At 42.9% G+C, this 116,127-nt stretch overlaps 4 protein-coding genes and 3 non-coding genes across 9 annotated transcripts; all 7 read right to left on the reverse strand.

Moving 5' to 3' along the window:
* Positions 1 to 32,718: 32,718 nt before the first annotated feature.
* LOC124035056 (copine-7-like) lies at positions 32,719 to 81,092 on the reverse strand. Of its 2 annotated transcripts, none has more exons than XM_046348472.1 (16): positions 81,027 to 81,092; positions 78,658 to 79,289; positions 57,277 to 57,459; positions 56,940 to 57,014; positions 53,271 to 53,345; positions 48,470 to 48,553; positions 48,291 to 48,380; positions 48,048 to 48,146; positions 47,768 to 47,854; positions 47,020 to 47,079; positions 45,788 to 45,921; positions 37,737 to 37,791; positions 36,609 to 36,660; positions 36,147 to 36,280; positions 33,974 to 34,210; positions 32,719 to 33,352 (listed from the first exon to the last, which is right to left on the reverse strand). In XM_046348472.1, the coding sequence occupies exons 2-16, from the start codon at positions 78,829 to 78,831 to the stop codon at positions 33,179 to 33,181; spliced, it is 1,713 nt and encodes a 570-aa protein (XP_046204428.1). In that variant the 5' UTR covers positions 78,832 to 79,289; positions 81,027 to 81,092; the 3' UTR covers positions 32,719 to 33,178. The 2 variants fall into 2 exon arrangements, with proteins under 2 accessions (XP_046204428.1, XP_046204427.1); XM_046348471.1 differs by having other exon boundaries at positions 80,957 to 81,070.
* A 5,532-nt stretch (positions 81,093 to 86,624) lies between these two features.
* LOC124035746 (60S ribosomal protein L13) lies at positions 86,625 to 89,710 on the reverse strand. Its single transcript, XM_046349383.1, has 6 exons — positions 89,638 to 89,710; positions 89,020 to 89,137; positions 88,627 to 88,768; positions 87,981 to 88,154; positions 87,269 to 87,325; positions 86,625 to 86,831 (listed from the first exon to the last, which is right to left on the reverse strand). The coding sequence occupies exons 2-6, from the start codon at positions 89,121 to 89,123 to the stop codon at positions 86,673 to 86,675; spliced, it is 636 nt and encodes a 211-aa protein (XP_046205339.1). The 5' UTR covers positions 89,124 to 89,137; positions 89,638 to 89,710; the 3' UTR covers positions 86,625 to 86,672.
* Positions 86,997 to 87,081, reverse strand: LOC124036792. The gene has a single exon (XR_006839041.1). It is a non-coding gene; the product is annotated as a small nucleolar RNA MBII-202 (small nucleolar RNA).
* Positions 87,670 to 87,750, reverse strand: LOC124036790. The gene has a single exon (XR_006839039.1). It is a non-coding gene; the product is annotated as a small nucleolar RNA MBII-202 (small nucleolar RNA).
* On the reverse strand, positions 88,388 to 88,466 carry LOC124036793. Its single transcript, XR_006839042.1, has one exon. It is a non-coding gene; the product is annotated as a small nucleolar RNA MBII-202 (small nucleolar RNA).
* Positions 89,711 to 90,823: 1,113 nt separating the features above from the next.
* Positions 90,824 to 95,117, reverse strand: LOC124035747 (glycine cleavage system H protein, mitochondrial-like). The gene is made up of 5 exons (XM_046349384.1): positions 94,644 to 95,117; positions 93,016 to 93,095; positions 92,459 to 92,522; positions 92,232 to 92,363; positions 90,824 to 91,910 (listed from the first exon to the last, which is right to left on the reverse strand). Exons 1-5 carry the CDS (start codon positions 94,792 to 94,794, stop codon positions 91,813 to 91,815), a joined length of 525 nt encoding a protein of 174 aa, XP_046205340.1. The 5' UTR covers positions 94,795 to 95,117; the 3' UTR covers positions 90,824 to 91,812.
* A 2,081-nt stretch (positions 95,118 to 97,198) lies between these two features.
* On the reverse strand, positions 97,199 to 108,529 carry LOC124035748 (lysine--tRNA ligase-like). Of its 2 annotated transcripts, XM_046349385.1 has the most exons (15): positions 108,393 to 108,499; positions 101,772 to 101,960; positions 101,460 to 101,601; positions 101,118 to 101,283; positions 100,918 to 101,011; positions 100,633 to 100,819; positions 100,351 to 100,476; positions 100,001 to 100,120; positions 99,752 to 99,914; positions 99,452 to 99,625; positions 99,261 to 99,346; positions 99,079 to 99,164; positions 98,775 to 98,901; positions 98,400 to 98,543; positions 97,199 to 97,521 (listed from the first exon to the last, which is right to left on the reverse strand). In XM_046349385.1, exons 2-15 carry the CDS (start codon positions 101,912 to 101,914, stop codon positions 97,447 to 97,449), a joined length of 1,833 nt encoding a protein of 610 aa, XP_046205341.1. In that variant the 5' UTR covers positions 101,915 to 101,960; positions 108,393 to 108,499; the 3' UTR covers positions 97,199 to 97,446. The 2 variants fall into 2 exon arrangements, with proteins under 2 accessions (XP_046205341.1, XP_046205342.1); XM_046349386.1 differs by lacking the exon at positions 101,772 to 101,960 and having other exon boundaries at positions 108,393 to 108,529.
* Between the last annotated feature and the right edge of the window lie 7,598 nt (positions 108,530 to 116,127).

The following is a 116,127-nucleotide window of genomic DNA, read 5'->3' on the forward strand; positions in this document are numbered from 1 at the left end:
TCAGGCATTATTGGCTACCAACAGCCTAGCCAGTTGTAGGTCAATCTTGGGTGCAATGATCACGTTCCCGCACTGACTGACTGTGTGGAGGCTCATTGATTTAACGTTACGTTAGCCTACATGATACACCAGTAAAGTAATAAAATATATACCTGTCGGCTATATTAGCCACGACGAAATTGTTGGGTCTCCGTCTGTAATTTTCTTCCCACATGTTTTGCAAGTTGCAATCTGTTTTTTGTTGATACAGTGTAATCTTTATATCCGAAAATAATATTTTTGGGTATCATCTTTCCAAGGGCTCCGTCTGAATTCATCCCCCGACGTTCCTCTGCACTGCCACTCACAACTTTTTCTCAGCTGGCACAATTTGATTGGCTGCTGTCTGATTCAAACTGTAATCTGTTAAAAGAAGCGTTGACGAGCTGCACACTTTTTTAAAAAGCATCATTTATCAAATATTAATATTTGGGCTTTGGGAGGGTATCAAGTCAGGTCGAGTCATAAGGCTCAAGTCCAAGTCAAGTCACGAGTCATTGGTGTTAAAGTCAAAGTCGAGTTGCAGTCATCATATTTGTGACTCGAGTCTGACTCGAGTCCATGTCATGTGACTCGAGTCCACACCTCTGCCCCTAGCTATTCATTTTAAGGTATCTGTGACCAACAGATGCATATCTTTATTCCCAGTCATGGGAAATCCATAGATTAGGGCCTGATTTCCATATATGAAGTGTATCTCAGTAAAATCTTAGAAATTGTTGCATGTTGCGCTTATATTTTTGTTCAGTGTAGATTCTCAGCAACTAAATAGATTCTCCCCTTTTTCAGTGAGGTATTAATGAGTTTCTATTGTGACCAGTGGCGATTTTAGCATGTAAATCTTGGTTGGGCAAACTCAAAAAAATGTTTTTAGATACATGCCAGCGAAGCCATTACACAATACAGCACTGAACAATACATTAATTGCACTTTAATGGCGATAAGCGGTGTCCACAAACTGTAAGGGCCATACATAAAAACTGTACCAACAGCAAAGCTTTCTTTCCAGCACAATGGAGTGAATCCTTACCACGCTACCCCTATCAGTGGAGCCTTTTCTGGCAGAGAAACAATTCATTCTGCCTCGTCTACTTCCTTTAAAAAAACATAACATATATGGCTGACTTGCTTAAACAAATGTGGTTTCTACTGACAATTGAGATGTACAAACTATGGCATAATGGAAAAGATGAGTGGATAAGAGGCATTCTGTAATTTTGATTAAGACATTAATGAGCGAGCTAAGACGAACATAGTCAATATAACTATATGCTCAGCACTTTTGAAATGTACAACGACAGAATGCAGAACATGGGCTGCTCTTACAGTATTTTCCCTATACAACAAGTCAGAACCGTAGGATAACTAAAGGGGGCATATAAGCAGACAATGAAAGCTCTTACAATATTAGATGATGACATTTCTCAAAAACAGTTTATAGACTACTGTGCGCCACCTAGTCAGAACAGTAACGTAAGGCAAAATTAAGAGGTGAAAATAGACCAAATTATTAGGGTGAGGCACATGGGCTACTAACAGCTTACTACACAACATACACTTAGTATTACTTTCTTAGCTACAGTATACATATCTCACTGGGATATATCATCATTTATGCAGCAATATATAAGACATTTTTGGACTCATCTTGTTGGGATGTGCTCACTTGAACAGGAAGGTGTCGCGGCGGTCCTTCGTGGGAATATTTTGTCATCATAGAAAGAGAAATATTTACAATTCCGAGTTGGATTACCGTTCACAATGTATTTTCCCAGTATGAGCTTGTTTATTCCTGACTTCCCAGTTGCAATGCTTGCGGTTAGCCACTGTCACCGATTCCTTCCAAACCACTCATTATTGAATATGCGATTGCCAACTTGTTGTGTAATGTTTATGTCCAATGCCCGATGATCACCGATACATTTTATCTATAATATATCTTCATTATTTCTCTTCATATGACAAGGGTTAAAAAGGATTTGCCAGTAGATTGTCAACTTGATTCATGATGATCTGTCCAATCACAGCTACTGTACATATAACGTCATTTGACGTCATTTTATCAGAGGCCAATGATCTTGGCTAACAAGTTGAATCAGCAATACAAAATTGGGTTTAATCATTTATTTACTAAATACCTAACTAATTACACATACACACAATTAATCATAAGTTGATTACAAATTACGTCATAAAGGAAAACGTCCCTAGCGGGCGGAACAGATATGACAGCTTGTTACACAAAGGAAAAGGGGCTGGGTTGAGTGAAAGAGTGGGAAGACAGGAACAAAGGCGAAGCTGTGCTATCGTAAATACATTCTAAATTCTTATGCATTCTAAATTACCGCCCATTTGGAAAAGGAAAATGCAATAAATATTTACTCTGAGCTGCGCATCAGTAGGTTGGTGGTAGATGGAAGGCCGTTTTGCCAAACCGAGTCCTTTGTTCTTTGAAGAAGGTCTGGTGGTCAATTGGATACGTTGTAGTAACGTCATTGTGGTATGTGGTATTGTGGTACAGATGCTCAGTCTGTTCCTTCCTAACCTGCGTTTGCAGCTAACTTAACGGCTAGGAGGTATCACTTCTGTAGTGAATAAGCGTTCAAAGTTCATACCATTCGCAACCAAAGCTCACGCTGATGTTGGTTATTATCTGAACCATTCTGACATAGGACCGACGTCCTCACGTCCTCGGAACGTGTCGTCAAGGCTTTATATAGGAATGGAGAAAAGGGGTGTGTTTCATAGTTTACAACCTCTGTCTCTTCACGTGGGCGGGTCACTGAGTGAGCAGCAATATCTTATAAAAACCCACATCTCACATTTTAGAAGCTAAAATCACATTTCATCCCATCATAAATAATTTCATATTCAAACATTTAAATTGAACAACAATTCCATGTGAATCCGATAACTCTGGTGTAGACTTTCCACTGTAGAGTTTGTCATCTTATCATTGATGAGAATGTCTCAGATCATATTCATTAAGTACCACCGCATATGTTCAATTGGTCGGATTACCAGAATATAGTTCATTTCCCCCCCACATTCTGATGTTCCCAGAATCTATATGTTAATCAAGTAAAAAAAAAAAGTAACCTCAGTAGGGTAGAGAGAGGAAAAAGGGGGGAAGAGGTATTTATGACTGTCATAAACCTATCCCCCAGGCCAACGTCATGACAACAGGCTACTTTGACACTGACGAACAGGGAATCTGAGATCAAGAAAAACTACCTTGTATTGAATCCACCAATAGCCTAGGCCATATTGTACAACGTGAGGAGGAAATTATCTTCCTAAAAAAAGTTTGGCCGATGCGCTCATGCCAAAAGCCTAATCTCTCTGTTGTTTTGCTTTGTTAAACAATGCTGTTTGCTCAACCGTAGGCCTATTTGGAAGTTGATCAAATCTTTTGATAGTCTAGAGACAGATTATTCTTCTCTTTTCATCAGGAGCCGTTTGCTTTCCAGCCTGTGTTTTCCCACGATTGTATTAGAAATATTACGAAAGGCCTGTTTTGGCTGCATGCTGTTCACTGACATTTGCCACATGTCCCCAACTGTACCTTGTGATTGGGCTTTACACAATCCACAACTATGCCATTTTTTAAATATATAAGCTATTGATCCACTAGGGATAAATTATAGGCCTCCACCTAATGTAGCATTCTGAATTAAATAGTGTAATTTCAGTGAATCTCATTCTAGTTGTGTGAGAGATTCAGGTGGATTCTCTCTCTCACCACCGCAATGGCCATGCGATGGTCTCTAGGTGTCACGTTGTTCGTAATAATTATGATCGGACCAAGGTGCAGCGTGCATAGAGTTCCACATGTTTAATAAAGAAACTCACCAAAACAATACAGAACAATAACGAAACGTGAAGTAATGCAGTGCTCACAGACACTACACAAAAACAAACAATATCCCATAACCGGCAGGTGGAAAAATGCAACTTAGTATGATCCCCAATTAGAGACGACGATTACCAGCTGCCTCTAATTGGGAATCATACACAAACCCCGACATAGAAAATAAACCTAGAACCCCACAGAAATAATAAACTAGACTAAAACCCCTAGTCACGCCCTGACCTACTCTACCATAGAAAATACAGGTTTTCTATGGTCAGGACGTGACACTAGGCTACAATGTTGCACAAACCATAAACCCGGGCCAGCCCATCACAAATCAATTCTTAGAATATCGGGCACATTTTCACATTCTGTTTTTTAGGGGGGCAGGAGAATTACAGAGGAGGCAACTCAAATTAACACTGATTGCTTTTATTGCCATTTTTACACTGCAATCAGTGAACATTATTCTTCATGCCAGGAGAGTTACCAGATCCGGGAAAATAGGTTCCAGAATGAAACAGTCCAAAACTGAGAGGAGCTAGATCATGTTCCCGCAGGATCCGGCTCAAATTAAGCACTGGTGTTCCTGCTGAGTTCTGTGTGCAGTGGAATAGATTTGGTCTGTTAACAGGCCTGTAATTCCCAATCTCCCCATCAGCCCTGGGCACTCTGTGTTGTTTACTTTACTGTTTGTCTCCGTTTCACTTGAGCCTGCCGAGACTGTGATTCAATAACCCTATCATCCACGCATCTGCCTGTCTACACCGCTCAACGCTAAGTCCTCCTGGCCATTTGATTGCTTTTCTAACATTTTCAACATATTCTCGTTTCACAAATAGGAAATAATACACTTGATTTTATGAGGAAAATGTCATTTTAATGACAGTTTTAACCTCACTGCTGGAGGGAGAACAGAATGTGCTGTGCGCTGGATAACATACTACTTTTCTCATTACCTCTCTGTGGTGTAGTGTGCCATGAACCTTGATGTATAATTATTATCGTTGTCCTGTAGCCACAAGGGGTGTGTCAGTCTGGTTAGGAGGGAACATGCACAAACACACACATGCGAACTTGCGCACACACACACATACATTGTCTGACCTGAAAATAAGCCCTGCATGAGCATTTGTTTTTGTTTTAGACCACATAGGCCTACTCAGAGAGAGTACTGAATGGGCCAGGGAGGTAGTCCATAGGGAGAGGTAAGAGACTGGAGAACCAGGGGAGATAGATTTGACCAGACGAGGATGTTGGCAGGGAAATTAAAACTAGTCTAATCTGTGTGCAAACACCTGGCAGAAGTTGATAGTGGTCCTGTCATTCAAACTGTTTTAATCCAAATCCAATGAGCACATTATAGCCAGCAGTCTTCCAGCTCCTCTAACTTATTAAGCCTACTTCCCTCATAGTCTGTTCCAAATGTTTCTTAATCTTTCACACCCTCACACGCTTTCACACTCTCACACGTTTTAATTAGCTGCACACTGAATTAAATACAGGATGGTTTGAATTATTACTTGTCAATGTGGTGTTGCTGAAACCGTTGCGGACTGTTGCATCTGCAGCACATTACTCACGTCTACTAATAGATATGCCAATTGCTGTCTATGAATATCAGATGAGGGATTATTATCGCTGATACTGCAGCTCTGGCGTAATGCAACTTCATCTTATGGACCAGGGCCTTACGTTGTCATGGGAGGGAAACCTTCACATAAACTATACGGAAGAGTCTTACTCCAGGGGAGCTGAAGTAGCAAACAAACATAAATAAGAACAAGTGTTCCTGTCGCTTTATAGATCTTCTGGTGGAACTGCAGTGGGACGGAGGTTGACTCAGATGCAGATCTTCAGACTGTAGTAATCTGAGGTCTCAGTTAGGTGTAATCATTATTTTCTGATTTTGGCTGAACTACAGAGAAAGACGTCACGACAGGCAGTCTACACGATAGAGATACATATGTTTGTCTAGTCTGATACAGAATCTCAAGACATTTTCTGTTATGGAATCAACATCGATGAAACCATAACCCTGGAAAGGTATCACCCATTTCAGTGAACACTAAGGACAGCCCACTACAGGAAATGTAGAGCTATGTTGAGGCTAAGTGGCATGCCGATGATGTTTTCTGATGTCCTTGGAAAAAACAAACAAAAAATGTCATTATAGCTACTGAAGAGTAAAATACCTTAGTTTTTATCATTCAATTAATTGGATGATGCTCCATTGTTGACGCCCACCCAGAATATCTCGTCTATACTACAGAATCTCTTGTCTATACTACAGAATATATTGTCTATACTACAGAATCTCTTGTCTATACTACAATATAGGCTGTAATTAATGACCATTGATCCTCTATAGGTCCACTGTGGTGTGGAGGAGATCAGATGTGGACCCGGCTCTAACACTTCTTCCTGCCTGTCTGCGTCATCACTGGTGTCCCTATCGGCCTGCTACATTGACCATAGGCCTGCAGATTGTTTCAACTTTAGTGGACAAACAGCCTTGAAATTTCTGGCTCCTGTGACAGTGAAGCAGATCCACAGCCAAAGGAAGTTGTCTGTAGGATATTCTACCATACACACAGTTAGCTTTGTAATATTGTTCAGATATTTGCAAACATGTCAACAATATTCTGAAACACAAAATCACAGAATGGGGAGGGGGGCAGTGAGCAACACTTGAGAAGCAAAGTATTTACCTTTATTTTAGACACACACAAACACGTTCGTGCGCACATACCCACACGTGCGTACATTGGTACACGGGCAGAGAATGAGAGAGAAAGATGCCTTTCGTCATTGGTCGTTGGATGGCTTTTCTACACTGTCAGTCTCTAAGTCCTTCTGGGCTGCTGGGGGAATATACCGCACAGGGGTAAAGTGAACGATTGCGACTCCAGTGGACCGGCGAAAGTTGGCCTGCAGGTCATTCATCTTCACAGTAACAAGACAAAACAAGTGATTTGGAGCAGGAGCATTGTGATTGCTCTGGCAGGAGGACATGGTTTCTATGCCAGTGCCTATGCAGCCCAGTTACCTCCACGGTCTTAGTGAGTCAATTGCCTCCCTCCACAACTCACTGCCTGGGCGTCAATCTTGGAAACAAGGGCCAGCTTGGGAGTACGTTCTACAGATTGCTTGGGCTTGAAGTCACTTCGTCACATAGAACACAACATAATAACAGTGCTAATTGTTTTGCAGGGTCAAATTGACTCCTGAAAAGTTTGCTTGTGTCTCAGTACTTCAAATCAAATCATATGGTATTTGTCACATGCGCCGAATATCACAGGTGTAGACCTTACAGGGAAATTCTTACTTACAAGCCCTTAACCAACAATGCAGTTTTAAGAAAATACAAAAAAAGTAAGAGATAAGATTAACAAATAATTAAAGAGCAGCAGTAAATAACAATAGCGGGGCTATATACATGGGTACCAGTACAGAGTTAATGTCAATGTGCGGGGGCACCGGTGTCAAGGTAATTGAAGTAATATGTACATATAGGTAGAGTTATTAAAGTGACTATGCATAGATAATAACAGAGAGTAGCAGCAGTGTTATGGGGGGGCAATGCAAATAGTCTGGGTAGCCATGTGATTAGCTGTTCAGGGGGTAGAAGCTATTTAGGAGCCTCTTGGACCTAAACTTGGCACTCCGGTACCACTTGCCGTGCGGTACCAGAGAGAACAGTCTATGACTAGGGTGACTGGAGTCATTTTTAGGGCCTTCCTGGCCTGGTATACTGGTACTGGGTGGCCCTGGTGATGTACTGGTGATGTAATGATGGTGTTGGAGTCGTGCTTGGCCGTGCAGTCATGAGTGAACAGGGAGTACAGGAGGGGACTGAGCACGCACCCCTGAGGGGCCCCCATGTTGAGGATCAGAGTGGCGGATGTGTTGCTACCTACCCTTACCACCCTGGGGCCGGCCCATCAGGAAGTCCAGGATCTAGTTGCAGAGGGAGGTGTTTAGTCCCAGCTTTAGCTTAGCTTAGCGATGAGCTTTGAGGGCACTATGGTGTTAAACGCTGAGCTGTAGTCATTGAACAGCATTCTCACATCGGTGTTCCTTTTGTCCAGTTCTGAAAGGGCAGTGTGGAGTGCAATATAGATTGCATCACCTGCGGATCTGTTGGTGCGGTATGCAAATTGGAGTGGGTCTAGGGTTTCTGGGATAATGGTGTTGATGTGAGCCATGACCAGCCTTTCAAAGTATTTAATGGCTACAGATGTGAGTGCTACGGGTCGGTAGTCATTTAGGCAGGTTACCTTAGTGTTCTTGGGCACAGGGACTATTGTGGTCTGCTTGAAACATGTTGGTATTACAGACTCAGAGAGGGAGAGGTTAAAATTGTCAGTGAAGACACTTGCCAGTTGGTCAGCGCATGATCGGAGCACATGTCCTGGTAGTCAGTCTGGCCCTGCGGCCTTGTGTATGTTGACCTGTTTAAAGGTCTTACTCACGTCGGCTACAGAGAGCTTGATCACACAGTTGTTCGGAACAGATGATGCTCTCATGCATGCCTCAGTGTTGCTTGCCTCAAAGCGAGCATAGAAGTGATTTAGCTCATCTGGTAGGCTCGTGTCACTGGGCAGCTCGCGGCTGTGCTTCCCTTTGTAGTCTGTAATAGTTTGCAAACCCTGTGTCCTGACGTTGGCCTGGGGGAAGGTTTATGACAGTCATAAATATCTTTTTTTAAATATCTTTTTCCTCTCTCTATCCTACTGATGTGAAATTTGAAAACCCTTTGGTTAACATAGAGATTCTGGGAACATCAGAAGGCGGTGGGAAATTAACTATATTCTGGTAATCCGACCAATTGAACATATGCGGTGGTACTTAATGAATATGATCTGAGACATTCTCATCAATGATAAGATGACATAAACTCTACAGTGGAAAGTCTGCACATTGTAGTTCTTGGATTCACATGGATTTGTTGTTCAATTTAAATGTTTGAATATAAAATTATTGGTGAAGAGCTGAAATGTAATTTTAGCTTCCAAATGAGAGATTTGCATTTTCATAAGGTTAGGGCTCTGCTCAATCAGTGGCCCGCCCCTGTGAAGGGACATGGGTTATACAATTTTTCAAACATGCTCTCATCTCCCTTCCTATATAAAGCTTTGATGACAATATAACCTCCTGTTCCAAGTACGTGAGGTCTGCAGCCTCTGCGTTAAAAGGACTATCATATCAACTACAGAACTAAGCCAACCTTAGCGTGAGCTTTGGTATGAACGGTATGAACTTTGAACTCGTATTCACTACAGAAGTGATACCTCCTAGCCGTTGAGTTAGCAACAGCAGCTGCAAACGCAGGCTAGGAAAGAACAGACAGAGTATCCCATCTACCAACAACGTTACTACAACGTATCCAATTGACCACCAGAGACATTCTTCAAAGGACTTGGTTTGGCAACACGGCCTTCCATCTACCACCAACCTACTGAAGCGCAGCTCAGAGTAAATATTTATTGCATTTTCCTTTTCCAAATGGGTGGTAGTTTAGAATGCATAAGATACTGTATTAACGATAGCACAGCTTCTCCCTTTGTCCCTCAGTCTTCCCGCTCTTTCACTCAAACCCATACCTTTTCTTTTATGTAACCAGCTGTCATATCTGTTCCGTACTCTATGGACGTTTTCCTTTATGATGTCATTTGTAAACAAGGTATAATTCATTCTGTGTATATGCAATTCTGTGTGATTAGTTAGGTATTTAGTAAATAAATAATTATACCCAATTTTGTATTGCTGATTCAACTTGTTAGCCAGGGTTCGTGAAGATAACCAAGTATTTACAACTTTCAGATGAGACTGAATTATTATTGACTGCTATTGATGTAAAATATTACTAGGTCTTTAAGAGTTTATTCGGAAGATAACAGCTCTATAAATATTATTTTGTGGTGCCCCGCCTCTCTAGTTAATTACATTTACATGATTAGCTCAATCAGGTAATATTAATTACGGAGAAAGGATTTTATATAATAGCATGTCATATCACTTAATCCGGCATAGCCAAAGACACGACACCTGCCACATCCGGCGAGCGTCGGAGCCGGTGTAGTAGGATTCAATCTTAGCCCTGTATTTACACTTTGCCTGTTTGATGGTTCGTCGCAGGGCATAGCAGGATTTCTTGTAAGCTTCCGGGTTATAGTCCCGCACCTTTAAAGTGGCAGCTCTACCCTTTACCTCAGTGCAAATGTTGCCTTTTATCCATGGCTTCTGGTTGGGGTATGTACGTACAGTCACTGTGGGGACACCGTCCTCAATGCACTTAAGGGACTGACGTGGTGTATTCCTCAATGTCATCGGAAGAATCCCGGAACATGTTCCAGTCTGATAGCAAAGCAGTCCTGTAAGTTTAGCATCTGCTTCATCTGACCATTTGTTTTAAAGACCGAGTCACTGGTGCTTCCTGCTTTCATTTTTGCTTGTAAGCAGGAATCAGGAGGATAGAGTTGTGGTCGGATTTACCAAATGGAGGGCGAGGGAGAGCTTTGTACATGTCTCTGTGTGTGGAGTACAGGTGATCTAGAATTTTTGCCCTCTGGTTGCACATTTAACATGTTGATAGACATATGGTAGAACTGATTTAAGTTTCCCTGCATTAAAGTCTCCGGCCACTAGGAGCGCCGCCTCTGGGTCAGGGTTTCCTGTTTTCTTATTTCCTTATACAGCTGACTGAGTGCGGTCTTAGTGCCCGCATCTGTCTGTGGTGGTAAATAAACAGCCACGAAAAGTGTAGCTGAGAACTCTCTAGGCAAGTAGTGTGGTCTAAAGTTTATCACAATATACTCTTCTTCAGGCGAGCAAAATCTAGAGACTTCCTTAGATTTCGTGCACCCGCTGTTGTTTACAAATATGCACAGGCCGCCCCCCCTGCTCTTACTGGAGTGTGCTGTTCTATCCTGCCGGTGCAGCATGTATCCCGCTAGCTGAATATCCATGTCGTCATTCAGCCACGATTCCGTGAAACATAGGATATTACAGTTTTTGATGTCCCGTTGGTAGGATATTCGTGATCGTACCTCGTCTAGTTTATTGTCCAATGATTGCATGTTGGCGAGTAATGTTGACGGTAATGGCTGCTTTCCTAGTTGTCTTCTGCGTGTCCGGACGAGGCATCCGGCTCTTCGTCCTCTGCGTCGCTTCCTTTTGCGAATGATTGGGATGTCTGCCCTGTGGGGTGTTTGGAGAATATCGTGTGAGTCCTGCTTGTTGTTGTTGTTGTTGTTGAAGAAATCTTTGTCTAATCCGAGGTGATTGATCGCTGTCCTGATATCCAGAAGCTCCTTTCTTCCGTAAGATACGGTTACAGAAACATTATGTACAAAATAATTTACAAATATCGCAAAAAACCCACATAATAGCACAATTAATTAGGAGACGATAAAACGGAGGCCATCTCCTCCGTGCCATTTTCCATTTTTTCGGCAGCCCTCCCCTCCAGCGCTGTCAAACTGCAGACCCGAGGGTCTGTCTGCCGTTTGACAGCAGCCGCTTGAGGACAATGCAATGATGTGTGAATCATTAATCTGATCTGTGTGTATAAGTGTCTGGGGTATGTCATGAATACTGAACACGAGAACAGTGGCAGAAATACAGCATGTGAATAGACAACTGCAGAAATAAAGCATTTATGCACTTAGTACTGTAAGTAACTCTGGATAAGAGCATCTGCTTAATAACATCCCAAAAATAAACAAACCTGTACCAAGCATTAGAACGTAGTTCTGTTTAGTAGGTAAAGTGGTTAAAACAAGACAGAAAAAAGAGGAGTGGCTCAGGGGTAACAGGAGAAGACAGTGTCATAACAAGAAAATAAGTATTCTTTGGGATGTGAAGCCAGCAGAACTGTTCTCTTGTGTGCTCAATTGTATACCTCTGTGCAGTTTGTGTTCTGACAGGTAGCCTGTCTGGAGGTCAAGGAAGGGGTCAGGAGTGACATGGAGGCAGCCAGCTGGGGACTGTTGGGCGATTGTCAAAAATATCACAAAACGCTCACACTGTTGTTACCTCCCTCTGTGAATAATAAGGCTTTTCACTTTGGGAAGTTTCTCAAAGACTTTCTTTTTAGACAAAGAGATTTACCATTGGAAGATCTTTAGCACTGTTTTAAATGATATAACATATAAGGGCACAAGGCTAGACCCAAGTGCAAACACAGGAGGCAGATCCTATATTTATTATAACAAAGGGAGTAGGCAAAGGCAGGTCGGGGACAGGCGAGAGTTCATAAACCAGGTCAGAGTCCAAACAGTACCAGACAATAGGCAGTCTCGTGGTCAGGCAGGGGTCAGAAACCAGATCCGAGTCCAAAACAGTACAAGGGGATAGGCAGGCTGGTAGTCAGAACAGTCAGATTGGTGAGGCAGGTGGGTTCGGAGTCAGGACAGGCAAGGGTCGAAACCAGGAGGACTAGAAACAAACAGAGACTGGGAAAGATAGGAGCAAGGAAATCCACTGGTTGACTTGACAAACAAGACAAACTGGCACAGAGAGACAGCAAACACAGGGATATACACACCGGGGATAATAAACGACACCTGGAGGGGGTGGAGATAATCACAAGGACAGGAAAACCAGATCAGAGTGTGACATAACAAAGTAAATAGAGAGAGAACGGACCAAAGGATTACTGGATGCAATATTATTCATAACTCCTGTCAGGTGACAATTGAAAGACAGAATGAACACGTCAAGTGTACAGTAGGCACACAAAAGGTGTCCTTGCCTACTGCATGTTGCTATTTATTTGAATCGCTCTACTACTCATAAAAATCAATAAAAGGCCATGCCGAATGATACCACACATCATTTGAATGTAAACCATCATCGGCAGTACAGACGGTAATGGGATTTGTGGAGAATGAATATAACACTTGAAAATGGTCTCAATATCAAACAATGCAGGAATTGTAAGAATAATAAACCCCGAGCTTCTGAGTAACGTTCTTGCTGTTTACTAAATTCTATTTATACTTCTCTTTAGACCACTCTGTCTCCTTTTATGAGAAGCCAGGCCAACGCTGAGTGTTAAAAGGCAGTTTGATGTCCCTCACAGTAGTGAGACTGGCAGCCCCTCAGGCTTACCGCAGCAAGGCTGCCTCCCTCTGGTTCCAACAGACCTCCACCCACGCGTCTCGTGATGTGCCTGACATTTTGGGATATTCGCCTGAGATATTATCACTATCACAGGATCTGTTTGCTGCAAAAAAAAACGAAGACTATTCCCCATTCCTTCCCTTTGGCACAAAACACATTTGACTCAAAGAAAAAGATCACATTGAATGCTGTCATGGGGACACAATGGATTACCTGCTGGGACAACCTCCGGAACATTTGTTCAATACTCATCATGATAGGAGTGTTCAACAAAAAATCTGTAATGCGTCTTCTCAATTAACCATAGGGAAACCTTGGCTTATTCTGGGTTGCATTACTACACCTACTGCAGCATATTGTAACCAACCAGAAATGCTAATTTGATGTGAGTGCAGCACCATCATTAAAAATTCTGTCACAGGTCAGGCTTGGCTTTCATTTAGTTCTCAGTAAGAGCTGATGGAGGGGGATGAGGCTAGTCTAAGGGCAGAGGTGAGACTGTGCAATTGGCTCAGGTTATATGGCCATTGATTCATGTTGTCTCTTCAGGGAGGGTTCTGCTACTGGTTAGGGCTTTTCTGCAATCCAAGGGAGATGCACACTGACGATACTGGTCTACACATCACATGTAGCCTTCTACAGTATACTGTAAGTTAACCAATTCCAGCAGGCCTATAACCATACGCTGAATGTTGCTTAATCATTGTTAAATAATGATGTGACAAGGTAAATATCACAAGAGGCATGTTGTGAATCACCTAAGTGAAAGACGTATCCTATATGTCCATCACACAAGCCAAGGCCCAATTACTACAGTGTCAGGACCCGGTTACGAACCCGGGTCTCCGGAGTGAGAAACAGTCACTTAACCAACTGAGCCACGAATAGTCGGCAGAACCCAGAAGATGAGGCAGACACAGCAGTACTTGAGACGGTGTATTTAATGAAGTAAAAAGTGAAGTTCTTCAGGAAAACATGTAACTCCACAACCTCAAAAGGAATCCTACAAGAACAAAGGAAATCCTCCAAGACAAAAAAGGTAAATCCACAAGGTGGAAGGTAAAGCACAAAAAGCCTCCAAAGATACGCAAAAAACAAACAAACAAGAACAAAAAACAGAATTCCACAAGAGAGTCCATCGGGATCAACAAGAGTTCTCAGAGTACTAGGGCTGGGTGCTAACATACAAACACAAAGCAAAGAACAGAGGAAAACAAAGGGTTTAAATACAATCAGGGGAAACGAGGCACAGGTGCAAATAATAATGGGGATCAAGGGAAAACAAAAGGTCAAAAGGCACAATGGGGGCATCTAGTGACCAAAAACTGGAACAACCCTGGCCAAATCCTGACATACAGTCCTAAAAATCAGATCAGTCCAATCATACAACAAGTCTACATGCATACTATGCACACAGTTACTGTAGACTATAAATCCACCTTAAATGGGCTTTCTTTTTCTGCTTGTAAATTGCTAACCATGTAACAAACCAACAGCAACAACAACCTTGAATTATATTCATTAATTTGATTGAAAGGTGAGCTTTTCTTCTACTATTTACTACACTAGGACAACTATCTGTGCTGAGGGACCAACAAGTCTAGAACGCTGTGTCTCTAGTTACCTATGTTCATTGTTGATTACAACTAATTATTTGTCCAATGCCTGCCCTTGTTACGCTTCCAGTAGTGTTAGTCATCTAATTGCGGGAATAGGACCAAGACTGGAAAAATTAAGCCCATTTATCACCCACAGAGACAGAAATCCATTGGAGGGGAATCTCAATTGGTACTTCAATTTGATTATTTATTCACAAAAAGACAGAATGGCCGCGTTACAACACATTAGTACTGTCTTGTGACCGGTTCTTCTCTCTCCCTTATGTACATTAGTACTGTACTGGTTCATCTCTCTCCCTTATGTACATTAGTACTGTACTGGTTCATCTCTCTCCCTTATGTACATTAGTACTGTACTGGTTCATCTCTCTCCCTTGTGTGCTGTGGGAAAAGTATACCCTTCATTTTTCTTCTCAAAATACACTATATACACTATAGCTGTAATGACTAGCCAAAAATATGGAAAAAAATCTCTCTGTCTAACCCACGACCAGCCCTCAATCCCACTTAACTCTGCAGACCACAGAAAGATCTATATTTGCTACTGAACAAATATACTGAACAACAATATAAATGCAACATGCAACAATTTCAAAACTTTTACTGATTTACAGTTCATATAAGGAAATCAGTCAATGAAATAAATTCATTAGGCCCTAATCTATGGATTTCACATGACTGGGCAGAGGCACAGCCATAAGTGGGCCTGGAAGGGCACAGTCCCAACCATTTGGGAGCCAAGCCCAGCTAATCAGAATGAGTTTTTCCACACAAAGGGCTTTATTACAGACATAAATACTCCTCAGTTTCATCAGCTGTTCGGGTGGCTGGTCTCAGATGACCCCATAGGGGAAGAAGCTGGATCTGGAGGTCGTGGGCTGGCATGGTTACACCTGGTCTGCAGTTGTGAGGCCAGTTGGCTGTACTTCCAAATTCTCTAAAATGATGTTGTTAGAGAATGGTAGAGAAATTAACATTCAATTCTCTGGCAACAGCTCTGGCGGACATTCTTGCAGTCAGCATGCCAATTGCACACGCCATCAAAACATGAGACATCTGTGTCATTGTGTTGTGTGTGGCCTTTTATTGTCTCCAGCACAAGGTCCACATGTGTAATGATCATTCTGTTTAATCATCTTCTTGATATGCCACACCTGTCAGGTAGATGGATTTTCTTGGACAAATGCTCACTAACAGGGATGTAACAAATTTGTGCACAAAATGAAACATTTCAGAGATCTTTCATTTCAGCTCACGAAACATGGGACCAACACTTTACATGTTGCGTTTATATTTTTGTTCCGTACATAATGATTGCCAGTATTGAGCTGCCTGCAGGAATGAGATTGATGGAGGGAGGTCAAACAAGCGTATTGTATTTACAACATTAGGAATTCAGCGGGTGCTTTACTGATTGGAATAGAACCAGTCTATGGCACCAGTTTGCTCAGTTATAGAAACAATGATAGAACAGTTTATGCTCACATAACTCTATGCATTGCTATTTCTCTCTTTGAACACTGCTATCTAGTGATGGTCTGATAACCTACCTCCACAGCACTATAGTCATTTCTATTGAAGCCCTAGCCGGTTGGCTTGGTTAATAGTGCTAATTATATGTCCCGGGATTCAGCCCCCTGATTAAGAAATGAATACCCTGAACTTTTAAGATAGGAAATAAAACTAACCTTTCAAAGTGCTTATCTAAAACCTCACACTAATATGTCTTTCTATCTTTTCCATGGTTTATTGCTGCTCTGGCATTTTGAAAGGGAAGGTTAAGTCAGATAAAGCAACAAAGATGCGCAACCATTTTATTTTTTATGGGAAAATATGCCTGCTCCTGAAATGTCAAATGAGGTTGGTCTTTCAAATATGAATTTAAATTAGTTTTAATATTGTGAGTTTATCAGACCTATACACTTTTTGTAAAACATCCACAATGACCCAAAAGTCAACAGAATACCATTTTCTGATAAGACAATACACAACCCACAATACTGAAACATGATCCATATCTGAATAATTCCCGAACACATCAGGGAATACAGAACGAGAATAAGTACACACTCCTGAGGGGCCCCCGTGTTGATGCTTAGCGTGGCGGATGTGTTGTTGCCTACACTCAAAGCGTGGGGTGGCCCGTCAGGAAGTCCAGGATCCTGAGGGAGGTGTTCAGTCCTAGGGTCCTGCCCTTGGTGGGGACTATGGTGTTGAATGCTGAGCTGTTGTCAATGAACAGCATTCTTACATACTGTACAGTATATTCAGACTCCTTAACTTTTTCCACATTTTGTTACGTTAGACATTCTAAAGTGTATTGAATAGTTTTTCCCCTCATCAATTTACACACAATACCCCATAATGACAAAGCAAAAACAGGTTTTTAGAAATTTGTACGAATATACACTGCTCAAAAAATTTAAGGGAACACTTAAACAACACAATGTAACTCCAAGTCAATCACACTTCTGTGAAATCAAACTGTCCACTTAGGAAGCAACACTGATTGACAATACATTTCACATGCTGTTGTGCAAATGAAATAGACAACAGGTGGAAATTATAGGTAATTAGCAAGAAACCTCCAATAAAGTAGTGGTTCTGCAGGTGGTGACCACAGACCACTTCTCAGTTCCTATGCTTCCTGGCTGATGTTTTGGTCACTTTTGAATGCTGGTGGTGCTTTCACTCTGGTGGTAGCATGAGACGGAGTCTACAACCCACACAAGTGGCTCAGGTAGTGTAGCTCATCCAGGATGGCGCATCAATGCAAACTGTGGCAAGAAGGTTTGCTGTGTCTGTCAGCGTAGTGTCCAGAGCATGGAGGCGCTACCAGGAGACTGGCCAGTACATCAGGAGACGTGGAGGAGGCCGTTGGAGGGCAACAACCCAGCAGCAGGACTGCCTACCTCCACCTTTGTGCAAGGAGGAGCAGGAGGAGCACTGCCAGAGCCCTGCAAAATGGCCTCCAGCAGGCCACAAATGTGCATGCGTCTGCTCAAACGGTCAGAAACAGACTCCATGAGGGTTGTATGAGGGCCCAACGTCCACAGGTGGGGGTTGTGCTTACAGCCGTGCAGGACGTTTGGCATTTTCCAGAGAACACCAAGATTGACAAATTCGCCACTGGCGCCCTGTGCTCTTCACAGATGAAAGCAGGTTCACACTGAGCACATGTGACAGACGTCACAGAGTCTGGAGACGCCGTGGAGAACGTTCTGCTGCCTGCAACATCCTCCAGCATGACCAGTTTATCGGTGGGTCAGTCATGGTGTGGGGTGGCATTTCTTTGGGGGGCCGCACAGCCCTCCATGTGCTCGCCAGAGGTAGCCTGACTGCCATTAGGTACCGAGATGAGATCCTCAGACCCTTTGTGAGACCATATGCTGGTGCGGTTGGCCCTGTGTTCCTCCTAATGCAAGACAATGCTAGACCTCATGTGGCTGGAGTGTGTCAGCAGTTCCTGCAGGAGGAAGGCATTTATGCTATGGACTGGCCCACCCATTCCCCAGACCTGAATCCAATTGAGCACATCTGGGACATCATGTCTCGCTCCATCCACCAACGCCACATTGCACCACAGATTGTCCAGGAGTTGGCGGATGCTTTAGTCCAGGTCTGGGAGGAGATCCCTCAGGAGACCATCCGCCACCTCATCAGGAGCATGCCCAGGCGTTGTAGGGAGGTCATACAGGCACGTGGAGGCCACACACACTACTGAGCCTCATTTTTACTTGTTTTAAGGACATTACATCAATGTTGGATCAGCCTGTAGTGTGGTTTTCCACTTTCATTTTGAGTGTGACTCCAAATCCAGACCTCCATGGGTAGATAAATTTGATTTTCAATGTTAATTTTTGTGTGATGTTGTTGTCAGCACATTCAACTATGTAAAGAAAAAGTATTTAATAAGAATATTTCATTCATTCAGATCTAGGATGTGTTATTTTAGTGTTCCATTAATTTTTTTGAGCAGTTTATATAAAAAAAATATTGGAAATATTGCATGTACATAAGCATTCAGACCCTTTACTCAGTACTTTGTTGAAGCACCTCTGGCAGCGATTATAACCTCTCCCATTCTTCTCTGCAGATTATCTCAAGCTCTGTCAGGTTGGATAAGGAGCGTTGCTGCACAGCTATTTTCAGGTCTCTTCAGAGATGTTCAATCGGGTTCAAGTCTAGGCTCTGGCTGGGCCACTCAAGGACATTCAAAGACTTGTCCCGAAGCCATTTCTGCATTGTATTGGTTGTGTGCTTAGAGTCCCAGTCTGAGGTCCTGACGTTTTCATCAAGGAATCATCACCAGTTCATCTGTCCCTCGATCCTGATTAATCTCTCAGTCCCTGCCGCTGAACAATATCCCCACTGCATGATGCTGCCACCACCATGCTTCACCGTAGGGATGGAGCCAAGTTTCCTCCAGACGTGATGCTTGGCATTCAGGCCAAAGAGATTCATCTTAGTTTCATCAGACCAAAGAATCTTGTTTCTCATGGTCTGAGAGTCTTTAGGTGCCTTTTGGCAAACTCCAAGCGGCTATCATGTGCCTTTTACTGGGGAGTGGCTTCCGTCTAGCAACTCTACCATAAAGGCCTGATTGGTGGAGTGCTGCAGAGATGGTTGTCCTTCTAGAAGGTTCTCCCATCTCCACAGAGGAACTCTAGAGCTCTGTCAGAGTGACCATTGGATTCTTGATCACCTCCTTGACCAAGGCCTTTCTCCCCCGATTGCTCAGTTTGGCCGGGCGGCCAGCTCTAGGAAGAGTCTTGGTGGTTCCAAACTTCTTCCATTTCAGAATGATGGAGGCCACTGTGTTCTTGGGGACCTTCAATGCTGCAAAAATGTTTGTTACCCTTCCCGAGATCTGAGCCTCAACAAAATCCTGTCTTGGAGCTCTACACACAATTCCTTCGACCTCATTGCTTGTTTTTTTCCCTGACATTCACTGTCAACTGTGGGACCTTATATAGACAGGTGTGTGCCTTTCCAAATCATGTCTAATCAATTGAATAAAATAAAAAAATGTTTAGCCCTTTTTCTCCCCAATTTCGTGGTATCCAATTGTTACTACTATCTTGTCTCATCTCTACAACTCCCGTACGGGCTCGGGAGAGACGAAGGTTGAAAGTCATGCGTCCTCCGATACACAACCCAACCAAGCCGCACTGCTTCTTAACACAGCGCGCATCCAACCCGGAAGCCAGCCGCACCAATATGTCGGAGGAAACACAGTGCACCTGGCAACCTTGGTTAGCGTGCAAATAAAGAGAGTCGCACACTCCATATATAAACTACATAAAATTTATTGGGTAAAAATTTCGGCATCACTCTGCCTTCTTCAGGGTAGCACCTCTCCATTAAAAAATGTTTTTTTATTCAGTCAATTTAATTTATCACAGGTCGACTCCAATCAAGCTGTAGAAACATCTCAATGATAATCAATGGAAACAGAATGCACCTGAGCTCAATTTCGAGTCTCAAAGCAAATGGCCTGAATACTGATGTAAATAAGGTATTTCTGTTTTTTAATTTTTTTAAATTAGCAAACATTTCTAAAAACCTGTTTACACTTTGTCATTATGGGGTATAGTGTGTAGATTGATGAGGAAAATGTTTTATTTAATCAATTTTCAATCAATTTTAGTCAAGTGGTCTGAATACTTTCCGAAGGCACTGTAGGTATTCCTTTTGTCCTGGTGGTTGAGGGAGGTGTAAAGTGCAAAAGAGATTGCATCATCTGTAGGGGCGGTATGCTAATTGGAGTGGGTCCAGGGTGTCTGATATGATATAATACATGCCGTTCAGCGTACACTTTTATACAAAGTGACTTACAGTCATGCGTGCATACATTTGACTTATGGTGTTCCCGGGAATCGAACACACTATCCTTGCGCTACAAGCACCACACTCTATCAACTGAGCTTCAAAGGATATGAGCCATGACCAGCCTTTCAAAGCTTTTCATAGCTATAGATGTGAGTGCATCGGGGCCATAGTCATTTAGGCAGATTACCTTGGCAATCTTGGGCACGGATCGTGGACTATGGTGGTCTGCTTGAAAAGAGAGAGAATGAGAGGGAGGGAGACAAAGAGAGAATTCAGACAGTATATTTTGACAATGCTTTATATTCCTTTGGGTCTATTTGCCTCAACTATAAGTCTATGTACCATATAGCCATCTGTTAGATAGGAGACAAACTGATGTATCTCTGTTCCCGTGGAGCTGTCTTCGCTCTGTAAACTATTTTCTCTCATCACTCTGCTTTGATGACTGCCAACTGACTCTAATAGAAATTGTCTGCCAAAGACTGGTGGCAGTCAAAGTTATATGGCAATTGCTGTTCTTTTCAGATGGCGGATAACGTTTTGGAATACTGCCAGTAGCATTTGTCACTAGAATATAAAATGACAACAGTATGCATTGGAAAGAGAAAATAAAACACATTATAGAGATGCTGTATATCTTCACTCGCAACATATCCAAACTACTATACCTTTGAGATGCAATCTCAGCAAGTCTTGATAGCCAAGGGACGCTAGTGGAGAGGTGTGTGTGTGCATGCGTGCGTGAAGCGATAGGGAGAGAGTGATGATATAAGTTTTCTGTACATACAGTGAGCTCCAAAAGTATTGGGACAGTGAAAATGTTGTTGTTATTTTGGCTCTGTACTCCAGCACTTTAGATTTGAAATGATACAATGAGTATGAGGTTAAAGTGCAGACTCTCAGCTTGTCAGCTTTAATCCATATCCGCTGAACCGTTTAGAAATTACAGCACTTTTTGTTCATAGTCCCACCATTTTATGGGAACTAAAAGTATTGGGACAAATTGATTTATATGTATATTAAAGTAATCAAAAGTTTAGTATGATTACACCAAGCTTGTGACTCTAGAAACTTGTTGGATGCATTTGCAGTTTGTTTCGGTTGTGTTTAAGATCAATTTGTTCCCGCTAAATAATGTATTGTGTCATTTTTGGAGTCACTTTCATTGTAAATAATAATACAATATGTTTATACATTAATGTAGATGCTACCATGATTATGGAGGGTCCTGAATGGGGGGGGTGGTATGATATTGATGCCTCTGTAACTTTCTCACTCATCATTACTTACAATTAATTCAGGATTATCCGTAATCATGGTAGCATCCACATTAACGTAGAAGTGTTTAGAAACATATTATTTTCTTACAATACATTATTTACCGTTAATTGAGCATAAAATTATCTGAAACACAACCAAAACAAGCAGCAAATGCATTCAACAAATTTGTAGAGTCACAAGCTTGGTGTAGTCATTGCATGCTATGAATATGGGTCCAAATACTTAACTTTTTACTACTTTAATACAGATGGATAGAATGGTGCTGGAGGGGATGGCCGCTGTTTTACCGATGCTGGCACTAAGACTGCACTCAACAAGCTGTATAAGTGTCACGTCCTGACCATAGAGACCCCTTATTTTCTCTGGTGGAATAGGTCAGGTCGTGACTGGGGGTTTAGTCTAGTTTATTATTTCTATGTGGGGTTCTAGTTTTTTTTTCTATATTGGTGATTTTGTATGATTCCCAATTAGAGGCAGCTGGTATCGTTGTCTCTAATTGGGGATCATACACTGCTCAAAAAAATAAAGGGAACACTAAAATAACACATCCTAGATCTGAATGAATTTTTTCTTTTTTTCTTTACATAGTTGAATGTGCTGACAACAAAATCACACAAAAATGATCAATGGAAATCAAATGTATCAACCCATGGAAGTCTGGATTTGGAGTCACACTCCAAATTAAAGTGGAAAACCACACTACAGGCTGATCCAACTTTGATGTAATGTCCTTAAAACAAGTAAAAATGAGGCTCAGTAGTGTGTGTGGCCTCCAAGTGCCTGTATGACCTCCCTACAATGCCTGGGCATGCTCCTGATGAGGTGGCGGATGGTCTCCTGAGGGATCTCCTCCCAGACCTGGACTAAAGCATTCGCCAACTCCTGGACAGTCTGTGGTGCAATGTGGCGTTGGTGGATGGAGCGAGACATGATGTCCCAGATGTGCTCAATTGACACACTCCAGCCACATGAGGTCTAGCATTGTCTTGCATTAGGAGGAACCCAGGGCCAACCGCACCAGCATATGGTCTCACAAGGGGTCTGAGGATCTCATCTCGGTACCTAATGGCAGTCAGGCTACCTCTGGTGAGCACATGGAGGGCAGTGCGGCCTCCCAAAGAAATGCCACCCCACACCATGACTGACCCACCGCAAACTGGTCATGCTGGAGGATGTTGCAGGCAGCAGAACGTTCTCCACGGCGTCTCCAGACTCTGTCACGTCTGTCACTTGTGCTCAGTGTGAACCTGCTTTCATCTGTGAAGAGCACAGGGCGCCAGTGGCGAATTTGCCAATCTTGGTGTTCTCTGGCAAATGCCAAACGTTCTGCACGGTGTTGGGCTGTAAGCACAACCCCCAAATGTGGACGTCGTGCCCTCATACCACCCTCATGGAGTCTGTTTCTGACCGTTTGAGCAGATGCATGCACATTTGTGGCCTGCTGGAGGTAATTTTGCAGGGCTCTGGCAGTGCTCCTCCTTGCACAAAGGCGGATGTAGCGGTCCTTCTGCTGGGTTGTTGCCCTCCTACGGCCTCCTCCACATCTCCTGATGTACTGGCCTGTCTCCTGGTAGCGCCTCCATGCTCTGGACACTACGCTGACAGACACAGCAAACCTTCTTGCCACAGCTCGCATTGATGTGCCATCCTGGATGAGCTGCACTACCTGAGCCACATGTGTGGGTTGTAGACTCCGTCTCATGCTACCACTAGAGTGAAAGCACCTCCAGCATTCAAAAGTGACCAAAACATCAGCCAGGAAGCATAGGAACTGAGAAGTGGTCTGTGGTCACCACCTGCAGAACCACTCCTTTATTAGGGGTGTCTTGCTAATTGCCTATAATTTCCACCTGTTGTCTATTCCATTTGCACAACAGCATGTGACATTTATTGTCAATCAATGTTGCTTCCTAAGTGGACAGTTTGATTTCACAGAAGTGTGATTGACTTGGAGTTACATTGTGTTGTTTAAGTGTTCCCTTTATATTTTTGAGCAGTGTATTTAAGTATAATTTTTTCCACCTGTGTTTTGTGGGATATTGTTTGTGTGTAGTTGCATGTTAGCACTCCATTGTCGTTTCGTTTAATCTTTATTGTTTGATGTGTGGTTCACTTACTTTAAATAAAAGATGTCTGCTTCCAACGATCGTGACAATAAGGCCATAGGCAAACAAGAAAATACTCATCCAGAGGCGGCGTTCCTAGTGGCTGGGGACTTTAATGCAGGAAAACTGAAATCTGTTTTACCTAATTTCTACCAGCATGTCACATGCAACTAAAGGGAAAAAACTCTAGATTACCTTTACTCCACTCACAGAGGTGTGTACAAAGCCCTCCATTTGGCAAATCTGACCTTAACTCTATCCTCCTGATTCCTGCTTACAAGCAAAAACTAAAACAGGAAGTAACAGTGACGAGCTTAATACGGAAGTGGTCCGATGAAGCGGATGCTAAGCTACAGGACTGTTTCACTAGCACAGACTCACATGTGTTCTGGGATTCATCTGATGTCATTGAGGAGTATACCAAATCAGTCACCGACTCCATTAATAAGTGCATTGACGATCCCCACAATGATCATATACCAACCAGAAAACATGGATTACAGGCGACATACATACTAACATCCGCTGAAGAGCTGCCGCTTTCAAGGAGCAGAACACTAATCCGGATGCTTATAAGAAATCCCGCTATGCCTTCCAACGAACCATCAAACAGGCAAAGCATCAATTCAGGACTAAGATCGAATCCTACTACACTGGCTCTGATGCTTGTTGGATGTCGCAGTGCTTGCAAACTGTCAAGGACTACAAAGGGAAGCCCACCGCAAGCTGACCAGAAGACATCAATACTATGAAATAACACTTCTTGAATCATGTAGTAACCCAAAAAAGTATTAAACAAATCAAAACATATTTTATATTTGAGATTCTTCAAAATAGCCACACTTTGCCTTGATGACAGTTTTGCACACTTGTCATTCTCTCAATCAGCTTCACCTGGAATGCTTTTCCAACAGTCTTGAAGGAGTTCCCACATATGCTGAGCACTTGTTGGCTGCTTTTCCTTCACTCTGCGGTCCAACTCATCCCAAACCATCTAAATTGGGTTGAGGTCAAGGTGATCTGATGCAGCACTGATGCAGCACTGGAATGGCGTATCGCTGCAGAATGCTGTGGTCGCCATGCTGGTTAAGTGTGCCTTGAATTCTAAATAATTCACCAACAGTGTCACCAGCAAAGCACGCCCACACCATCACACCTCCTCCTCCATGCTTCACGGTGGGAACTACACATGCGGAGATCATCCATTCACCTACTCTGCGTCTCACAGAGACACTGCGGTTGGAACCAAAAATCTCATATTTGGACTCATCAGACTAAAGGACAGATTTCCACCGGTCTAATGTCCATTGCTCATGTTTCATGGCCCAAGAAAGTCTCTTCTACTTATTGATGTACTTCAGTAGAGGTTTCTTTGCAGCAATTTGACCAGGATGCCTGATTCACGCAGTCTCCTCTGAACAGTTGATGTTGAGATGTGTCTGTTACTTGAACTCTATGAGGCATTTATTTGTGCTGCATTTTCTGAGGTTGATAACTCTAATGAACTTATCCTCTGCAGCAGAGTTAACTATGGGTCTTCCTTTCCTGTGGTGGTCCTCATGAGAGCTGTTCTTGCCATAATATGGACTTGGTCTTTTATCAAATAGGCCTATCTTCTGTATACCACCCCTACCTTGTCACAACACAACTGATTGGCTCAAACGCATTAAGAAATTAATCTTTAACAAGGCACACCTGTTAATTGAAATGCATTCCATTAATGCATTCCATGCATTCCATGCTTCATGAAACTGGTTGAGAGAATGCCAAGAGTGTGGAAAGCTGTCATCAAGGCCAAACCACCATACCTTGAAGAATCTAAGGTTTTACATGTATTTGTATATGTTTAACCCTTTCTTGGTTACTGCATGATTTCATATGTGTTATTTCATAGTTTTGATGTCTTCACTATTATTCTACAATGTAGAAAAACATAAAAAATAAAGAAAAACCCTTGAATGAGTAGGTGTGTCCAAACCTTTGACTGGTACTGTACATTCACATTCCTTCAGACTCTTCACATTCGCTGCTGGTACTCTCTGTTTATTATCTATGCATATTCACTTTACCCTTACCTACATGTACATATTACCTCAATTACCTCGACTACCCCAGCACATTGATTCGGGTACTGGTACCCCTTGTATATGGCCTCGTTATTGCTATTTTATTGTGTTACTATTTTTCCTTTTGTTTATTTAGCACATTTTTCTTACTTTTGGTCCCCTAAAATAGGGGGACTATATCCAACAAGTGCTGTAATTTCTTAACAAGTCACCACATATGGATGAAAATACCCTCAAATTAAAGTTGACAATCTGCTCTTTAACTCATAGTCATTGTATCATTTAAAATATAAAGTGCTGGAATGCAGAGCCAAAACAACAAAGATTGTTTAACTTTTCCAATGCTTTTGGAGCTCACTGAATGCCAGAGAACATCAGAAGAGATGGCTAATTACTCCTGAGCAGCTCCCTACCTCCACCTTCAATCATTAATTTCCTCATTAGAGCCTGCTGCCCAGCACTGTAACGCACACCAATCTACATCCCGCCCTGCCGGCGAGTGGGAACCCAGCTGGGCCTCCCTGCGTTAAAGTCTCTCTATAACTCTGAGTTGATGAGCTGTTTCCTCTGTCTCAGGGTGCGACTCTGTTGTCGATTCTATTGCCGATGAATGTTTGGCTGTGCTGAGCGCTCTTTAATTGTGGCTGTAAATCAGGGCACAAAGGATCTGCAGAGAGAAGAGAGTGTTTCCCCATTACAGAGGAATGGGTCCACTCAGCCTCATTATCCTTGCTAATATAGACAGGAAAACAGTAAGGGAGAGTGGGGTAAGTTGAGCCAAAGGGGTAAGTTCACCCACCGTTGTTTCTAGGAAACCATACACAAAATGTATAATTTGACCAGATATTTAGGAAGAGGTCACCATTTCATGGAGTCTGTGATGGTAGGAATCACATGGAAAAGTCAAATTAATTTATTTAGAGGTTTCATGATGCTTGTTTCTAAACCAAATATATAATTTAAAGATTGTTCTTTACATAAGGTGGGGGGGTCTCTATAAGCTTCAATATGAGGTCCTAAACCTAGCATGAAAGTGCATCCTTGTAGCTGTCTGGGCTAATATAGTCAAATTGTATACCTTGGTGTAAGTTGAGCCAATGGTTGATCCAATGGCAAGTTGAGCAAATTGAAGTGTTTTCTTCTCAGGTGTAATGCAAGGCATTATCGCTGAGATATGAGGTAATGTTAAAAGTGTAAAAGAAAAAAGAACAAAGTGTTTGTTAGGGTAGGCGTCTCAACTTACCCCATACACTCTTTCAACAGGGCACCGTCATAGGATGCCACCTTTCCAACAAGTCAACAATTTAATCCATTTTAGAATAAGGCTGTAACAAAACAAATGTGGAATATATCAAGGGGTCTGAATACTTTCCGAATGCACTGTATTACTTTCTGTATAAGAACACAAGATCCTGAAATATATTTAGATATTTGTTAGAAAGAATATTATATTTCCCTTGACGGAGTGATGCAGAATGTAAAACATTGCTCAACTTACACCACTCCTCACTACAGCCAGGCCTGCTGGAGGAATCCAATACCTCTCGAATGGTCGGCAGAGCAGCATCAGGATTGTGGGATATCAGTTTTCCAGGATATCACTTCAACCCCAACATTATGTTTTATCAATACTTTTACCACCACTTTGACCTGCCGTTGTGAGGTTTAAAAATAAACTTCTTTACAACCATGTGATGGAAGGAGCAGGGTTTTTACTGTAAGACTTGAAGAAGCATCTTTATCCAGCAAAGCTTTAGCCTCGAGCATAGAGCTCAGCTGGGGTGGCTTGTGGATTCTATCTGGCCTTGTGAGGGCACTGAACAACACAGTCAAGGCTTCTGTTAAAAAATAAGTATTTAAAGAAAAACTTCTCTCTATTCCGTACCGAGCCCTCTACCACTCCCCTTCCCCCCCGCCTCTGTCCCTGGTTTTCTCAGAACATAGGTATTCTCACAAGTCCCCATCACCATGGAAACAGCCGCTATGCAGCGCTCTCGCACAATAGCCGTTAAATGAAAGGAACTGTCTGAAGGAGCAGTCTTCACCCCCATTACATGTACTGACGCTATACAGCCTCATCATCGCTGACCCGGCCACGGTGAGCGTGTGCATGGAGTATCCTGTCCAAAGCTTACGCCACACCGGGGAAATCATACGAGAGCAGAGATTGCGTCTCCCAAAAGACTGCTGCATTCCTCTCTCAATTGTATTCCTCTTTCCCATTTAAATTGAACCACAAGGCAAAAAACATGTTATAGGTCCCAGAAAATGAACAGGGGATGCCACTCCATCTCTCTGGTGGTTTAATGGCATCAGTAAGTGCTTTGAGTCAGATGTGGGGCTCACAGGGGCCACTGTAATGGAAATCTGTGAGAAATTCCTATTGTAGCAACATATTATCCAATATTGTCTTGCCTCCAAAAGGTACGTCATAAATTCCCACAACCTAATAACCTGAATCGAATGAGAAGAAGAATGATCAAATCAATGGCAATAAATACTCAATCTTTATTTAGTTTTCCACTTAAAAACCATGGAAGAATATAGACAAATATTTCCACTTTTTTTACAAGGATGAGACATCACAGACACTATCATGCAGTTGACTGGATTTATTGGCCTAAATGCAAGATAAATAGAGCATCCACAACATGAACAGAGGTTTGTGCAAATGCAGGCTTGCCTATCAGCATATCGTACTCCAAAGGAATGCACAACACATCTTAACAACAGAGGTAAGCATGCAATGAATTCTCTTTTTAGAATTAAAATATCTATGACCTCAAAATCATCCAGTGGTTTAGGGAATACACAGCAGGGCAATAGACTAGCCTGTATTACCTTCCACCCATTGTACCGTAGTGTTCAGAGCCCATGTTTGTCAGTGGTGAATGCAAAATAAATATCTCAGATTATGTACTCTTCGCTGTGCTCATTTAAAAACAGTCATTCTCCCTGCATAAATATTTCAAAGGAGACATCCACCATTGAAATCAATACTGCTAGACACTGTATGCATCAGGTTTAGCAATACCTGCACTAACTGCATTTGGTCTAAAGGGTTTATTCTTAAAATGAACTGAGCAAAGGATGATTTGAGTTGATGGAGAGTGCTTTGGCTTGTGCCTGAGGGCAACATTACATAATGAGCCATGTTGTCCAGGGCCATGTTGTCCAGGGTGGGAACAAAAGTACAGCACAGGAAAGAAACACCAGAAAGATGCTGATACTTGTGCCTTGAGCATATGGTGTTCAAATCCCGTTCCCCCTCAGGAACAGGAATACTGATTCATGTCAGCATGATATCACTTGCTGTTGCTCGGAGTGTGTAATGTATGTATGGTCTTAGTGTGCGCATATGTTGGGCTGCACACAAGCCAATTCTATGAAAATGCACACTGTTTTAGCTTGTGCAATAAAGATAAGGACCAAGGGGCTGGAACGGTAACAGTGTACCCCATCATCTTGCCAATGATTCATACATTTCTCAATATAGATCTGATAGATAAGGTCTCTTGCCATTGCACAACGGTAATCCTAAAAATGAGTTATCCGTTCATGTGATGAATAAATCCATGGCATTATGCCACCTTGAGAAATGGTGTCATCATATTCAAACAAACACATAGTAGATATCCAAACAAAAACAAACAAAGAATTAATAAATGTAAAATACTTCAATATATTACCATTGACGTCAGCACTCAGTCCAACAGAACATTGGCAAATGTTCTACATCCATTTCCCCATCCTACAAATCACATTGCAGAGCCCCAGTGTGGAGATGAAAGTCCATCCAGGGTTATTTACATTCAGCTGATCAAGTAGGACTCCAGATCTGGGCGTCCTGAATCAATAGGCAGTAGGCTTATGGTCCTTAGTAACAGATACACACTCACTGTTCTTCAGAGGAGCTCAGACCACAGCACACAGGAGTACCGGGGAGTTTAGCCATAGTTATGTACACAAGAGCACATGGGCCATCTGGGAGAGATGCAAGTATTGAGAGAGAAGCCAAAGTGAACTTGATAATTAGAAAGTTGCATCAAGAAAGGGGAAAGAGGCAATGGCACGGACTGGCATCAACATCTAGAGACCTATATTATGCTAATTGGCCAATAACCATCTATGGTGGGTTCAAATGAATTCCAGCCTGCATGTGGTTGTTACTGTCCAGAGAAATGTACTGATGAGGATTAGGGCTAGTTTTCCTAGTGATTTTCATGGTATTTCTCCATCATGAGAAAACATTTGCAATCTTTATACTGAATGCAACCTGTTTTTAAGTGTTATTCTTAGTGTATGTAAAAATATGGGCAGACAAAATAGTAGGATTTCAGTGATTCAGGTTACCTGTTTGCATCATATCTGATGCACCTAAACTACGTCAGTAGAATTTGTTTTATCAGAAGAAGTTCATGGAACTATGTGCAAGACTTCTTACCCATGATTTATACAATCAACAAGTCAAAGTGTCAACAGAGAGAACAAAATAGTTCCTAGAGGGAAAAAATTGTTACAGTACATATTAATCATGGAGGGATGTGCATGTAAAGCTGCTTACCATAAGTCAGCAGCATCTCATCCAAACAAGTCAATAAGAATACAAGGCCATGATCCCACTCTCGGGTCTTCTCTCATTAATGTCAGTGTACTCCTGTGACATTTGCACTCCTCAAACAATATAAATCATATACATTCCACCGTATTTCGTTTCTTCAGCAGACAGTGCAGTGAGGTCTTTCACATGAGTAATGAGACGCAAGGTTATCTCCCTTGAATAAGATTTTTTTTTTAAAGACCTAAAATATCATACAGCCTTAGTGATACAAACACCACGAAGAGCCCCATTGAAAATGTTCCTCATTAATTCAGTTAAGAGATGTCACTGGCTAAGGCTCCAGATAGGGATTGATCTTTTTCTCAACCCGACCGAAGGTATGCTTCCTATGGAGGTCATGGGCATAACAGTTGAAAAAGATCTGATTTATCTGATGTAGATCTTCATCATTCATTATCATGTATACACTTCTGTAAAATGTTATTTGAATGCTCTGCCATAATGGTACATAGTGGTACTGTAACGTAATATTAGTGTGAGTCATGTTACAAAATGTCAGGTTTGCTTGTACAGTCCCCGTCAAAAGTTTGGACCCATCTACTCATGCAAGGGTTTCTCTATATTCTTACTATTTTATACATAGTAGAATAATAGTGAAGACATCACAACTATGAAATAACACATATAGAATCATGTAGTAACCCAAAAAGCATTAAACAAATAAAAATATGTTTTAGAAAGTAGCCATGAAAGCTTTGCACTCTTGTCAATACGTTTCCAACAGTGTTGAAGGAGTTTCCACATATGCTGAGCACTTATTGGCTACTTTTCCTTCACTCTGTTTGGGATGAGTTGGACCGCAATCTCAATTGGGTTGAGGTCGGGTGATTGTGGAGGCCAGGTCATCTGATGCAGCGCTCCATCCCTCTCCGGCGGCAGTGTAGCCTAGTGGTTAGAGCATTGGACTAGTAACCGAAAGGTTGCAAGTTCAAATCCCTGAGCTGACAAGGTACAAAATCTGTCGTTCTGCCCTTGAACAGGCAGTTAACCCACTGTTCCTAGGCCGTCATTGAAAATAAGAATTTGTTCTTAACTGACTTGCCTAAAATAAAGGTTAAAAAAAAATAGCCCGTACACAGCCTGGAGGTGTGTTTTGGGTCATTGTCCTGTTGAAAAACAAATGACAGTCCCACTAAGCGTAAACCAGATGGGATGGTTTATCGCTGTGGTCACCATGCTGGTTAAGTGTGCCTTGAATTCTAAATGAATCACTGACAGTATCACCAACAAAGCACCTCCACACCTCCTCCACCATGCTTCACGGATGGGAACCATATATGCAGAGATCATCCATTCACCTACTCTGTTTCTCACAAAGACACTGTGGTTGGTACCAAGTCTCAAAAGGCCAGATTTCCACCAGTCTAATGTCCATTGCTAGTGTTTCCTGGCCAAAGCAAGTCTCTTCTTATTATTGGTGTCCTTTAGTAGTGGTTTCTTCGCAGCAATTCGACCATGAAGGTCTGATATACGCAGTTTCCTCTGAACAGTGGTTTTTGAGATGTCTGCTACTCAAACTCTGTGAAGCATTTATTTGGGCTGTTAATTCAATGGTTTTTGCGACTGCAGTTTTCTGGATTGACTGACCATAATGTCTTAAAGTAATGAATGGACTGTCGTTTCTCTTTGCTTATTTGAGCTGTTCTTGCAATAATATGAATTTTTACCAAATAGTATATCTCCTGTATACCACCCCTACCTTTTCAAAACACAACTTTTTAGCTCATTAAGGAAAGAAATTCCACAAATTAACAAGGCACACCTGTTAATTGAAATACATTCCAGGTGACTACCTCATGAAGCTGGTTGAGAGAATGCCAAGTGTGTTCTAAGCTATCATCAAGGCAAAGGGTGGCCACTTTGAAGAATATAAAATATATTTGGATTTGTTTGACACTTTTTTGATTACTACATGATTCCATGTGTTATTTTATAGTTTCGATGTCTTCAGTATCATTCTACAATGTAGAAAACAGTAAAAATAAAGAAAAACCCTTGAATGAGTAGATGTGTCCAAACTTTTGACTGGTACTGTATATGACTACCTTTTCTGTGCAGGCATCCTGTTGGAATAGTAAAATAAAGTTTTACCTACATTTATTTCCACATAATTGAAAGACTCATGTGGTTTGATATGTTCAGACCCCCCCCCCCCCTTCAGTTGACAGGCTCTTCCGACAATACCAGTGATGGGCAGTAAGACTTAGAGAGACACAGCAGAGCAAAATGGACACAGAGGAGAAGCAGACTGACGCCTTGGAGAACCTTAGAAGTCATAGAAAAATTAACTGAGGGCCGAGGTGCCAGTATCAGGGTAGAAGGTGACAGAGAGCATGTGACCGTAGTTGATCAACTCTGGGAGGGATTCACCTGCATGCATCCTCAAAACAGGAGGAAGAGGACGAAGGCTACCGCATCATGCTGAACAGGCAGATGGATGCACAGCCAGGCAGAGCGACATGATCCGAACGGAGAGAGAAAACAATCCAAAGGTTTCAGTTTCCAGTCTGTGTGTGAACGCTGTACGAATGAAAAAGGAATGATAACAACACTAATATTAATGACCATGGTTCTTGGTCCAGAGCAGCGATATGCACCCTCTCTCTCGCTCTCTCTGCTGGACAGAGATGTAGTCAGGCCGTGGTCCCCACTGCTGGCAGTGATTCTGTAGGGGTGTTGGCAAGGGAGGTAGGAGAGTCACATGATGGGACAGGCGGCATGGGGCAGATGGCCTTGTGACTGTAGTACTCCACCACTTGGTTGGGCACTTCCGCCAGGACACATTTGGCTAAGGCAGCGGGCGAGGCCTGTGAAAAATAGAACACAGCTGTAGTCTGGACAGTTCTGGCACAAGACCCCAAACGGTTAAAGCAATCATTTTCAGTGGCACCTAAATCCAATGAAACTCTGGGCAAATTGTGTTTTAACCTAACAAAAGGAAGAATGGAAAGAGTGATTTGTGTTTTCCGTTGTTTGGGCAGCGGTCAAAATGAAAGAGAGCTTTGGGGAGCATACAGACAAATCGCATCAAGCTTTTGGAGGTATATTTGCATTTTTCATCATTACTTTTCGAAATTAATGGATTTTCTTTCCTGGTGACAACATGTATTTTTCTTAGGAGGGTTTTCTGAAGCTCCTATATCTGTAGCACTGGCAAGGCCAGCAAATGAGAGGCTGCCTGGCTGTTAGCATGTCTTCAAAGCCCCATTGGAGGCTAATGCTATTACCCCCCCCTTTGGAGGTCACATTGGGATACTTAATGGCCTTCAGCATCGCTATTATAAAAAGTAGTGCAGTTTCTGAGACCTTTTGAGACCCACACCTCTGTTCTTTTGGCTTGGTTGGAATATGACTGTGGCATAGCAGAGTAGAGGGAGGTAGGGAAGTTGGAGGTATAGACAACGGAAGGGAAGGAGGGCAATACTGACTGTTTTGAAGTCTCTGAAGGGCACAAACTGCACAATGTCTCGGAGGACGGGCTCTCCTTTGGGTGAGCGCAGCACCCCGTCATCCCCGTCCAGGATCTGCATGTCTGTGAAGTCTGCATTGCCCACGCCAACGATAATGATGGACAGGGGCTGGTAGGAGGCACGCACGATGGCCTCGCGTGTGTCTGCCATGTCTGTCACCACGCCGTCCGTGAGGATCAGCAGGATGTGGTAACGCTGGAGGAGAGAGGAAAGAGGAGAGGGTTGCGGTTGCGTGTTGACCTTTTGTCACCACACACTTCAGTGCCCTTGGCTTCTCTGTGTGTAACACGTTATCCTCTGAAATCTGACTGCTCCCACTGAGAAACACTGAGAAAAGTAATAATGTATTAATCTCTAGTCCCATCAACACTGCTCTCTTTCCCTGCAGGATATCAATAAGAATGAGAAATTCCTCAACATCTACATGTATCCTACATTTGCCAATGGATTTTACATATGAGGTCTATAAGTGTATTCCCTTGTATTCCCCTCTCAGATGTCCCATGAGTCCCTAGGGATTCAAGTGCAGTTTTAACTCATGTCCTGAATTCTCTTTGCATTGATCCTTTGGTCTCATTTACTGATCAGAAGAAGGGTTGATTGAATAATAAATGAAGATCAGTACAAGGACAAAGCAGAAGAAATGGCCATAATGATGGAAAAGTGTTTTGAATGTAATGGGAATAGCCTGAGGGCAAACTAATGTAGGAACTCATTGATATTAAAGGCCTTGGGCATTCAATCCGTGCAGCGTTTCATTGAGAGATTTTAAAAGGTTCTTATGCAGAACCTCAATAAATTATAACAGATTTATATAATGGGTTGGTCTAATCCTGGATGCTGATTGGTTAAAACCGTGTTCCAGACAGTGTCTATTCCACAAGTTAGCACCGGCTAAGGCTATGAAATGCCTATTTACTGTTCCATCTCACTGCGCAATCCACTGTCTCATCAGCCCAACCAGACAATTTATAAACTTGATCTCCCATTTCTTTTAGACTAGTATTTGGTTTTCAACAGCAGAGATTTGTATAAACCTTGCTGTCAGTCTCTTTGATATTTGTAACATTGTTTCAATATTGAAATTCGATCTCCAGCTGTTCGATTGTAATCAACGTGTCGGGACTCGGGAGTCAGGATGAGACAGACAGGCAGCTTTTCTCAGCCAGTTGAAATCATAAATCAGCATAGTTTTTATGGATATATACAAACAAATGTCCATAGAAAAACAGGTCAAACTAAACAAAGTGCAGCTAGTTTGCGGTCTTTCCAGCTTCAGTTTGAAGTAATTGTTTTAGCTGTGTCATTGACTAGCTCCTCCAAACAGTTTACTGGTGAGAAAGCAAATGTTCTATGCCAGGCGAAATAGCTCATCATTAGCTCATTGTTATGGATGTATCCAAATAACTGTCATTAGAAAACAGTTTAAACAAACACAAATGCAGCTACTTTTCTGTTATTCTGGCTGCACTGTTTGATGTGACTGTGTTAGCCCATGTTGGCTAGCTAAAGATAAGGGTATAGGAACGTTGCCAGCCAGCATGACAGCGGAACATTTAGAACAAAGGTCCATAGATATAGAATAAAAAGACTTAACTGGGTCGTGTCTCCAGCAAACCAGCCAGCCGGCTTGGGCAGCAATCCTAGATTTGACGATTTGGACAATATCTTGTGGAAGTAGTATGAATAAATGTATCTAAATAAGGTTTTTAATGGAAATATGTCAATCATTATTTTATTTTGTTGGTATCCCGTTGTATAAAAGTGATAATTCCCTCAAATACGGTGTTTGGAGGATATATTGGCATGGTTTGCCGGCCTGAGACTAACAACAACAGTGCCAATTTCCTCCAAACACCGGCTTCTAGAGACATAATCACTTAATTAGACAAAAACATTTAATAGTGAATGACATCACTATTATGTTTTTCATTTCTACACTCAATCATACACCTACATGGTCTGTCTTGGCTGACTGGTATTAATTGGGTAAAAGCTGAGCTGAGCCTGAGACAGCTCATCCATGGAGGCTCAATGGGTGGGATATCAGTTATGGATATTTGTATTTTTCTCCATATCATGCAGGCCTGTACTGTACATCACTCCATTACAGCAGTAAAGGGACACTTACTGAGGCATCTTTGATGGTCTCCTCTCCTGCTGACAGCTTGGCTATCCTGCTGATGATGGGAGAGACGTTGGTGGGGCCATACAGCTGGATCTTAGGCAGACAGTTCTGGTAGGCCTCCACCACCCCCTGAATCTCTGAACACACACACACACACACACACACAACTGTGGGTACACACCTTGAAGTAGCACATTGAGGGACGGAGGGAGGAAGGGAGAGAGACAGGTGGGCTGGAGTAAAATAACTAAGGATCAAAGTATTACTGGAAATGTGAATTTGTAGGGCTCTGTGTCCATTAAAGATGGGTTCTGAGAGCGGGAAAAGCACTCAAGCTCCACATGTTATCTTCTATGCCAATTTTTCATTGTAAAATGTCAGCGGTAGAGATTGATGGAGGGTCGGGCAGAGCTGCTGAGATGTTCAGAAGTATAAGGTACCCAGAGGAGGCTTCATCTCTCTTACCTTCACATTCATCGTCCTCTGGGTTGAAATTGATGGCAAAGTCATGGGACACCTGTTTGTTGGGAAATTTTTAAAAGTCAGACACGCTTGTACTGGAAATGAGTGTAGACACAAAGTCCCTATGTCTCAATGTAAATACAAATGGGGTCTTCAAGGACACTCATTTATGTCAGTCCACATTGTACAATCTTTTGAATGTCTGAAGTAGCTTTGGAATAAATGAAAATATAGGACCATAAGTCGACATAAAGCTTACTTTGAGTATGAGAATGATCATGTTCCTGATATTAAGTGGTCCAGTTATCTTATTGAACAAAGCCACAGCCTCACAGCCCTTTGAAAGCGTTTACTATTTTGTGTAAATACAACAGCTTTGGGCTCTTGAACTATTGCTGAATTTACCGATTTGGTTTTGTAGCATTTTAGCAGCCTGGGGTACAGAAATAGTTCAGATGTGGCATTTTTCTATCCAATCAAAACAACAGTCTTTTAGGTCCAGTGTATGTACCTTTGACAAGACAGGTGCCATTAAGCCATAATTACAGAACTTACAGTAGTCAAGTCTATTTAAAAGCCAATGCACAGAACAGAAGCAGATCCTGATAGCCTTCTTTTCTCTGTCTGTTGACCTGCCAGTAATCCAGTGTGCCTGTAATGTGACTCTCTATCTCTGGAAGCAGTCTGTGTCTGAAAGCGAGCGGTGTGTGTGTGTGTGCGCGCGCGGCACTTCAAACCCTCTCCCCAGGGTGCTAGTTAAAACAACAGCGGAGTCGCTGTTCTCCATGGCAAATCTGCTAAAACAACGCCCCTCTCTCGCTCCTGAAACCTTATGACAAGTGGCCATCAACACCAAGGAGCCTTGCGCCACCCTGCCTGCTTGCCATTATTTTAATTTCCTCAGAGCATGTTATTTTCTCAGGGACAGGTATTTCCAGAGAAGGGGCTTGTGAATTAAAAATAAACTCAATTATGAATTTGAAATGTGAGACATTGACAGTGACGAATGGTGTCAGGAAATAGGGCTATCAGCCATTCAATATAGACTTACGGCATGGGAAAATACCAAGAAAGAGATGGAAAATAAGCAGTGGGGGAAAGATTATAACAACTAAACAAGATAATACTCACCTCGTAATTGGGTGGAATTCTGGCACCAAATCCCAAGGCGGAAAATCTTTTGTCACTAAAATGTAAAGTAGAGTAAATCAATCATACAATAATACTGTTGTCACTGTTACAATAGAGAACACACTGTCACTGATCAAATGGAAGATGCTTGTCGAGGACATTATTGTAATTTATCTCTTCCACACAGGAAACACTACACTGCAAATCCACTCCTTTTAAGTCTTGTTTACAATTCAATCAGTTAGGACACTCAAATGATAATTTAAGAATTGCGCCTGTGTTCCAGCTGTCAGTTTGCACCTATGGGGTGAGATTATGTTACTATCCGCCACCAAGTGGTTATTGTGCCGTCGCAATGGCTGTATTCCCCACATCATTATCGGTATCATTCTAATATGATGAGCTGATGTAGTACAATATGTCTGCCATATTGAATGCATTACTCTTTGTCAGGAGGGCAGGAGAGCACTGCACTAGAGGAATGAAGGCAGGAACTGTGAGGGAGAATCAGAGTGTAAGACACAGTAGGACAGAAGCAATGCCTGCTGGGAAATACCACTAGACATACAGTAGATCTGATCACATGGTATGCTGTGGGGCTCACTGAGCAGTATGCGAGCTGAGACAAGAGACAAAACAGGAGTCCTCATAATGCAACGGCAAAAAAGAGAGGGTTGAAGACAGGATTCAAATGTGAGATGGAATGATTAGTGAGACACACACATTCCCTCAGAGAACGAGAGCTGTATCTACCACTCTCCAATCCATGGCACTGTGAACATGTGTGCTGGGCTGTGTTAGCTTCTTTTCCACCACATTAGTAATACTGCCTAAATGCATGATTTTGTCTCTGCTATCAGGACATTTTTCATGCAGAAAAAAAAAGTGGATTCTCGAGCACCGTGGCAATCTGAATGAACATCTCCATAATAACATCTTGGTTTCATCCATCAGCATTTGAAAGGAGTTGTTTTAATTTATTTACTGCAGCAGGAAGGGGCAAGAGTGATGACATGGGCTGGGAACACTAAAGCAGGAAGTAATAAGCATTCAATTGAAGATTTGCCTGTAAGCCTTCATTAGAGACAACTAAAGCTTTCCCTTTACTCTGAACTTTAATTCGCTGGCTGATTGATATGTTCTCCAGCACATTAAAGGCAAAGTAATGGAAAAACAGATGATAAAACCCTTCTGGTCTCATCATCTACCCTTGGGAATTAAGAATGATCATCTTTGTGCTAAACTTAGTAATTGTCATGTCCTGACCTTAGTTCCTTTCTTATGTCTCTATTTTAGTTTGGTCAGGGCGTGAGTTGGGGTTGGCATTCTATGTTTTGTGTTCTATGTTTTCTATCTCTATGTGTTTGGCGTGGTATGGTTCCCAATCAGAGGCAGCTGGTAATCGTTGTCTCTGATTGAGAACCATACTTATGTAGCCTGTTTTCCCATTTTGAGTTGTGGGTGAGTATTTTCTGTTTAGTGGTTCACAGGGAGGAGGTAAGGGCCCTCGGAGTGTGGTGTCAGGAAAACAACATCTCACTCAACATCAACAAAACAAAGGAGATGATCATGGACTTCAGGAAACAGCAGAGGGAGCACCCCCTATCCACATTGTAGGGACAGCAGTGGAGAAGGTGGAAAGTTTAAAGTTCCTCGGCGTGCACATCACAGACAAACTGAAGTGGTCCACCCACACAGACAGTTTGGTGAAGAAGAAGCAACAACACCTCTTCAACCTCAGGAGGCTGAAGAAATGTGGCTTGTCACCCAAAACCCTGACAAACTTTTACAGATGCACAATCGAGAGCATCCTGTCGGGCTGTATCACAGCCTGGTACGGCAAACTGCTCTGCCCTCAACCACAAGGCTCTCCAGAGGGTGGTGCGGTCTGCACAACGCATCACCGGGGGCAAACTACCTGCCCTTCATGACCCGATGTCACAGAAAAGCCAAAAAGATCATCAAGGACATCAACCACCCGAGCAACTTCCTGTTCCCACCACTACCATCCAGAAGGCGAGGTCAGTACAGGTGCATCAAAGATGGGACCGAGAGAATAAAAAACAGCTTCTATCTCAAGACAATCAGACCGCTAAACAGCAATCAGTAACTCAGAGAGGCTGCTGCCAACATTGAGACCCAATCACTGGCCACTTAAATAAATGGATCACTAGTCACATTAAACATTAAATAATGTTAACATATCTTACATTACTCATATCATATGTAGTGTCTTGCGAAAGTATTCGGCCCCCGTGAACTTTGCGACCTTTTGCCACATTTCAGGCTTCAAACATAAAGATATAAAACTGTATTTTTTGTGAAGAATCAACAACAAGTGGGACACAATCATGAAGTGGAACGACATTTATTGGATATTTCAAACTTTTTTAACAAATCAAAAACTGAAAAATTGGGTGTGCAAAATTATTCAGCCCCTTTACTTTCAGTGCAGCAAACTCTCTCCAGAAGTTCAGTGAGGATCTCTGAATGATCCAAGGTTGACCTAAATGACTAATGATGATAAATACAATCCACCTGTGTGTAAAGTCTCCGTATAAATGCACCTGCACTGTGATAGTCTCAGAGGTCCGTTAAAAGCGCAGAGAGCATCATGAAGAACAAGGAACACACCAGGCAGGTCCGAGATATTGTTGTGAAGAAGTTTAAAGCCGGATTTGGATACAAAAAGATTTCCCAAGCTTTAAACATCCCAAGGAGCACTGTGCAAGCGATAGCATTGAAATGGAAGGAGTATCAGACCACTGCAAATCTACCAAGACCTGGCCATCCCTCTAAACTTTCAGCTCATACAGGGAGAAGACTGATCAGAGATGCAGCCAAGAGGCCCATGATCACTCTGGATGAACTACAGAGATCTACAGCTGAGGTGGGACACTCTGTCCATAGGACAACAATCAGTCGTATATTGCACAAATCTGGCCTTTATGGAAGAGTGGCAAGAAGAAAGCCATTTCTTAAAGATATCCATAAAAAGTGTCGTTTAAAGTTTGCCACAAGCCACCTGGGAGACACACCAAACATGTGGAAGAAGGTGCTCTGGTCAGATGAAACCAAAATTGAACTTTTTGGCAACAATGCAAAACGTTATGTTTGGCGTAAAAGCAACACAGCTCATCACCCTGAACACCCTATCTCCACTGACAAACATGGTGGTGGCAGCATCATGGTTTGGGCCTGCTTTTCTTCAGCAGGGACAGGGAAGATGGTTAAAATTGATGGGAAGATGGATGGAGCCAAATACAGGACCATTCTGGAAGAAAACCTGATGGAGTCTGCAAAAACCTGAGACTGGGACGGAGATTTGTCTTCCAACAAGACAATGATCCAAAACATAAAGCAAAATCTACAATGGAATGGTTCAAAAATAAACATATCCAGGTGTTAGAATGGCCAAGTCAAAGTCCAGACCTGAATCCAATCGAGAATCTGTGGAAAGAACTGAAAACTGCTGTTCACAAATGCTCTCCATCCAACCTCACTGAGCTCGAGCTGTTTTGCAAGGAGGAATGGGAAAAAATTTAGTCTCTCGATGTGCAAAACTGATAGAGAAATACCCCAAGCGACTTACAGCTGTAATCGCAGCAAAAGGTGGCGCTACAAAGTATTAACTTAAGGGGGCTGAATAATTGTGCACGCCCAATTTTTCAGTTTTTGATTTGTTAAAAAAGTTTGAAATATCCAATAAATGTCGTTCCACTTCATGATTGTGTCCCACTTGTTGTTGATTCTTCACAAAAGGTTAGGTCATTGTTGGGAAACTGTTAGATATTGCTGCACTAGAACTAGAAGGACAAGCATTTCACTACACTCACATTAATATCTGCTAACAATGTGTATGTGACAAATACAATTTGATTTTGACACAGACTCCATTCTGTCCACTAAGAGGAAGATGCTCAGACATCCCTCTAAGCACAGAATCTCAAGGCCCCATGTCTCCATCAACCCAGGGAAAAGAGAGCTGGTAAAACAGCTAGGATCAATGAAGGAAAGCAGCAGACGTGATTTCTCTCTCTGCCCCCAGTTGAGTTATTGAAATGCTCTCTTTGTTCTCTCCATCAACACTTTGGTCCTTAATCTCCTTAATCCTCAACTCCTTAATCCTCAAATGAAGAAAGAGGGGAAAGTGGACCTTCTCTCTCCCCCCACCCTCCATCCGGAGATTTAAGCAGATTCTGTAAATGGCTAATCCTGCTTTAAATGAATCCCACAGGACAGAGCTATCCAGGAGAAAGGACAGGAATAACCTGCAGGGGCTATGGAGGTGTACGAGAACAAAATTGGCTGCAACACAACGTGCCAAAAACACATTTTCTCTGACAGCAAATCATGACAAATGAGTGACTAAACTGCATGCAGGGTCAGGTTGGGTGGGAGGTTTTGTTAATTATTGTATGTAATGCAAGGGAGATCCATCACAATGGGCGAATGAGAAATGAGCCTACAACATTCTCTCTGCTCGGCAGTGGCAAAGCCCGTTTCAAGTTCTATAATACAATTCAAACCACTCATGTCTATCTCTGCCTTGAATAGCCATCTTTGACATACTGCTGTTCTTCTATCTTTCTATTCCATCTAGTCGCTGTGTTTTGTCCAAACAGAAACTCATTACAATGACGGCGAGATGGACCTGAAACAGCTTCTCAAAAGTTGCCTCAGCAATTTATATCTGAATTTTCTCCTCTGACACATGTTCCATAGCTCCTGAAGTATCAAGAGAAGAGGCTGTACAAATACTTCCGCTGGAGCTACTGCTACTTAGTTCTGATGCTTGGCACTTCTCTGTTCTATCCGTCAGTGTAATACTTTGTGGTGTTTGAGAAAATGTAGAGGTGCCACAAGTACCGAGCACAGACAGAGAGTGAAAGAAACTGGCTTTCAAGTCTGACTATGGTTTTCTCAGATAAAGTAGACATTCTCTGGGAAGTGGCCTTTCTGTGTAATGGTATACATATTCTCTTTGATTGTGCTCAACGTTTTAGGATTCTTATGCCTTTTCCCAATTGAGCCTGGATTAAACATTACAACCTACAGGTTGGTTCAGTGTGTGTGGAGTAATGGTCTGCCTCAAGTGTTTTCTTAAGCAGCACGTGCCTGTACTAAGTGTCTTTCCTCAAGTGTTTTCTTAAGCAACACATGTCTGTACTAAGTGTCTTTCCTCAAGTGTTTTCTTAAGCAGCACGTGCCTGTATGAAGTGTCTTTCCTCAAGTGTTTTCTTAAGCAACACGTGCCTGTACTAAGTGTCTTTCCTCAAGTGTTTTCTTAAGCAGCACGTGCCTGTACTAAGTGTCTTTCCTCAAGTGTTTTCTTAAGCAACACGTGCCTGTATGAAGTGTCTTTCCTCAAGTGTTTTCTTAAGCAACACGTGCCTGTACTAAGTGTCTTTCCTCAAGTGTTTTCTTAAGCAGCACGTGCCTGTACTAAGTGTCTTTCCTCAAGTGTTTTCTTAAGCAGCACGTGCCTGTACTAAGTGTCTTTCCTCAAGTGTTTTCTTAAGCAGCACGTGCCTGTACTAAGTGTCTTTCCTCAAGTGTTTTCTTAAGCAGCACGTGCCTGTACTAAGTGTCTTTCCTCAAGTGTTTTCTTAAGCAGCACGTGCCTGTACGAAGTGTCTTTCCTCAAGTGTTTTCTTAAACAGCACGTGTCTACATTAAGTGAGACATCCCAAGTAGAGACTGCTATGCTCTGGAGGATTACCACCCCGGTAGACAGCTATATTTCAACATGACACCAGTAAGGAGAGTGGGAGAGCCAGATGTGATGTTGTTCCCAGGCCTGTTAATGAGGATGGCACAAACATGTGGGCTCCGTGGTGGCACCTCACTTCCACGTGACATGGTGTGAGAGCGGATCTTGCAGGCGGGTGCCTTCACTGAGCCCCGTTCCCCTCTCAGTAGGAGAACCAGCCACTTCCCACACAGAGCAAAAGGTGCCCGGCTCCTAATCCAGCTCCTACTCTGTAAATGTGATCACACATCACCTGATGTTCCCCACAAGAGGCCTGCATACCCACGTTGTGCACCTGAATAACAGCCTGGCGTGGGAGGAGATAACCCACAATATGTAACGTAGGCGTAACACTTAAAGGCATGTTTGTGACACCCAACACCAAACTGAGTTAGCTACCTACACATCTCTTTTCCAGGTAGCTAGAGTCTGTCTCTCCAACAGGTCTTCTGCTGTTCTAGAGTTATCTCTTGTACTTTATTAATTAGGCAGCCAACGTTCTCCACACATTCAACAGGAGGAGCCAACACTGGCATGACTCAGTGTAAATCCTAATTTGGCTCTGTGCCGACAGACAAGAGACCAAATTCTAAATAATGTGTTACTAATTAACCAGAGTCTGACAAGACTGCCCCCGATAACTCTGGTGTATATGGAATAAATATTGAATTAGTCATTTAGAAATTAGAAGTGTAACTATAATCCCAGTCAATTACATATCATTAACAAATACTGTATACAGAGAGTAATGTGACCACACACACAAATTATAATATCCCCAGCCATTGAAACCATTATCTCCCCAAACCCTTGAGAGCCCTGTGCATCCTTCTGCCATCTCACCATGGCTCTGCTGCTGCCTCTCCTCTGCCCATCCTGCTGCTGTCCCTCCCTGACTCTGCTAATCCTGCTGTGCCACTACACCAGGATGGGTGTCCTATCCTCTGCACCCGCCGCCACGGAGGGAACAAGACTTGCTGTCTTACTGCACTTGGAACCATCTCACTTTGTGCACATTCCAACAACGGCAGCAGAAAAGGCAGCGGCAGCAGAAAAGGCAGCGGCAGCAGAAAAGGCAGCGGCAGCAGAAAAGGCAGCGGCAGCAGAAAAGGCAGCGGCAGCAGAAAAGGCAGAGGCAGCAGAAAAGGCAGAGGCAGCAGAAAAGGCAGCGGCAGCAGAAAAGGCAGAGGCAGCAGAAAAGGCAGCGGCAGCAGAAAAGGCAGCGGCAGCAGAAAAGGCAGCGGCAGCAGAAAAGGCAGCGGCAGCAGAAAAGGCAGCGGCAGCAGTAACTAAGCAGACCAGCCTCAACTCAAACGCTGATTCTGCATCCAAGCAACTTCAGCTGAGATTTCCCCAGGGCCTCCTCATGCATTGCCAATGTCTGTGTAAAGCAATTTGTTTGCTCTAATTTCCTCCTAGTAAAGTGGAAATATGAGGACTTAATGAAAGTGATGGCAGTGGGCATGAGAATTGCAGGTGAACCTTAGTAATTTTAACGCATGAATTAAATAGTTTTTTGTTGTTGCAGTTTCGTATTATCTGGCAAAAGTCTTAGATTACATGGAGGAAATGTATGACATCAAGTGGCTGACTGTGTTAGATTCTATCTGCGTAGCGGTTGCTTTGGTGGTGTCAAATCCACAAGCGGTTCCTTGCCTTATCTTATCTCGGACACTGCCATTGGATGCAGCAAAACCACACCCACCTTTATATCCGACAAATCCCATGCAGCCATGTAAGAAGTTCATGCAGTCGCATTACAATTTCAGACACTCAAACGTGTGATGTTATGTTGTCTACACCTCGATTAGACTGATAGCCTATCCCCATCCAAATTAACATGAAAACATGCACACTTTCTATCGCAGTTTTGAACTAACGAGGTAGGGATAATAGGAAGGGAGTGATTTTTAAACACACAAGAACAGTCACTCACCAATTTGCGGATTCATACCGCAGTTACACCTTCAACACCGCCCAAACAACTTGAGTTATCACTGGATCTGATTGAATCGAGGCCTTATCATTGTTTAACTCCGTCACTCATTTTCCAACTCATGCTTCAGTGAGTAGTTGAACGAATCCTCAGAATTCTATTCTATTTCAGCATTCCACGATTTCCATTATCTCCTCATAGCTGGGAATTAGATGAAGTAGAACCACTGGCTCGGTACATTATGAGACATCTACCGAATGGAATGTAAAACGTAACATTTCCCATTGATAGACGTACAGAGAGCAGCCCCACAGATAGAGATCAGGATGAGAGGCTGGGCAGAGAGGCGTGGTGCTGACTGACCTGTCATAATCCTGACAGATCTCCCCCACTGCTATCAAAGCCTTCAGATACTCGTTGGGCTGGTACGGGTTGATGTAGTGTAGGGAGCAGCTGTTCCGTGGGTCTCCGTTGGAGGCTGTGAAGTCAATGGCCACCTAGAGCAATTACAGATTCATAGAAGACTGTAAACAAACCCAACACCATAAAACACTGGACCTAGAGTCTACCTGTCGATGAAGGTTGAGTTGAAGAAGGCTATTCTGTACAGTGCTCTGTCAAACTGGTGTTCCTATAGAGGACGATTATGACAAATCAACTGACTTCCTTTGTGTAAGTGTCTGGAGCCTGCGTCTTTGAGTGACTTGACATTTCAACCCGGGAGCAGCCTCATAGCCTTAAATACTGTAATATCATTGCAATCATGTCCTCAAGCATAACTGCATACGCAAATGAATCTGTATAATATATGGTGAAAAAATATCTAAAATATGTAAATGAACATTGTTGAAGCCGTCTGTTAAATTTCAATTTTTTTATGTCCAGTCATTGCGCAGATGTTCTCAGCGCAAGTTATACGACCAACACATGTGCAGGATGCGTTGAGGGCATGTCGGAAGGAGCAGCCAAGGACAAAGATGTTTCACTGCTTTGACGTCAGCAGTGCTAAAGATATGAGCACAGGGAGAACTGCAGAGCTTCTCAACAAGGGAAATCATCATACAAATATTCTGCAGGTATTTTTGTTTGAATCATTAGTGCATTATCAAAGGACTTCTATAGTGTTCTTCATCTGTGGAAAGTGATACCGAAGGCTGTCTATGCTACAATGAAGCAGTGCTCCTAACATAGCAGTTCCCCTAAATGAATATTCATTATTGCCTCAGTTATCCTTCTAAGGAGCTAGTCTTCAGTTAGAAAAGCACCCGGACACATCGGAAAATGCCAGTCAGCAAGGTAATGTTCCATTAGTTAAAAAAATGCCGAATGCAATGTTTCACACTTAGAGAATGTAGCATTTAATCAAAACACTGGCCTTGATGACAGCACATAGCCTGGAAATGGAACACTGGTTTAAATCTCACAGGCAGGTTAGAATACTAGGCTTATTTTCTATTCCAATACCTTAACAAAGGCATATGTATAGAATGTGTAGGCAGTCAGTGGATTGTACACATTTGAAGGTTAGCATAGCATTGTACCATGCTGCTAAGTGATGATAATATGCTAGTGCATGCATTGGCTACTCAACTTACTGTAAAGTGGATTTGGCATCCTCCCATGATGTAGTCCAGGAAGGAATACACTCTGTGAAGCTGCAGAACAGTGAGGAAGCTTTTAAACTAAACCCCAGAGGTTGGGGGTTCAGACTCGGTAGAGTACTCAATGTTTTTAGATGGATTCCAGTTTTAACCAATGGCTGTTCCATTTACAAAAGAACAAGTATGTATTTTAAAACTATTATTCAACCACATCTCAGTAGCTATGCACTGTTTAGAAAACAAGTATTATGAACATGGAGAATGGTGATGATTTCATTTAGTCTGAAGGCAGCACCTCTGTGATGTGCAGTGTGTTCTCTCCGTGCCAGTTAGAGATCACACACCCAGTGGGGGCGGCAGAGGATTCAAACTGAGACACAGCAGCAATCACATGAGCTGAGGCGCAGTACACTAATTCATCCAAATGAAATCATCAAAATGAGAGGCCTGAGACACCAATTTAAAAAAAAAAAAAACATTTTTAAAAGACCTGCGAACTAAAAACATAGGGGGAAAGCACGGTGACAGCCACCCACAGATGTAGTCATTTACAGAAATGGGTAGCGGGGGTGGACAGTAAACTGAGGATGATCGCATTTCTAAAATGAGCAATATTCATTAATTAGCACTATGTGTACATGCTGTGAGAGAGTACAACTGAATAGCACAGAGACGGGGATGATTCTCGATGTATTCGATAGTGGAGAGTTGCTGAGCAGGAGCTGTAACGGTTGGCTCTAACCTTGAGATCACTGAGGATGACCACCCCAGAGTTCTTGTAGTTCTTTTTCTTCAGTTTGTACTTTGGATTCATGCAATCCCATGTGACCTTTAACACAAGAGGTAGACAATACATACAGAAACATAGTAATGAGTTATGACTTCTGCGGTATGTCTTGCAGAACATAGAACTCCAGCGTGACATTTCTTTCATCCATTTCTGTCTGTCACAAGTGGGACATCAGTGACACACATCAAACTTTCAACAGTGACTGACAGCACTCTCTCTCCGTTCGACTGACCTTGCTTCCACCGCCAATTTTCTGCATTTCTCTGAAGGTGGCATAAAACTCTCCGATGAAGTCGTGTTTTCCCCTGGAATCGTAATCCCAGACTAGGCACTGTGACACAACCAGACAGCCTCTGATATTGACTGTTCATTCACCAGTAAGTTACTTCATTCACCAGTTCCATTCATTCATTCATCAATAAATACCACAGCAGCAATGTTAAACCATCACACTATGACTTCCTGTGTTTCTTACCTTGAGCTTCCTGTCCTCATCACAGCTACACAGAGAGATGAGAGACACTTTAAAGGGCTCCCACACAGGGTTCAGGTTGTTTTTGATTACCTACAACAGCACATTAGACATGAGTAACTTTCACCACACATGGAGAAGGAGAGGTAGATACAGAAAGAAGGAATGAATGTGTCTATTACCTCAGTTCTGTGAACGAGCTGTTCCGTCCCATCATCGTTGATTCGATATATTTCCAAAAAGGGGTCTGACTTACTGAAGAGATCCTGACAAATATAAAACCAATCAAACATAAAACACTAATTCTAGTTGAGCCATTAATGTACAGTCATTTATCTCAAACAATCAAATAACAAACAAGTGAAATCACACGCACACAGATGTTAGCTTGGTCCTCCTGGTGCTAAATTTGACACAGCTTATCCCCTGCCTGTGCATGTGGTGTTTTGTTCACTGCTGTGACAAATCAAATCAGGAAAAAGGGCTTGAAAGAGTCATTTGACATAGAGTCTCAAGGTAAGGCTGAGAGCAACTACAGCTTGTTTAGGTCAATTGATTGTTCAGGGCTCAACAGACAGTATTTCTGTACATTGTGTAGTGTATGAGAGTGTTAGAGAAAGGAATGGAGGGAGAAAGAAAGTGTGTGAGAGTGAGCGGGGGGCACAAAACAAGATATTTAATGTCCCCATTTCTCGCTGCATTAGCCTGATACAGCTCCACAGGGACAGCCAGGGAGGAAAGAAGGAGGTAGCCCCCCCATCTTGTTGTCACGGCAACCCCTTGCCAGTGGCGTCACTGTGGACTGACGTGCATTACAAGTGCATTTGTCTGTCAACATTTAATCCCTGTCCAGCAATAACAAGTCTCACCAATTATATAATCAGCACCATTAATTAAGTTAACTATGACCAGCACAGTCTACTGAGTTCCATAATGTTACAAGTTCCATAATGCCCTCCAGCGTTTCAGGCAGCATTACAGTATTAGAAATAAATGGGGGATATTTCATTGCATGATCCATGTTGCTCATACTGTGGTTGTCACAGCAAGTCATCTAGAATTATATATACACTGCTCAAAAAAATAAAGGGAACACTAAAATAACACATCCTAGATCTGAATGAATGAAATATTTTTATTAAACAACTTTTTTCTTTAAATAGTTGAATGTGCTGACAACAAAATCACACAAAAATTATCAATGGAAATCAAATGTATCAACCCATGGAGGTCTGGATTTGGAGTCACACTCAAAATTAAAGTGGAAAACCACACTACAGACTTATCCAACGTTGATGTAATGTCCTTAAAACAAGCCAAAATGAGGCTCAGTAGTGTGTGTGGCCTCCACGTGCCTGTATGACCTCCCTACAACGCCTTGGCATGCTCCTGATGAGGTGGCGGATGGTCACCTGAGGGATCTCCTCCCAGACCTGGACTAAAGCATCCGCCAACTCCTGGACAGTCTGTTGGTGGATGGAGCGAGACATGATGTCCCAGATGTGCTCAATTGGATTCAGGTCTGGGGAACGAGCGGGCCAATCCATAGCATCAATGCCTTCCTCTTGCAGGAACTGCTGACACACTCCAGCCACATGAGGTCTAGCATTGTCTTGCATTAGGAGGAACACAGGGCCAACCGCAACAGCATATGGTCTCACAAAGGGTCTGAGGATCTCATCTCGGGACCTAATGGCAGTCAGGCTACCTCTGGCGAGCACATGGAGGGCTGTGCGGCCCCCCCAAAGAAATACCACCCCACACCATGACTGACCCACCGCCAAACCGGTCATGCTGTAGGATGTTGCAGGCAGTAGAACGTTCTCCACGGCGTCTCCAGACTGTCACGTCTGTCACATGTGCTCAGTGTGAACCTGCTTTCATCTGTGAAGAGCACAGGGCGCCAGTGGTAAATTTGCTAGTCTTCTCTGGCAAATGCCAAACGTCCTGCACGGTGTTGGGCTGTAAGCACAACCCCCACCTGTGGACGTCGGGCCCTCATACCACCCTCATGGAGTCTGTTTCTGACCGTTTGAGCAGACACATGCACATTTGTGGCCTGCTGGAGGTCATTTTGCAGGGCTCTGGCAGTGCTCCTCCTGCTCCTCCTTGCACAAAGGTGGAGGTAGGCGGTCCTACTGCTGGGTTGTTGCCCTCCAACGGCCTCCTCCACGTCTCCTGATGTACTGGCCAGTCTCCTGGTAGCGCCTCCATGCTCTGGACACTACGCTGACAGACACAGCAAACCTTCTTGCCACAGTTCGCATTGATGCGCCATCCTGGATGAGCTGCACTACCTGAACCACTTGTGTGGGTTGTAGACTCCGTCTCATGCTACCACTAGAGTGAAAGCACCTCCAGCATTCAAAAGTGACCAAAACATCAGCCAGGAAGCATAGGAACTGAGAAGTGGTCTGTGGTCACCACCTGCAGAACCACTCCTTTATTAGGGGTGTCTTGCTAATTGTCTATAATGTCCACCTGTTGTCTATTCCATTTGCACAACAGCATGTGAAATCTATTGTCAATCAGTGTTGCTTCCTAGGTGGACAGTTTGATTTCACAGAAGTGTGATTGACTTGGAGTTACATTGTGTTGTTTAAGTGTTCCCTTTATTTTTTTGAGCAGTGTATATATTTTCAAGTACTTTTAAAAACAAAAGGTTAAACATTCAAGACATTTAAATGCAAACCTTTGAAAAGGTACTTTGTCAGAGCCGTCACCCATTGTGCTGGTAAATCAACTACAATATTAAAGGGCCTCATCACAGCTGATCACCATTGTGAAGCAGGCAGTATTTATAGCCTGTGTGGTATAGATCATGTGCATAGTCTATTAGAGTAATATTTCTCAGTGTAATGGGATCCTTAAAGTCATTTGAACGGAGAGATTCCATACAAAGATAGGAGCCTGGCAATTAATCTGCCTGAGGATGTGATCCCCCCCCCCACGTCTCTCTCTCTCTCTGTTCCCACCCCCCTCTCTCCCACTTTCCATCTCCTGCTGTCTTTCTGGTTCCAAGTAGAACTGTTTAGGGTTCAGGGAGTCAATCACCACCTTCCGGAGACACCTGAAACCCCACCTCTTTAAGGAATACCTAGGATAGGATAAAGTAATCCTTCTCACCCCCCCCCCTTTAAGATTTAGATGCACTATTGTAAAGTGACTGTTCCACTGGATGTCATAAGGTGAATGCACCAATTTGTAAGTCGCTCTGGATGAGAGCGTCTGCTAAATGACTTAAATGTAATGTAAATGTAATGTAATGGGTTCCATGTAGAACCTTTTACACAGAGGGTTCTACATGAAACCAAAAATAAACTTTTTTGGAGCCCTTTTTCTAAGAGCATACAGGGTTGGCTGACAGGGTTGGGCAACTGAAATGTAATTATGTCAATAAGCAAAAGAAATAACGTTTTAAAGCCACCATACCACCATTGATGAGTTTCCCTGACTCCAATGTACACTGAAGATTCCATTAGCAGTATTGCTTGTGTCTAAATCACAAACAGTGCAATTTGAAATCTGTTTTTATTTCCACATGGAATTGCTCATCATGACCCTTTTTCTATTGGATTGCTAACTCTAATAAATGCATTAACGGAGCCTGGGCTCTGCTCTGATGAATACACACTAAGGAGAACTTTACCTCCACTCCCTGTTAACTTTCTCCAATACTGCTGGAGTCAGAGGCCAATTGCACCCTTTGCTTGGTAGCATTCTGAGAGCATAGAGAGGCAGGAAGAAGATTTCTGCTATAATCATTGATGTCAGAGAGTTATTCCAGTCTTGTTGACTGAGACATGAACCTTCTGCCTTGAGCCTTGTGTGGGTGTGCCAGTTCTACTGTAGGTGGCTCAGTGCTCCAGCTCCCAAAATCTGTTGCCAAATATCTTTCGTAACCCTCCTAAATGCTCTACCGACAACAAACTCCCTCAATCTGAGCTCACCATGCATTTTACATAGCTTTTCTCTGTCAAGCCATTTGTTGAAAAACTACTGCTGTCTGTGCTGTCTTTGCACAGAGAGCCCCATGTTGGATTGATTTCTTCATCTTGTGTTAGGGCGCAGGAATTTAGAGTCGAAAAGGACAGGTCGATCATGTCCTTTGGATATTGCAAGGCAGCCTTTCAGAGCCAGGATACTTGAAATGCATAAATTCATGAATGGCAGACAAAAAAATGGAATGGTAGGAAAAGAGAGAGAGAAAAAAGGTATTTTGCAGATAATCACTAAGAGTATGTTTCTGCTTGAGGCACAGAAAGTGAGAGGGCGGAAGACCCTGAGAGATATGCAGAGAAAAGGAGGAAGACCCTGAGAGATATGCTGAGTAAAGGAGGAAGAGAAGGAGAAAGGCAGAGATATTAGTTGAGAGACGAGGAGAGGGAGGATAAGTGCAGAGGCGTTCGGGTACGGCTTGTTGCTGCTGTAGGAAGAACAGACACCTGCAGAGCTTCAGGGCCTGTGGTCCATTGTGGGATGCTTTGTGTGGAGGGGCTATTTGCAAACAGAGAACCACACGGTAACACCCTTTACACACACACTGACACACACCAACACAAAAACACACACACACTGAACTAAGCAAACCTCACACTGATCTCACCCTCATCTTCCTTTGGCTATCTGTCAAGGGTCCATGACACACCATTCTCACAAGGCTTGTCTCAACGGGGAACCAGCATTTACAGAAAGCCAGGTTCAATTCAGACTTAATAGAACAAATGCTGAAATGCATGTTGTCATGTCATCCAGTAAATACAGTGTAAAGCATATGGATCTAAATAAATGTTGCGTTTATAAGTGTAGAAAATCCATATCCTCTTCGTTGTATAAATCTTTGTCTGGTTAATGACTGATAATGTCAAAAAGAGATCTTGAAATCACATTCACAGGAGAGAGGTTCAACAGCCAGCAATAAGCACAAATTCACCCATGAACTATATTGACATTTCCATCAAGAGAAGGACCCTAATCCCTTACCTTATCATCCAGTTTCTTGGCACAGAAGAACAGTTCAACATATCCATTGTTGCCAGAAATTTCTTCAGCGTGTACCTGAAAAAGGGGTTTTAGTACGTCACATTTTTGCCCAATGAGAATATTTTATTTTCAGCAGCAGACAGCCTGTCGTATGACATGTAGACAGGACCTTGAAGCCAATCAAAATATGTCACATAAAATGTTGAGGAGTGTTATTACTTTTAAACTTCAACAGAAAGCTCCTTCAAGCCGAGAAACAGATATGGTTCCATTACAGTAATGCAGAGCTGGCCAAACGGAGCTGGGTCCAAATTTAGTCCACAAGACCGTTTAGTTGGCCTCCAAAAGGAATACACTAATAGCAAATACGTTCATTATTCTGCATATTTAAAGGATTATTACAGATAGGTTAATACGTTTTGCTGAAAAAACACAAATGTGTGTGTGTGTGTGTGTGTGTGTGTGTGTGTGTGTGTGTGTGTGTGTGTGTGTGTGTGTGTGTGTGTGTGTGTGTGTGTGTGTGTGTGTGTGTGTGTGTGTGTGTGTGTGTGTGTGTGTGTGTGTGTGTGTGTGTGTGAGTGAGAGTGAGAGTGAGAGAGTTAAAATTGGCAATAAAGACACAGATTTAATTCCTCAGGGCCATGGGGTGAGACAGGGATGCAGCTTGAGCCCCACCCTATTCAACATATATATACTCAGTGAACAAAACATTAGGAACGCATTCCTAATATTGAGTTGCACCCCATTTTACCTTCAGAACAACCTCAATTCCTCGAGACATGCACTCTACAAGGTGTCGAAAGCATTCCATAGGGATGCTGGCCCATGTTGACTCCAATGCTTCCACAGTTGTGTCAAGTTGGCTGAACCATTCTTGATTCACACAGGAAACTGTTGAGTGTGAAAATCCCTGCAGCATTGCAGTTCTTGACACACTCAAACTTCGTGCGCCTGGAACTTACTACCATATCCCTTTCAAAGGCACTTAAATGTTTTGTCTTCCCATTTACCCTATGTATGGCACACACAGTCGATGTCTTAATTGTCTCAGGCTTTAAAATCCTTCTTTAGCCTCTCTCCTGCCCTTCATCTACACTGATTGGAGAGGATTTAAGAAGGGACATCAATGAGCGATCATAGCTTCACCTGGATTCACCTGGTCAGTCTGTCATGGAAATGTTTTGTACAATCTGTGTACAGTATATCAATGAATTGGCGAGGGCAGTGGAACAGTCTGCAGCATCCGGCCTCACCCTTCTGGACTCAGCAATCAAATGTCTACTGTACAGATTATGTGAGACTTGGGCCCAATGAATCTCAGTAAATATAAAATAATGGTGTTCCAAAAAAGCTCCTGTTACCAGGACAACAAATATAAATTATATCTAGACACCGTTGCCCTAGAGCACACAAGAACTATACCTACCTCGGCCTAAACATCAACATGACAGGTGCACAAGGCAGTGAATGATCTAACAGATAAGGCAAGAATGGCCTTCTACACTATCAAAAGAAACATACAACTAGACATCCCAATTACAATCTGGAAAAAAATACTTCAATCAGTTCTAGAAGCCATTACTCTCTATGGTTGTGAGGTCTGGGGTCGACTCACCAAACAAGAATTCATAAAACAGGACAAACACCCAACTGAGACTCTACATACAGAATTCTGCAAAAAAATATAATAATATATAATATATATATATATATATAATAAATTATAATATAATAATAATATACAAGTGTACAACGCAACACCCCAAACAATGCATACAGAGCTATTAAATTTCATAACCACCTAAAAGGAAGCGATTCCCACACATTCCACCACAAAGCCCTCACCTACATAGAGATGAACCTAGAGAAGAGTCCCCTCATCCAACTGGTTCTGGGATTCTGTCCACAAACACAACCAGATCCCACAGAGCCCTAGGACAGCAACACAATCAGATAAAAACCAAATCATGGGGAAACAAAGAGAACTACTTGACACACTTGAATTTATCAATTAAAAAACAGAGCAAATTGGAATGCTATCTGTCCCTAAACAGAGAGTACACAGTGGCAGAATACCTGACCACTGTGACTGACCCAAAATTAAGAACATCCTTGACTACGTACAGACTCAGTGAGCATAGCCTTGCTATTGAGAAAGGCAGCCATAGACAGACCTGTCTCTCGAAAGAAGACAGGCTGAGCTGCACTTCCTAGCATTCTGCCAAACATATGACCAAATTAGAGATACATATTTCCCACATATCACACAGACCCACAAAGATAAACTCCCATATCTGTTTAGGCAAAATAGTGCCGTGTGCAATCACAGCAGCAAGATTACAGTAAAGTATATGGTTTCTGTCATTCAAACAAAAGTGTGGCAAGCTTCTCAATAATACAGCACAGCAAAGCTTGGTGCATGTGTCGTATCAGCAGCTTGTCAAGCTTTCTGTACGTACAGTATCTTGGATTAATATGATTTATTGTATCTCATATCATGGTGCCATTGTCCTGGTGAGTGTTGTGTAGGCATAATGTGTATTGTGTATTGGATTATGGCCCGGTAATGAACGTTCTAGTTAGAAGACTATTGTAATATGATGCTTGCCAGTGGGAGCCACAGTAACTGCATACAACCTTAATCCCTACCATTTGACCCAACTTTTCTCCACATCCCATGTCCCCATATGCACAATGGGCATCTGAGAGATGTGTTACAAACACTGGGAAGGGATTTTTCACACAAAACACAACAGTTGTCTGTTGTTCTGCCGCCTTCCAGATTAGCCTGCAGGCACATTACAGGCAGACACCATGTCATTGGGATCCATCTCACAGACAGACCTGACAAAGCCCAGGCCCATTATCATATCAGGAAAAGCCATTTTCAGAAACACCATGACACAGGTTAGCACTAATTCACTAGAATGCATTAAGCCCACACTGCTACAAAACTGTGCTTAAACAAACCCATTATATCCCCCATAACCACCTCACAGCAAGCTGCCGCCATCTGATCGCATCCAATCAATGGTCATAATGGCAACACTAGCCGAAGGGAAAAATCCTCAAATGCCATCTTTACTTTGGCCATTTCCATCACAAGCAAGTCATTCTCAGCCCTTCTCTCCAAGGGCAATTTATGCGTAGTTTGTTAGGGTAAAATCAATAAAGATAGGTATCAATAAGGCAAAAGGTCTGTTGTTGACATTATCGAATTCACTCCTTGGGCAAAACCCCTTCTCTTTCCTCCTCTCATCTCTGCAGTATAAGAAGGCACAGAGATCACAGACTCTGCACCTCTGACTTAACAGGAGCAGTGAGGAACGCTGACTCTTCCTCCCACTCCACTAAAGGTCAGATCTGCAGGCTTGTTAAACACAGTTTTTCTGTGTTGTTCCCTTTTGTATGGCAATGTAATGTTGGCCTGGCAGATGGTGTTGAGACCATCCAACTGAAACAACACTCTGTGCTTTAACGTCCCCCTCTCTTTGTCATGACAGATAGTGTATGAGTCATGAATCTTTGTACAGAGAAGCATCCTTACATCACATCATCTACTTGCTTGAATTGATTTAACAAGTCATTGCATTTGATTTTGCCACTGTTACTGCAACAGTGAGCCAATGGTGAGCGAGATCAATAGGATGATGAATAGGGGGAACCTACCGTGATGGCGGATTTCCCAGCGTACTTCGCATACTTTAGGAATAAAGGCTTCACCATCTTCTTCTGGGCTACAATCTGTGGAACACAGGAAAACTATGAATGACTGGTGACTAGTGAAGCAGTGAGAAGTATACCAGACAATTAGTACGAAAGCAGTTTGAGAGCAGTATGACGAGGACTGGTGACCTCTAACCTTTACCCTCTGACTTCTGTTGTTGGTGAGCAGCAACTCAACTCAGCTGTTCCATTCAGTTTATGTGTGGTGAGTGATTTGATTAGACATAAGAAATGGCACATTGGATAACTGAGTGAAAGGGTCAGACATTCAGTACAGGACCTGGCCGAGCGTACACTCCACCCCACCCAGGAAGTCGTCATCGCGGGTGCCAATACTGTGAGTGCCATGGATGTCGTAGACCTCGAACCGCAGCTTCTGAGCTTCCTCAAAGTAATAGTCCAGGGTGAAGACCTTGGCAAAGACCGGGTGCAGGTTGCTCTTGATCACCTCTGTCCTGTCAAGCTGAAGAGACAAGAGGGGAGAAAAAGGCACAGCGTTAGAATGTGGACACATTGTTGGATATTACTGGAGAAACTCAGACCTCCAACTCAACTCTCTAATGAGAGCTTCCTACCAATTAAACATAAAGAGTGCAGTTTTATATGCAATATACATTGTATCAGTTAATTTGCAATGCTAATTAATGTATGGGACATGATGTTGCATTCATGGGCACATGGGAATGTAGGAACAACAGCCAAATACCCATCTGCACCCGGATCACTGCTGCAGCCACTTTTGGCATTCGTGTTTGTTTTCCTGTTGATTAGACCAAAATGTAAATCTTGTGAAGCTCTTGTTCAGACAGTGACAGCAGAGAGGATTTTAGTGGACTGAGGGCTGAGAGCTCAGCAGACACACAGCTCATCCATTGCCATGCTTGGACATTCATACACCTGTTTCATCTAATACACCTGGTTCATGCCTGAACTCTCCACATTGCCACCTGCTTTCAGTGGAGCACAGAGGCTGTGTTTACACAGGCAGCCCAATTCTGATCTTTGTCAATAATTGGGCAAAATATCAGAATTTGGCTGCCTATGTAAACCCAGCCAGAGTGTACCCATCTAGCACCCAGTATCCAATTATGTCCAGTACCAGAGAAATTATTACTAATAATTTAACTCCAAACTAGGTATTCTGAGGGGAGCCAACTCATCATCAAAAGTATATGTATCCCCTAAAGATGCTATCAGTAAATGAAAGTGACCTAAAAAGCAGTGTTTGAACCATGGTTTAAGTGTTTCATGGTTTAAGTGAATCAATGGATTTCAAACTGGAGCTATTAAAAAAGCATATTAAAAATGATTCAAGCCTAAGGCAACTATCAATCTAAATCTGGTAAGGAAACATAAAATGCCATAAATATTTTACTCTCGTTTTCCATTTCTTTTAATTTGAGAAGAAAGTTGTGATGGTAAAACAGAAGATAGACAGAAAGTCATCAAACACAGATAGTTAAATATGAAAGGAAATTTTACATCATCTCCATAGTTTGACCTAAAACAGGAAATACTAGAGAGATTGACATCAATCTCAAACCAGGCCTAGCCATCAATCTCACTAACAACATTATCGTAGCACAGCCAAATCCCACCCGTCCATAGAGCACAAATCAAGAATGAAGGTCCCTGATCAGCAGTTCTGTCAAAGCTCTCTAAAGTCAGAGTCAACATGGGCCCCACACACCAAACGCCATGAACATACATGGCACACTATAGTACACACATGCACGTCCACGTTAACATTCAGGAGTTAATCCTACTGCTTTACCTCATGCTGTTGGCCTTGAGCTGACGAGAACACACAGACACCCACACACAGAATGGTTGATGAGAAGCAACAGAGAAAGCATGCACCTTTTTTCACTGACAATCACTGTGGAATAGAGTCTTGTCTGCCAGTCCTAATTAGAGACACCTCCAGAGTGTTGAAGACCATGTTTGTCATGTCTTGTCTTATTTTGTCTTGTCATTTTGCTTTTCCCTCTGTTCGTTTTCCCCCTGCTGGTCTTTTTAGGTTCGTTCCCCTCTTTCTCTCTTCCTCCCTCTCTCTCTTCTCTCTATCGCTCCGTTCCTGCTCCCAGCTGTTCCTATTCCCCTAATCAATCATTTAGTCTTCCCACACCTGTTCCCTATCTTTCCCCCTGATTAGAGTCCCTATTTCTCCCCTTGTTTTCCGTTTCTGCCCTGTCGGATCCTTGTCTATTGTTCACCGTGCTGTGTTTGTGTATCGCCCTGTCGTGTCGTGTTTCCCTCAGATGCTGCGTGGTGAGCAGGTGTCTGAGTCTGCTAAGTTCAAGTGCCTTCCCGAGGCAACCTGCAGTTCAAGATCAAGTCTCCAGTCGGTTCTTGTCATTACGAGTGGAAATTGTTTTATTTGATTGTATTTTACTTTACTGGATTAAAGACTCTGTTTTCGCCAAGTCGCTTTTGGGTCCTCATTCACCTGCATAACAGAAGGATCCGACCAAGAATGGACCCAGCGACTATGGATTCTCTCTACTCTACTCTCGAGTTCCAGGGAGCGATGCTCGGCAGACACGAGCAGGAATTGTCTGCTGCTCGGCATGCCGTTGAGACCCTGGCCGCTCAGGTCTCCGACCTCTCAGGACAGTATCAGAGTCTTCGTCTCGTGTCACCAGCTACTTCCGGTTCTTCCGAGCCTCCGGAACCTAGGGTTAATAACCCACCATGTTATTCTGGGCAGCCCACTGAGTGCCGCTCCTTTCTCACCCAGTGTGATATAGTGTTCTCTCTCCAACCCAACACATACTCAAGAGAGAGAGCTCGGATTGCCTACGTCATATCACTCCTTACTGGTCGGGCTCGGCAGTGGGGCACAGCTATCTGGGAGGCAAGCGCTGAGTGTACTAACAATTATCTGAACTTTAAAGAGGAGATGATAAGGGTTTTTGATCGCTCAGTTTTTGGGAAAGAAGCTTCCTGGTCCCTGTCTTCCCTATGTCAAGGTAATCGATCCATAACGGATTACTCTATAGAGTTTCGCACTCTTGCTGCCTCCAGTAACTGGAACGAGCAGGCGTTGCTCGCTCGTTTTCTGGAGGGACTCCACGCGAAGGTTAAGGATGAGATTCTCTCTCGGGAGGTTCCATCCAGCGTGGATTCTTTGATTGAACTCGCTATTCGCATTGAACGACGGGTAGATCTTCGTCACCGAGCTCATAGAAGAGAGCTCGCGTTAACTGTGTCTCCCTCTCTCCGACACTACCGTCTTTCCCCACTGACTCAGGTGTTGAGCCCATGCAGCTGGGGGTATTCGCATCTCGACTAAGGAGAGGGAACGGAGAATCACCAACCGCCTCTGTCTCTATTGCGGTTCCGCTGGTCATTTTGTCATTTCATGTCCAGTTAAAGGCCAGAGCTCATCAGTAAGCGGAGGGCGACTGATAAGCGCTACTAGACGGTCCTCTCCGTCAAGTACATGTACTACCTTACCGGTCCATCTACGCTGGACCGGATCGGCAGCTTCCTGCAGTGCATTAATAGACTCTGGGGCAGAGGGCTGTTTTATGGACGAAGCCTGGGCGCGGGAACATGACATTCCTCTCAGACAGTTAGGGAGCCCACGGTCATGTTTGCCTTGGATGGTAGTCCTCTCCCCAGTATATTATATGAAACACTACCTTTAACCCTCACTGTATCTGGTAACCATAGTGAGACCATTTCTTTTTGATTTTTTGTTCACCTTTTACACCTGTTGTTTTGGGTCATCCCTGGCTAGTGTGTCATAATCCTTCTTTTGATTGGTCTAGTAATTCTATCCTTTCCTGGAACGTTTCTTGTCATGTGAAGTGTTTAATGTCTGCTATTTCTCCTGTTTGTTCTGTCCCCTCTTCTCAGGAGGAACCTGGTGATTTGACAGGAGTGCCGGAGGAGTATCATGGTCTGCGCACGGTCTTCAGTCGGTCCAGAACCAACTCCCTTCCTCCTCACCGGTCGTATGATTGTTGTCCTGTTCTCTTCAAGAAGCGTTTTGCATCCGCTCCTATCCTTGTTGCACCTGACGTCACTAAACCGTTTATTGTTGAGGTTGACGCGTCGGGGGTGGGCGTGGGAGCCATTCTGTCCCAGCGCTCCGATACTGACGATGGGGTCCACCCTTGTGCGTATTTTTCTCATCGCCTGTCACCGTCGGAACGTAACTATGATGTGGCTAACCGCGAACTGCTCGCCATCCGTTTAGCCCTAGGCAAATGGCGACAGTGGTTGGAGGGGGCGACCGTTCCTTTTGTCGTTTGGACTGACCAAAAGAACCTTGAGTACATCCGTTATGCCAAACGACTGAATGCGCGTCATGCTCGTTGGGCGTTGTTTTTCGCTCGTTTCGAGTTCGTTATTTCTTATTGCCCGGGTACTAAGAACACCAAGCCTCATGCTGTCATGCGGGTGAAAGAGGACCCAAAAGCGACTTGGCGAAAACAGAGTCTTTAATCCAGTAAAGTAAATACAAACAAAAAACACAACTTTCACTCGAAATGACGAGGACAAACTGGAGACTCGATCTTGAACAGCAGGTGAACAGCAGGTTGCCTCGGGAAGGCACTTGAACCAGACAGACTCAGACACCTGCTCACCACGCAGCATCTGAGGAAAACACGACACGACAGGGCGATACACAAACACAGCACGGTGAATTCTAGACAAGGAACCGACAGGACAGGAACGGAACACAAAGGAAGAAATAGGGACTCTAATCAGGGGAAAGGATCGGGAACAGGTGTGGGAAGACTAAATGATTGATTAGGGGAATAGGAACAGCTGGGAGCAGGAACGGAACGATAGAGAGAAGAGAGAGCGAGAGAGTGAGAGAGGGAGGGGGAGAGAGAGGATAGAAAGAGGGAAAGAACCTAATAAGACCAGCAGAGGGAAACGAATAGAATGGGAAGCACAGGGACAAGACAAGATAATAAATGACAAAACATGACAGTACCCCCCACTCACCGAGCGCCTCCTGGCGCACTCGAGAGGAATCCTGGCGGCAACGGAGGAAATCATCAATGAGTGAACGGTCCAGCACGTCCCGAGACGGAACCCAACTCCTCTCCTCAGGACCGTAACCCTCCCAATCCACTAAGTATTGGTGACCCCGTCCCCGAGAACGCATGTCCATGATCTTATGTACCTTGTAAATAGGTGCGCTCTCGACAAGGACGGGAGGGGGAGGGAAGACGAACGGGGTGCGAAGAAAGGGCTTAACACAGGAGACATGGAAGACAGGATGGACGCGACGAAGATGTCGCGGAAGAAGCAGTCGCACAGCGACAGGATTGACGACCTGGGAGACACGGAACGGACCAATGAACCGCGGAGTCAACTTACGAGAAGCTGTCGTAAGAGGAAGGTTGCGAGTGGAAAGCCACACTCTCTGGCCGCAACAATACCTTGGACTCTTAATCCTGCGTTTATTGGCGGCTCTCACAGTCTGTGCCCTGTAACGGCAAAGTGCAGACCTCACCCTCCTCCAGGTGCGCTCACAACGTTGGACAAACGCTTGAGCGGAGGGAACGCTGGACTCGGCAAGCTGGGATGAGAACAGAGGAGGCTGGTAACCCAGACTACTCTGAAACGGAGATAACCCGGTAGCAGACGAAGGAAGCGAATTGTGAGCGTATTCTGCCCAGGGGAGCTGTTCTGCCCAAGACGCAGGGTTTCTGAAAGAAAGGCTGCGTAGTATGCGACCAATCGTCTGATTGGCCCTCTCTGCTTGACCGTTAGACTGGGGATGAAACCCGGAAGAGAGACTGACGGACACACCAATCAAACGACAGAACTCCCTCCAAAACTGTGACGTGAATTGCGGGCCTCTGTCTGAAACGGCGTCTAACGGGAGGCCATGAATTCTGAATACATTCTCGATAATGATTTGTGCCGTCTCCTTAGCGGAAGGAAGTTTAGCGAGGGGAATGAAATGTGCCGCCTTAGAGAACCTATCGACAACCGTAAGAATCACAGTCTTCCCCGCAGACAAAGGCAGACCGGTAATGAAGTCTAGGGCGATGTGAGACCATGGTCGAGAAGGAATGGGGAGCGGTCTGAGACGACCGGCAGGAGGAGAGTTACCCGACTTAGTCTGCGCGCAGTCCGAACAAGCAGCCACGAAACGGCGCGTGTCACGCTCCTGAGTCGGCCACCAAAAGCGCTGGCGAATAGACGCAAGAGTGCCTCGAACACCGGGATGACCAGCTAACTTGGCAGAGTGAGCCCACTGAAGAACAGCCAGACGAGTGGAAACAGGAACGAAAAGGAGGTTACTAGGACAAGCGCGCGGCGACGCAGTGTGCGTGAGTGCTTGCTTAACCTGTCTTTCAATTCCCCAGACTGTTAACCCGACAACACGCCCATAAGGAAGAATCCCCTCGGGATCAGTAGAAGCCACAGAAGAACTAAACAGACGGGATAAGGCATCAGGCTTGGTGTTCTTGCTACCCGGACGGTAAGAAATCACAAACTCGAAACGAGCGAAAAACAACGCCCAACGAGCTTGACGGGCATTAAGTCGTTTGGCAGAACGGATGTACTCAAGGTTCTTATGGTCTGTCCAAACGACAAAAGGAACGGTCGCCCCTCCAACCACTGTCGCCATTCGCCTAGGGCTAAGCGGATGGCGAGCAGTTCACGGTTACCCACATCATAGTTGCGCTCAGATGGCGACAGGCGATGAGAAAAATAAGCGCAAGGATGAACCTTATCGTCAGACTGGAAGCGCTGGGATAGAATGGCTCCCACGCCTACCTCTGAAGCGTCAACCTCGACAATGAATTGTCTAGTGACGTCAGGAGTAACGAGGATAGGAGCGGACGTAAAACGTTCTTTTAGAAGATCAAAAGCTCCCTGGGCGGAACCGGACCACTTAAAACACGTCTTGACAGAAGTAAGAGCTGTGAGAGGGGCAGCAACTTGACCGAAATTACGAATGAAACGCCGATAGAAATTAGCGAAACCTAAAAAGCGCTGCAACTCGACACGTGACCTTGGAACGGGCCAATCACTGACAGCTTGGACCTTAGCGGAATCCATCTGAATGCCTTCAGCGGAAATAACGGAACCGAGAAAAGTAACGGAGGAGACATGAAAAGAGCACTTCTCAGACTTTACGTAGAGACAATTCTCTAAAAGGCGCTGTAGAACACGTCGAACGTGCTGAACATGAATCTCGAGTGACGGAGAAAAAATCAGGATATCGTCAAGATAGACAAAAACAAAGATGTTCAGCATGTCTCTCAGAACATCATTAACTAATGCCTGAAAAACAGCTGGCGCATTGGCGAGACCAAACGGCAGAACCCGGTACTCAAAATGCCCTAACGGAGTGTTAAACGCCGTTTTCCACTCGTCCCCCTCTCTGATGCGCACGAGATGGTAAGCGTTACGAAGGTCCAACTTAGTAAAGCACCTGGCTCCCTGCAGAATCTCGAAGGCTGATGACATAAGGGGAAGCGGATAACGATTCTTAACCGTTATGTCATTCAGCCCTCGATAATCCACGCAGGGGCGCAGAGTACCGTCCTTCTTCTTAACAAAAAGAACCCCGCCCGGCCGGAGAGGAAGAAGGCACTATGGTACCGGCGTCAAGAGACACAGACAAATAATCCTCGAGAGCCTTACGTTCGGGAGCCGACAGAGAGTATAGTCTACCCCGAGGAGGAGTGGTCCCCGGAAGGAGATCAATACTACAATCATACGACCGGTGAGGAGGAAGGGAGTTGGCTCGGGACCGACTGAAGACCGTGCGCAGATCATGATATTCCTCCGGCACTCCTGTCAAATCGCCAGGTTCCTCCTGAGAAGTAGGGACAGAAGAAACGGGAGGGATGGCAGACATTAAACACTTCACATGACAAGAAACGTTCCAGGATAGGATAGAATTACTAGACCAATTAATAGAAGGATTATGACATACTAGCCAGGGATGACCCAAAACAACAGGTGTAAACGGTGAACGAAAAATCAAAAAAGAAATAGTCTCACTGTGGTTACCAGATACTGTGAGGGTTAAAGGTAGTGTCTCAAATCTGATACTGGGAAGATGACTACCATCTAAGGCGAACATGGGCGTAGGCTTCTCTAACTCTCTGAAAGGAATGTCATGTTTCCGAACCCATGCTTCGTCCATGAAACAACCCTCAGCCCCAGAGTCTATCAAGGCACTACATGTAGCACCCGAACCGGTCCAGCGTAGATGGACCGACAAAGTAGTACAGGATCTTGATGGAGAGACTTGAGTAGTTGCGCTCACCTGTAGCCCTCCGCTTACAGATGAGCTCTGGCTTTTACTGGACATGAATTAACAAAATGTCCAGCAACTCCGCAATAGAGGCACAGGCGGTTGGTGATCCTCCGTTCCCTCTCCTTAGTCGAGATGCGAATCCCTCCCAGCTGCATGGGCTCAGACTCTGAGCCAGAGGAGGGAGATGGTTGCGATGCGGAGCAGGGAAACACCGTTGATGCGAGCTCTCTTCCACGAGCCCGGTGACGAAGATCTACCCGTCGTTCTATGCGGATGGCGAGAGCAATCAAAGAGTCCACATCTGAAGGAACCTCCCGGGAGAGAATCTCATCCTTAACCACTGCGTGGAGTCCCTCCAGAAAACGAGCGAGCAGCGCCGGCTCGTTCCACTCACTAGAGGCAGCAAGAGTGCGAAACTCAATAGAATAATCCGTTATGGACCGTTCACCTTGGCATAAGGAAGCCAGGGCCCTAGAAGCCTCCCTACCAAAAACTGAACGGTCAAAAACCCGAATCATCTCCTCTTTAAAGTTCTGGAACTTGTTAGAGCAATCAGCCCTTGCCTCCCAGATAGCTGTGCCCCATTCTCGAGCCCGGCCAGTAAGGAGTGAAATGACGTAAGCAACCCGAGCTCTCTCTCTAGAGTATGTGTTGGGTTGGAGAGAGAACACAATCTCACACTGCGTGAGAAAGGAGCGGCACTCAGTGGGCTGCCCGGAGTAGCAAGGTGGGTTATTAACCCTAGGTTCTGGAGGCTCGGCAGGCCAGGAAGTAACAGGTGGCACGAGACGTAGACTCTGGAACTGTCCAGAGAGGTCGGAAACCTGAGCGGCCAGGTTCTCCACGGCATGGCGAGCAGCAGACAATTCCTGCTCGTGTCTGCCGAGCATGGCTCCTTGGATCTCGACGGCAGTGTAACGAGCGTCTGAAGTCGCTGGGTCCATTCCTTGGTCGGTTCCTTCTGTCATGCGGGTGAAAGAGGACCCAAAAGCGACTTGGCGAAAACAGAGTCTTTAATCCAGTAAAGTAAATACAAACAAAAAACACAACTTTCACTCGAAATGACGAGGACAAACTGGAGACTCGATCTTGAACAGCAGGTGAACAGCAGGTTGCCTCGGGAAGGCACTTGAACCAGACAGACTCAGACACCTGCTCACCACGCAGCATCTGAGGAAAACACGACACGACAGGGCGATACACAAACACAGCACGGTGAATTCTAGACAAGGAACCGACAGGACAGGAACGGAACACAAAGGAAGAAATAGGGACTCTAATCAGGGGAAAGGATCGGGAACAGGTGTGGGAAGACTAAATGATTGATTAGGGGAATAGGAACAGCTGGGAGCAGGAACGGAACGATAGAGAGAAGAGAGAGCGAGAGAGTGAGAGAGGGAGGGGGAGAGAGAGGGATAGAAAGAGGGAAAGAACCTAATAAGACCAGCAGAGGGAAACGAATAGAATGGGAAGCACAGGGACAAGACAAGATAATAAATGACAAAACATGACACATGCTTTATCCCGTCTCTTTAGTTCTTCTGTGGCTTCTACCGATCCCGAGGGGATCCTTCCTGTTGGGCGTGTTGTCGGGTTGACTGTCTGGGGAATTGAGAGACAGGTTAAGCAAGCACTCACGCACACTGCGTCGCCACGCGCTTGTCCTAGTAACCTTCTTTTCGTTCCTGTTTCTACTCGTCTGGCTGTTCTTCAGTGGGCTCACTCTGCCAAGTTAGCTGGCCATCCCGGCGTTCGGGGTACGCTTGCTTCTATTCGCCAGCGGTTTTGGTGGCCTACTCAGGAGCGTGACACGCGCCGTTTCGTGGCTGCGTGTTCAGACTGCGCGCAGAAGAAGTCTGGTAATTTTTTTTCTGCTTCTGTTCCTGGTCTTGCTGGGTCTCAGTCTGTTCCCTGCCATCGCATCTCTCCTGTTCTTGTTCCTGCCCTTGCTGTGTCTCAGTCTGTCCCTAGTTGTTACTCTCCTGGCCTGTTTGGTCCTGTTTGCTCTAAAGCTTTCAGTTCTCTACCCGTGTCTCATTTTTTTTTTAGAGTAGTACCCTAGTTTCCCTTTTTATCGTTTTTCGTTACGGTCCTGAGGAGAGGAGTTGGGTTCTTTCTCGGGACGTGCTGGACCGTTTGTGATCTATGATTTCCTCCGTTGCCGCCAGTGTTCCTCCTCGAGAGCGCCAGGAGGCGCTCGGTGAGTGGGGGGGGTACTGTCATGTTTTGTCTTATTTTGTCTTGTCATTTTGCTTTTCCCTCTGTTCGTTTTCCCCCTGCTGGTCTTTTTAGGTTCGTTCCCCTCTTTCTCTCTTCCTCCCTCTCTCTCTTCTCTCTATCGCTCCGTTCCTGCTCCCAGCTGTTCCTATTCCCCTAATCAATCATTTAGTCTTCCCACACCTGTTCCCTATCTTTCCCCCTGATTAGAGTCCCTATTTCTCCCCTTGTTTTCCGTTTCTGCCCTGTCGGATCCTTGTCTATTGTTCACCGTGCTGTGTTTGTGTATCGCCCTGTCGTGTCGTGTTTCCTTCAGATGCTGCGTGGTGAGCAGGTGTCTGAGTCTGCTAAGTTCAAGTGCCTTCCCGAGGCAACCTGCAGTTCAAGATCAAGTCTCCAGTCGGTTCTCGTCATTACGAGTGGAAATTGTTTTATTTGATTGTATTTTACTTTACTGGATTAAAGACTCTGTTTTCGCCAAGTTGCTTTTGGGTCCTCATTCACCTGCATAACAATGTTATTACGTATTCTGATATAAATGACCTGAGGAATGGGGGATTGTCTTGTTATTCATTATTGACCTTGCAAACAGTAGAAAGAGTGATTAACTTCTCAGGAGATAACAGCTAAGACATGTTTTAATTAGACTCTGGCCCTCCTCTCGCTGTTTCTCTCAGTCTCTGTCTTTTTTTCTCTCGATCTCTTTCTGTGCTATCTGGTTGGACATACTTGTGAACACAAGTTTGTTTCCGTGTGTGATGAAAGCTACCTAGAGCCACAGAGGAAGGGCTGTGTGATGAAAGCTACCCAGAGCCACAGAGGAAGGTCTGTGCCTTTGTAATGCCTACCCCTGTGATGCCCATTCATCTGGGGTGGCAGGGAGAGTCTACAGAGAGGTGACTGTCTGACGTATGGCGGCATCTCTGAGGTCCCAGGGAGTCAGCTCCCTCTCTTCTCCCTCTCTCCTGTTGCCAGCAGCACACCACCCTGCATCCTACTGCTGGCTTGCCGCTGAAGCTAAGTAGGGTTGGTCTTGAATGGGAGACCAGATGCTGCTGGAAGTGAGGTTGGAGGGCCAGTAGGGGCACTCTGGCCAAAGGAGCTCCCAATAGAGTACCACAGTATGAGTCATAAAATCTAGTGTTCAAACAAGGAAATTGTTCCACATGTTTGTTTTTTCCCATAGGGGATTTTAGAAACACTTAAAATAAGGGCTGTGTTTGCTGTAGGCTTACCTTGGCGAGACGTTTTGATAACCGTGTAAATCTCTCTAGGACAATTTTATTTGTCACATATACATGGTTAGCAGATGTTAATGAGATTTTAGCAAAATGCTTGTGCTTCTAGTTCCGACCATGCAGTAATATCTAACAAGAAATCTAACAATTTCACAACAACTACCTTATGCACACAATTGTAAAGAAATGAATAAGAATATGTACATAAAAATATATGGATGAGCGATGGCCGAACAGCATAGGCAAGATGCAGTAGATGGTATAGAGTACAGTATATACATATGAGATGAGTAATGTAGGGTATGTAAACATTATATTAAGTAACTTTGTTTAAAGTGGCTAGTGATACATTTATTGTCCTGTGACATCGGGTGGTGTAGGTGTCCTGGTGGGCAGGTAGTTTGCCCCCGGTGATGTGTTGTGCAGACCTCACTACCCTCTGGAGAGCCTTACGGTTGAGGGCAGAGCAGTTGCCGTACCAGGCGGTGATACAGCCCAACAGGATTCTCTCGATTGTGCATCTGTAAAAGTGTGAGAGTGTTTTTGGTGACAAGCCAAATTTCTTCAGCCTCCTGAGGTTGAAGAGGCGCTGCTGCGCCCTCTTCACCACGCTGTCTGTGTGGGTGGACCATTTCAGTTTGTCCGTGATGTGTACGATGGATAGGGGGATGCTCCCTCTGCTGTTTCCTGAAGTCCATGATCATATCCTTTGTTTTGTTGACATTGAGTGTGAGGTTATTTTCCTGACACCACACTACGAGGGCCCTCACCACCTCCCTGTAGGCCGTCTCGTTGTTGTTGGTAATCAAGCCTACCACTGTAGTGTCGTCTGCAAACTTTATGATTGAGTTGGAGGCGTGCATGGCCACACAGTCATGGGTGAACAGGGAATACAGGAGAGGGCTGAGAACGCACCCTTGTGGGGCCCTAATGATGAGGATCAGCGGGGTGGAGATGTTGTTTCCTACCCTCACCACCTGGGGTCGGCCCATCAGGAAGTCCAGGACCCAGTTGCACAGGGCGGGGTCGAGACCCAGGGTCTCGAGCTTAATGATGTTTGGAGTTTGGAGGGTACTATGGTGTTAAGTGCTGAGCTGTAGTCGATGAACAGCATTCTCACATAGGTATTCCTCAAGTTCAGATGGGTTAGGGCAGTGTGCAGTATGATGATTGACTCTGTGGGAAAAAAAAAATTCCATGGCACTTATCGTAAGAGTAGGGGTGTAGTGCCACGTTCAAAACAACTGGGAACTCTGAAAAAAACTAACTAGCTCCAACTGGGAAAAATATTTTTGAACACGGAATTCCAAGTCGGAAACTCAGGTATCTTTCTAGAGCTCCGACTTTCCGACCTTAAGATAACTGATGTCATAATTTGACTTTTTTTTTACACAACAGAGAAAAGAGGAATCTAATTAAGTAATTTTTGTACAGGGAAAGTTGTATCAGTGACAAACATTAGAATGCAAAACCGCTACAGGTGCAGAAGCCTTCCTTTGTCGGAGACTCTTTCGTCTGCACACCCGACACGTGTGCGCGATTGGTTGGGGAACAATGGCTGGCTGGTGGCAGAATATTGTATATAAATGTGTTAATATGGGCAGTATATTGTATGAAATTAATAAATATAAATGCGCTGCATTCGTTCGGCAGGAGAGAGAGAAGCAAGATGTGTGTCGATTTAGCTACTCGCTCTTTCTCAGCCTTTGGCATGACGAGCAAATGATTTGCATGACAATGTTGCATACCTGTTCAGATGGATTTGAGAGCAAAGGAGTGGGCCACCAAAGACTGAAATACAGAGCAGTGCAACACATATCACAAGGGAGTGTTCATTCAAGAGCCTCTTCCACAGCCCAACTATCTTGACACAGCTCTCAGAATTCAGCAAAACAATCTTTAGTAAAACCATGAAGTGGCTTCTACATCGACAAACATGCTCCAGCCACTGTATATCAACAGCACTGGTTAAGATGGTTAAGATCAGTGGCATGTATTGATGGATGCCAATGGAAGCCAGGCTTTCCCAAATCATTTATCAGGAAAAAACATAATAATGTATCTTACGTGTCTGTGTTTTCACAATTGTCCTTCAATTCGCAAGAGACTGAATTACCCGAGAAGATACCCGAGCGAGAGAATCAACACCCCTCTGTCTCTATGTGTAGGCCATCTATCTGATGGGGTCTGGTTATAAAGAGTACAATATTGCTGCTGTCCGTAGCATTGAATGCAAGGGAAGCTAGCAACCATTTGGCCTCCCTTGATTAAAAAAGTATAAAATAATAGCCAATCAGCATTGAGCTCAACTGTGAATGGTCCTGGCACACCAAAATAAAGTGTCAAGCGAAGCCAATTTGGATTTGACTTCAGTCCTATCATAGAGAAATAATCTATTGAATCTATTGAAACAACTTGAATTGTTGCATCTCGTTGTGTTGTTGTCCTCTGGTGGCTAGCTAGCTAAAATTGTCCCTTTCCTAAATTAGCCATGGATGGAGATAGGGATTTGGACTTGTGGTTTTACTTAGTTCTCCGTCCTGGCCAATGATTATAAAGGCAATTCTGATCCAACCATAAACTATATCGTGACCCTGGACTGAGAGGATGGAAGTTCAACATGTAGCTACATGTAGAAGGATAACATTGCCCATGAAAGGAATTTGGGCTAGCGAGCAATTCTTTTAGCCAGGTAGCCTAGGACAACAACAAAATAAGACTGTACTGTATGATAGTCATAGACCATTTTGTCAGCATGAAAGGGAAGGTGGCATTGGTGTTTCTCTACAAGTAGGGTGAGTCAACATGTTATTTTATACTTTCACCAACACACACACACACACAAATACATCAGAACCATGGATAGCCACATAATTTGTAACTTACATTGATTGGACAAAATAGTTTTTGGTATCTTTTAGTTGTCACTGTATTAGACTATGCATAGGTGATTTGATGATGTTGAAGTGTTGAAATTGAAAATGGTGCTGGAATTGTGGCGGCAGCTCCTACATTCTTTGCGACATGCAGAACAGGGCTCCGGGCAGCTGAGCGGAAATGGAGGAAAACTCGCCTCCCTGCGGACCTGGCATCCTTTCACTCCCTCCTCTCTACATGTTCCTCTTCTGTCTCTGCTGCTAAAGCCACTTTCTACCACTCTAAATTCCAAGCATCTGCCTCTAACCCTAGGAAGCTCTTTGCCACCTTCTCCTCCCTCCTGAATCCTCCTCCCCTTCCCCCCCTCCTCCCTCTCTGCAGATGACTTCGTCAACCATTTTGAAAAGAAGGTCGACGACATCCAATCCTCGTTTGCTAAGTCAAACGACACCACTGGTTCTGCTCACACTGCCCTACCCTGTGCTCTGACCTCTTTCTCCCCTCTCTCTCCAGATGAAATCTCGCGTCTTGTGACGGCCGGCCGCCCAACAACCTGCCCGCTTGACCCTATCCCCTCCTCTCTTCTCCAGACCATTTCCGGAGACCTTCTCCCTTACCTCACCTCGCTCATCAACTCATCCCTGACCGCTGGCTACGTCCCTTCCGTCTTCAAGAGAGCGAGAGTTGCACCCCTTCTGAAAAACCTACACTCGATCCCTCCGATGTCAACAACTACAGATCAGTATCCCTTCTTTATTTTTTCTCCAAAACTCTTGAACGTGCCGTCCTTGGCCAGCTCTCCCGCTATCTCTCTCAGAATGACCTTCTTGATCCAAATCAGTCAGGTTTCAAGACTAGTCATTCAACTGAGACTGCTCTTCTCTGTATCACGGAGGCGCTCCGCACTGCTAAAGCTAACTCTCTCTCCTCTGCTCTCATCCTTCTAGACCTATCGGCTGCCTTCGATACTGTGAACCATCAGATCCTCCTCTCCACCCTCTCCGAGTTGGGCATCTCCGGCGCGGCCCACGCTTGGATTGCGTCCTACCTGACAGGTCGCTCCTACCAGGTGGCGTGGCGAGAATCTGTCTCCTCACCACGCGCTCTCACCACTGGTGTCCCCCAGGGCTCTGTTCTAGGCCCTCTCCTATTCTCGCTATACACCAAGTCACTTGGCTCTGTCATAACCTCACATGGTCTCTCCTATCATTGCTATGCAGACGACACACAATTCATCTTCTCCTTTCCCCCTTCTGATGACCAGGTGGCGAATCGCATCTCTGCATGTCTGGCAGACATATCAGTGTGGATGACGGATCACCACCTCAAGCTGAACCTCGGCAAGACGGAGCTGCTCTTCCTCCCGGGGAAGGACTGCCCGTTCCATGATCTCGCCATCACGGTTGACAACTCCATTGTGTCCTCCTCCCAGAGCGCTAAGAACCTTGGCGTGATCCTGGACAACACCCTGTCGTTCTCAACTAACATCAAGGCGGTGGCCCGTTCCTGTAGGTTCATGCTCTACAACATCCGCAGAGTACGACCCTGCCTCACACAGGAAGCGGCACAGGTCCTAATCCAGGCACTTGTCATCTCCCGTCTGGATTACTGCAACTCGCTGTTGGCTGGGCTCCCTGCCTGTGCCATTAAACCCCTACAACTCATCCAGAACGCCGCAGCCCGTCTGGTGTTCAACCTTCCCAAGTTCTCTCACGTCACCCCGCTCCTCCGCTCTCTCCACTGGCTTCCAGTTGAAGCTCGCATCCGCTACAAGACCATGGTGCTTGCCTACGGAGCTGTGAGGGGAACGGCACCTCAGTACCTCCAGGCTCTGATCAGGCCCTACACCCAAACAAGGGCACTGCGTTCATCCACCTCTGGCCTGCTCGCCTCCCTACCACTGAGGAAGTACAGTTCCCGCTCAGCCCAGTCAAAACTGTTCGCTGCTCTGGCCCCCCCAATGGTGGAACAAACTCCCTCACGACGCCAGGACAGCGGAGTCAATCACCACCTTCCGGAGACACCTGAAACCCCACCTCTTTAAGGAATACCTAGGATAGGATAAAGTAATCCTTCTCACCCCCCCCCTTAAAATATTTAGATGCACTATTGTAAAGTGGCTGTTCCACTGGATGTCATAAGGTGAATGCACCAATTTGTAAGTCGCTCTGGATAAGAGCGTCTGCTAAATGACTTAAATGTAAATGTAAATGCAGTATCTCTGTGGTTCAAAATTGTAGTTGTTTAGTAGTCTGAAAATGTCAGAAACATTAACTTTCTTGACCATGCTGTAGGTCATGTAACTGTTTGTTACATGCAAGATGCTTTGTGGACTTCACCGGACAGATGTTGCTCTCGGGTTTTGTGATGAAACAAAGGTGTGGTTGAATTTGTGTCTTCTTATTGTCTCAGCCTTTGTCCCATATATCACAGTCGCAAGGCATATGAAATAACAAGTTATAGAGCAAACAACGCAATTATCACAACACATAGGTTGTAATATTGCTTTTTTTCCCCCAGCTTGGCTTCCCCAGTGATTTTAACCACGCACCACTTTTGGATAAGATACACAAAATGACCAAAAGTATGTGGACACCTGCTTGTCAAACATCTCATTCCAAAATCATGGGCATTAATATGGAGTTGGTCCCCCCTCTGCTGTTATAACAGCCTCCACTCTTCTGGGAAGGCTGTTATAGATGTTGGAACATTGTTGCAGGGACTTGCTTCCATTCAGCCACAAAAGCATTAGTGAGGTCAGGCACTGATGGTAGGTGATCAGGCCTGGCTCGCAGTCTGCGTTCCAATTCATCCCAAAGGTGTTTGATAGGGTTGAGGTCAGGGCTCTGTGCAAGCTAGTCAAGTTCTTCCCCGCTGATTTTGACAAACCATTTCTTTATGGCCCTCACTTTGTGCACGGGGGCCTTGTTATGCTGAAACAGGCCTTCCCCAAACTGTTTCCACAAAGTTGGAACAATAGAATCATCTAGAATGTCATTGTATGCTATAGCATTAAGATTTCCCATCACTGGAACTAAAGGGCCAAGTCTGAACCATGGAAAACATACCATTATTCCTCCTCCACCAAACTTTACAGTTGGCACTATGCATTCGGTCAGGTAGCTTTCTCCTGGCATCCGCCAAATCCAGATTTATCTATCAGACTGCCAGATGGTGAAGCGTGATTCATCACTCCAGAGAACACGTTTCCACTGCTCCAGAGTCCAATGGCTGCAAGTTTTACACCACTCCAGCCTACGATTGGCATTGCTCATGGTGATCATAGGCTGCTCAGCCATGGAAACCCATTTCGTGAAGCTCCCAACGAACAGTTCTTGTGCTGAAGTTACTTCCAGAGGAAGTTTGAAACTTGGTAGTGAGTGTGTCAACCGAGGACAGACGATCATTACGCGCTTCAGCACTCGGAGGTCCGTTGTTGGTCCTAGACGTTTCCACTTCACAATAACAGCACTTACAGTTGACCGGGGCAGCTCTAGCAGGGCAGAAATTTGACAAACTGACTTGTTGGAAAGGTGGCATCCTATGGCAGTGCCACGTTGAATGTCACTGAGCTCTTCAGAAGGCCATTGTACTGCCAATGTTAGTCTGTGGATTTCATACCCCTGAAATAGCCAAATTCACTACTTTTGTATATATAGTGTCGCAGTGAGTAATGCTGCCTGGAAGATTCAGGCCAAAAAATAATCTAATTCAGCGCACTGCATGGACTACATTGATGAACTACCACTTACATCTGTGACAATAAAACACAATATTGTCTTGTTCCTCTTGCTTAATTCGCAAATGAAGCGTCTTCCCGATCTCCTAAAGCTGATGGACAGATACCACAAAGTTCTGAGTGGTGTGTGTGTGTGTGTGTGTGTGTGTGTGTGTGTGTGTGTGTGTGTGTGTGTGTGTGTGTGTGTGTGTGTGTGTGTGTGTGTGTGTGTGTGTGTGTGTGTGTGTGTGTGTGTGTGTGTGTGTGTGTGTGTGTGTGTGTGTGTGTGTGTGTGTGTGTGTGTGTGTGTGTGTGTGTGTGTGTGTATTTGTATGTCTGTGACACACAGCTAATGAATAGCTAGCACACAGGGGATTAAAGTCATTACTGTAACAGTGTGTAACTCAAAGAACTAAAGGCAGCCCTCAAAGAACAGCAAGCCAAAGCTGTTGTGAGAGTTATATATTTATTTTTTTAGGTCAAAGAGTAAACAGGCCATTGCAAACAGTAGATAGCAGGGATGCAGTATTTATATATATTCTCTCTCTCTCTCTCTCTCTCTCTCTCTCTCTCTCTCTCTCTCTCTCTCTCTCTCTCTCTCTCTCTCTCTCTCTCTCTCTCTCTCTCTCTCTCTCTCTCTCTCTCTCTCTCTCTCTCTCTCTCTCTCTCAGTATTGACTGGGCTTGACAGACTCACATTTCAGAATTCTTGTTTCATGGGATTTGCTTTGCTGTAACAAATTTCATTCTCCACTGACATGGATGATATGGTTATTCGGAGCATTAGGTTGTATCAATTATATCACCCAATGCTCGAGCTGAATTTAGGGGAGTTTAGGGGAGTTATGTAAACTACACAAATGCTCCGCTTGCAGAGAACCAAGGATAATTTCCTCATGAAATGTTGTTTTATTGCATTACCACAGCGACAAATTGATTAGTGTGTGCTCAACACTATCAGCCAAGCTTCATTATTGCCAATGCCTCGGAACACATTTCTCATTCATAACCATTAACTGGGACTCAATAAATGCTTCCCATCTCAACACACTACGATTTGGCATTGTCACTTGTTAATCATTATCTGGCAATGCCTGGAAGAGAGGCCAATACATTGGGGCATAATTGCAACATGTACAAGAAAAGAGGAACATTAGGAACAACTTGCTAATATTGAGTTGCACCCCCTTTTGCCCTCAGAACAGCCTCAATTCTTCAGGGCATGGACTCTACATGGTGTCTCAGGCATGGTTTACTCTTGAAATTCTTTGCACCTTATTTGTGGAACAATCTTTATGTTCTTAAATGTGATGTTTTGGTGCCTCTAGAGCAATTCAGAAAGCTGATTAAGGAACTTACTACTGATGTGTTTGCTTTTATGTCCGTGTTTTTCTTTCTGCTTGCATTTTGTATTTATATCGATGTGTATTTTCTGTAATTCATGTCATTCAGGGCTCATCTGTAAAAGAGACCTTGGTTAAATAAGGATAAATAAATACAATTCACAGGGACGATGGACCATGTTGACTCCAATGCTTCCCAAAGTTGTGTTAAGTTGGCTGGATATCCTTTGGGTGGTGGACCTTTCTTGATACACACAGGAAACTGTTGAGTGTAAAAAACCCAGCATCATTGCAGTACCGTACGCCGTTCAAAGACACTTAAATATTTTGTCTTGCCCATTCACCCTCTGAATGGCACACATACACAATCCATGTCTCAATTGTCTTTAACCTGTCTCCTCCCCTTCATCTACACTGATTGAAGTGGATTTAACGAGTGACATCAATAAGGGATCATTGCTTTCTCCTGGATTCACCTGGTCCTTCTATGTCATGGAAGAGCAGAGCAGGGGTTCCCTCTTAAGGATCGGACCCTTTAAAAAAAATGTTTTGCCTAAAATGACATACCCAAATCTAAACTGCCTGTAGCTCAGGACCAGATGCAAGGATATGCATATTCTTGATTCCATTTGAAAGGAACCACTGAAGTTTGTGGAAATGTGAAATTAATATAGGAGAATATAACACATTAGATCTGGTAAAAGATAATACCAGATATTTTTTTCATCTTTGAAATGCAAGAGAAAGGCCAAAATATGACATAGGAATCTAGGTGCTATTTCGATTTTGGCCAACAGATGGCAGCAGTGTATGTGCAAAGCTTTAGACTGATCCAATGAACCATTGTATTTCTGTTCAAAATGTTGTATCAACACTGCCAAAATGTGCCTAATTGGTTTATTAATAAATTTTCAAATTCATAACTGTGCACTCTCCTCAAACAATAGCATGATATTATTTCACGATAATAGCTACTGTAAATTGGACAGTGCAGTTAGATTAGCAAGAATTTAAGCTTCCTGCCTATATCAGATATGTCTATGTCCTGGGAAATTTTGTTGTTACTTAAAACATCATGCTAATCACATTAGCACACGTTAGCTCAACCGTCCCGTGGGGGGGACCGATCCCGTACAGGTTAATGTTTCCTACATTCAGTGTATATGATATATTGCCAACACTATTTTAGATTGGTGATATCTGTTTCGTTACAATATAGTAATTAGAAGACTCTCCCTTTCTGTCTTGCTTTTAGTTTTTTTCCTATGATCTATAGCACCACTGGCAGGTCTGGAATGAGTGCCATGTTTGTGCCATGTTTGTAATACATGGAATTAAACATTTTCCGACTTTTGTACACTCAGTATATACACTTACAACAAGCATTGCTACATACCATTACAGACACTCTTATGGACCGCCACTTTGTTAACAGATTTTGCCCCTAATGCATGGCTTAATTAACAAGGGAATGGGAAGTGTAGGCCTCTGTGCTTACTACCACGGATTCATATCAACATACATCAGCAGTGCCAGGCTGGAATCCCATCTCAAATCATCCCATCTCATATGGGAATGCAGTGGAATGAAGGAACAAATATGGATTTCTTTAACAACCACCTATAATTAAAACAGCCTTATAGATACACAGAATATCAGTGTGGACTCTATAGTGGACTACTATAGTGGACTGCTGCATCATGGGAAATATGCTATTCATAGCTCACACACCCCCAGCTCATATTACAGATAGTGTACCAGTGTAATTCCAAGACAGACAAGAAACTATGATCTGCAACGTAGAAAGAGATTGTGAGAAAGTGATAGGGAGTCAACATCATAGAGATACTTATGCAGCTCATTACTGGGGTTTGAGCTTCACGGGCTAAGTTGTTTTAGCATCAAATTCCATTACTTATTGTTCATACCATCAGTACATTGTGGAGTGAACCATGTTAGTTAAGACTTTACCAGGCCAGTAGGTTGGGGACATTCAGGGGATGGGGGGGGGTACTCACCTCTGTCCACTGTCCCTGGTTCTGCACCATGAGTATGACACATGGGTCAGACTTGTTCAGTGTGTCTCGGTCCAGCAGGGCCTTGCAGGCGACGCGCAGCTCCACTTTGGAGACGCAGGCGACAGGGCCACCAAGGGCGGCCCCTGGGGATGTAGCATCCTGGATGTCATTCATCCTGGCTCAGGACCCAAGGAGTCAACCAGTAAGGAGCAAGAGAGGGTGGGTGCTGCCGAGAGCTCAGAGTAATGGGAACTACTAGGGATGGCTAAGGGATTCAAGCCGAACGAGGCACTGAAATCTCACAGAGTTAGATACATAGAAGAATGGATCCTTGGACTTGGTAGTGAAAATTACAAAAGGGAAAAGAGTTCTCGCAGAGGTCTGTATTTGAGATGAAGGCAGGTGTAATTTAATTTCTGCAGCGATAACAGACAACGTGGGCTGAGCTGGATGGAGGCTGGGGAGTCTTGATTAGATGACCAGAAAGCTGTGGAGAGTCACGATTCAGGATCAGCCAAAATGTGTTTTCATATGTTCTTCATGAAAAAGTTGTCCATGAGCATCACAACTGGGTTAAAAAAAGGGTATGGTCCCGATCATCCTTCTCTTCAAAGTCCATGCAGGTACTGTATCTATGTAAAGAAAACACTAATTAAAGGTCCAATGCAGCTGTTTTTATCTCAATATCAAATAATTTCTGAGTAACAATAAAGTACCTTACTGTGATTGTATTCAATTCAAATGGTCAAAAATAGCTTCTTAGCCATGAGCAATTTCTAAAGCAATAATTTTTCTACGACCGTCTGGGAGTGGTCTGAATGGGGAAAACTGAAAACTAGATGTTATTGGCAAAGAGATTTGGAACTGTCTTTCTTATGGTGATGTCACCAGGCAGACCAAAACAATCAATCTCACCAAAACAGGTTGACATTTCAGGTGGTCTTTTCAAACAGCTTTTGTATTAAAAGGCATAATCATTTTCAAAATGTCAACAGTATTATTCCAACCGCATAGTGTGAATACATATATAAAACATAGAAAAAAATAACTTTGACGACTGCACTGTATTTAAGTATTTGCAAAATACCAAAATACCAACAAAATGCTATTGAACCTTAACATCATCCTAATCTTAAAAGGAGCGAATTATAGGTACCCAAATAAATATTATCAGAATCCAAGTTTAGACAGGAAGAAGTTTGCATATGAGGTATGCTATGAAGGTGATTGAATAATAACAGGTGAATTACTACTCAGTAAAAAAATATAGAATAGTGACAAAGCCTGCCCAGGCGCAAGAATCCACATTGCCCTATTTCAGCACCACCGACAATGGATAGCGACCTTCAGTCACTCGACTGCTGCTCTCCAGTGGGGTGAGGCTCGGTTGAAGCAATTATGTCACATTAGATCAGGCGCCCTTGGCAGCAATCATAAGTGTTTTGACGAGGTAGTTAGAAACAATAAGAACAAATGATAAGGGCTCCATATGACTCATAAAATAGAACACATATTGAGATTATTGGCTACTATAAAACAACCAATAACCGAGAGTTGTAATTAGTTCGAAATAATCTGCCCAACACTTGTAACGTTCAGTTGGTTCCATGTTCTTATAAGTATTTGTTTATATACTGCAATGACATAACATGATGGTGGAAAATAAATGCAAAAAAAGTGCTGACCTATAAATGTTACAAATAAAAACGAAAATGTGGAAAAGAGATTCTCATAACCTCTTATTGATCAGCAATATGTCTACAACCTGTTGTCTGACCAATGAACCAACAACTACATGGGCACACACCCCTCCATGGTCATGTTAAACCGTGCGTAGCATGTGCATTTCAAATATAATGTGTCTATCTAGTATATATATATATATATATATATATATATATATATATATATATCTGTGCTATATCTGGTAGACAGTCAGTTATAGACAGCTAAGCTTGATAAATGACTACTCAAGACTTGTACAATTGTAATTGACATGACTTCTATCCAACTAAGCGACTCAAAGATTTTGTTCTCAACTTTGGTCTCAACCTAAATAATTTCCTACGATAAATACAGCATGATTTGTTGAGGGTGACAGAGAGAAGCGCGACTGCCTTATTCATTCAATTATCATCACAAAATATATATAAACTGATCTACATTACTGGCTAAACTGGTCGTTTATCGATGCACCTCCACAGCCTCTGAATGAATCCAAGCATTTCACAGTGAATGATATAACAATACGTAAAAAATAAAAAAAATACTCTGCAATAACATTATTATGTTCGATTACCTCCATCATTTAGACACTTGCATCATATGCTTCAAAAGAATACATCCAAACTCTTGCTGCTTGTTCCTACCTGTCGTGGTCCCCTGGATTTACACTTGTTGTTACCTTTCCTTCAACACACTGCTTGATTTTCCGAAACTCAGGAACAGTGGAGGGAAGGGGGGAGAGGCAAGGGGTGTGTGATAGCAGAGCGAGGGAGTGGATCTGCCAAACCACACCGATAAAACTCGCAATGTCCCCAGAATCCGCTGGAGGGAGACGAAGAGGTGCGACATTAGCGGTTCACAATAGTGATACACGAACACTATTTTGGCGGCTGTTCCACACTAATCATCTCACCTTTCTGCTCATTTTCCCGTGAGCCATAGCTAAAGTTGACCACCAGAGCATTTATGCATTTGTTGACTATCCTTTTAATCTAATCTGCTATAGATCAAATAAAAAAACACAGCCACAGTGACCAACAGACAATTAAAAGCATACAGATTGCACATATACAACCACAAATGTTTTCCTAAACACTAATGGGCTACATATTATACATATTACATATTATACATATTATTATACATATTATGTTGTCCACATACAATGTGACACCCCCCCCCCACTCATTTGTATTGCTGGCTTATATCTGCGTATCAAACACTGCAAACACTGTACCTTGTTGCCAGATCATATCTGCTCAGTTTAAAGGCAAAATAACTGTCTGCAATCTACCCCAAAATATTCACTCGATTACATCAAGTAAGAGATACATAGTCTCTCCCTCCAGTAATAGGTCTATTAGTGTGACACAATGTAACTACATTACTCCCAGTGGCTAGATATGACTTTTAGTATCACTGAAACGACTGCTGTCTTTCACGGAGCTCAATAATTACAACCCCAGGAAACACAGGAGACACTTGACAGCCAGACAGCAGAGATTGAATTAGACAGATCCTCAGGTGATGGCACAACAAGTTGTGTGTGTGAGCGCCCTGATGTGGCTGGCCAGACAGCTAAGGACCCTAAGTGACACTGAGCTCTAATGGAGAAACAATGGAGATTAATCGCAGTCGGTACTACTCTTATAAATAACAGGCAATGTCTCATACTCTCTCACCCTTCCGCTACCTCTGCCACCCTCACACACACACACACAACAGCATGTTTAAGACTATTTAATAACAATGAAAGGGCTATAGCTAATGCTATAATGATCTGAATATCAACAGGTGTTGGGCAGGTTTTAAAATAATTTGACACACACTACCTGTTCTCTTCATATGAAGCCTTTTTCAGCCCACCCACAGGCCTATATCATTTTTGTGAACTCACTAAAACTGGCTAAAGATTATATAACATGATAGCTTTCCAGCCGACAATGAAGTGTATTCAGAGTTGTACGTTTTCCTTTCAAAGCACTTAACTGTAGCAATTAGAAGTGGTGGGGGTCCCACCTACAGCACATATCCTTTCTGCCTTCCCACTTGGATGACAATAGGCTGGGTAAAATAATTCAAGTACACTATATGCCTGCTCCCACTACTTAATAAGGTCAAGGCCTATTATGGGATGCAGAGAAAATGTCTGACTTAGCAATTCCTCTCCAAATGTTCTCTAAATAGGGAAACATCATTGGTGGCAATACATCCTCCAGGTTCTGGTGTTGATTACAAGAGAAGCTTTGCTCAATTCACTGAGCCCCTCTTTCAGAGGTGGCCAGTCAAGGAGCACTCCACAGGTACACAGTTGAGGTCTTGCGCCTTGTAAAAACTAGGCCTCCAGAAAGACTATTGGCAGGCAGTTAATAGGGAGGCTAATCAGCATTGAGCAGAGAGCTACGTATTCCAACACCACTAAACGTTTAGCTCGATTTTAATTATTTGCTTAACTGGGCTGTTTGTCCCTGATGATCACATCAAACAAACCCTGCAGCAGGAAACATCCTCACCTCCATGGCTTTCTGCCTCTTTAAAACAGTGCTGTTTCGTTGACCTATGACCCTGATGGTATCACTGATTTCCTTTATGTTATAATTCTTAAATGTAAAGAAGCTCGCATGAATACCAGAATTAACATGACAACAGGAGTTTGATGCCACGGTAGCAAGATGGTTTATTGCAGTTGTAGCCTAAAGAATTGTCACCCTATTTTCTTAGATTCTCACTTCCTGTGTATCGAACTCGATGGGAATTCATTGCAAGTAGGAACCAGCAGTGCCCTGGGCCATACACCTGAGCTCAATTATGCTGTAGCTCTTAACCAGAACCATCTGTTGCCGCTGTGCCAACACTAAAGCCTCTCTTGACTCTTCCTGTTTATTTAAGCATATATTTATCAAGAGGCTTCTTGCTATCTAGCTGTTTATCCCAGGCAGACATTACACTGTTGTGTAGTTCAAATGTTTTCCCGTAAAAATGGTGCAGGATTGCTTGCGTTCAACAGAAAACAATTTTGATAACGAGAGCCACATACCAACCAACTTGAACAATTCCTGCCATTCAGGTAAAAATGGAAAACAAGAACATTGAATTTGTGCAGGCACTAGTGAGGAGTTTGTGTAACTTCATATGTAATCCCCTGTGTTAAGATATTCTTAGACATATTGGGCAAACTCCCAATACTTCATTGATTCTAGAGGCTCCCATTCTGGCTGTGGTTGCTCCAATTTCCACTTAAATCTAGTTGGTGTGTTTTTGTTTTAACATGATCTAGTTGATCTAAATATGGCTCAGTGAATTGGAAACGAAGCCTGTGTTTTATTCTGCGCCGATCAGAGGTTGTCTTGGCTGACAGTATGCAGGAGCAGAGGAAATGTGATGTTTGCATAATACTCCCACTGCCCAGCAAATCAAGAGACATGACATCATACAAAGCCTGCATACACTCAATTTAATATGAATTCATTTAAGGTATAGCCCACACACACACCTCAAGGCTGCCTTCATGTACATTGTCAAAGCTACTGTGTATTGGTTAAGTGTAGGTGATATAGCATACATTGCTACAGTTGACATTCAAGTAACCTTAAAAGCAGTCATGCTATCAGAGGAGCATAGGAACAATGCTGTCAGACCTTGTTACCATAGATTCTGCCGTTACTGTGGTGATAATCTCATCCCCAGGATATTACTCAAAGTGCAGAAGTGTCAGGTGCATGAGAATACCATGGTGGTAGAATGTCAAGGTACAGTGCCTTCGGAAAGTATTCAGACCCCTTGACTTTATCCACATTTGTTAAGTTACAGCCTTATTCTAAAATTGACCCAGTTTTTTCCCCCTTAAACTACACACAGTACCCACTAATGACAAAGCAAAAAAAAGTTTAGACATTGTTATTTTTAATAAATTAAACCACTTACATAGGCATTCAGACACTTTATTCAGTACATGGTTGAAGCACCTTTGGCAGCGATTACAGCATTGAGTCTTGGGTATGAAGCTACAAGCTTGGCACACCTGTATTTGGAGAGTTTCTCCCATTCTTCTCTGCAGACCCTCGAGCTTTGTCAGGTTGGATGGGGAGCGTCGCTGCACAGCTATTTTCAAGTCTCTCCAGAGATGTTCGATGGGGTTCAGGTTGGGCTCTAGCTGGGCCTCTCACGGACATTCAGAGACTTGTCCTGAAGATACTCCTGCATTGTCAAGGCTGTGTGCTTAGGGTTGTTATCCTGTTGGAAGGTAAACCTTCGCCCCAGTCTCAGGTCCTGAGCACTCTGGAGCAGGTTTTCATAAAGGATCTCTGCATTTTGCTCCGTTGATATTTCCCCTCGATTCCGACGAATCTTCCAGTCCCTGCCTCTGAAAAACATCCCCACTGCATGATTCTGCATCTGTAGAGATGGTGCCAGGTTTCCTCCAGACGTGATGCAAGGCATTCAGGCCAAAGAGTTCAATCTTGGTTTCCTCAGACAACGAATCTTGTTTCTCATCGTCTGAGAGTTTAAGAGCCTTCTGGTAAACTCCAAGTGGGCTGTCATGTGCCTTTTACTGAGGAGTGGCTTCCGTCTGGCCATTCTATCATAAAGGCCTGGTTGGTGGAGTGCTGCAGAGATGGTTGTCTTTTTGAAAGGTTCCCCCATCTCCACAGAGGAACTCTAGAGCTGTGTCAGAGTAACCATCGGGTTCTTGGTCACCTCACTTGACTAAGGACCTTCTCCCCTCATAGCTCAGTTTGGCCGGCACTATCCTGTCTCGGCGCTCTACAGAATATTCCTTCGACCTCATGGCATGGATTTTGCTCTGACATGCAATGTCAAATGTGGGACCTTATAAAGACAGGTGTGTGCCTTTCCAAATCATCTCCAATCAATAGAATTTACAACAGGTGGACTCCAATCAAGTTGTCGAAATGGCTCAAGGATGATCAATGGCAACAGGATGCACCTGAGCTCAATTTTGAGTCTCATAGCAAAGGGTTTGAATACTTATGTAAATAAGGTTCTGTTCTCATTTTTAATAAATTTGCAAACTGTTTTTGCTTTGTCATTATGGGGTATTGTGTGTAGATTGCCTATTCATTATTTGTATTTAATCATTTATAGAATAATGCTGAAACGTAACAAAATGTGGAAAAAGTTCATGGGTCTGAATCAAATCTACGCAAAGGAGATGTGTCATGCTGCACGAGGCAAATGGTCACACGAGATCTGACTTTTTTTTTAGATATCTGAACAGAACCATCTCTATTTCCAGTAATGTGGAATAAACAGATACAGGCCTAATGAATTTATTTAAATTGACTAGATTTCCTCATATGAACTGTAACTCAGTAAAATCTTAAAATTGTTTTGTTGCGTTTTACACCCCTATAAATACCAAACTGGAAATCTTAGGGCTAGGATACTAGGAATTCCACAATCAACCTTTCCATTGATTCTTTGACTACAACTCAAAACCACATTTTCATTAACTACTACAGGGCTGGAGCATTGCTCATAAGTCCCTAAAACATACAAGCACATAAGGTCCTGGTTGAACAAGCAGTGAAACTAACGTGTTTCAGAGACGGAATTGACACACCATGGGTGCCACATTCTATTGAGATTTTGTAGATTTCCAGCTTTGTGAAAGAAGCCATTTAATATTTAGGAATGCCAAGTATGCTAAACAAAAACCATTTGAAAGCAAACACTTCTGCTTTACATCCCTTAACCATTTGAATGAGTTTCTGAAATTAATGAAGAGCAGTAAATTTAAGATCAATTATAGTTTGTGGATGAATTTACTTATACATTTTTGGGCTTGAGGACCATTGTGCTACATTTGACACGCTGAAGACGACTCAAAAAGCCACTTCCTTGAAAATGTAACTTCCATAGTGTGTACTTCACACTCAGGAGACTGGTTACCACATACAATTTGAAAATGCCAGGGTGAGGGATTTTCAATGTAGTACAGCTGCCACTTGCTGGTAGTGACTGGGCAAGATGTATTCCATCCATTTGTCTGTTGGGCAACACAGTAAACACTATTTAACATTAGCATTGATACCTGTATTTCTATAACCCATCAAATGTGAATTGAAATACTAACACATAATTTTTATTTTATTTTTAAATGTACCTAAGTTGAGTGTTCAACACCATTGAACAGAAATGTATCCACAACTGCAATAAAAAATTTACATTACAAGATGAGATGGTAACAAACATGACCCTTCAAATTGAAAAATGACCAGTGAAGTTATACACGTTTTTATTTTTGAAAGTTCCATAGAAACTAACGGTTATTTCTTCTTGTCAATACTCTCAGCTTCCGCCTCCTTTGCCCTCTTGGCACGGATGCCGAAGAGACGGGCATTGGCACGGGCCATACGCAGGCTGGCGAAAGCCTTGAAGTTCTTTTCATCCTCAGAAATCACCCTGGCCTTCTCCTTCTTGTGTACCTGCAGCAGAGGGAGAAGAGCCCAATTACAACAATGTTGATGTAAATATATACTCATTAAGAGTAGGGCATTTCAGTCAGAGAAAGTTAAATACAATGAATGGATTAGGGACTATGTTATTACTCAATGATTTAATTATTTGTACGTCCACTTCTGTAAGTTAAGGCCCAGCACAATCTGGCAGTCATCAGATAATAGGTTCAAAGAGAATCATCAAGGTAATACAGAGATTCCGGAGAATTTGTCATCACTTGACTGCTGAAAGAGCTCAAACATATGTTCAATACATAGACTCTAGATACATCCTCTAAATATTAAAATGATGACATGGTCATCCCATTTATATTCAATAACCATAATCCGCGGTAAGTTTGTTTTAAAGAACATGAACTTCCTTTTTTTGGGTGAATCAAGTGATATGAATGTGTGATACGTACATTCTTGATGGGCATGACAGTGCCAGAGAGCTGCGTGGCCATCTTCAGTTCCTCCTCCTGGAGAAAGGGAAAGGTTTTAATGCTCGCAGGAAAAGTAACATCTACCATGTGCACTTTCAAGACAGTGCAGTCAATCTAAAATGCTACTGGGGTGAAGAGAAGAGATTTCAAACATTTACTTAAATGTAAATGTAAATTTAATCGCACACCAACTGAAACTAAATCTACAACAGAGCACGTAAACAAAGTCCAGATAACCATGCAGATCAATGTTACTCTGCACAAAATGCAGTAAAAAAAAATCAAAACCTCCACAGACCAGTTTAAAGCCCAATTTCTACAGCTTAACTCCAAAACTTCCTTGCTAACAGGCCGTTTCAGAAACTACAGAATGGGCACTGGACACATGAAACCGGCAGTCATCAGATAATAGGTTCAAATGTAATCATCAAGGTAGTACAGAGATTCCGGAGATTGTGTCATCACTTGACTGCTGGCCCAGAGCTGCTCACAACCCAGGTTTCTTTATTTCAATCACGAGCAAATTTTCTGAAACCACGTTTAACAGTAATGTTATGCATGACTGATGAAATCTTCCAACGCAAATATTTATAATCTGAGCATCAAATGAAGCAATCACTTTCACAATATGGTTATGCGTGTCCCATATGTTAATAAACACTCAACCCAACGTTCTATGACTGACACTTACAGTGCTGTCTCCCTTCTTGGGTGCGGAGGCCTTCCTGGGGAAGAGGATGAGCTTGGAGCGGTACTCTTTCAGGCGCTGTACATTGGCCTGCAGGGACTCTGATGACCTGTTGCGACGGCGGGAGTCAACAGAGATGCCAATGGTGCGGGCTGTCTTCTTGTGGATACCGGCAGCCTAGAGTACAAAGCACATGCAAAGCAGCGAACCAAATATTTGAGGACTGTTGGGCATTTAGTTGTTAGCCATGCCCGGACTTTTAGGAGTGTGAAGGCTTGCACATAACTCAATACAAGTAGATTGCTACATTCAGACAAAAAAGCCTGTCAAACAAAAATGGTTAATAACTGGCTTGAGCCCCATGTTATGAATCAATTGACCAGTTGTAAGTTTTCATATGCACAGCACGCATTAAAACAAGCAGACATCAGCAAATAGGTTCAAGTTGAATCATCAAGGAGATACAGAGATTCCGGAGATTTGTCATCACTTGACTGCTGTAAAAGGTTATAGTAGTCTGCAAGCCAAAATATATTCAATAAACTCACACCTTTCTTTTAGGCTGTTCAGTCTTACATAACGTACTAACACTGCCTAAACCTGGAGGTTATTATTCACAAAGTAAATGTACTGTTAATATTCCTCTTACCTTGAGCTCCTCCAGGGTGAAGCCACGTCCGGCGCGCACCTTGGTGTGATACCTGATGGTGGGACACCTGACTTGAGGCCGGAGGGGTCCGGCCACAGGACGTGGGGCAATACGACGAGCCTTGATCTGACGGGCCTTTCGCCTGAGAAATGAGGAGTCTGTTCATCACATAGACCTCCATCACATACATACATACCATGCACACAACAAAACTACACCATAGTCATAATTCCATACAGCTAGTTAACCAACTAGGTACATCACATAAACATGAGTTAATAGTTGGTAGTTTTGCATACAGCAGACGTTTGAAACGTAAGACAGTTCAACCAAAAGTTAACATTTATCCAACCATTATACTTTACTTAAAACCAATAACTAATCAAGGCCTACCTGCGAGTCTTCCTTGCGGGCTGGTTGAACCAGGTGCGCACCCTCGTCTGCCAGTCTTTGTGGAAGTGTGGGTTCAAAAGCATGCCATTCCGGCTGGGTGCCATGGTTGCCTACTTCCCTGAAACAGGAAATTAACACATGTGAAACAGGAAATTAACACATGTAGAAGCTAATCACATTTAGCAATAAGATCAGCCCATCCAGCGAAGGGGAAAAAAATGAATGCTAAATGCTAGCCAGTTAGCTAGCCATCACGTCCAGGCTAACTGGGGATGCAGCAATGGATTTCAACACAAACAGACGTATATTTTACTGTGTTAATGGCTCCGTAATCATTGGAGTTAATTGTCGATAATCTAGATCATTACCGACAGGTTGGTGACAATGAAACAGTTGTAACGTCACTAACACAGACATACATGCGTCTGCAACCCAAAAAGGTTTAGCAGTCAACCTATCTGGCTTGTCTTTATCTCAACTAACTCATCAATAGTCATATATTCTGAACGACAACATCATACACGTTGGCAATAAATGCATAAAAGTAACATACATTTTGATATATTGGAGGATTAAGAGCGATTTCGTTTGAAAGACAGTGAGCTTATTTTCACATACCGTCTGAGGCGGAAAATGGCTGAAAGGAAAAAGGAAGTTCTAAAACTGTGCATTGTGGGATATGGTAGACGCAATGGTTCATCAAACGGATGTACTAAAATGCACGTGTGAAGAGTTGTATTAAAACAGATTCAATCATAATCTTCGATTTAAAAAATATATCTTGTTCAGAATCCATTCAGATCAAATTAGCTTTTGTACGCTTTTTGTTATCAAATTTTCTTGGTTTTGGTATAATGCTAACGTGCTTTTCAAACCATAATCAAGCCCCAATAAAACACATTAAAACAACCAGTATGCATGCATGAAAGATGCATTGTTCAATAACTAATGGTCGTACACAAATCTGATCTATTGCTGATGTATTTTTGTAGGTACACCACAATGGGTCACTGCAGCCCCACAATAAAGTTACACACGGTTCATTTATGGACCTGTTTCACACAGCCTATTTTTCAGAGTATCCCCCAATTTTCCATTCTCATTGTAATAATGAATTACATGTTTTCAATGTAGGAGCGTTGTGCATCGAAATATTAAACCCTAATACTTTCTTGAAATCACAAAAGATATGCAGCACACTCTTTAAAGTGCACATTAATAGCAACACCGTCACTCTGCTCATTGCGTCAAGACCATCCCGAGAGGATCTTCTCTGTCCGACAGCCAAATGTTATTCTGTAAAGTATTTAAGCCCCATTCCCCTTCATAGTAAAGGTTAAAAACTATAGTCAAAGATTTGCTGTTTCTCTGCTACACTGATTCGGTGCCCACTTTTGCCATTAATCATTGAACAAACCCTCCCCTGCACCTCATCTCGATCTTGATCTAAGGGCAAAAGTCAAGGTGTACCGAGAGTCAATGTTAGAAGCGAGAAGCGGCCAGTATCAGCATGTTTGTTTCAGCAGTGCTTCTCTACCCCCTGGTTTTTCACATGTTAGGCATCAGAACAAAAAGTTCTAGTTCAAAACAGGGTAATTTCTTGGAATAGGTCCACACACACCCTTCACAGAATGGGAAACTAGCCACTAACAATATATACTACTGTTCCATTAACTGACTGTGCTGATTATATGTTAATAAATCAGTGCTACTGTGTGGATATATTAAATGTGTTAATATCACTGGAGTGTAACTTTCAGTTACCATTCGCTTGAATCACTTGGGTTGGAAAATACAGCAGCAGTATATCAAATCAGATTTTATTGGTCACATACAGTTTAGCAGAGGTTATAGCAGGTGCAGCAAAATGCTTGGCTTCCTAGCTCCTAACAATGCAGTAAAAGTGTCAAACAAGTACACAAATAATCAAAAACAAGATATCATGAATGTCAGGACAAATCAGTAATCCAAATTAAATCTACGCATATATAGGGCTACACAAAAAATATATATAGCAGTAGACATTAGTGGGCTATGCCACCATCCAGTATATAAATACAGGCGGTGTGTAAACAGTGTAACAAAAAAATGCAATATATCCCACATATTCCAGATGTTACCTCAAAATACGAAAATATCCCAAATATAATTGATTCTTGCTTCATTTGTGCTGTAGTCTTTTGTTCTAAAAGGTTCTTGCTGAAGAATGTGAATCTACAAGTGTGGGAGTCTTTGGAAGTGCCAGGCTGCCAGCCAAAGTTGACTAGTCTTGCATTGCCAGACACCAAATTAAGTTTCGACTATTAGCTAATGACTTAAGGTGGTTTATGGAAGTGAATGGTAATGCATTCCATCCTTCCCACCAGATGGAATATAAAAGTCATAATGAAAAAAAAAACAATTGATTGTACACTATTTCATTTATCTGACTTCTCATTTCCAACCTGTTGCCACTTGTCTGTATTTTCTTTCAGTCCAAATGAAGCACCTGAAATAATAAATCCTTGATTTTTGTGCCAACAGGATTTATCGTTGTGCCAACAGGACATGGGAACAAACCCTTCAGGTTGTCTTGTGGTTTCATCAGCAATAAGCACAAAGATGAGCATTGTTAATTAACATTTTGGTTATCTTGGTGATGAAACAATTACAGGCAAAATAAATAGGGCTACTTTACATAATCCCATTTGAGCTGAGATTTTACAGCCCGTCCAGATAGGATTAGTGTGAAAGACCTGTAGTCATCATTAAAAAGAACATTTAAAAAAAAAAGAACATGGAGAGTCGAGCAGTCTACTCATCAAGGGATTTGATCAATTTATCATAGGAGCCATCATCCATGAGGCCATCAAGTTCTGCAGGGTTGTCAATAGTCATCTTAATTAGCCAGCCTGGAAGTCAAAGAGCAGAGCAACCATCAGTAACATTGTCAGGAGAGGGGATTTAATAGTGTGTTGAATGATTATTCACCAACAAAAATCACATAAGGAGGAGGCAGGTACCCTTGCGGTTAAGAGCGTTGTGCCAGTAACCGAAAGGTCGCTGGTTTGAAACCCCAATCTGAATAGGTGAAAAATCTGTCGATGTGTCCTTGAGCAAGACAAACCTAATTTGCTCATCTAAATTGCTCTTTATTAAAAGAGTCTGCTAAATGACTAAAATGTCAAACATACACATCAACTGATTTGTCATGTCACTGTCTTGATACTCACCCCCTTCGTAGCAGGATTTATTCACTAGTCCAGGGTTGTCTGCCAGCTCTGTGTTGATTTCAGTTACCTCTCCAGTCAGAGGAGAGTACAACTCACTAGCAGCCTTCACGCTTTCCAAAGCACCAAACTCCTCTGAAACACAAGCAAAGGACATGCAAAACCCTCCTTACTGGCAACAAAGCTCATTTACTTGTGGGAGGAAACTTAAACCTGAATAAAAATCTCACCCATTTGTTCAAGTTTTTGCCCCACCTCAGGGAGTCCACAAAACACCACATCACCTAATGCTTCCTACAATGGAGGGACACAAATTGTAACATTTTAGCAGATATTCATATTTGAAGTATACCTTGAGGAAAGTATGGGAAGAATTCTAACGTGTAACTGATTTCATGAAGCATAAAATAAGGCCAATGAAAGTTGTGGTAAACTTAGTTATTGCACAAATATGGATGTCATAAGGTGAATGCACCAATTTGTAAGTCACTCTGGATAAGAGCGTCTGCTAAATGACTTAAATGTAAATGTAAATCAGATTGGCCCTCAAATTTTAAGTCAGGCATAATACTAATACTAATATAATAATAATATAATAATTTAAGTCAATAGTTATACATATGTAAAATTGTATCTGTCTTTGTATTGCAGGACAAGGTGCAAAGTCCTAAAATAAATCTCTCAAGACAATAAAGGCATTATGTAGACCAATAAATGTCATATTATCAGTAATTAAGAAACAGCAGCACACTAAATCATTGATTAAAGTATCAACCAAACTACCTACCTGAGCAAAATTGCTGATGCCAACTGTACCAACTCCACCCTCTACTCGTACCCACTCATGCTTGTCTGTGAATTTGAGGGCTGTAAAAAATAGACATTCACGTCAGATAATGGGATGTATGTGCATAGAAAAACAGCAGACTAATAAAGTATTAGTACACTACACTGACTAGTTGACATGGCCATAAACTTGAAAAACAAAAAAATGTCAAGTTCTGTGTCCTATGAGTACACAATCAGTTTTTTTTTGGGGGGGTGCTAACTTCACTAAGTACCCATCCCAAACATTGCCCTTGATACTTACCGTCCAAAGGACACTAATGTACTATGGACCAGAGCCATAAAGTATTGTGCAAAACTACAAACCTAATTTAAAATACTGCATGATGGCAAAAGATACCATTAATGTACTGCCCACATTCAGCCCTGTAATGTCAAACTAGATGTGAATTGTATTACTATCACCATTGAGATGTCAATTGCTCAAACAATGTACCAGCATTCTCCAGCTATTACTGTACACAGTATGAGTGGTGGGAGGGAGCACACACATTTAACAGTTCTCTATTGGTTGAAGTAAAAAAAAAAATCATCCTTCCTCTAATCTGCTATGTAGGCTGTTCCTTCTATTAAATTAACTAGTAATATTTTATACTATTTTGACAGATATGTAATCCAGATTTTGAGCAAGAAACATTAAAATATGGTTTATGTAAAACGCTGTCAATCTTTCCCGATATGCTGGGGAGGAATGAAATGCCTCAGTGTCCAATGCTAGCATCAGATCATGCAGGAAAAAAATACAGGTTTAAACCAGATTGTGAACTGTGCATGATGCTGGGGCATGGCTGGTTTGTCTGAAAGCCTCAGGGGAGAGCCTTACCTTAATGGAGAGCTTCAATATCATTTAGACTAAACCACCACACATGTATTTACCATTTGCAGACTACACATGTAGTAAATATAGATGTATGATCAAATGTTTTACTCCTGACCAGCCCATGTCCAAACTCGTGCGTGACTTGCTGTTAGTAATTATCCATTACATTGGGGCACGAGACAGTGGGTGTGAGGGCCTAACAAACCTAATGTTTTTTTAAGACCGTGGATAGCAGACCCAGCAAATCGTTGCAAGGTCAAGTTATACCTCTGATAGGCATCCCAGATAGCAGTTTATGGAAAGCGACCATATAATTCAAAATGTTACGGTTAAACCAACCTATCGCGGGGAGCGTTGTTCGACAGGCTGGTCAGGGAATCCCAAAATTCCATTGGAATTTCATAAAAACAAAATCACTTTAATTCTGTCTGGAAATAACGAGAGAATAGTTTACTTTTAGACCACGTAACAGCCAGCATTAGGCTACTTTTTAATTTGTGCCATCGACCAAACTTTCTTAGCAGTGCATTCGTTCTAAACTGCTTACAAAACTGGATATGCTGATCACCAAATAAAATAAAAATCGTTCATGCTCTCTCTGACGTATTGAAACGTACCGTGGGAAAGTCACCAAAACAGCGTGAGATTATTCCCCCTCTGCGACTGGAATGTGTAGCCACACATCAATTGTGATGTTGATAAATCTAGCATGCAACACTGAGAGTGGCAACATTGTAACAAATTGTTACCTGTGAACAGTCGCGAGGCGGTGCTCAGTGTCCGTGCGGTGTTTGCCTTCCATAAGAGCCGATTTGCGGATATCTGTACAGGTCGAGAAAGCTGAACCAGTACTGTGGAAAAGTTTACAGAAAGGCACCGGAACGCTACTCTCATCGCCATCTTCAGTGTCGGCCGAAATGATTACACATGCAATTGACTGAGTGGAACGCGCACAATCACCATTTGCGCGCTCTCGATTTTAAATAGAAGCGGATTTTCTTCAGGACTATCTGGGAGTTGGACCGTATTTGCCGATAAGGCTTTTCCTTATATGGATACTCTCAAGGCGTAATAAATGCGCAACAGAATATTTCGGAATATAATAGTTGTTTTCCGCATAGTTGGCAGTGTTAGATTTTCTTCTGTCTATTAGTCTGTCTACTCTGCATCTTTATGGCATTGTGGAACTAACCATAAGGTTTTGGGCGCGTTCCTCTGCCCAGGCGTTGCTGAAGAATTTCATATTTTACACTGCCTGTATTTTAACTGTCAGCTAATCACATACGTTATAACAATCTGTCAATCTATGCCGTGGCACTCAACCATTGGTTGATTCATGCAACATCTGAACAGGGGAACGCGATCATTCTCATTATGCTTGGTAGGTTATGACTCTAAATAGTTTTTCCTCCATTAATATTACAGCCCCAACCCCGTCACTGTTTCTTTTGTGTCCGTTTTCCATTGTACTGTAGTACACAACTGTTGAGATTGGGTAACAGTTCCTAGAACATAGTGTTTCTTTCATTAACACTCCTGTTGTGTCCGTTTCATGTTAATTTATTCTGTGTTCCCGGTCCAAAATGACCGCCCCGTTATAGCTGATCATAATCCATAACAACCCATATATTATGTTGATCTTTTTATCAACTTAAGTTCTTGCGAACATTACAAGTTTTGAACTTCTACTTGCTATTTATGGCCTGTAGGCCTTATTGGCTGAGCTCATACAACTCGTTTTTGATTTTAAAAAAAAGCATAATGTATGGATTATTTTGACTATAACAAATACTCAGATGAAACATATTGAGCTATTTATCAGACTACTTTGTCAAAGTTTAACAAGGACTCTCCTCCTCACCAGTGTCATGATTAAAGATAAGGTCAATAGCCTCACATACATGAATGACTACATCGTTTGGACTGACCTATCGTTTGGTCATTGTGCTGCCACAGAATGAATTGTGAGCAAGGCCTCAAAAAAGCTTTATATACCAGAGCTGCGAGAAAAGTTCTATATATTATTGAAACAATGTTGCGATTGTTTGTGAGAATGCCAACAGGTGTGGTTCCCATGGGGGAAAGATTCTATTTGGGAAAGGTTCCTTGTTAAGGGAACCCAAGAAGGGGAGTGAGGTGTGTGTGTGTGTGTGCTCAAACACACATGCATGTGGGGGTCTGGGAGAGGAAGTGTGTCCATCTCATGAATGGGCATGTGCCTGAACTCAATTTTATACACTAATTGTAGTCTCCCCATTCATTTCTAATGACCGGTAATCTTTGACCGGGAGCACCACAGATGTACAAAAGTTCAAACACCCAAAGTTTTATGAAAATCATCTAAATGTGTTTTGTGTTCAGATGCCCTGTGTGGATAAAGTCATGGAACCTTATGACAATCAGATGAAATGAACTCCATTTTTCAGAGAGAACTTGTAAATCAGTCCAATTTGACCGGAACACAGCAGGAGGGTTAAACAAATTCTGGCTTTCTTGATAGATTTCACACTAGGGTCCAACAGTACTTTGCAGCATGACTAGAAAGTGATTGGACTGCATTCACTAGAAATGAACTTGCAGAACACATCTACTCACCTTGTGCTCTTCCTCGAACCAAAGGTATTGTACACAGGTCCTCCCACACAATCCTTTTAGGAGTGTGCTGCACATTGGTCGTCAAATATTCAGTCACTAGGGGTGTATTCATTACGTCTTGCAACAGAAACCGTTTAACAAAAGGAAGGAAACAAGGATTGAGCTACCTGAATTTGTCCAATAGAAACTCTAGTTTGTTTCTAAATGTTTTCTGTTTGGAAAAAATAAAAAGACAAAACATTTTGTAACAGAATAGGTGGTCATTCTGCCAAACAGTTTCTATTGGACAAATTCTGGTACGTTCCTCTGTTTCGTTGGTTTCCGTTTAAGAAATGTTTTGCAACACATTCGGCTGAATGACCTCACCCCTGGTTTATCCAAAAATGTATGAAAATGTACGTAATGAAGACCATGGCTAAAGAACAGACCAGTAACCTAGGCCTACTACTACAGTATATCATCTGTAGACACTGCAGATACTTTAACATGTAACTCAATCATGGGAATACAGAATCACATTTCTGTCCAATTTTATTTTTGTGCCAATGGCAGTTGTGAGTGAACATGTTTGTTTTTTAGTAGTTGGACTGTATAGCGTACAATAACACAGCAAACATGTCCAGAAACCCTCATTCACTGACATTACATTGGGCTTGGATGTCCACCACACTAATGAGGGAAGAAAGAATAGAGACAAAGCACAAGGTAATAAGAGCACACAATTTAATGTTTCATGTAATGGTGGAAAAATTATTTCAGTTATTATTTCAGTTATTATTTAACTTATTTCCCTTAATAATGCAGATTGCAAGATTCAAACCATATGATAAAATGGAAAACAAGTCAATGCCACCGGGACACAGTGAGACCAGACCAACAGACCAATCTGATTATTTCCCCAGGCTTCATCACCATGCCAACCCCTGCAGAGATCTGCCAGCAGGCGAGGTCACAATACTACACAGAGGTGCCCTCTGTGAGAGGGGCTGTCTTGTTGTCATCAGGCTTCATGGCCGGGAAGAACAGCACCTCCTGTGAAACAGAATTAACATCAGGTGGTTTCACAGACACGGAGTCCTGCTGAAGTGCATTCAAGTTTGTAGTGTATTGCATGTGTAAACTAGCATCAAAACAGTGTCCCCTACTGCATAATAATAAACATGCATGCCTAAAGCCTTGTTCACATTGGCAGTTTGAAGCGACTCACGTGCACATTCTTTTGCATTTCCGATTCAAATCTATTACTTTTCCTGCAGTCCGAACAGCCAAAAAGCACATGGAATCAAGGCTTGAAATATCTGGTTCCATGTACTACAGTACAATGGAAGTCAGATACAAATCTGATTCCTGGCCATTCAACTTGTGTCTGAACAGTCAAATCTGATTTATTGTTTTTTTTAGACTTATTTGGCATATCTTGTTGCTTGCTAGCTACTCGGTTGACAGTGTGATAAGAACATGTGGTAGCTAACGAGCTTGTTAATGTTCTAGAAAGCTGAACAGCTACCTAGCTAGCAGACGACTGCTGTGGCTAGCCAAAAAGGACTCCTTTTGAATTTGAGCCTTTATAAGTGTTCTTACACTATGACTTTGAACATTTAAAGCAACTGGGAAACATCCATGGCAAGACATTGTCGTCATCTTAGCTGCTACATAACTTCTGAGTGATAGGAAGCACAAGCACCACCAATCAGCCTACACCACTGAGCACACACCAGTCATTACTATGACAACTAGCATAGCCATGTCCGCAAATGACTTCCATCTGAACACCCCCCCCCCACCCCCCCCGATTTGGTCACCTGTAAGTTCCTTTTTGAACACTACATTGATTTGAGCATTAAGGCCTACAGTGCTTTAGAGATTGCACAGGATCTATGTGGGCCTCTGTCTGTATGTATTGACTGTACCTTGATGTTGTTAGAGTCTGTGAGGAACATGGTAAGACGGTCAAGGCCCATGCCCCAGCCAGCAGTTGGTGGCAGGCCATACTCTAGTGCCGTGCAGAAAGTCTCATCAATGGACATGCTCTCGTCATCACCCTCTGCCTTGGCCTAATAAAACATAAAAATACACACAGAAGATAGATGAAAAACCAAAACAAAGTAGCTCATCAAGATTTATAGGGTGGTGACTCAAACATGAAAATATCACAAAGAAAATGAAGCACCAATGGTAACTAAGTTGACGTAAGGCAAGAATCTTTGGGAAATGTGTCAGTTCAGTTGCCCCAACTACTACATTGTTTCTAGCATTACTCAGCCGACTCGCCCAGGCACACTCACCTTAGCCTGTTGCTCAAAGAGCTCCCTCTGTCTGATAGGGTCGTTCAACTCAGTGTAGGCATTACAAATCTCCTTCTTCAATACAAACAGCTCAAAACGCTCCGTCAGGCCTTTCTCTGACCGGTGCCTGTATGGGGAGAGATCAAGGAGAGCATAGCTAGAGACATCAGCATTGACAAGCAGGGGGCACTGCAAGACCTATGTTGACTCTTATTTCAAATGGTAACCTGCAGTCCATTGGAATGTGAATAAGAGCACTGTTGCTTGTTTTTAAATTAGTGTAATATGGATAGGAAGAGCTCACCATTTGGCCAGGGGGCTCATGATCTGTGGGTGGTCACAGATGAACGTGGGGTTGATACACGTGACTTCCAGGAAATCTCCCACCAACTGCAGGGATAAACATCAACTTCAGTTTAGTCGTGATGTCAACAGCACGGAAGGGGTATAGGAGGAGGGTTTCCTGATGTAAATTAGAAAAGGTACCTTGTCAAGGAGGCGGGCAGTGGTTCTAGGAGGAGGGCACTCTACTCCTTTCTGGGCACACAGCTCATCAAAGAATTTACGTGTCTCTGGGGTGGGTGGAGAGGGACAGGTCAGTAAGACAACCTAGGAAATTCTATAAATATATAGAGGTATAGCTGTGGCACTGGATTGACCGCCATTCATTCTCCTACCGTCACTGTCGTAGGTGTCAGCAGCTGGGAACTTGACGCCCATCTCCTTCTCCAGGTCGTGCGTCATGCTGACCCTCCTGAAGGGAGGAGTGAAGTCGATCTCATAGGTCGGGCCCTCTGGACCCTCTGGATGATACTTCACTTTGTACTCTCCAGTGATGTGCTTGACCATCCCTGATGGGAAGAGAGAGTAGACCAGTTAGTTATGGAACCTAGCAGCTACATACCTACATGTCACTGTGAGTAACACTATATATTCACATTCCAGAATGATGAAGCAGAAACACCCCCTTCATTCACCCGAGAGAAGCTTCTCTGTGATATCCATCAAGTCATGGTAATCTGCATAGGCCATATAGAATTCGCAGGTGGTGAACTCTGGATTGTGGGTGAGGTCAATGCCTTCGTTTCTGAACTGCCGTCCAATCTCATACACTCTGTCAATCCCCCCAACCACAAGCATCTGGGAAAAAAAGACACAGAAATATGAGCATGGAGTTGAAAGTGTTTTTTCATGTGTTATTGGTTCTTCCTCAGGGGACATGTTACCTTGTGGTAGAGCTCAGGAGCGATCCTCATGTAAAGGTTCATGTCTAGGTCGTTATGGTAGGTCACAAAGGGTTTGGCCACGGCCCCACCAGGAATCAGGTTCATCATGGGCGTCTCAATCTGTAAGAAACGTGTGTTGTGGTTTTAAAGTCTCAGTTACCTATCTCCATCTATTACCAAAACCCTGTTTGTGAAAAAGAAACCTTTAAAATAACTTTCCACATCAAAGAGAAGAGAGCTTTACCCCTCTTGAAGTCTTAACCCGAACTCCTCCACACTTCAATGTCATTTTCCTGACAAACCATTTTTTTTGTTTAACAAAAGTGCCCCCTAGTGGCTATTTCCCTCACCTCCAGGAATCCCAGCCCATCCAGGAAGCTGCGGAGGTAAGTGATGATCTTGGCACGTGTTACAAACTTCTGCCTCACATAGTCATTGAGAATCAGATCCAGGTATCGCTGGCGAAATCGTGTTTCCTGGAGGCAATGGATTAGAGAAAGTGTGAAGATCCCAAATTTTTTAAATTTCTTCTGCAGGTTACATGAATTAAAGGTGTCCTGTATCATCTCTCATTTATATGAAGGCCTGACATGTTTTCTGTATGTCCACTACAGGATTGTGAAGGTGCTCACCTTGTCCTTGAGACCAAAGTGCAGGTGGGGCAGCATGTGCAAGCAAGGTGAAAGCAGGGTCATCTCTATGGGAATGATGCTCAGTTCGCCCTTTTTGGTCTTCCCTGGATTACCACGAACACCGATGATGTCACCACGCCGCAGCTTGTTGTTGATGCGCACAAACTCCTCCTCAGACTTGTAGCTCCTGACAGGAAAGATTGACAGACGGGGTTAGAAAAGATACATGCGGGAGTTATGAGCTCACATGAGTAGTGTAGTTCTGGGAAGGACCATGTTCTGTACCTGTTGGTTGCCATAACTTGCAGCTTGACGCCTTCCCCTCGCAAGTCATAGAAGATTAACTTGGCCCCGGACTCTCTCTTGGCATGAACACGACCTGCCAACCACAGAGTTTCACATATGTCAAAAATACAGATTGACCATCAAATGACAACATCATATTATTTCAAATCACAATATTTGAAAACAGTTGTTGTCAGTACCTGATACATTGAGGACAATGTCTGTTAGCTGGTCTCCAGGCTGTAGGTGGTTGTATTTCTCAATGAACCCTGTGAGCGACAGATCTACATTGTACTTGTGAGGGTATGGGTCCTCTGCTGTGCCCTTCAGAGCCTGGATGGCTTGAGTGCGGATCTTAAAGTATTGCTATTGGAATAAACCATATAAAGTGAGGTTAGTGCAAATGTACAAGAGCTCAATTACTGCAGCCCTATTTTTGAGAAATATATATTTTTAATCTTCTACTAAGATCAGCAGTCAAATGTTCTGAAGAAAATCACAAGAGGGAGGGAAGGACGATCCTAAACATCCATATAGCTCACGTTAGGGTCCAGGGTCTCCTCATCTTCCCCGTATGCATTCTGAACTGCCTGGTCATTGGTCTGCTTCTGCTCAACCTGCTCTTTGACTTTGGCTTCCTTCTCAGATGCCTTCTTCTCAGCTTTCATTCGCCTCTTCAGCTCACTGACAACACAGACACAGAGGGTAACATCAGGGTATCTAGTGGACGCCGCATCGAGGTTGAGGACTACTCGGGAGACTACGTTATAAAGCCATACAAGTAATTCCTAAAAAGGGAATCATTCATGACAAAAGGTTAGTTGTTTTTCTCACTGAACGGAAAAGCCACCAACCTTTTATCACCTCGCCAGCGATTCCCCTGAATTAGAGCTGGGACTGACACTGTGCTGGGGAGAGCGAACTTTACCCCCTGAGCCCTGACCCCAAAGGCTTGACACACCTGGTGCCTGGCAGTCCTGACCACCAGAGTCAGCATGGTGATGCAGGCTGACCTACTGTGCTATACCAGTCAATGACCAGACCTGGAGAGAGACACACACACAGCTGACTTATTTCTGTGAATTTGAAACATGGGAACAACACTTCAAATGTTGCGTTTATATTTTTGTTCAGTGTAAATGGGTTTAGTAACACTGGTGTAAAGTAAGTAGAAACACTTTGAAGTACTACGTAAGTAGTTTAAATATTTTTGGACTACCTTTACTCCACTACAATGGAGTAAAAGTCGCAGGACTTTGCAGTTCGAAAACTCTGCCGTCATTTTCAAATGGCCCTGATATATATATGTCTCTCTATAAAAGTCCCTGGCCTCACACCAAAACACAGATTTAAGAGTCAAACTATCGTTCAAAATCAACAACCAACCCTTGTCAATGTTGATGTCCTATTTCGGGTCGTGATTCGGTTAAGTTAAATAACAAAGCAACTGATTTCCTTCTTTTCCGTTTCGCCAGCCTCCCAGAATCTCCATCCGAAACTCCAGAATTTACAGAATGACTGTAAATTCTCTTCTAACCAGTGATATAAAAATTATTATATTCTGTGTGTCATTTGAATAGGGAACTGACAGTGTTTTAGCAACATTACTTAAAAAAAACAATTTTCTGACAATGTGACCAGTTAGATATGGTCATTTCCACATCTTAATAAATTCATAGAATGATTGGGAACAACATTTGAAAACTATCACAATGTAGAGTGGGAAAGTAGCCATGCGTTTGGAAAAATAATAGATACTGCAGTAAATAATTTACAACAAAAAAAACATCTGTCTCACCCAGGACCGGAGTCTACGCAGACTGGTGCAGAATAACCAATCAAAGCCAACAGTAGGCCTTTATGCCACACATGCCTCCTATCATTCGATTTGAACTGGACTGTGTTTACAGGCAGAAGCAACGACGCGATTTTAGATCATTAGAAAGCATTCGCCAAAAGCCACAAAATACACCATTTCTACAAATATTTAAATATCATGGGAGTCCTATTGATCAATCAACCATGAAAAGGTAGGCTCCCTCTCCCTTAGTTATGCACATCAACAACAGCAAGATCAACAACTAATGCTATCCAGAGCGAGATTAGATGAACACTCTTAAACCATTGCCTGGCAATGCAAGTAAATTGTTGGTAAATTACCTTCAGTGTGTCAGTGTGCTCTGGGTCGTTCGTAAATTCAGCGCATTGTCAGATTGTCTGTTTGTAAATTCAGAGTGTTTTTCTCTCAAAGTATTCAGAGCCACACACACACTACACGCTGTGGTTGAGGAGTAGGGTTGATCCGAGCGTACCTCGCAATGGCAGTCAAGCACCAAGTCAAATGGCCACCTCACTCTTGACCATTTTACTCGCCCTAGCAGAGCTGGTTAGGCTGTTTACATGTTATTTAGAGCGTTAGTGACTAACTGCACTAGTGGCAACAATTCATCAGTTATTCTGCGCTCTGGCACATTCAGGCAAGATTGCTCTGAAATCGGAGTAGATAGCCAGAATGAATTTACAAATGCAAGAGATATGCTAACTGGATAATAGTTGTTCAAGGTCAGCATAGTTAAATAGATAGCCAGCAACACGATTCACATTTATTGCTAAGTTGAACAAATGACACCTGCATCTCTAGTTGTAACCACCAAAAACAATATGGGGAAAAAGGTCAGTCACTCATCCAATGACATCCTTCTTAGCTGGCTAGCTAGCTACCTAACGTTAGGCGCCATGCTTTTAGCTTGCTAAATAAATAGATTTGCTAGCTTATTAGCCATGTTATGACTGACTTGTGATCATTGCCTTGCTAGTTATATTGTATTGGAATTCCCAGGATTAGTTCAATTTCTTCATATTTGTTGAGTAGTTAAAGTGCTGTCAGTTCAACTTTAAACAGAGCATACAACCTAATCATTTGCCTGTTCTATTGATGTTAATGTGATATGAGTGACTAACAAAAGTGTTGCTTTAAAAAAACTTTCTACATTGGCAACCCACTTTAAAAAAATCCAACATGTAGCTGGCTGTTTTCTACAAGTTGTCCTCTAACCAGTGATATCCACATTATTTCCAGATTCCAAGTGCCTTATCAGTAGGGTTCCTTTGAACAGGATTTGCAATCTGACACCCCCCCCCCGTTCTATTGATTACAACTTGATATCGATATGAGTGATTGACAAATAAGTGTTGCATTTCCCTTTGTTTTGGCGAACCCCAAATCAAAACGTGAACCGTTTCAGGAAGCTAGGCGAATGTCGCACGTCACTAATTCACAGGTGAAGCATTTAAATGTAAAACATTTTTGGGGATAAAAATAGAAATGGATTCTGTAACGTGAACTTTCATGTGCCTTAACAAACTTGTATGCCATCTGTAAATATGAATCAAATTCTTAAATTCTGAGCCTAGTTGGTTTAGCCAAGGAAAAAGACAGGAACCTTCCTGCTGACCATGATTGGCTGAAATAATGGATGGGGCTGGACATACCGAGAGATGAGTTTGGATTGGTCTGTAATGTAGCATGCTTCTGTCTATAACATGAGCTGCTCAGTACGTCAATCTGTTTGTACTGTATGGGTTGGGATTATGTTTCATTATTGAGTTAGCTAACCTTTATATATCTAAACAAAAGACTACTTCGCCAGATGATTACACAACCCATCAAGTTAGCCAGGTGTGTCTGGGGATGATTACAACGATCTATTGTATTTCATTATTTTTGCTACTACTTTCACCACTTTTAGTCTTGAAATATGTTTGTTTACTACACTACTCGCTCTGTTTAGCACATGGCCTCACATGTGAATCCTTAAAGAGATTGGTGGGGATAGGCTCAAGGAGGGTGTGAACTATGCTGAATGGGTGTAGACAAAGACCTCTCCAGTAGGTGTACCTAAACATTCAATGGCCATTTTCTCAAAAGTAGTGATACAAGTTTTACTTTCAAAGCAGAATTACTTACCCATTGTTCCTCAACTGCAGTGTATGATACACGATTTTGAAGTCGATAACTAATTTCAACTTATGTTTTAGGAATAACAATGGAACTTAGAATACTATTGGAAATTAATGTTAATTAAATCAGGTAAAAACTGCTGACTGAGTCAGTGCTGTGATTGATTTATTTTGATGATATACCTGACATCGTGAAAACAGCTTTGTCCTGTCTAATCACGTTTGAGTGTCAAAACAAGTGAAGCATTTTCATTTACTTTTGATAATGAAGTACAGTTGAAGTCGGAAGTTTACATACACCTTAGCCAAATACATTTAAACTCAGTTTCACAATTCCTGACATTTAATCCTAGAAAAATTCCCTGTCTTGGGTCAGTTAGGATCACCACTTTATTTTAAGAATGTGAAATGTCAGAATCATAGTAGAGAGTGATATATTTCAGCTATTATTTCTTTCATCATATTCCCAGTGGGTCAGAAGTTTACATGCTACCAAATACTAATTGAGTGTTTTACTTTTAAATTGTTTAACTTGGGTCAAACGTTTTGGGTAGCCTTCCACAAGCTTCCCAAAATGGGCAAAAATAAATTTTCCTCCTGACAGAGCTGGTGTAGCAGAGTCAGGTTTGTAGGTCTCCTTGCTCACACACACTTTTTCAGTTCTGCTCACACATTTTCTACAGGATTGAGGTCAGGGCTTTGTGATGGCCACTCCAACACCTTGACTTTGTTGCCCTTACGCCATATTGCCACAACTTTGGAAGTTAGCGACCAAACTTTAATTCCTGACTGATGTCTTGAGATGTTGCTTCAATATATCCACATAATCTTCCTACCTCATGATGCCATCTATTTTGTGAAGTGCACCAGTCCCTCCTGCAGCAAAGCACCCCCACAGCATGATGCTGCCACCCCCGTACTTCAAGGTTGGGATGGTGTTCTTCAGCCTGCAAGCATCCCCCTTTTCCCTCCAAACATAATGATGGTCATTATGGCCAAGCAGTTCTATTTTTGTTTCATCAGACCAGAGGACATTTCTCCAAAAAGTACGATCTTCGTCCCCATGTGCAGTTGCAAACCGTAGTCTGGCTTTTTTTAATGGTGGTTCTGGAGCAGTGGCTTCTTCCTTGCTAAGCGGCCTTTCAGGTTAGCAATACTTTTGTACCGGTTTCCTCCAGCATCTTCACAAGGTCCTTTGCTGTTGTTCTGAGATTGATTTGCACTTTACACACCAAAGTACGTTCATCTCTAGGAGACAGAACGCATCTCCTTCCTGAGCGGTATGATGGCTGCGTGGTCCCATGGTGTTTATACTTACGTACTATTGTTTGTACAGATGAACGTGGCATTTGGACATTGATCCCAAAGATGAACCAGACTTATGGAGGTCTATCATTTATTTTTTGAAGTCTTGGCTGATTTATTTTCATTTTCCCATGATGTCAAGCAAAGAGGCACTGTGTTTGAAGGTAGGCCTTAAAATACATCCACAGGTACACCTCCAATTGACTCAAATGATGTCAATTAGCCTATCAGAAGCTTCTAAAGCCATGACATAATTTTCTGGAATTTTCCAAGCTGTTTAAAGGCTCAGTCAACTTAGTGTATGTAAACTTCTGACGAACTGGAATTGTGATACAGTGAATTATAAGTGAAATAACCTGTAAACAATTCTTGGAAAAATTTACTTGTGTCATGCACAAAGTAGATGTCCTAACCAACTTGCCAAAACTATAGTTTGTTAACAAGACATTTGTGGAGTGGTTGAAAACTAGTTTTAATGACTCCAACCTAAGTGTATGTAAACTTCCGACTTTAACTGTACATGGGCTCACATGTGTATCCTTAAAGAGATTGATGTGGCTAGGGCTTAAGAGGGTGGGAACTACGCTGAATGGATATAGAGAAAGAAGAGCTCTCCAGTAGGTGTACCAAAACATTCAAGGGACATTAACTTGTAAGTGGGGTTACAGTGTAGTGTATGATATACCATTTTGTAGTTTGTATTTTCATCCAATGTAAAAAACACTATTTCAAATGTTTCTACATAAGACCAAATTGAGGTGGTGGGTCAAAAATGCATAACTTCACAATGTAGCTGGCTGTCTTCAACAGGTTGTCCTTTAAGCCAGTGGTAAACAATATTTCCAGTTTCCGTTTTTTTGCTGTGTTGGTTTCAACAGCTCATATGTAACAGCATAAGTTCAGACCGTCCCCTCACCCATACCCGGGCGCGAACCAGGGACCCTCCACAAAAGCCGCGGCCCTTGCAGAGCAAGGGGAAACACTACTTCAAGGTCGCAGAGCAAGTGACGTCACCGATTGAAACGCTATTTAGCGCGTACCACCGCTAACTAAGATAGCCGTTTCACATCCGTTACACATACAATCTGATTTCCCCCCTAAATCGCTATGAGTGTTTAATATATCACAAAATGTGTCTGCATATTGATTTGGACACTTAAATGGCTCAATGTCAAAACAGAGTTTTTGTCAACACATAAATAGCATATCAGTATGACCTGAACGGTCAGGAAGCAGCAACAGCATCATCATGTTCAATTGTTTTTTTAGGAATAACTTAACATTAATTTCCAATTGAATCAGGTTAAAACTGCTGAATGAGTCCAAAACCGTACTGTGATTTTTTGTTGTTGATGAACCCGTTCTCACTATTTCAGATATGCCCTGTCTAGTCAGTGTTAAAAAAAATAATACTTAAAAAAAAACACTTGAGAATTAAGTATAATAAAAAAAAAATACTTAAGACTTTTACACAAGGAATATTTTACTGTAACTTTCACTTGACTCGTTTTATATTAAGGTAACTTTACTTTTACTCAAGTATGACAATTGGGTAATGTTTCCACTGAGTAGGAAGAACATCTTCACTATCATTCTGAGCTGATCAGTCAGACCATGTAGCCTAGAAGTAATTTAGCTAGCTAAATCCACTAGCTAGCAAGCCATCCCATTGCAGAAGTGGAATTATAGGATAATTCGCTTGGATGCATATAAAGCTGATGAGTTCAATGTTTCCCCACATAAATAGCACACCAGTATCACTTGAAAGGTTGCTGAATTTGGCACGCAACTCATTACGGTAAAGCTAAAAAGGCTAACACTACTTTAGCTAAAACGTGGTTTTGTTCATAAACCTACGTGAAAACAAGAAACTTCAAATCAGCAAATAACCATGGGTAATTTGTACGATGCAATATGGGTTTTGTAGTCATCTACGCACAGAATAGGATGATAAGCATGCATGCGTGCACATTAAAGGACTACAAGTAGCACGCGCGATATGCAACTTGAACCGAATGGACCATTGGAATTTGTATGCACATTAGCTATGGTAAACTTGTTTTTCCATCGTGCTTTATCCGAACTTGTGCAACAATATCCTACTACTTGTATCGTTTAATAACAAGGATGTGATCCACACACACCATCAAAGTGTTGCAAACGTCTTCATAAATGCTGTCCAAAAAAAGAATGAATCGACAATGGCTTACTTTTTGCTGAGTTTCTCTGCATCCACCTCGGTAACGTCTGCCATCTTATTTTTCTCCTTCGCTAGGCTTTGTCGGGCGTTGGCATCCAACGTTATGGTGCATTACCGCCACCTACTGTATTGGACAGTGGGCCAGGGAGAAACTAAATTCTACCTGCCAGCCACGTTTCTCATTAAAAAATATTACAAAATATTTGAGACTGTATCTAATGACGTTCTACTCAGTATACTCTTTAAACTAATTTCCTGTATTCCCTTCTCCCTCATACTAGATATCAGCCTCTCTCTTTCCCTCTCATACTTCCCACACTGTATCAATACATGCTCCACTATCTCTGTTTCCAAATCAAATACAAATGTATTTGTCACATGAGCTGAATACAACATGTGTAGGTAGACCTTACCATTAAAATGCTTACTTACAAGCCCTGAACCAACAATGCAGTTTTAATTAAAAGACTGCAGTTTTAAGAAAAATATTTACTAAATTAACTAAAGTAAATTAAATAAAAGTAACAATAATTACGCTATATACAGGGGGTACCGATACTGAGTCAATGTGCGGGGATACAGGTTAGTCGAGGTAATTGAGGTAATATGTACATGTAGGTACATGTAGGTAAAGTGACTATGCATAGATAATAAACAGCAAGTAGCAGCAGAGTAAAAAAGGGGGGGGAGATAAATGCAAAACGTCTTGGTAGCCATTTGATTAGCCGTTCAGCAGTCTTATGGCTTGGGAGTAGAAGCTGTAAAGAAGCCTCTTGGACCTAGACTTGGCGCTCCGTTTCCGCTTTCCATGCGATAGCAGAGAGAACAGTCTATGACTAGGCTGGCTGGAGTCTTTGGCAATTTTCAGTCTCCTGATGGGGAATAGGTGTTGTCATGCCCTCTTCACGACTGTCCTGGTGTGTTTGGGCCATGATAGTTTGTTGAAGATGTGCACACCAAGGAACTCTCAACCTGCTCCACTACAGCCCCGTCAATGAAAATGGGGGCGTGCTCAGCCCTCCTTTTCCTGTAGTCCACGATTATCTCCTGGCAATAATCACACTTTCCTGTTGGAGGTTTTCCTACCAAATGTAAAGTCTTATTCAACTGGCTGTGTCCCAGCCTTAATCTAAAAATAGCCTCCTCTCTTTTGTCCATTCCTGCCGTCCTCCCCGACTTTCTTCTGTACTTGCAATAAATGCCTGCTCTTAGTATCTCTATTCCACTGCTCCTGCCATCTCTGCATCATCACTGTCCATATCAGGGGATTTGCCTCTGCCTTGCTCATTGAAACTACAACATCAACATCCCTGAACAAAGTGCTTCTTTAGCCAGTACATCAGCTGTCTCTTTCCCCTCCACCCCAACATGGACTGGAACCCAAGTAAATCTTATTTGTATACCCATTTATCTAATCCTGCAATGGGCTTGTAGTACATCATGAAGCAGGTATTGTCTGCTACGTGATCTAAAGGACTGAAGACTCATCAACATTGCACATGAATCGGAGCAAATAGCTACTCTGTCTGGCTTGACTTCTTCAACCCACTGCAAGGCCAACAGTATGGCCATCAGCTCTACCGTATATAGAGCCAGATGATCTGTAATAAGTTTCCTGAGTGCCACCCCACATTCATGCACTACAAATGCTGACCTAGTGTGTCTGTCCTTGGATCTTTTGAACCAACTGTGTAAATGGCCACAAAATCTTGATACACAGTATCCAGACGTCTCTTTAACAAATCAGATGGATCAACACCCTCCCTATCTTTCCCTAGTCTCTCCAATACTTCTAGGTCAACTACTGGAGGCGGGAGTAGCCATGCAGGGTTTACAGGAATAGCTACCGTTGTACTAAACTTCCTTCCAAACATCTCCCTCGCCTGAATATTACCCACCCACCCAAAGCTTGTGTTCTGTGCTCGCTCAAGTTCCCAGCATACCTGTAAAATCCCTTTCGCAGTATAAGACAGCCCATGTCCCTGTAGGTTGACCCAATAATTCAGCTGCTGTCTCTTAATCTGCAATGGCATGTCCTCCATCTCCACCTGTAGTGCAGCCACTGGGGAGGTCCGAAACGCCCCACTCCATATTCCTTGCCCCTCTATGACATCTAGACTTTCCAATGAGGTCCGGACTGCCGAACCATATGCTATACTGCCATAGTCTATTACAGATCAGATCAATGCAACATACAATACATGGTCCTCAATGAGGAATGAGGAATGCCCCCCACATCACATTTAGCACCTTCTTACACTTTCCCACCTCTCTCTCTGTGTTCTGCCCAGGTCAGTCTAGCGTCAAAGTATACCTCAAGGAACCTGAAGGCCCCCACCCTCACCAAGTTTCCTGAATATACTGTAACCTCAAGCATACCTCATCACCCACCTTCCTCCTGGTAAATAACACCTGACTCCCCACATGAATGCCCACCACTCTACCTCATCAATTGCCTCCTGTACCTTCCTGACTATGTATGGCATATTTCTTCCCCTCTTCCATAAGGCGCCATCATCTGCAAATAACGACCTCCCAATATCCGTCCGTACCTGAGAGTACATCATTCATCATGAATGAAAACAACAAAGGCCTAATTACGCTCCCCTGCGGTGTACCATTATCCACCAGGTAGCTAGCTGCCTTGTCCTTCCCATCTGGACAAGAGGAATACCTATGTAAGAATGCTGTTCATAGCTCAGCCTTCAACAGCATAGTACCCATCAAGCTCGGGCCTTGGGTCTGACCCCCGCCCCGATCTTCAACACAGGGCCCCAACAAGGGTGCATGCTCAGTCCCCTCCTGTACTCCCTGTTCACCCTTGACTGCGTGACCACTCACACCTCCAACTCAATCATTTGCAGACGACACAACAGTAGTAGGCCTGATTACCAACAGTGACGAGACAGGCTACAGGGAGGAGTTGAGGACCATGGCGGAGGGGTGCCAGGAAAATAACCTCACTCAATGTCAACAAAATGAAGAAGCTGATCATGTACTTCAGTACACAGCAGAGGGTGCACGCCCCTATCCACATCGATGGGACCGCAGTGGAGAAGGTCCTTGGAGTACACATCACTGGCAACCTGAAATGGTCCACCCACACAGACAGTGTGGTGAAGAAAGAGCAACAGCGCCTCTTCAACCTCAGGTGGCTGAATAAATTCGGCTTGACCCCTAAGACCCTCATAAACTTTTACAGATTCACAATTAAAAGCATCCTGTCGGACTGTAACACCGCCTGGTACGGCAACTGCACTGCCTGCAACCTCAGGGCTCTCCAGAGGGTGGTGCAGTCTGCCCAATCCATCACCGGGGCTACACTGCCTGCCTTCCAGGACACCTACAGCACCTGATGTCACAGGAAGGCCAAAAAGATCATCAAGGACATCAAACACACGAGCCACACTATCACCCCGCTGTCATCCAGAAGATGAGGTCAGTACAGGTGGATCAAAGCTGGGAAGGAAAGACTGAAAAACTGCTTCTATCTCAAGGCCATCGGACTGTTAAATAGCCATTACTAGCCGGCTACCACTCGGTTACTCAACCCCACACTTTAGAGGCTGCTGCCCTATGTACATAGACATGGAATCACTGGTCACTTTAATAATGGAACACTAGTCAGTTTAATTATGTTTACATACTGCTTTACTCATTTCATATGTATATACTGTATTCTACTGTATTTTAGTCAATGACATTGCTCATCCTAATAATGATATATTTCTTAATTCCATCCTTTTGTTTTTAGATGTATTGTGTGTATTGTTGTGAATTGTTAGATACTACAGAACTGTTGGAGCTAAGAACACAAGCATTTCGCTACACCCGCAATAACATCTGCTAAATATGTGTATGTGACCAATTAAAATTGGATTTCCCCACCCACACCTGTATAGACCTTCCAAACAGGAAATCCTTTATCCAGTTGTACGTTCTTCCTCCTTCCCCCATAATATCACGCTTGATTAACAACCCCTCCTTCCACATCATATCATACGCCTTCTCCACATCAAAAAAGGCAGCTACAACATTCTCCTTGTTCACCTGATCCTTCCTGACCTCTGATTCTAAGCAGAGCACTGGGTCCATAGTTCCCCGGCCCCTTCCTGAACCCACTCTGATGTGGCGATACTAGCCCCTTGCTCTCCAGGAAGTAAGTTAGCCTCGCCGTAATCATACGTTCCATAATCTTTCACACGTGATGTTAAAGCTATTGGCCCATAGCTTGTTGGCCTCACTGGGTCTTTCCCGGGCTTCTGGATTGGTACCACTACTGCCTCCTTCCAGCTGCTTGGACGTTCCTCTCCTCCCACACTCTGTTGTACAACACCAATCAGGATGTTGTACATCACTAAGATGGGCAAACATAACATAGCACACCTCATCTTTCCCAGGTGAAGATAACCCAGCCTTGCCCATTGCCCTTTTCACCTCTGCCATGGTGCATTCAACACATCATTTACATCGTCCCTCCTATCTGGTGCTCCTCTCTCATTCTCTCTCTCCCCCTCCTCTGACAAAATTTGCCGAGCTATGCACTTGGACAAACGTTTTGACCATCATCTCTGCCTTCTCATCTGTATCCTCCCCACTCGTCAATACTGGATAATTTCACTCCCTTCTAACCTCACTTCTCCCACAGGTGTCAATGGTGTCAGAACCGACGCCAACCGGACCTCTTTGCCTGACGGATAGTTCTCCTCACCAGGGCCTGCTTATACTAAATCAAATGTTGGAAGTCATGCGTCCTTTTCAGTACTCTAAATGCCCTGTTTCTACTCCTCACCGTTGCCCCACACTTCTCCGTACACCATGGGACTGATTTCCTCCTCCCTGAACTCTTAAGTATAGCCTCAGTAGTTGCCCCCACTCAATTATTCATACTATCCACATACCCGCTTATATCCACCTGAGCAATCACCTGCTCACTCAGCTCCTGAAACTGATCCCACTTCGCACTTCCAAACCCCCACCTTTCTTCTCCATTCACTGACACCTGATCCCACTTTGCCCTTCCAAACACCCACCGGTCTACTCCATGCACTGATACCTCCTCCCCCCTCCGACCTACTGTACATAGTATGGGGTAATGATCGCTCCCTACTGTCAACTCCTCCCATACCTCCCACTCACAAGATTCCTGCCATCGCACTAGATACCTGTGGCTACATCAATCCTGGTCCATCGGCCATCATTCCGGCATACCTATCTTTCATCTCTATCAGATTTTCCATCACTTTTCCATCCATCCAATTCCCCACACCACATTACTTCTATCTTGGCCCTCAACCCTCTTCAGCTCCAAGCAAGATCAACGCACGTACACAAATATTGACGTTGAATTGTACGCAATGACATCTCAGCATATTCGAGAGGATTAGTCACAGAAGACACTGTGCAAAAGTAGTACTGCACTCAGACCACCAGGGGGATATTAGGGGTTTATTTTGTTGTGGGTGCTCTTCATTTTATATATATTTTTTAATTTAGTTAACCTTTAATTTAACTAGGCAAGTCAGTTAATAACAAATTCTTATTTAAAATGACTGCCTATCCCGGATCTTTGAAGAACACAGGTAATTTACTAATTATTAACCTCTAATCACAATATTAAAATACATGTGAATATGTGACCATATTCATCTGGTTTCTGAGCATGCAAGCATGTTTTCCCTTTTGACTTCCCTCGCTTTCCTCCTTTTCTTATGTTAAAACATGTTTCAGATGGACAACTAGGGTAAGGCCATGATGCATTTGATTGATGATTAGTTATGTTACTCTTCAAACGTAATTCAATTCACGTGCTTGTGATTTTGTCATTTCCAATCTTTCACGGTATGGTTAATTCATGGCGTCTTTGTGTCTGTCCTGAGCAAAAACAAAAGTTGATCAATACAAAAATCTTACCAAAACCAAACAGAGGATGTGGAAATTAACTTGACAAAGGAAAACGTATCATCTATCTTTATTAATATAGATACCAGCAGGTTTACATAAATATAATTGCAAGAGTATACAAATGCCCCAACAAAAGCAAAAATACATTTATATCGATTCATTTTTTCAAAGGTAATATTTCCCGGTTGTTCACATGGTAGGTAAAAACACATAGGTGATATGCACTCCCCATACCTATAACCTGTCAATGCTATATACAGGTTCACTACTATCCCCAACAGAAAAAACCCCTCATGGAAATAAAGCAGACTTTCACATCAAACCAAAGCCTGACAGGTTAAGGGGACACAAACAGAAGTGTGTGAACAGACTAACTGATGACAATTACAATATAAACAAAACACCCGTGATAAAAATTCTGAATGAAAAGTTTGTTTGAATTAGGTGAAATTTGTGTTCGTCTTGACTGACGTAAGCCCAATCATAAAAATAAATCCCGGTGGCACACAGTATCAATACTATTTCAAAAAGATACATAAATAATTAACAGAATTACAATATTTCGTTATTGTTTCCCCTTTGCAATGAACAATCAAGAGTGGCTAGATAGATCAAATCTATATTAAAAAAGTAACAGATATACATTTACATTGAATCAAGCTGCATAGCAGTTTGAGACAAAACTTCAATTGCAACGACGTTAAACAACAAATGCAATTAACATTTTCGTGAAAATAAAATCAGATGCACAACAAATTGCACAACACTATACATTTATCTGGTCACTCATCTCTGTACGGCATTAGAAGCACACAAGTTGTATGGCTTGCAAGATACTAGTTATCAAGGGCTAATAACCACTGACAAGTGTCACAGCGGTGAATAAATCAGGCAACACTGGTACAAGATAAATCTGGTCTCTACTATAAAAGTTTGTCAAGGCACAAGTATATCATCCAATGTACTGAGCAATACTTCTAAAATATATTTGCTGTACACTGTGATGTCATAAATCATTGGTTAGTCTGGGTGCAAATATGGTAAAAATATAACTTTCAAGGTGACCTCTGCATTTCTGTAGTCATTGGTTGAGTAGGAAAAGTAGTTCATTTTTAGGTCGCCACTCAATTACAAAGACTCATGTCGTCATCAATGTAAAACATGTAGCCTCAGAACCAAATAGCCCTCCTCTTTTGTCAAAGCTCAAACTATTTGGGATATTCATTGGTTACATTTGAAAATAGGTATTTTTTCCCCCTCAATATGCTTATTGTGTATTCATAACACAAAACATTAACACGCTGCTGCCAAAATATTGTATGTATACTATATATAAAGAATGTACTTTATCATTGTAATTGGTCCAATGTTGAGTAAGGTGGCCTGATTAGCAACCTGCTCGGGTTGAGGTAACAAACACATTCTGCGTTTGGAGTTTTTTGTAAACCCTATTAACAAATATTTAATAGATGCCGTTTTATCTGTCTGTATGGCTTTATAACTGGCATAGTTGTCCAATAACTTCCTACACTTTCCTTATTCAAGAGGTGAAATAAGTTGTAGATGTGACAGTACAGGTTCAATGTTTCACAAATTATATCACAAGGGTTTCACTTAAACTATCAACTTTGGACAAACATACTGTACAATTGATCTCAACCTGGCATATGAACAGAAATCTATCTAAGGAGGAAAACAATGCACAGGAAAGTACATGTGACTCGTAGTGTACATGGTACATTTGAACTCCCTCAACCATAAAGTTGTATCCCTGTCCTCAGAAGGAGAAGATAAGCTTCACTGACAGATATGTCACACAAGAACACTGCCAATTACAGTTT

Source organism: Oncorhynchus gorbuscha, linkage group LG05 (assembly GCF_021184085.1).
Source record: "Oncorhynchus gorbuscha isolate QuinsamMale2020 ecotype Even-year linkage group LG05, OgorEven_v1.0, whole genome shotgun sequence".
Classification (NCBI taxonomy): domain Eukaryota; kingdom Metazoa; phylum Chordata; class Actinopteri; order Salmoniformes; family Salmonidae; genus Oncorhynchus; species Oncorhynchus gorbuscha.

Coding starts and splice junctions, on each gene's coding strand:
- LOC124035056 (XM_046348472.1), bottom strand. CDS start 78,831: ATGAATGACATCCAGGATGCTACATCCCCAGGGGCCGCCCTTGGTGGC. Junction 48,381..48,469: donor AGCTCGTTCACAGAACTGAG/GTAATAGACACA, acceptor GTGCTGTTGTAG/GTAATCAAAAACAACCTGAA. Junction 37,792..45,787: donor ATCTGTCAGGATTATGACAG/GTCAGTCAGCAC, acceptor TTTACATTTTAG/TGACAAAAGATTTTCCGCCT.
- LOC124035746 (XM_046349383.1), bottom strand. CDS start 89,123: ATGGCACCCAGCCGGAATGGCATGCTTTTGAACCCACACTTCCACAAA. Junction 88,769..89,019: donor CCCGCAAGGAAGACTCGCAG/GTAGGCCTTGAT, acceptor CTCATTTCTCAG/GCGAAAGGCCCGTCAGATCA. Junction 87,326..87,980: donor CCAAGAAGGGAGACAGCACT/GTAAGTGTCAGT, acceptor CCCTTTCTCCAG/GAGGAGGAACTGAAGATGGC.
- LOC124035747 (XM_046349384.1), bottom strand. CDS start 94,794: ATGGCGATGAGAGTAGCGTTCCGGTGCCTTTCTGTAAACTTTTCCACA. Junction 92,364..92,458: donor GCAAAAACTTGAACAAATGG/GTGAGATTTTTA, acceptor CTTGTGTTTCAG/AGGAGTTTGGTGCTTTGGAA. Junction 91,911..92,231: donor TAAATCCTGCTACGAAGGGG/GTGAGTATCAAG, acceptor TTTGACTTCCAG/GCTGGCTAATTAAGATGACT.
- LOC124035748 (XM_046349385.1), bottom strand. CDS start 101,914: ATGCTGACTCTGGTGGTCAGGACTGCCAGGCACCAGGTGTGTCAAGCC. Junction 99,626..99,751: donor CACAGAGAAGCTTCTCTCGG/GTGAATGAAGGG, acceptor TCTTCCCATCAG/GGATGGTCAAGCACATCACT. Junction 99,165..99,260: donor CTGCCCGCCTCCTTGACAAG/GTACCTTTTCTA, acceptor TTATCCCTGCAG/TTGGTGGGAGATTTCCTGGA.